Genomic DNA, 144,179 nt, shown 5'->3' on the forward strand with positions numbered 1-144,179 from the left:
TGGTTAGTCATACATCAATCATACTTGATGCTTTTATACTTTCTATATACTTATACTTACTTGTTATACTTTACTTTTATAGTTTCTTACATTGTATTTTAATACTTTCTTACAATGTGCCTGTAAACATGTTGCTAGATTTTTTTTTTTTTTTTTTAGATATATACAAGAGTTGTTACATTCTTGAACAGCCACTAGTACGCGTAGCGTTTCGGGCAGGTCCCTCTCCGCCGCGAAGAATCGTTAAATTCTTTAAATTATAAGTACTTCTTTAAATTATATGTTAGATTAAGGATCTGCCCGAAACGCAATGCGTGCTAGTGACTTTAAAATAATGTAAAACGTCAATGCTCTGAACATCTTTATCATTGTGATCATTGCTGTCTTCTTATATGTGCTGTCAATCTGCTGTATGGTGTCTATTAATCTTGTTTAAATTACCAATCAAGCTGTCAATGTAATCAATCAGAGCATTAATATACCAATGTGCTTTAATATACTTACTAATCTCTCTCATCTCATTTTTTTCTTGCAATGTATTTGTTATCATTTTATTAATTCTGATAGAATTTACCTACTTAAAATTATCTGTTAGATTAAAGGACCTGCCCGAAACGCTGCGCGTACTAGTACTCACCTAATTGTGCTTGCGGGGGTTGAGCTTTGGCTCTTTGGTCCCGCCTCTCAACTGTCAATCAACTGGTGTACAGATTCCTGAGCCTACTGGGCTCTATCATATCTACATTTGAAACTGTGTATGGAGTGATGTGAGGTTCAGCTCCTTTAGCCTTTCCTCGTAGCTCAATCCTCTCAGTTCCGGGACGAGCCTGGTGGCATATCGCTGAATCTTCTCTAACTTTGTCTTGTGTTTAACTAGGTATGGACTCCAGGCTGGAGCTGCATACTCCAGGATTGGTCTTACATAAGTGGTATACAGGCTTCTGAAAGATTCCTTACACAAGTTTCTGAAGGCAGTTCTTATGTTGGCCAGTCTAGCATATGCCGCTGATGATATTCTTTTGATGTGGGCCTCTGGGGACAGGTTCGGTGTGATATCAACCCCCAGATCCTTCTCTCTATTTGATTCTTGCAGGATTTCCCCTCCCAGATGATACCTTGTGTTCAGCCTCCTGCTCCCTTCGCCTAATTTCATCACCTTACACTTTCCAGAGTTGAACTTCAGCAGCCATTTTCTAGACCATTCCTCCAGTTTATCCAGGTCATCCTGTAGTCTCTGTCTTCATCCGTCTTGATTCTTCTCATAATTTTTGCATCATCAGCAAACATCGAGAGGAATGAGTCTATACCCTCTGGAAGATCGTTCACATATATTAGAAACTTTGGCTTTATATTAGAAACTAGTTGGCTTTAACTTTGGCTTTGTATTAGAAACTTTGGCTTTATATTAGAAACTAGTGGCTTTACAAGAGTGTAAATACTGTACTATGCTATGTATTCTCACAAACCCAATGTACCTTCTTGTATATAAATAAATAAATAAATAAATAAATAAATAAATAAATAAATAAATAAATAACATGGAATCAGGGGAGCAAATACCAGCGGCCTCAATACAAAAACAAATAAACTCTGACTAAACATAGGATGGTTAGTCATACATGGAATCAGGAGAAAACATGAAATGCTGGAGTTATGCTCTATTATATAGCCTCTACTATAGCACAATCTGGGATATAGTATTACAAGGTGGAGAAGGTTCCGGGAGGAGGGGAGACTGCGTGACGTCCCGGACGGCTCTGCAGCCACGGCCACTGTCAGTGTACACAGGACCCCGGCCCGTGACGCCTCGCTCCTCGCCTCTATACTTCGCCATCATATTTTTAACCTCTTAGCAGTTGTTTTAGGTTTGTAATTCGAGGTTAGTTGATGATTTAGCGTGCATTTAATATAGGACTTTGTGTTATTACTGGATATGATGAACATTGTATTTCCGGAAGCTGCGTACGTCATGATATGTACCTGGACGTCATGTGGCAAGTGTCACATGATGTGTATTGAATATCCTGTTTATCCAGTCATGACACGAGTTGTCACCGTAATGTATGTGAAGCTACGACTCTGTCACGAATGTTTCTTTAAATTGTATTCTTGTCCCGCACTGTCCTGGTGGTCTTGGGCAAGACGCGGTCAAGTGGGTATTTTATTGAACGTGTATGGTACAGGGTATGTTTGTAAGGTGACCGTTCTGTTTCGTGGTGAAGTGTTTCAGACGTTGTTGGGTCGCTGACTCTAATCCTGAGAATGTATAGGACTGGGTGCAGACACTTGTGAGCAGTGACAGCTTTACAGCTATGACAGCTATGAGTTATGTGTGTGTGTGTGTGTGTGTGTGTTTAGGGGGGAAAGGGTTAGTCGGCTCACACACTTGCGTTCCCACTCCCCGAATTCTAATAATAATAATAATAATTTATTTAGGAAAAGTACATACATAGTTGCAGAGTTACAGTACATGTACATTGATTTAAAGATAGAGGTAGTACATACAATACCTAAAGCCACTAGTACGCATATCGTTTTGGGATAATGTTAAGATCTTGTAGTTTAGGTTTGGTTGGGTTAGGTTTGGGTTGGGTTAGGTTTGTTAGGTTTTAAAATCTGCTGGTGAAATATGAGGATGTGATTTTACCTGTATCCATTTCTAACTATGAATGACTAACGAACCCATGACAAAGCGCTTGCGGAACGCCAGGTGGTAAGACACTCGCCTGGTGTTCTGCGAGCGCTATGTCATGGGTTCGTATCCTGGCTGGGGAGGATTTACTGGGTGCAAATCCTTAACTGTAGCCTTTGTTTAACTCAACAGTAAAATGAGTACTTGGTTGTAACAACGATTCTTCGCGGCGGGGATCGTATTCCAAGGACTTGCCCGAAACGCTATGCGTACTAGTGGCTGTACAAGAATGTAACAACTCTTGTATATATCTAAAAAAAAAAAAAAAACTATCTAGTTTCCTGTTATTTGGTACAGCATGCCTGTACTTTGGCTTATCAAGGAACCTCTTGGCTAACTAGGTTAGATTGGATTAAGTATGATTAAAAACCTATTGCAAGACTTGGGTATGAAGAGATTGGAAGATGGTTCTCCAATTGCAAATGTTGATTAAATTATACAGGTCATGTTGGGCTGGAGATGGCTAGAATAACTAAAATTTGTGATGCAGATGGCTTTGCAGAAGTATGTCTTTTCATATAATGCTCTGTACCATTACATCGACTTCATAATATTGTTTTGTATGTGGATATTTTTCCTTTACGTTCATTTTTTGACACTCATGGATGTCAACCAACAAACTTAAACTAAACATAGAAGACCTACTACATTTTATTTGGTAGTAAGTCTTCAAATCAAATTCAACTTCAGATAGACAATGTTAACATTAGCAGTAAAAATGAGGGAAAGTTTCTTGACCTGTGTATAGACCAAGGAAGAGCCTGACGTCATGTTTATTTATAAATTTATTTATATACAAGAAGGTACATTGGTAACCCTCTGTTTAAGTCCCTGTTTAAATCATGCTAAACATACTCCACACAGTCTCATGCACTATTTACATATACAAAACCTAGTTCCTAAATGCTAATCTTAATCTGAAACTTTTGCTTGATAAGTGTAATAGAACCCATGAGCACCACACCAGAAATAATTATATTTTTGATATCCTCAAACTAAATTTGTGCAAACACTTCAAGCAAATAAAAGGATCCAGTCTATGGAGCTCGCTCCCTAATGAATTAAAAAATTGTCCAGCTAATGCCTTATTCAAAAGTAAAACTAAAAAATACCTAATTTCATCCTTATAGTTTCCTACCTTGTGCTTCAAACTCGTATCTTATACTGTACTACCCACTTCTCCAATATTAGTATTGTACTTTAAGATGTATCTTCACCAGTGTAATCACCTCAATCAGTTTATATTGTAGTTATATGTTGATGTACATTTTGCTTCAATGTACCTTTTCATCCTACCTGGTATGTTAGATTAAGGACCTGCCCAAAATACTATGCATGTTAATGGCTTTGCAAGAATGTAAAAATACCGATCCTGTGTAATTCACAAGCCCATTCTGTACCCTCTTGTAAATAAATATTTAATTTTGTACAAATGTTCATTTAGGCTATTAGGGTTATAGTTCCCCATTATTAGGCATAGGAAGTCTATTTCTCAATGAAGGTTCCCCTTCCTGTACCAACACCTGACCTTTACTATGCAACTCATGCTAGTTGCCCAACTCCTGGGTATCAGTTTGTGGCTAGGTGAACAAGGGGCATTAGGTGTAAGGTAATTATCAGAAGGTGCAATGGTAAGCCATTATGATTGTATAGCACATGGGAGGGATATGAGGTTAAGGATTCAAGATAGGACATAGGAAAGAATTTGTCCCAATCAAAACTTCACATTTTGTCCAGGAATACTAACTTGGGTTTGATCGGTTGTAAACCGACTGTGCTACTGATGCATGTATAAAAACTTGGTGGGGTTTCTTGTGCCAAATTTCAAACAAGATTACATTTTTTGGATACAGTAGAGTACATAATTACTTTTCTTGGACAGGAATCGTGTTTATTTACTTAAGAATTTTACCGAGGTCCCCTCCCAAGGTCAAACTAATGACTCGCCCCAGGATGCAACTCCATAACAGATACCTAACTCCTTGGTACCTATTTACTGTTAGATGAACAGAGGCATTAGGTGAAAGAAAATGTGCTCAACCAATTCTACCTTGCCTGAGAATCAAATCCAGTATACCTGACTGGGAGTCAAGAAAGAAGCCAACTATACTAAAAAGATCATGAACATTCAGTTTACCAAAACTTGGGCTTCCTATTCATACTTTTATTTTATATTTATTTAATTCTCAATTCACTGTCGGAGGACTGGAAGCCAGAGTGTATTCATACATGTTAGGCTTTTATTGAGGTCCCTCCCACTAGGATCAAATTACTGACCCCGCCCAGGACGCAACCCCACAAGAAGCTTGTAACACTGGGAGTGCACCCATGACTCGCCATGGGAATGTCCGGGTAAGATCAGCCTGTACCTCAGATTCAGCTAGAGTTAATTGAAATATCGTCTGGCCCACCCTAGTCAGCTTGTTCCCTGTTTATGAAAATTCTGATAGTCTTAGCACAACAACCTAATGATACATTTTGATTGCTTTTTTGTACGTCATGGGCAGCTGACACCCATATGTGCTGACCAAGTTGGCTGAATCAGCTGGGAACAGGTCCACCCCAGACGTTCCTACAACAGTGTAAAATGCCCCCCCCTTCTGATTCAGTTGGATATATACCCCCTGTATGATAGTAAAAAGAGTGTGTGTGCTGGAGTGTCGGAGTGTGTGTGAGACTGCAGGTCCGTGAGGAGGCTGTAGGTCATCCGGCAAGCCTCAGGAGAGAGAGTGACTCCACCCACTGAGAGGCAGAGAGTGGTCTTAAGGTAATGTGTGTGATCTTTGATACGTTTCCATGTCTGGATCCTGTAACAATTGCCAGTATTGCCAGTGTTAAAGTACTGTAGGATTTTATAAGTGGTGAATTACATAATTTGTTCTTAATAAACTCATGTTAAACTTCCCATCTGTATTAATTGTTGAATCCCCGTAGCTTCTGGATATAGTTGGCTAACAACTGTCCCATAAATAATGACAGTTAAAGAAAGAGGACTCTCAAAGTCAAGCAATGTTTCTTGCCTCGTTGCTTGTTATAGTCTCAATGGTCAAGGCAGATGGTGGCAGCGTCTTAATTTATGTATATAGTGGTGTTACAATATAGTGGTGTTACAAGCTGACCTATAGTGAGTAGGCCTGAGTACCTACTCACTGCTAGCTGAACAGACCCATTAGGTGAAAGGAAATGTGCCCAACCATTTTTTGTCCAGATCGGGATTCGAACGCAGAATTTTCAATTGTGCATCAAGAACAAACCTGACTGTACTACTGGGGCCCTTGATGTGTACAAGACTTCTTGCATTCTTGTAAAGCTACTAATATGCATAGTGTTTCTGGCAGGTTCTTAATCTAAATTTTTCCTGGAATACAACCTGCCAAACCATATAACAAGGTACCCATTCACTGCTGGGTGAACAGAGGTGTTCAGTTAAGGATTGGCACTTAGTCAATACTCCCCATTCAGGATACGCACCCAGGCCAAATCGCTCACAAAGTACGGGGCGAGTGTCTTATCATTGTGCCATGGGGACTGCTTTTCAGGTCCACACTTCTTTATGTAGGTTAAATAAGCATACTACGGGCCCCTGTATCAATCTTGAGAGAGAGAACTTTTTTTTTTTATCTAAAGAACAGTAGATACAGCTACAGCTTTAGCCCTTAGATTACAGACTCGGTAACCATAATTTACGTAGTTAGGAAGAAATCCACAAGGGCTGTGACGAGGATTCAAACCTGCATCCGGGAACATCCCAGACACTGCCTTAATTGACTGAGCTACGACAGGGTAGAAGGGTTGAAACCGAAGTTCTACTGAACTTATTGGATCTCGGAGCCTCTCCGAGGCACAAACCAGGATTTTACACCCCTCCCCCCTCTGCACCCGAGCTATGTCAATAGGCAGGTTTGAATCCTCGTCACGACCCTTGTGGATTTGTTCATTTGATGCATCACGTTAGTGTGATCTCTGTGTGTAAAGTTAGGAAGAATTTATTTTTATAAATAGGCTAATTGTTGTGAATATGCTGCTAAGAAGGGGTGGGTGACAGCATGAGAGAATCGGTGTTTGGGATGTTGCCATCAGTGTGTTATATGTGCCACATAAACGATATGAAAGTGGACAAATGTTCGTGTACATAATAATTTTGTGGAAGGTATTAACCTTTGCAGTCCAAGGTTTAAATAAAAATTGGGTATAATATTAATGGTGATTTAACTGCATATATTTATTTATTCATTTATTTATTTACAAGAAGGTACACAGGGGGTTAACAGAGAACATAGAAATTAAGTTGATTATACTTGTGAAGCCACTAGCACGCATAGCGTTTCGGGCAAGTCCTTAAACTAACAGATAATTTTTAGATAATTCACAGTAAAATTGACAAGAAATTATTACAGGTACTTTACAGCTTTACTTTACAGGTACAGATTATTTTAAGTAGATTAATTACAGTAAAATTGACAAAAAATGTTTACAGGTACATTGTAAGAAATTTTGAAACAAAAGCAGATGAGAATAATACACAATAATAACAATACACAATAATAAACAAGGATTACTAGGTACATTAGGATAACATTTCAGGGTTATACATTAGTTCACTGAAGCACAATATGAGGATCATTTCAAGGAATAATGCAGTAGAACATGCACTCAATACAACAACCATGATATCAGATGATATCTAAGATTAATGGTAAAGTAATATGGCTTAGGTACATATATTGGGGGAATGGGTAGCACTAGATACAGTGTGAAATAAAGCACTAGAAAGAAAACTATGAAGATGAAATTAGGAACTTTTTGGTTTTATTTTTTGAATAAGGCAAAAGTTGGACAGCTTTTCAATTCATTAGGAAGCAAGTTCCATAGGCTAGGTCTCTTTATTTGCTTAGTGTTTACACAGATTGTTTGACTCTGGGGATATCAGAGATATTTATGTCTGGTGTGTTGAGTATGTTGACTATTGTGTGTGTGTGTTGACTATTACATCTGTCCAGGAAGAGTTTCAAAACAGGGTTTGCACTTAAGAAAAGGGGTTTTATAAAAGTAATTGACACAAGAGAATGTATCTTTATTTGTATTTGTTCTCAACACATTTTATTCTTTATGCTCAATTAGTATTAAGTTCTAGATATTAATGTTCTTCCTGCCCTAAACGCATTGCGTAATAGTGGCTTTAGGCATTGTATGTACTAGCTCTATCTATATATTGATCCATTAATGTAACATCACTTGTATGTATGTACCTTACCTGAATAAACATATTTATTTATTTATTTATTGTATGGAGTGAATTTATTAACCATGTTTAGGGATTTAAACAGGGGAGCTGTGTGTTGTCTGAAAGCAGAGTTTGTTATTGTCCTGATAGCAGATTTTTGCTGAGTGATGATGGGCTTGAGGTAGTTTGCAGAGGTTGAACCCCATGCACAGATACCATAAGTAAGATCGGGATAGATAAGTGCATAATAGTGAAAGGAGCTGTAACACCCATGACCTCCCCCCCCCTTCCCTTCAGAGTTCACACTCAGGGAAGCCTTCTCCAAGAGGTCAGCCTAGATGACCTGGATTTTCTTGTATGTTGATTAAAAAATTCCTGGGTTAGTCTTAGTCAGCATAGTTTTAAGTATGTAATATTTCATGATACTCTTGTCAAACATTGCAATGTAATTAGACTCCAGATTCTTTTGTATAAACATCCATGGATCTCCCCCTTTTGGCCAGGTCAGAGGTCAGTCACACAAGTAATTAATAACTCCTCTCTTGAAGAGTGTATGGTGAATGTCAAACAAGCTTATTTGAAATATTTTTAAGTGTTTGTGCACGTGTGGCCGACTTCTTACATTCTTGGTGTAGGTAGCAACAGCAGATCTCCCCCCTCCCCCCTGTGGGGGTTGTATGTAGAGGTCCTGTAGAGACTTAGTTGGAACAGAGTGCGGGACACCGGGATCGAGAGCGGGTCTGTGAAGAACATCTCAGCCAGGGAGAGACAGAGGTCTTAAGGTAATGTGTGTGATCTCTGAGGTTTTGTTCCATGTCCAAATTTCTTAACTTTTGGCCAGTGTTAGAGTAGGATTTATAAGTAGTGATTAATATAATTTTGGTCTCAATAAACTCTTGTTAAATTTCCCGTCTGTGTCAGTTGTTGAATCCTCTTAGCCTTTTGGATATAGTGGCTGACAACCGTCTCATAATTAATGAGTCATAGAAAGTACTCTCCAAGTCGAGCAATGTTTCTTGCCTCGTTGCTTGATATAGTCTCAATGGTGAAGGCAGATGGTGGCAGCGTTATTTAGTCCTGTGTAGCATTTCCTTGGCAGTGTACCTTTGGTTCCGGTGTAACCATCATATGTCAGCTCATATTACCGTGTTCAATAACAGTGTTACCAAGTGCAACTGGTAGGAAGTGTTATTCAGGATAAGTAGTAGTGTGTACATTATTAGTTTAGTATCCATTATAGTGGTGTTCCATTATAGGGGTTTTACATGTTATACGGGTGTTACATGCTGAAGGTAAGTCTCTTGTCTAAGTATAGGCCAAGGAACTTTCCATCATTTTTACTGCTAATGTTTATATTATCTATCTGAAGCTGAATTGCATTTATTGATTTGCTTCCAAATAAGATGTAGTAGGTCTTTTCTATGTTCAGTGTGAGTTTGTTGGTTGACATCCACAAGTGGACTTTTTTCATTCATTGTTTGCAACATTATTTGTATAACCATCCTTGGAGATTTTTATCTGGTTATGTGAATGTTGATTAGCTCCTAGGATGTTAGAGATGGCTCTCCATGTGCTTTTCATGTTGCCTTTTGCTGCTTTGAATCTATATGGATGTCTAGCCTGTTCTCTTGGTTTGCTACAACATTCAGAGTAATGGGTACTAAAATACACAAATGCAAACCACTTACCAAACCAACCTACACATAGAAATTGTGGGTACTGTATTTTGTGAGCCGCTACTTTTCATAGCACCTCTTATTTTGTATGTGCTAATAATTTGACCATAGCATACTAAATGAGGCACATAGTTAAGAGGATGGGTTGAGCTGTGACCTGTATTGAAGTGTTTTGTCTCTTGGACTGAATCAAAACTTTGGTAACATTTTGGTTTATATATTCATATATATATAACATCTGCAGACTTGTGTGTGTTGGTAGATTTCTAGTTCAATTCATACCATAGCTTTTCCAAGAACTTATTGTAAAAGCATTTGTTCAGCTAAAAAGTTTAAAAATCTTATGGTAGCTAAAGTGGCTGGATACTGGAAACCTTACATTACCAAATGTAATTAGCCTACAATATTAATTTCCCATTATTGGGACCTGGGATACTGTCAGGCTTATTGAGCAACCTGCTCTAGAGTTGTCACGTCACAACAATGATATACAGTACTGTACTAAATTCCTCTAACCAAACATAACTGAGGATCCACAAAAAGAAAACAGGACAGCCCATCAATTTTGAGCTGCTATGATTTATAGTACTGTACATCATATTTTGGTCATTGCAGATTTATACGTCAAAATATAATGTACTATTCAAGAGGACAGGTTGCTACTTTCTCATATCAGCAGTTAAAGGTTCAGCAGTGAACTTCCATTTAAAGTACAATATTATACTAATATTTAACTTTTCTTTAAATCTTGAAAGTCAGTCTTTGCTTACCTTCAAGTTGGTTCCAATAAAACTTACACAATTGACCTGATGGCCACCTTGATGGTGACTGTACAGTACTGTACACTAGAAATTTATGTACATCTAGATATGTTTAAAAAGTTTATTTGGGCTTCCTTAAAACATTATTGGTCATCTAACAGGGATCTCAAATTACTTAAACTTATAATTTAAAGAATGCAGTATACTGTACAGTTATAATAATTTGTTACACACTGTTCTACTAAAGATTTTAGATTACGGTATCTGTACTCTACCTCCAAAATGTATCAACATATTACCACAATACTGTTTACAGTATCTAAGCATTTACTTAATTGACAGTGCCTTTCTTTTTGTCTTGTCACCTTTAATCTGATTTTTGCTACTCTTTGGTATTAATTTAGCACTTTCACTGGCCCAGCGGGCCACCCAAATCGCTCCGGAAGGTAGGCCATCCTTTCCCTGTGAGCACACAACCCAATATTACTCATTCACCCACAAAGTTTATAGTTAATAATATGACATTGCAAAATTTTTTGCATGATGTTTGGATCATCAAGAACTGGGTGTTTTGGTTTTATGACGCATTATGCGGCATCAGGGAGGGGAAAGTGTTAAATTTACTAAAAAAAAAAAAAAAATTTGCATGCCTGTGACCAAAGGACCAGGGAAATTTACCCTAGGGCCACCATTTTTGTAGCCTCGATGGGGACAGGAAGTCGGCTGCTTATCAAAGGTTCCCCCCATTTTTCCTGAGGAATTTTATCCACTTTAATTTTAAACAAATAAAATCTTGGCATTTATGGCTTTGGTGGGTAGGGGATTCTATAAGTTTATTATCCTATGGGTGAAAAAGCATGTTTTCTGTCCTGTATTGTTTGGCGGCAATTCAAGTCTTCTTATGGGTCCACCCTTTGCTCTCAATATGACTTAGTGCTTGGCCAGACGTCTACACTTACATTTACAGAAAGTTAAAAAAAAAAAAAAATAATAATGGGAATCAACTTTTTGTCTTTAAATTTTTTATCCAGGCATTTACTTATAATTGGCCACTATCTTTGTGGGAAATGTCAATATGTAAGATAATATAACTTGAAATAGTTAATTATATAATGGTGTATTGGGTCACCAGCTTAGAGGAAAACAACTGGCAATTGGTAGGGTGAGCATCGTTAGCTGATACTTATTAGGGAATTTCTCCCACATGGGTTGTAGATGAGTAACAAAGTGTTGAAGTCGGATCCTAATTACACTAGTTTTCTGTGCAAAGTAAGTTTCATTTATGCTAACTGCAGTATCTGGTAATGATGTAAAATTATTTCTTTGTTACATGTTGTATACAAAGTTCCTTAAAAAAATGTATTCCAAGTTATATGCTTGTTTTATCTCGAATTATTTTATGCTCTTGTTACATCCATAAATGTACAAATTTAAAATGCGTACAGTATTTATAAATATATAAATGTTAAAAAGTCAATCATTACATATACTGCCACTGACAAGATAATTTTGCCTTGACATTTTAATTAAATATCTTTGTTGTAATGTAATTTTACAGTACAGTACTGTATATTAGAGTAACATTCATGCAGTATATATTGGAGATTATAACAGAATCTTCAAAATTAAGACTTCCTTGGAATCTTATGGTCAAAGTTTGAATAACAATCATTTTATGTAGCTAAAGTATGAAAGATGGGAATATTATTTTTGAGTATGCTTAGAGGTGTTTTAAAGAGAGAAATTTGATAGGAATTTGATGAGCTGTCCATTTCTTTTTCTAACTCTGGAAATGTCCCTTCTCAACATTCTTTATATTTAAAATGTTAAGAATACACTTCTAAGTACATTTTTAAGCACACTTCTAATGACATATGGTGTTTATTTTCAGGTTACAGAAGATCTTCAGCTCCAAAAATGTCTTATGATTATGAATCTTACACTGAGCCTCTGGCTGCCAGTAGCAACATGGAGTTCTCTGACAAGTCTGTCAGAATGGGCTTTATCAGGTATGATAAGTTAGAATATTCCTTGTGCTGTATTAGAAACTGAAAATTTGAAATTAAAACGAAACGGTAACTTGCCCGGTAATTTAAAAAGCATGAAATAGAATAGGTAGGATTTAAAACCACCACTACAGTACCATCAGTTTGGAAATGTAAGTGCTGTTCAATGGTATTCCTGTTCAGACAACCCGTACTCTTAAAATTACAGTACGTTGCATTTTGCTCGTATACGTTCTATGGCCAAAAATGGACGTAATTTAAAATGAAATCGGCTCACAAAAGTGACTTATTGTCCCGTTTTCTGTTTTGAGTCCTCCGGCTTACACGGTTAGGTTAGGAGAGGAAACTTTCAATTAACAGTTTTCATGTTGGTTTGAAACCTTAAGAGAACTTTCTGCCTTCCTAACCTAACAGAGGACCCTTAACTTGCTGGTTTAAAAAAAAAAAAAAAATTATTTTCAATTATTTTTCTTTTTTAAATTACGCCCATATTCGGGCACACGGGCAAACAGTCAAGTTCAGACGTAATTTGTAAGAGGACAGGTTGGTTCAGAACGTTGCTTTTCCAGGTTCTTGGATTTTTCTGACAAAAATTTCTGGTTCTCTCTTCCCCATTAACTGGATTATGTCTTGTTAATGGGATAACTTGATTATCTGTGAAGTTTTGGCACATAAGTTGTGTAGGACAAATATTTATCCCCAATAACACATAATTGGTTTCCTTCATTTATTTATTTTTGCTATTTTAATGATATTACAGGTGTTTTTAGCTCATATTAAAAAACTAAATTCCAGAAAAATTATCACAATCTTTAATTATTTGATTACCCACTACAAATTTGTCTGGATAATGAAGGTCTCATTGCATGTAATTAACCAAATAGTGACAGGATGAGAGCTATATTTATATTTATTTACATTTATATTTATTTCAGAAATGTATTTTCCTGTTGGAAATTTTAATCTTATTATAAACAGTATAAGTGAACAGATACGCATCATCGACTTGTTTAAAATGACAGACATTTCGGAATCTTGAACTCCATCATCAGTGCTAAAGAGAGAATATATTATTGCGTGATTAACTAAAAACAATAATATATAAATCCAAGTTATGTACTTTTTAAATGAAAAATAACTTTAATCAGAAACCTCAACCTAAACTCTATATAAAATAAGACGCATATTTACACAAGAAAAAAATAATACAAAACTTACAACAAAAATTAATGTATAAACAAATGAGTCGACAGCTTTTCAACTCGGGTTTCATTCTAAAGATCAAGATACTCTATAACAAACAGAACAGAAATAATTTTACGTGAAAGGGTGGCCGTTGTCCTCGCTGTGATCTCTAATAACAGAGGATGTAAGGGATGTACATTGCCTAAGAGGCAGAGAAATACAGTAAAGAAATGCTCATATGTTCATGAATAAGGTATTTAAAGTTCCATGAGGTATTTCCCAAATATGGAACATTACAGTTCGAACATTTAAATGGACATCAGATTTGAGCTCGAAGAGTAGTGAATCTGTGTTCTAAATAGCTTTCAGTGGTGTTATTGTTAGTAAACACAAATTTAAAATTAATTTGTGTAAAAGTATGTCCAAGAATATTCTGAAATTCCTTTCTAATGTCGTATTTCCATGGTTGGTCATGGCTCCGGTTTTTCCTTGGCTGGCACACTTTCTCTTGGTGCTTCGCATCTTTTTGTTGTGATGTAATTCCTGTACAGAGGAACATCGAGTGACGAGTGGCTCCAGTTACGAGCATTTCGAATAACGAGCAAGCCACTCGCAGAAAATGTCTCGACTGATGAGCTTCTGCTCGATTACCGAGCATTCCCGTTGGTTCTCGGACACCTCCGACGACAGTTTTGTTGTTGCTTTGCAAGACGAGTTTTCCACGTGACGAGCTCGGTGCCGGAACGGATTAAACTCATTAATCAAGGAACCACTGGACTTCCTTTGGTTTTTCAAATGACATTAATATATATGTGATAAAGAAGGGGTACCACCTCTGGTGCAAGTGTAGGGACCCATAGCCTCAGAGAAGAAAATAAAGAGTACTCAGAGAAGACCTTGTGGATCCTCACTGAACACTTTGATATTTTCTTCTACCACTCCCTATTCTTTTGGTATGTGTGTATATATATCTAACTTTATTTAAAAATGTCATTACACAAAAAGGGTTACAACATTGGTTACATGCTGGGTACAAGGCTACATGTCACAAGTTGTAGAGCTCCTCCAGCTCCTCAGATGGCGGGCAGGAACCATGGATGCAGTGAGCATTTCCTCTCTGGATCGCCACACTAAGGCGCTGAAAAAGAAAACTAGCAGCTCTAAGGTCTCTAGTTGTTTCAATTAGTTTGGACCCTAACTCCTTCAAAAAACTAGCAGCACTTTTACCCCAGGCACCAAGTGTGTCTGAGGCAATGGGGACAAAATTGTAGTGGTGGTCAAGGTCTGTATTTATGTGACTTGGCTGCTTCTTGGTGAACTGTCTACCATTCTTCCAGGGGTTCACTGTGATTCTGTCTGGGCGATAGACAGGCTCATCAGAGTTGCGGGACATTAGGTAACGGGGCTCTCTCTCTGCTGGACATCCAGCTGGGGTAAGGCTTCTCTTAATAATGTTGTTAACCTCGCCGCGTCTTGCATGCCATCCTTCTGTCCTTTGGCAGAGAAGGCCATGCTGTCCGTACCTGTCGGCCTCTGCCTCGCCGCAAATACATCTGTATTCAGTGTGGATTGGGGCAGCGAGGTGGAGAGCCACGGCAATTCTGAGGACCTGTGGTGTGAGACGGGTGTCTGTTGCTGACATTGGGGTTGCTAATAGGAAGTCACCTGCATGGGGAGCTGCTACAGCTCTAAGTCGGGCAGTGTCATGTGGTGTTGTCGCAACTTCTAGCAAAGTTGCAACTTCTAGCAAAGTTGCAACTACTAGCAAAGTTGCAACTTCTAGCAAAGTTGCAGCTTCTTGGTCGGCACTGGGGCGATCCCAGCTGGATTGCTTATGGGCTTCAAAAGGTTGGGGTGCTGGTCCTGCAAGAGATTCATTTGGTTGTGCAGTCTGTGAAGCTGGGATCATGTACCCCTGCTCGTTGAACTAGGTGGTCAGGTAGGATTTCCTTCAAGTTGTCAGACGCAACTGAAGAGGACAGGAACACAGTTACAGCAATTTGTGTTGCTGTGCGCACACCAAGGCCCCCCGAGTCTGACAGGAAGGGAGGCCTGTTTCCACTGTGAGTCGCTGAGGGAAAGGTTGGGGGCTTTTTCTAGCGTTGATTTCAGCAAGCTGTCGTACTCTTCTAATTTAATATTGTTGAAAGATGGCGAACATCTTAGAAAGTAGGTCAGCCTGTGGAGGGACAAGCATCTGGTGATGAGGTAAAGTGCATCATGAGCATCGATGTCTTCAATACTCTCGTTCATCCTCTTCAGGTCAGTGATCTTCTTACCAAGGACCTCGTCGATGGCATTCCCTCCAAGAGGAGCACCTAAGAGTGTACTGTCCTCAGGGTTGGTTGTATGAATATCAGGCAAAACAACCTTTATTTGCTGTATTATGTGCTGGTTGGTGGAGGTTATTTCGCACTTGGAAGAGTTCAGGGTGAAGCCCAGACTTGCTCCTTGCTCCTTAATTATTATGTCGTCCAAGAGTGAGGCTGGGGAGCCGACTAGTTGTCCAAAAACCAAATATTGAGCTCACTGGACAGGTTATCGATGACTTCCTTGATGACTAGACAGAAAAGAAAAGGAGCAAGGGCATCACCTTGTTGGACACCTTCTTGCGATTCAATTTCATGTTCTCCGAATAGCAGAGTTAGATTCTTGCTTTAGCATGAGGTTTACAAATGGGTAGAGGGAAGGAAAAAGGTAATGAACCGCACTGAGTACTGCATCCTTTCTAACCAGATTGAAAGCACTTTTGAAGTCCAATTTTATCAGGGCTTTTTCATCCGTAATGTTGGCAATGTAAGCTCTAGCTGCATGAGCCACTGCCTCACACCCTTGGGGAATGTCAAACCCAAGCTGTTTTGGCTTCAGCATGTCGGCTGCTGCCTGACTAACTGTTCTAGCAGCAGCCTTAGCAACGAGATGCCGGAGTGAATTGCCCACAGCTATCGGTCTGATTCCTCCATCTTTTTTCCTCGGGGCACAGAGGATAGCACCAAAAAAAAGAGAGGCTGTATGGTCTCTGGTATGTTGCCAGCTAGACATGTGTTGCAGAATCCAGTTAGTTCCACCCGGAGGCCCTGTGCAATGTCTCCCAGTGCAGGGTTGAGCATTTGTTTGATGTGGTTGGGTCTTAGTCCTGTGAACCCACCTGCTGATCCTGGTGGGAAGGATAAAGCTGCTTTATGCACCTAGGATTCGAGCACACACGGGTTCTGCTCTGGTGACACCGACTAGGGGAACCCTGTCGTCACGAGGAGCTCTGGGTGGGTGTTTTTCCCTCAGGGCTTGTGCTGTATTGGCATCCCTGGTGGCAACTGTGTCTTCACTGGTGATGATTCTGATTGCCCCTATTGTGTTGCCTCCTCCTATTTTCTTGCTGACTGTTGCTCTGATTTTGGATGTCTGTTCTGCTGTTGATACCTTTCCTGCGGTGGGTGTTTTTGGAACGGGTAGGGAGGGGTGCCTGGTTGTCCTCTCTAGGAAAACTATTTATAGCCATAATGACTGAGGAAGCTAGTGATTTCTCTCTCCTTGCAGGGACAGCTAGGCATATGTTTCCAAACAGGAGAAGGTTGTGCCATGCTTGGATGGTTCCGGGGGAGTCATTAACCTTTTTCAAGAGGCTGGATAGTTTGGCTGCTGCCTGGGGCCAGGCAGCTTTGGGGATGTGCTGCAAGGTTCCAACCGATGTTGCTTTGATGGCTTCTAGTAGATTCTCAGTCGAAATGAAACTGTTGGAGGTGTTTTCCCTGACTGCTGGTGTGTTGGCCTTGATTGATACTCTTTGGGAGGGCGCCACATACCCGGACAATTGGTTCCGTTGTGATCATGCTTGCACACATCCACGTTACGCTTGAGTTTTCACACCTTGTCACACTTGGCATGTGCCGTACCTATCGTCGATTGATGGCTCCTCTTGGCTGAGAGAAGCCTGGCTGTCAGTCGTGACCTGCGACATCGGCAGACGCTGGGTGGGCGCTAGGTGGATGCTGGGCAGGCGCTGGGCGGACGCTGGGGTAAGTGCTGGGTGGGTGCTGGGTGGATACTGGGTGGGTGCTGGGCGGACGTAGCGTGGGGTGGGGGGGTGGACACAGGGAGGTAGTGGTCACGGTTGGGGTGGGGCAGGGGGGAGGACTCGTGGGTTGGATGACAGTACACACTTATGGGTGTGGGGGTGGGGGATCAGAGGGGTGACACTAACACGTTTGTATAATTTCGTGATATATCACTGCACAATATTATACACTTGTAATCTGGTTCACTGTGGACTTGATGCGCTTAAAACACGATACCTGTTTCCCGAGAGCCGAGGTATCTATTTTGCAGGGATATTTTCATAAACACTTACACACGGGTCACCCCCCTCGACTGACCGCACAACAACATTCCATCCCTCCACCCACCCACCCTCAACCATAACTGAGGGAGCCCCTCGGGGCGCCCTTGTTGCCCCTCACTGCAGTTCAGACAATTCCACACTGCCAATCCACTTGTTTGTTTTTGGTTGCGATAGTTCACCCTGGACACTTCCTGCCACTCTCACACCTTCCCAGGATGTTCACACTGCACACTGTTGAGTCTGGGCCCCGTGGGGTCAGGATGTCACTAGATAGTGGCACATGGCCGGCAGAGCTTCCTCCCAGTGTCCGTTATCTGTGGCGACCACAGGGGAATATGTGATAAATATATATTTATTCCATTAAAATATTTTTTGGGTTTTTGGATATGTATCCAAAAAGTATACACTCGATTTAATGGCCTGTATGAGGCTGTACCCAGGTCGTTAAATGCGGGGCTTCAGTATTTCCGAAGTTGTTGAAGTGTTGTTAATATTTCAAGTAACAATCAGGTAAGATATATTTTATTTAACTAAAATGAAATAAAGTTCATTGTGTAATTGCATTCCAAGTTAGTGCCGTGCCGATAATTAAGCCAGCTGTTGGCTGCTGCATGAACACAGTCTGACCAAGTCCAGATGGGTGGAAAAAAATTGGTTCATTCCTTTGTATTGTGAAATATTTTGTCTATCAATCAAAGATTATTAATGTTTTCTCAGTTTTATAGGTGTTTTGTTTTACTCTGTACAGTACAGGTAATATATTTTTAATGTTCCGACACAGGCTGTGGTGGCCAGGCCATACAATGGCAATCTAGCCATGTCACTAACCCAGAGCTACCCAAGACGAAATTTTGTGAATTCACCTTTTCTTTGCTAATGATAAAATACAGTGGAACCCCGGGTTACGAGCATCCCTGTTAACCCTTAAAGTGCGCATCACTTCATATGAAGTGTAAATCGTTTTACCAGTCAACTGCGCTTCACTTCATATGAAGTGTATGGGTACCGCGCACGATTTGAATGGCCCGCGGTGTAGCTGGGGGTCCCATACGCTGCCCAGGGGCTCTAGTAAACAGCGGCCATTTTGAAAAAAAATCCAGCTCACGCTCCGATGGCATGGGAGGCCTCAGTTTAGCGAGAGTCACCATGGCGAGCGCACGGTCAAACGCCTCACGAGCACGCATCACTCAGTCCCTCACCCCAGAGCAAATAGCCCACGAATTATTCTCTGAAGGTGAAGAAAGTGTGTTTGACGATTCAGACAACGATGAGGATTATACACAGTTGTCGGGAGATAGTAGCAGCAGCAGTGAAAGTGAGAATGACCGCCATGCCATGGCGAGGCCTATACGCTCTCCCATGCCTCCTCGCCCATTTTCTACCCCAATTCTACCACGACCTCACAGTTCCTGTGGATATTTTCTGTTTGAGGTTGACGAGTCAGAGGGAGGTGACTCCTTTTCTGGGTTTAGTGACTCAGATCAAAGTTTTATTGAGCCTGTGGCTGGTACCAGTGGTGTAACTGGGCGAGAAATTGTCGCGTCAGCAGCATCTCGCCCAGCCAAGCGCCACCGCATGGCACCACATGAGGCACCAAGACCCTCGTGTTCACGTGCACCCACCTCACGTGCACGTAGCCGCCGTGCTTCTCGCAGACGGTATTCAGCTCCTGGTCGCCGGTATGCATCGCTTCCTCGCCGTCTTTCCTCTGCATCTCGCAGGACGCCTGGTGTACTTGAGTGGAGTGATGGTGACGATTTTATTCCTAATATTCCTCACTTTGACGATAAAGATGTAGGGATTACAAACCTTTTCCCTAATCAAGGTGAGGACATGGCTGAGATGGAATATTTTACAGCATTCTATGATGAACCACTCATGGAATACATTGTACACCAAACGAACCTGCATGCTGCTTACCTGATTGAGAGGGAAATCACAGAATTTTCACGACTGCAGCGTTGGAAAAATACCACAGTGGCGGAAATGTATGTGTTTTTGGCACTCTATTTGTTGATGAAGCACTGTCACAAACATGCAATAAATGACTATTGGAGCAAGGACAAGACAATACCAACACCTTTATTCGGGAAATATATGTCACGAGACAGGTTTCAGATACTCCTCAGGTGTCTACATTTTGGAAGTGTTCAGGACCGAACACCTGATGATAGACTGTGGCGAGTGAGGCACTACATGAACGATGTTATTGGAAAATTCAGAGATTTTTACGTACCAGCACAGAAGCTGGTGGTTGATGAATCTCTCATACTTTTCAAGGGACGTGTTCCATTCAAACAGTACATTCCCTCAAAACGAAACCGATTTGGCCTGAAATTTTTTGTTCTTTGTGATTGTGAGACAAGATACGTGTTACACATGATTCTGTACTCGGCTAGTGATGTAGACATTCCCGGTAACGACGAACATGGATTCTCGGGGAGTGTAGTGAAGACCATCATGGCTCCGTGGATGAACAAGGGACACATTTTATACACAGATAATTACTATACAAGTCCCTTGCTAGCTCGGTTCTTGCTAGAAAATAGAACCGGATTGGTTGGTACAGTAAAGCCACAACGAAGGGAAATGCCTGTGTTTGACAACGACATTGCAGTTGGTGAGTGTCAGAGAAGGAAAAGTGGTAACATTCTGTCAGTTCGGTGGAAAGACAAAAGAGAGGTGAACTTGTTGACAACAATTCATGATGGAACAATGGTGAACAGTGGGAAAGTGAGCCATAAAACAAACGCACCACTATATAAGCCAGACTGTGTTTTAGACTATAATATCAACATGCGGTTGATTGATAAATCAGACATGATGATTGGCACTGCAGAGTGTGTGCGGAAGACATGTAGGTGGACGAAAAAAGTGTTCTTCCATCTTGTGGACATGAGCATGCTGAACTGTTTCAACATGTACCTTGTGAGAACTGGACGTAAGCCCACTTTCCGTGACTTTGTATTTGATGCTGCAATACAGTTATTAGGAAAGTTTGCAAAAGATGTCCCAGGTATTCAGCGGCCCATCATAAACCCACTGTTGCAGCATGCTGGTACTCCACGCCTCGCTCACACTGAAGGCTTCCTAGCACACAAACTTAAGTATCTGCCACCTGGTGTGAAGCGTGCAATAGCCCAACGTGATTGCTTGGTGTGTAAAACAACGACACGTAGAGACAAGAAACGGAAGCTTGTGCAAACATGGTGTGAAACGTGTGGTATCCCATTATGTGCTGTCGACTGCTTCAATGACTACCACAGTCTAGAAATCTTCTAAGTGTGCTTCAAAGTGTGTATAGCGTGTGCGAGTGTGTAAATATGTAAACATATAAGCAGAACATATAATATAATAGACTGTAATGACATATTATATTGCCGTAATTGAAAACATTTGTGTGCGCCTGTGTATACTCAAATATGCAACAATTATTGATACAAAATATGTTCAAACAGTATTTGAAACACAATTAGTGAAAAAAAATTAGATAAAATGCGCTTAGACATTGTAAATAAATAGCGCGAAAATATATTTGTGGCAACTCTGGCTGTTTGAGGACCGCGCGCAACATCTCCCGGGCGTGTACTGCATGAGCGACCATGCAGATTGTGACGTCATCGCAGAGCTTCTCGGCTCTATTGCAACAAAAGTAAGTACAATAGAATTTTTTTTTTATTTTTCCCATGATCAGTGAACAGAACTTAACAGATTAGCAAAAAAAAAAAATTTTGTTTTTTTTCAAAATGACATGCGCCTGTGTGGATAGCAGGATATTAGACCCCGAGCATGTTAAGGGTTAACGAGTTTTTCGGGTTATGAGCCCGATTTGGTTGGAAAATTTGCATCGGGATACGAGAATTGCATCAGGTTACAAGTATGTTGATATGCGTACGGGCCGACTAGCGCATGGTGGCACGGCAATTGCGCCTCATTTTACCAGTGCCTTGCGCCCAGTGACTATCCTGCCTGAATTCTTCACAAGGATTTACATTTTTTTGTTGGATTTTTGGTCATTTGAGCGTAAAAGTTATTATATCTCGCCATGGGTCCCAAGAAAGCCAGTGGTAAGGTTCAAGGCAAGAAATCGCATGTGAGGATGACAATAGAGGAAAAAAAAAAAAAAAAAAAAAAATCATTCGGGCGCATGAAAATGGTACTCGTGTTGTTGAACTAGCTAGGCAGTAAAAGAAATCTTCAGGGAAGGAAGAGGAGGCAACAGAGAATGTCCCTCATTAATTAAGAAAATGTGTGCAGTATGGGAAGGACTGCAAAGTTTCGCTGAAAAGAATCGCCCTGATAAAGTTGTAGTAGGCTGTTGCATTGAACTTTTTAATGATGATGTGATGCCCCACTACAGACAGGTGTTGCAAAGAAGGGAAAAAGTCTTCAATGGAACGTTTCCTTGTGAGAAAAGTGAGAAAATCAAGCAGTGAGCCACAACCAGGTCCTAGTGGTATGCATGCAAAATGTGCCAGAGTGCATTCCAGAGAAATCTTCACTTCCTGATGTTATAATGGAAGGGGACTTCCCCCTCCTCACCATCTTCCATACACCAACAGGAGTCATCAGCAAGGGTAAGTAATAACTTGAACATACCTGTGTAGTGTAGATTTGGATGAATTAGGTATAAAATTTAGTTTGAAGTTAAGTTTTTGGGTAGTCAGGAACGGATTAATTCATGTCCCATTATTTCTTATGGGAAAATTAGCTTCGGTTTACGAGTTTTCGGGTTGCGAGCTGTCTTCAGGAACGGATTAGACTCTTAAACCGAGGTACCCCAGTATACATTGGCAGAGACTAATATGTAGCTATTGTTGAAAAAAAAAGTTGTAATACTGTAATAAAATTGATAAGCTGACTTGACTTTTTATGAAGCTGAAGATTGCGTCATCCTTTGCGGCGCTTATTTAGTATTGTTCAGTATACACACTATGTATGTATGTATGTATACATACATATTTACATATGAACACTTATTTTCAGGCATTCACTTCACATAACAGCTAGGCATGTTTCTAATTCTCATGAGAGTAATGCACTGCACTTTAATAAAAAATGTTTGACTAACAGCTGTAATGCACTTTTACAATTGAAACTTATTTCTGTATTTACACTGTGTACTGTATATCTTTTTTTGTCAAGGCTTAATTATTCATTAACACTTACAATACTGTACTGTCAACACTTTTTACACTAATTTGTAGGCTTTTCAATCATTTCTTATATAGTTAGCGAATGCTGCACGACTCGTCAATGGGAATTCAGCATCGGAGGGTGCAGCATGGCTTGTAGGGCATTCGTTGCAGGCAGATGCTGCATGACTTGTTGAATTCCCAGCGGGTGCAGCATGGCTTGTAGATAAAGATTTTTCATGAACCATTGAAATTATGAATTTATCCATTTTTGTATGAAGCAGAGTATCTCTGGCTAACGTTGTGAGACATTGCTTAAAAGCTGTAAAGTGTACATAAAAATTTCCAACAACCTCATGTTTACTTTTTCTTGAATATTCAATGAAGTCCTCAATTTGTTGCAATCTTTTCTGATATGACACCCTCTAGGCAGAGCCTCACCAACATCGTCTGAGTCATCATCAGAGTCATCATCATTTCTGAGAACACTTTTAGTAATCTGTTCTTCAGTTAACAATTCATAACCAGGATCATAATCATTTTCTTAACAATTCATTGATATCATTCACTTGTACATCCTGACCAGCCTGGAGGAATATTTTTTGGATCCTTTCTTCAAACCTTCAAAATCGTTGGCTACATTTTCAAAACCTTCGAATTCACTATCAGATACTGCTGCTTCACCTCTAGGCCTCTCTGTTAAAAGTTTCTTCCATGAATTTGTTAGTGTGGTTTCTTTCACTTTATTCCAAAGCCCAGTGGAATATTGCTTCTCTAATTGTGTACTTTTAAAATTTTCTATTCTTTGAGCTCTTGTATCCTTTCCTGTCGATATATTTTCCTCGGTAGGTAAAACATCTTCAAGCATTGCTGTTTGGTACATTTTTTTATTTTTTTTTTTTTATTTTTTTATTTTTTTTGAAGATATATACAAAGAGTTGTTACATTCTTGTACAACCACTAGTACGCGTAGTGTTTTGGGCAGGTCCCTGGAATACGACCCCCACGAAGAATTGTTACAACCAAGTACACATTTTACCGTTGAGTTAAACAGAGGCTACAGTTAAGGATTTGCGCCCAGTAAATCCTCCCCGGCCAGGATACGAACCCATGACAAAGCGCTCGCGGAATGCCAGGCGAGTGTCTTACCACTACACCGTGGTGACTGGTAGCAAAGATAGTTTTGTAGCAAGGATAACACCTTGATCCATGGGCTGGATCGAGGATGTTGTGTTTGGTGGAAGTGTCATGCATTTTATTCTGCCATTCCATGAAATTAACTTGCTAATGGGATGAGCAGGGGCATTATCTAGCAGCAACAATGCCTTAACCTCACTGGACTTTTTTTTTTTCCACACTTGTTGATCTGGATTTCTCTAACCTTGCAATAGTGGTTTTCAAACCAGTCCGTAAATATTGATTGATTAAACCATGATTTCTTTGAACTGTAATATATTATGAGTAGTACCTACATTATATTTTTTAAGGCTCAAAGATTTTTAGACTTGCCTACCATGGCACATTTTGTCCTGTGGGAGGCATCAGCATTAGCACATAGCAACACTGAGTCATTCCTTGCTTATCTTTCGTCCAAGAATATTTTCCTGCATTCTACTGGTTAAGGATTTACTGGGTATAGATCTCCACATAAACCCTTTCTCGTCACCATTATATACTTGATATTTGCTTAAATTGTTACTGACAATGTACTGGTTTAATTTATCCTTGAATGATTCAACATTAGTGGGATCAGCACTTTAAAGCCTCCCCAGAAATTTTTTTGGTCTTTGAAATGTTATGACGAACCTTAAATCTTCCAACCCACCCATCACTTGCAGTGAAATCTTTTATATCTAATTGTTTACTTGCTGCAACTTTAAACTCTTCAAATTGTATTGCAATGCCAATTGTGCGGTGCTGAATAAACCACTTATACACTGCAGCATCCAATTGTGGATACTGACCAGCCTTTACTGCTTTACTCAAACCTGCAGTACCAGAAGTAGCACACTGGTGCTCGCATATTTTAATAGCATTTCCTTCTGTTTATTGATGTCACTTACTGTACTTTTGCCGATGTTAAACTGCTGCTGCTGTTCGTGCATGAGAATATCCTTTTGTCAAGTTTTTTAATTAACTCCAGCTTTTGTTGGAGTTTATTAATAACTTTAGGCATTTTGTAAATTGAATTGAAAATCACTTAACAGTTATGTCCTTCAAAATTGAAGGTAGCCGCACTAGTTCGCAGTAAACAATGAGGACACATGGCCTGGCACAGTACATTCATGTCCCTAGGAAAAAAATACCTAGTACATATACTATAAAAGGTATTTAATCCCTGGGCTGCACTTGATTATACCCTGCAACACGCCCAGGTGCAAGAAATACAAAAAAGAAAACCATTTTTTTTATCTTATAAAAGTGTTCATTTGAAAAGTGTTCATTTGTGTTTCCTGACCACAGGGGAAAAAAAAATCGTAGGCAACATATTTTGGCCGCAATAGGTGGAGGAAGTCTGGCAAAATTGAGGCATTGACAGAGCAATTGTTGGAGGCGGTCAGCTCTGCCCGAGCTGTCTGGTGGGGAATTGCCACAAAGATATTATTACCTAATTATTTCAATATACAGTATCTGATTTATTTTTTCTTAGTTTTTTGCAGTAATATTATTCAATAGTGTGTAGTGTGATATATTTATACGATTTAAAAAAAAAAAATGGCATCTGTTTTACAAGAGCCTTGCGGAAGCTGATGTGAACTCTGTGTAGCGGTGGGACTTTTAAATCTTGCGTGGTACTCCAACACATCAATAGCTCTGGTATGGAAATTCTGCGACAATTACTCACCCCAGCTATTGATGTGTTGCGCAGTTTAAGGGTTAATAAGAAAACAGAATTTTGCTTAATAACAATTGTTTCAAAATATTTTATTAATAATAATTTAGAATTTGCTTCATTAAACTGTCATTTTAAAAGAAAGTTGAGATTTAATTTACGACTGTACGATAGAGGTTGGTGGCCTGCTTGCCATCTGAGAGCCCGCTAATGCCAAAACAAACTCAATACCGACTTACGGTTCTATCGACCGCCAGACCAGTATATGAGGCTCCAGATACCAGTCTCTCAAACTGGTCGATGGAACCACCAGATTGGTAAATAAGAGGCCGTTAAATAGAGTAGATACTGTATTGTACATGTATTTAAATGTCTCTGCTTAGTTTATTTAATTTTTCGTTTCAGGAAAGTGTATCTGATATTGATGGCTCAGCTGGCTGTGACATTTGGCATGGTAGCAGTTTTCAACCTCAGCACAGAAGTAAAATTATATTTCGGGCATAATCCAGCATACTTCTATGTTGCACTTGTTGGTACGATTGTCTGCATCATTGCTTTGTCATGCTGTGGAAATCTAAGGCGTCGAACACCTCATAACTTCATTTTCCTAGGGCTCTTCACGGTAAGTCTCTTTCTGGGCTTGTTAATTTGTATAATTTGTAATGTGTAATTACCTAAGTTTATTCACCCAGGTGTAGTTACAGGATAAGAGCTACGCTTGTGGTGTCCCATCTTCCCAGTACTGTCATATAACGCTTTGAAACTACTGACAAGTTTTGGCATTCACTACCACCTCACTTGTTGCAACAGTCTTCCACTCTGTTTGCGAAAGTAAATTTTCTTATTTCTTTGGCAGCTTTGTTTAGTTAGTTTAAATCTATAACCTCTTGTTCTTTAAGTTGCAGGTCTCAGGAATTCCTCTACCAATTTTATCGAATCCCATTACTATTTTGTACGTAGTGATCTTATCACCTCCTTTTCTTCTTCTTCTAGTTTTGCATATTTAATGGCTCTAACCTCTCCTTGTAGCTCTTGTCCTTCATTTCTGGGAGCCATTTAGTTGCATGTCTTTGTATTTTTTCCAGTTTGATGATGTGCAGCTTTATATATATAGGCACTATACAACCACTGCATATTTCAGCTTTGGTTTAATAAAGGTTGTGAACAATTTCTTTAATATTTCACCATTGATGTATTTAAAAGCAATTCTGAAATTAGAAAGTGTAGAATAGGCTCCTCACACGATGTTCTTAATGTGGTCCTCAGGTGACAGTTTTCTATCTAGAACCACCCCTAGAGCCCTTTCTTGAAATTCTAAAGAATTTCAGAATTCTTTAAAGATTTCAACATAATTTATAGATTGTGTGGGGTCTATGTTCTCCAATTCCACATTCCATAACATGGCATTTATTCACATTCAATTCCATTTGCCAAGTGTTGCTCTATATATTTATTTTGTCCAGGTCTTCTTGAAGGGCATGACAATCATTTAGGTTTCTTATCTTCACTATTATCTTAGCATCATTAGTAAACATGTTTATATAATTCTGTATTCCATCAGGTAGATCGTTTATGTAGACAATGAACATTACCGGTGCAAGAACTGAACCCTGTGGTACTCCACTAGGGACATTCCTCTAATTCGATACCTTGCCTCTGATTATGGTTCTCATTTTTCTGTCAGGAAATTTTTCATCCATGTTAGAAGCTTACCTGTCACCCCTCCAATATGTTCGTTTCCAGAACAACCTCTTATGGGGAATTCTGTTGAAAGCCTTTTTTTAGGTCCAGATAGATGCAGTCAACCCAACCATCTCTTTCCTGTAAAATCTCTGACTCGATCATAAAAACTGAGTAAGTTCGTTACACGGGATCTTCCAGAATGAAAACCATACTGTCTGTCTGATATATTGTTTTTCTCCAGGTGTTCTACCCATTTAGTTTTAATTATTTTTTCCAATATTTTGACTATTACACTGTCAATGATACATGTCTATAATTATGGGGGTCTTCCCTGCTGCCACTTTTGTAGATTGGAACTATGTTAGCCTTTTTCCACACATCAGCTACAACTCCTGTAAACAGGGATGCCTGAAAAATCTGTTGAAGTGGAATGCTGAGCTCAGGTGCATATTCTCTCAGAACTCGTGGTGAAACTCCCTCTGGACCAACTGCTTTGTTCTTACTTAGCTCCTTGAGCATTTTTTCCACTTCGTCTCTAGACACTTCTATGCGCTCTATGTTGTGTTCTGGAATTCTTATTGTCTGGTTCCCTGAAGATTTCATTTTGTACAAACACACTTTGGAACTTTTCGTTTAATGTTTCACACATTTCCTTTTCATTTTGTGTGAATCTGTCTCCCATTTTCAACCTGTGAATATTATCCTTTACCTGCAATTTGTTTATGAATTTATGGAATAGACCTGGTTCTGTTTTACATTTATCTGCAATCCCTTTTTCAAAATTTCTTTGTGCCTCTCTCCTCACTGCCGTGTAGTTGTTTCTTGCATCTTTGTATCGCTGGTATGTTTGGGGGTTCGGCCTCTTCCTATATCGATTCCATTTTTGTCTCTTTTGGTCTCTAGCCCTCTTGCAATTTCTGTTAAGCCAATCCTGTTTCCTAGTTCTGCATCTGTTTTGGTATAAATTTTTTGTGCCTTTATCATAAATTTCACAAAACTTGACATACATCTCATTTACTTCCTTGCCTAGCAACAAATCTATCCAATTATACCCGCTAAAAATTTTTCTAAGGTCGCCATAATGTCCTCTCCTGAAGTCAGGGTTTTCAACTATTTCATCCTCCTTATTTTCTTCCAGATTATAACGCATTGCATACTTTATTCCCAAAAAGACATGGTCACTTTTACCCAAGGGAGGAAGGTACTGAATGTCAAATATCTCTTCCTCCTCCCTGGTAAATATCAAATCTAGCATGGAGAGAACGTCCCCTTCCCTCATCCTCGTAGCTTGTTTAACATGTTCATACAAGAATGTTTCCAGGATGAGGTCTACAAATCTACAGGTCCAAGAATTCTCTGTTCTAGCTTCATATGCTTCCCAGTCTATGGATTTCAAGTTGAAGTCAGCCGACTATCAACAGTCGTGATCTATTGTTATCCGCTCTCGCTATAATCTCTCTCTCATTGTTATATGACCTTCTCGTTTACTATCTAGCTCCTCCTTTGACCATGTGCTGCTTGGCAGTGGACTATATGCATTTATGACCATTAGTTTATCATCCTCATGACAGATCTCTAGTGCTATTACCTCAACTTCTTGTGGATTGGCAATCATTATTTTGTTCACCTTTAGGTGTTCTTTCACCAGCACAGCAACGCCACCACCTTTCCTAATTTTTCTGTCCCGTCTCGAAATTGAGTAGCCCTTTGGGAATATGACCTCATTTAAAATAACATCAAGTTTTGTCTCCGTGAGTGCAACAATGTCTGGTGTCTGCAGCTGTATTACATCACTTAACTCCAGTATCTTCGATCTCACTCCATCTGTTGGTGTATGCAAATTTCAGGAACTTGTTCCCCCTCTCCTTATTCTTCACTCCCCTTCTCTCTAATGATTTTGTTGGTTTGCCTTTATGTACCACTTTATTGGTCTGCCTACCCCTATCACTTTGTAGAAAAAAGAATTGATTTCTTCATTCCTGCTCTCATTTAAACGCTTTGCCTTGTCAAGGTTCAGTTTCAGCTTCTGTCTTTTTTTGAAATATCTCGTCTTAACGACCACACTTTCCTATCCTCATCAATGTAATTTTCTAGCATTCCTTAGTACTTCTTCCATCTGTTTGGCACCGTTTAGGGTAATCCTCAAAGGTCGATCTTTCCCTTTTACGTATCTGCCTATTCTCCTGTAGTCGCAGATATTCTCTATGGTAGTAAGACCTTCCATGAGGCCAACAATTTTATCTACTACTTTTGATTCTTCTACAGCTCTTTCTGACCTAGATGTTATATCCTTTTCTTTGCAACCACAAATTATCAAGTACTTACTCTGATCAACTGTGTTTTGCAGCAACTGTGGGTTTACTGCTTCTTCAATTTTTTCCTTCTCCTTGACCACTTGTGCATAGGTGAGTTGCATATCTTTCTTGCACTGTTCTATTCCCTGAGAAACTTCCTCCATCTGTGCTGACAAAAGCTCTTTCTCCTGTTGACTTTCCTTAACCTAACCTAGTTGTAGTCATTTATGTTTAAATTTGCTTTAACTTCTTCCAAAGCTATTTTTAAGAGTTTTTTCTTCCATGGTTTTGCAATTTGTTTCCAATTGATTCTTGTCCTTGCACAAGTCTATCACTAAACCCTCAAGACATAAAACTTTGCTACACAAATGGTCATTACTTTCTTTCAATTTACTGATTATTTCTACACGAGTTCATTATAGTATCTAATTTGACCAACTTGTTGTGTAGACTGCTTATATCAATGCTTTCTTCATTGAATTCCCCAAAATCAAGCTCTCTTGTTTTTCCACCACTAAAGCCACTAGCACGCATGGCATTTCGTGCAGGCCCTTAATCCTATTTTTTCCCTGTAATATGATCTGCCAAATCGTTTAACCACCAGGTACCCATTCACTGCTGTGTGAACAGAGGCTACATTTAAGGATTGGCAACCGGTCAATCCTCCCCAGTCAGGATATGAATTCGGGCCAAAGCGCTCGTGAAGCACCGGGCGAGTGCTTTACCACTATGCCATGGGGACTGCTTGTTCTCTGGACTTCTCCCAATTTCTGTTAAACCAATTCCTTTCTAGTTCTGCATCTCTTTAGTGCAATCATTGATGAACATTTAGGTACTACAAATATAAAGTTGTCCATTAATTTAGTCGAGGATAAAAAGCCTGTGTGTATATTTGCTTCAGGTTTTTATTTATTCCCAAGGTTAAACCACTGACTCACTTCAAGTTAAGTGAGAGAAGGTGGTGGAGGCCAAAACTGTCAGTAATTTCAAAGCATTATATGACAGAGTGCAGGGAAGACGGGACACCATGAAGCGTAGCTCTCATCCTGTAACTACACTTAGGTAATTACTGACTCTCCCCAGGATGCAACCTCACAACAATTTTCTAACACCCTGGTACCTATTTACTGCTAGACGAACAGAAGAATTAAGCAAAAGGAAACATATCCAATTATTTTTATCTTGCCAGGAAATCAAACCTGGGATCCCCGACTGTGAGTCAAGAACGAAGCAAAGTGTTAGTCCTTAACCCTTAAATGGCGCATAGCTATATACCATTTGACACCCACAGGCACATACCAAAAAAAAAAAAAAAAAAAAAAAAAAAAAATTATTTTTTCTTCCTAACCTGTTAATTTGTGTTCACTGATCACGGGAAAAATAATACAAAAATCGTAAGTGGCATATATTGCCCACTATAGGGCGGGGAATTCTGGCAAAAATCAGGCGCTGACTGAGCGTGCGTCCCAGGCGGTCTGTTGATTGCCAACTGTCAGGCCAGAGTTTCCACAAAGAGATAATTACCTAATTATTTCAATGTCTCTGAATGATTTTTCGTAGTTTTTTTGCTGTAATATTATTCAATAGTGTGTAGTGTGATATATTTATATAATAAAATGAGTGAATCATCGCTGTACTCAAAAATATGGTGTGCATATTGTTGATTCAATTATGTTCATCAAACAGTGAACAAATACTTTGTCGGTTATTACACTATATACACAGGTTATATATAAGTATCTGCATGTTTTGTTCACCATGACGAACCACTTAAGTTGGTATGCTGAGTGGCAGTGGCAGGCAGTGACTGGCTGCCACTGGCTGCCACTCCTCCCTCACCTCACCTCACCTGACTTGCCACCATTCTCCACCCACTCCATTCTCCGTACTGTTTGTGCTTTTATATACAGACGTTATATATAAGTATTTACATGTTTTGTTCACCATAACTGTACATCTAAGCTTGTATGGTGAGTAAAGACGTAGCTACTCACACAGTCAGCTGATGGCTGCCGCCCTCAAGGCCAGACGCACTAATATTTCTCCTACAACAATACTGTGTGGTGTTATTACGCTATATACACACATTATATATAAATATCTACCTGTTTTATTCACTATACTTGTACAAGTAAACTGGTATGGTGCCCAAAGACCATCGTGGTCATCAGTAAACAACATAAGTCCTGCAGACGACGCTCCTCCCTCACCAAAATGGCGGCTCCCAACCTCCTACTCTCGCTGTTATCTCTACACTATACACACGTTATATATAAGTATCTACATTTGTGTTCACCATAGCGAACCACTAAGCTGGTATGGTGAGTGCAGTCAATAAAAGGTGGCCACACACACTCAAAAGACAAGACCACCATCCTCCCTCCCACAGCATTACTCCTCCCTCCATGGTGCACAGTGCCAAATATCACCACAATCCTGCCATTATCAGAACCCTGGTCAGTTTTATCACAGTCAGGGGTCTTCTGTAATAATATCATTGCTACATAATAGCATGAACAAGTATATTATGGCATTTTTAGGCGATGCTGTGGTCACAAGCTGAACAGCAGTGCTGCGAGTTCATGCTGCGTGCGTCAGGCTTGGTAGCTGACTCAATACTGAGGCCCCTAACACCCGGGAGTTTGGCCCACAATTTTAAAAAAAAATGGCGTCTGTTTACAAGAGCCCTGATGAAGGTGTGGTGAACCCCGTGTATCCGCGGGCCGTTTAAATCTTGCGTAGTACTCCAAAGCATCACATGATGCGATGCGCAATTTACTGCAAGTCGGTCAAAGCATCATATGATGCGATGTGCAATTGAAGGGTTAATAAAAATTTAAAATGAATATTTTGACCACATCATTATTGAAGTTTTGACCAACAAAACCTTGTCCATTCACTGCATTTAGAGGGTGACACCAATAATGGCTTAGGCAAAGCCTTGTAAATTCCATAAATTTTGTTGTACAGAACAACTTTGACTGGATTAGGAAATGTTCTAACCATCACCAAATTCTAAGGAATGCTATATATATTCTAGCAGGGTTCTATTTCATTGTCACTTAGGGAGCCCTTAACCCTTTAACTGCGCAACGCGCCTGCAGGCCCAGGCTTAGGGTGCGCAACGCGCCCCCGGGTGTTTTTATTTTTCACGTTCCATTCAAAACTCCTGCGGCTACATGGGGTTCACATCAGCCTCCTCAGGGGTCTTGTAAACAGACGCCATCTTAAAAAAAAATCATGGTTCACATTGCCAGGTGTCAGAGCCTCAGTAGTGAGTGAGCAACCAAGGCTGGCGCTCGCAGCATGAGCGCACAGCACTGCTGTTCAGCGTGTGACCACAGCATTGCCTAATATTGTCAAAATATATATATAATCAGTTTTATTTAGCCATGATAGTATTATAGAAGAGCCTGAGTGTGATAATGACTGGGTACAATGTTCAAATATCAGTGATTCAATGCTGTTCACGATGTTCATAGCGTTAGCCACAGCACCACAGCATTATTTCGTGCATCTAGGAATTTTCAAACGACTTTTTAGGTTCCTTTTCAAAATAAACTTGTGGTCAATTATTCATTTACAGGTATTAGTGACCAGGATTGTGGTTATAATGAGCGTTGTGCGTAGGAAGGAGAAATTTTGGTGAGGGAGGGAGGGAGGGAGGAAGGAAGAGAATTGAGGTAGCCTCACTGTGTGGCAGTAACTCTTGTTTTGCTCACCATACTAGCTTCGTGGTTTGCTATGGGAAACACACATGGGTATATACAGTGTGTGTGGAATAGTGTAATAACAGCACCAGGAGTATGTTGTGAGGAGCTAGCTATTTTGGTGAGGGAGGTGACGTCGTAATCGTGGCGTCGTCTGCTGTGTGATTTGTCATGCAGTGTATGGTGGCCACTATACCGTTTGGACACAATACCGGCTTACTTGCATAGTTCTGGTAAATAAAACATGTAGATAGGTATATATAACGTGTGTAAATTGTGTAATAAATACAATAAAAGTATGGTGGGAGGAGCAATGTTGGCGAGTAAGATGGAGTGAGGGAGGGCTGGCTGGGTGTGGCTGCTCAGACTCGCGGTGTTCTGAATGTGTTGATGGTGAATGTATATAGTGTGTGACAGTGTATAGTCTGTAAATAGATTGTATATATATATAAATTAGCATGATACATGGTAAATATGTGCAACATGTGTACACAAGTGTCATGCACGTAGCACAGTGTCTTCGGACAGTACGGATGTTTTACTGCCATAATATAGTGTACGTGTTCATTATACATAGGATTAGCATGTAAAAACAAATAAAATGTATTTGGAACTGTGCGCAAAAAATGTGCAAAAATATATACGCGGCAACTCGCGCGCCCCGGGCGCCTAACCGGCCCCGGGTGCATACTGCTCTGGCGCACGGGGAATTATGACGTCACGGCCCACCTTTCGGACCCCATAGCAGCCAAAGTAAGTGCAATTTCGAACTTGCGTTACTATACCCATATACAGGGAGGGGTTTTTAACACTTTCCGAGGAAAAAATAATTTTTTCCCAAGGTTTCATTTCCTGCGCACTGGGGGGATGTCATATTTATAGGCCGTGCAGTTAAAGGGTTAATGTGTCATAAATTAAGCTTTTTCTTGGACTTGTTATCCACTAACAGGTTAAAATACAGTACCGGAAATCTACACTAGGCTTCAATTTGACTCTGAGTCAAACCCAAGTCACATTATTTTAGTCTGAAACAAGATAATTTGATTAGTTTTGGGTTGTGTAGCTATTATGGTAATTTTTATCATTTCTTTCCTATGTGAATTGTTATTCAAAATAGTAATTTTATTTTACAGGTCTTTGAAGGATTTGTTCTTGGTACAGCTGCAGCCACATTCACTAGCTATGAGATTCTTATGGCTGTTGGTATAACTTTAGTGGTAGTGCTTTCCCTCACCATTTTTGCTTTCCAAACCAAGTAAGTGCAGTGTTTGCAACCAATGTGTCATGCTAAATTTATTAGTTTGAATAGTTTTATTATTTGAATTTTGTATAATACATGTACATACAGTGCAAGCTCGATTCAGTGAACATCATTTTTGCAAATCTTTTGCTACAACCCACACTTTACAAATATTTTAACTTTTGGACACTTTTTGATGCTCATCACCACAAAATTATTTATATCATTCCAGTGTTTTGACATCAATTCATGTTACGTCTTTCATTTTGGTATCAAATTGTGCGCAATCTAAAGGCGCTCATTTTGAAACCACTCCCAGATTGATCGGATAAAATTTAAATTAACAAATATTTTAACGAGTGACGCCGGACCTCGTCACCCGAGAAGACTGAGGAGACAAATGAATGACGACGGGCGGAGGCAATGGAGTGCGATAGTGTTAATTAACAGGCTTGATTTACTTGCCAGCTTTGCCAAATAAGTGTTTGGAGATTCAGCAAAGTAGGGTATGTGTAGATTTCCTTAGGAAGCATGGCTGGAGTTTACAGACATATGGGAGTTGTCCATCATATGATACTGAAATTCAAATTTTGCTTGAAATTAGCCCAGATCATGCGAATGTTTATTAAAGTATGGGTCCCTTCTCTGAAAATGAGCTTTCAAGGTTGGGGCATGGGAATTATGCTAGATGTAGTGAAACCTCTGTGTAGACAGGTTCATGATAACATAATTTTTATTTGCTAACATCCAGGGTATAAAAACATGTAAATCCAACAAAGTTCATTTTATAGCTGGCCTTGTACATGAGGCAAATGCAGTGTTTGCAGCCCTAATGGGAACTCACACCAAAGACTACAATGATGGTGAAATATGGGTTTCTGTGTACAATATTTTTTAGATGTGACAGGAAACACAGGCTACAGGGTGGGGTCAGCCTCTACATCAAAGACACGTTCATCTGCACTGAGCTGCAAAACACCACAAACGATATGGTGGAAGTGCTGATAATCAAACTAGAGATCCTAAATGTAAGCTTTTATCCTTGTGTATGTCACTGGAGGCAAATCCTCGGCAGTTTAAAAGACCAACTAATGAAAATACAACACTGCTTAGAAAACCAAACAAATCTGGCCCCAATCATCATCCTGCTTGGGGGACTTCAACCTATGGCTCCTGAAGTGGAAGACCCTAGCTAATAGTTAGATCTGAGAGAATGATGTGAAGTAGCATAAATGTAGGAAGTAGTCACATGCAAATGACCTACTACGGTTGTGTGACAGATTTGCCTTAAACCAGCAAATAGTAGAACTAGCTAGAAATAGAGAACATGCTGGACCTTATTTTCACTAATAATGTTGAATTGATCAGGAACATGATAATTACAAATACTTGTTATTCAGATCACATCTTCATTGAAGTTCTGACAAGCATGGGGAATAAACCTGCACAACCAGTCCCGAATCCCAGAGGAGGAAATTCGGCAAATTCAATTTTAATAATAAACAAATTAACTGGGAGCAAATACAGTGGTACCTTCGTTTACGAATTTAATCTGTTCCAAGAGACGGTTTGTAAACAAAAAATTTGTAAACCAAAATGAATTTTCCCATAAGAAATAGAAATAATGTAAATTTAATTAATCCATTCCACACACGCAAAATATTAACTTAACAAATACATTTTATACTGAATACTATTCATATTTTGTACTACAGTACACTACAGTATATCTTAACTTTATTGAGGACTTGTGTATGGAAGACGGTGAAGAGGGGGAAGAGGTGTTAGTGTTTGGAAGAGGAGTCCCCTTCAATTATAACATCAGGCAGTGATGACATTTCTGGGGTACTCTTCCCTACATTTTGCATGCATACAACTAGGACCTGGTTATGGCTCACTGCTTGCTTGTATTACTAAGATTCTGTCTAAAGACACTTTTTTTTTCCCTACGTTTTAACACTTGTCTGTCATGAGACATCACATTCATTCACTATTAATGATCTCTTATTTTTCTTCTATCCTCACAACTATTTTCTTAGGTTGAACTTTACCACTGACTTTCTTGGGACCCATGTCATGATATATAATAAGAACTTTACTATTCAGAAATCAAAAAAGCAGAAAAACAATGAAATTCTTTACAAAGAATTTAACACTTTCGCGCTCTCGGCGCTCAAAAAAAATCAATACCCTAGATGCTTTCGGCACTTCGCGTGCCTACGCGTAAGACCGAAAAAGTGTACACTCTTTTGACTGTCCTGACAATAATTGAAGGCGCACGTATTTAAATTTGGTATCACTGTGTTCGCAATGAAATTGTCTATAAGAGCATACCTATAAAATGCCACCCAAGCATAAGGAGTATCAACACCAAATAAAAAACTATGCAGATCACTCGCCGAGAGCGCCAAACAGCAACAAAATGTTTCCACTCTCTTAATGGTTGCGAAGCCTACAGTTGTCCTACATCGGTAATTTTGGTATCATTGGAATCGCAATAAAATTCTCTACACGGACATATGCATATGAATGTTTAATATAGGTAATTGCCCACCCGCAAGAGTGTGTGAAGTGGAGAGTAGTTAGCCGCGAGCGCACTGGCGAAAACACAGGGGGGAAATCATGCTTGGAAAGTTTATACATTTATATGTTTCCTAACCCTACTTTTCTATGTACGTATTTCTTTTTTATACCAATGTGTTCGCAATAAAATTTTCTATAAGATGAAATGTGTAACATTTGTACAAAGCATGTGTAAGAGAAGCGCCAAATATAGAACCACGTCGCTCAGTATGCGTTCGCGGCAGAAACGAACGCATTGTTTTCCTTCGTTTGATGTTTGTCATGTTTATACTTGTTGAAACATTTTATAATTTGTATGACAGTGATCGCAGTAAAATTCCCTACACAGACATATACATAACACATACAAATATTTCCCACGTGTTGGATATATCAACGGCTAAAGGGAACCCACTGCCACACGACCGCCACACCCAGAGCCACACCCGCCACACCCCGAAACATACTTTGTGGTTTTTTTTTTACTCATAGAAGTTTATGTGATATAATATTCATTCTGGTACCAAAAAATTTGCAAATAAATTCTCTACAAAACGTATATAATATAACTTCTTATAGATGATAAAAAATTCAAAATAGGTGTACTTACCCTGTCTATGTTGATTGAAGATCAACAGTTGAGCATTTTTTCTTCACTCCACCATCTTCAGGCTTCTGATCCTGAAGTTGCTCATCTGATGTTTCTTAGGTGGAGTGAAGCTGTTGCCGGTGGTTATTTTTTCTCCACCCAAAATATCTTTTTTCGGTGGTACCTTGTGTAGCAAGGCGCAGCGCACAGTGCCACATCACAAGTTTTACATCCATATATCACGTCCCTCCTTTTGCCAGACTTGTAACAAACACGGCATCTTTTTTTTTTAGCCAAGTGCACGAGTTCATGCGTCAACTTGTAGTTGAGACGTTGTTCTGAATCTATAATTCTTGTATTTTTTGGATTCACTGGAAGAATATTGTCTTCTACAGGAACCACCAAACTTGTAGTAGAATCTTCTATGAAATCAGAAACATCAAGTGGTTCTATGTCCTCAATGTCCATTTCAGAATTTGTGGTTGATGAGTGGGCTTTAGGTGTTGAGGTGAACAGAGGACGCCTCGCACCAGATGGCCCGGGTGTTGAAACTGCCGCGTCAGCAGGAGGAGCTGCGCTGGCATCTATGTCGGGAACATGTGGTATACTTGTTGTTGTTGGCCATTCCTTGCTGTTCCACGCCAATAAGGCTTTTATTCCTACTGCGTGAAACTCTAATAGTGTTAGTTTTTTTGTATCTGTTGAGTAGTGGTTATACAATGCGTGTGCATGGCCATTTGCAGAAAATAGAAAGTGATCTTCTTGGTCCATTTGTGGGTTTTTCTTGTAAACTCATAATATTTGACCATTTGATCAAAATGATCAACACCTTTCATGAACTTATTGTAATCCACTATGGCCTTGGGTTTGTTCATTTTCACAATTTCTACTCCAGTTCTCCCGTCACCTCTACGAACGCGTTTCCTGCGCTGTGCTTGAGTAGTGTCGGCATTGTGGATATTGGTGATGACAGAGACGGGGCGCTTGTCGTTTGCCAGTACATCCTCATTGTAGGCATCTTCACTATGCCCATCAGTATGCACAGGGCCAAATATCGGGCCATTTCTTTCACCGACACTGGTTTCCACGTTTTTCTTGCTGACTCAGCCATTAGATGTATGACGTGTGTGGCATGCATATTTGTTTCATACGCTAAGTATTCAACCACTGCTCTAGTGAAAAATAATTGTAAAAACTGCAATGGAGTAGCAGGTAGTGGAATTGTTAGGCCAGGGGTTGCAGTAAAGTCATCAACGATGGGAGGAGTATTGCTACGATTCCACTCATCACCCAGCCTAGCCCTCTTTGGTACCGGACACGTGCGGTTACCGCGTGGCGGGGCTGGGGCTTCTTCATCACTCTCATCCTCACTCTCACTCGAAATATCTTCATCACTTGAGGAAACCTCATAAAGAACATCATTTTCCGGTTCGTCAGCCTCCAAATCATCATCAGAAGACCCTGAAAAGGCTTCAACAACGTCGGGAATCTTGGATGGAGTGAGATTGACCCCACGATACAGATCGAAAATCGTGGCGATCTCTTCTGCTTTCCTAGATTTCCTACCTTTGTTTTGCGTTCCACTGCTTGTTCCTGGTGCAGCATCCATGTTGAAGGTATTGAATGGGTTTTAGGTACACGAGAACGGAAACGGAACGGAAATAAATGCGTAAAACGGGTCACGTTTGCCGCGAGAGGGGAGAGCAGTGTGGGCACTTGGCGTGTCAACAAAACAATGGGCCGACCACGTGACCGGGTAGGCCGAGATGCCATGTGTTCGGTGAGGGAGAATGGGAATTTCATGGAGAACAATCTGAGAGTATCCCCATCCATTTCGGTTAAAAAATGGAATTTATAGAAATATTTTTTCGATTGACGAGAAAAGTAGGCAGTTATGCGGAATCGTAAGAAAAACCAGTGACGAGTTATCTCTAATCGAAAGCGCGAAAGTGTTAAGTGTGGTCGTCATTAGGTGGGAGACTGGTAAACTGAGCGTGCCTCCCCCGCGCCCAGCAGAACCATGCACTCGTTCGACCCATACATGTAACAACAGACGTTGTATTCCAAAGCAAACATTGTACATAGTCAAATTTTATGAGGAATTTGATGTCATATACCAAAAAACTCGTCATCTAGGACAGTCATAAACCAAAGTACCACTGTAAACCACTGTACGGCATTTCCCCTATAGGCGAAGGAAACGAATCGCGGAACAACTCGAGAGTTACACCCTATCTCAAGACCGACGAAGAAGGCTAGGTAGAGAAATAGAAACGATTGCACTAAAGCTACAAGAATCGTACAAAATCCAGGAGGTTACCTTAAGGTTATCTTGAGGAGAGACAAGGAGAGCAAAAGGCCATCAGTGAAATATTGAGAAATCCAAAATATTTTTTCTCCTATGCAAAATCAAGATAAAAACTACATCTAGTATCGAGTCCCTGTGAAAGGGAGATGGAACTCTCACAGATGACAACAAAGAAATGAGCAAAATACTGAGAAATCAGTATGACTGTTTCAGTGAGCCACTAGACACACTGATTGATAACCCAACTGAAATTTTTATGGATGTAATACCATCATCAAATCATACATCAGATGTCATCCTATCCCCACTGGATTTTGAAATAGCCATAGACAGTATACCTATGCACTCTGCACCAGACCTTGATTCTTGGAACACTATTCATCAAGAACTGTAAAAAACCACTATCACAAAACCCTTCACATTCTTTGGAAACAGAGCCTAGATACTGGCATTATCCATGACATACTAAAAACAGCAGAGATAGCACCACTCCGTAAAGGAGGAAATAAGGCAGTGGCATGAAATTAGACAGATAGCACTAACATCACACATCACAAAAATCTTTGAAAGAGTGCTAAGAAACACATGGAATCACAGCATCTCCATAACCCTGGACAACATGGTTTCAGAACGGGGCACTCTTGCTTATCACAGTTGCTGGACCACTATGGCATGGCCTTAGATGCCATGGAAGAGAAGCAAAACACTGATGTAATTTACACAGATTTTTCAAACGTTTTCGATAAATGTGACCATTGTGTTATCGCACAAAATGAATTCAAAAGAAATTGCCAGAAAAATAGGCAGGTGGATTTACAATTTCCTGACTAACAGAACCCAGAGCTGGAGAAATTGCTGACCTGGAGAGTGTGCAGAGATCCTTTACTGCTAGAATCCACTCAGTAAAACATCTAAATTACTGGGACTGACTAAAGAGCCTAAATCTGTACTCCCTTGAGCGCAGGCGGGAGAGATACATAATAATTTACACGTGGAAAATAATTGAGGGGCTGGTCCCAAACCTGCACACAGAAATAACATTACATGAGACCAGAAGACATGGCAGGATGTGCAGAATACCCCCGTTGAAAAGCAGAGGTGCGACAGGTACTCTGAGAGAGAGAACTATCAACATCAGAGGCCTGAGACTGTTCAACATGCTTTCGCTACACATAAGGGGCATAACTGGCCGAACCCCTCACTGTGTTCAAGAGAGAACTGGATAAGCACCTCCAAAGGATACCTGATCAACCAGGCTGTGACTCATACGTCAGGCTGCGAGCAGCCTCGTCCAACAGCGTGGTTGATCAGTCCAGCAACCAGGAGGCCTGGTCGACGACCGGGCCGCGAGGACGCTAAGCCCCGGAAGCACCTCAGGGTAACCTCAAGGTAACCCCAAGGTAAGGCCACCCAATGTGTAGTAATAGGGGGTACAAGTGTTGTGTTAGGTTAATTCTTCAGAGGTTGCATGGCGTTTCACCTTTCTTTCTGGGGGGAGCCCCTACGGCTCCCCGGAGCTTACTAGGCTGATATGCTAATGTCAGACTTTGACATCAGTCGTGTGTATGGAGTTCTTATGGGCCTACCGGGGACCACGAGCCAGAACCTGGCCCCCTCTAGAGAGGCAAGGGGAGCAATGGCCTATAGAAACCCCAGTGTAATTGGAAGCATTCTATATCTGCCATCGACCGGGTTAGGCACCCAGAAAGGTAGGCGTCCCAAAACAAACCCCTATTCTGGTGAAATTGCAACCAAAAGCCGAATGAGTGGATAGAACTCCCCAAACAAAAACAAGCAAACTAGTATGACGTCATTCGTCGTCGCGCCGCTGTCTGCGCAGCCCCCCCCACTCTCCAAGAGGGGGAAGGGGCAGCCCCAGACCTACCGCGCCAGCGATCCACACCTCAGTTCTTGAGACTGATGCTATCGGCTCGGTTGTGTGCTCTGGCTCCGGTCTTTTTGCGGCGCTATGCCTTTTGTGTGGCTGCTGTTCTCCAGGGGTGCGAGAGCCAGAAGTTAGTACTCGGGCTGTATGTGCCTAGGGTTCCCTTCCCTAGGTGCTTTGTAAGTACTGCCTTTGGAGCTTGGGGTTACCTTCCACAAGTTCCTCGGGGTCTGCCTCTGTGTATCCGGTTTACTGCTCAGTTTCTTGGCCACTCTTTGGGTACTTGGGGGTTTTGTCTCCCATTGTTTACCTTAGGGTAAGAGGCAGTTTTTGCACTGGTAGGGGCGTAGGGTGCTGTGCAGCTAGTTGTCACCTATCACACCGGCCGGCTCTGTTCCTTGGGGTACGTTGTCCTCTTGCGGGGTTTTGTTTTTCTTTTTGCCTTGGTGGGGGGGTTCTGCCTTAATTGCCACTGGTGTTTGGCCTCACCCTGATACTTGGTGGTGCCCCCTGCTTGGTCCTCGTGAATGTACACGTCCCTGGGGTTCAGCTTTAGACAGTTTGTTTGGTAGTTTTGGGCGCTGGTTAGCAGTCCCTTGCCTGGGTTTACCATGAGCACGAGTCCTCTTAAAGTAAACGCTCAGGACCCTGGGAATCCCCTAGGGGACGCGTGGATCCGATGGATGTGATCCCGGGGTCCCCCCTCGCTTTGTGAGAGTTTAAGGGTTGTTCGATCCCCTTGTCTCAGGGCGACCCTCACTGTTTTTGCCTCCATCATGCAGCCTGTTGGGTCGGTGACACTTTTGACCCTGAGTCCTGTGAGTATTGTTGCTTGCTGGTGACTCAATTTACCCAGTCTATGGATGATGATCTTCGAGTACAGGCTGCACAGGCGTTGCATACTAGGTTTTGGTTGTTGCCATGTGCTAGGTTGGTTTTTCACCCGGATGCCCTGCGGCTGCCCCGTTTTGCTTATAGGGACCCGGACTTGGGGGTGGGGATTGCTTCGACCCTGGTTCAGTCCGCACCTCATGGTCCTTCCCTTCCTGTTGTTCGTTCTGGTCCCCCTCCCCTGCTTCCGGCCCCGAAACGTCTGAGGGTTTCGGAGTCGGGGCAAGGGTTAGTTGGTCTTGAGACTCGGGCAGCCTCAGGGGATGCCCCTTCCGGTGTGGCGACGGAGGCATTAAAGTCTCTCCTCCCCCGGTCGAAGCCTCTCGGGTCTGACCAGTGGGCCTCATTCTATCCGGCTTCTACGGCTGCGCCTGGCCTTGTCTAGTGGGGTCAGTGCTTAGGGGGAGGACTCGGCCCTGGTCCTGCTGGAGAGGACCCTGGGTCTAGGGGAGGGGCCTGACTTGGGGGCCTTGGGCCCCGCTGGGACTCCCTGGATTTTTATACCCTCTGAGTGGGGCTTACTGTTGCAAGGAGTTGGGTTTATTTTCCTCCCTCTGCGTACGAGTTGGATTTGGTGTCTGCCCCTCCCCTGGTTCGGTTCCGTGTTCCCCATCCCGGGGGCTTCGGTTCCATCTTTCCGGAGGTTTTCGGCTTATCACATCTAACCTGCTGCGGTGCGGGCGGCCCTTGCGGCGAACCTCCTGCGTGACCCGGATTATGCCTCGGCAATGGATCCCTCGGCTTTCAGGTTTGGGACTCCGTTACGAGGTTCCGGAGTCGTCCTGACTGGAGGACGGACTGTCCTGTCTTTGCCTTGGAGGTTTGGCACGCCTTCTGTCCGTTCCTGCACGCTTGAGTGGCAGGAGGCTTCGACGGTGCTTCAGGTTTTCCTGGGGGGGTGACCTTGAGCAGCTCAATGAGTGCTTGTTTTGCTCCTGCCCTTTCCCAGGGATGTTGGTGTCGTTCAGCTCCATGTGCAGGTTCCACTCCTTTCGCGGCGCAGGTAGTAGCGGAGGACTTGCGCACTCAGGGCTTTTGGTTGTGGCCTTGTGCTTCTTTTCCCTCCTGGAGCTGTCTTCTGACTAGCTCATGGAGGATATGGGTGCGCTTGGGGCTGTTCTGGGGTGTGGCGCCTTGGCCTCAGCGGCTCGCTCGTCGGCTGCAATGTTGAAGCTTTTCGCGCCGATTTTGCGGGATGCGGTGGCTATGTTTTGTGCCTCCCGGCTCGCATGTCAGCAGGGGGTGCTTGCCTCCTCTGTGGAATCCTGCTTGGGCCTTGGCTTTTGGGCTTTCATCCCCTTTTTGTCCCTGTCTTGTTTGAGGCTTCAGCCGTTGTACAGTTTATTCAGGCTGCTTCGGCTTCTTGCCGTCCTATGTCGGACTTGCTGGTTCTCCGGGGTTCCCGTGGTGGGCCTTCCCTGGAAGGGTCGTGCCAAGGGCTCGGGGTTCCTCTCGTCGTGGTAGGCCACTGGTGTCAGGTTCGGGTTCGGCGCCTCCTTCGGACCCGCCTTCATCGGACCCGCCTTCATCTGGTCGGCACGGTGTTCACTCTGTGCGAGGTTCTGGGTCTCGTAAGGGGCGCCGGCCCTTTCGCGGTTCGCCTCATTGACGGGGCGATGGGGGGCGGCTTTATGCTGTTCGCTCAAGCCGGGTCCCACGATTTGTGGGTGTTTTGGGTCGTTTTGCACTGCCTCTGGTGGCGTTGGGTGGCCCCTTCCCCTGCGGGGGGTTCGGGGCTGACAGGGCAGGCTTCTACCCCTGCGCTCTGTCAGGTCAATCTTGGAGTGGATTCGCTAGGGTGTGGGCGAAACGACAACGTCCCTCAGATGGGTTTCCCATCTGTTTCCAGTCCCGAAACGGGACTGCGCGGACTTGTGGTTCATTCTGGACTTGTCCCGTCTGAACCCCTGAGTTCATTGCCCCTCCTTTCGGATGGCCACGCTGTCCCAGGTTTGGCTCCTGTTGGAGCCGGGCACTTGGAATGGTGTCCCTGAATCTCCGGGACTCTTATTGGCACGTTCCCGATTCATCCGGGGTTCAGGGACTGGCTCGGTTTTGTTGTGGGGCTTTGTGCTTCAACATTTTCGTTGTCTTCCGTTCAGCTTGAACCTGGCACCTTGCGTTTTCACGCACCTCACCATGGGTCGTGGTGACCCTGTCTGCATCTGTTAGGTGTTCGGGTGTTGGCCTACCTCGACGACTGGCTGGTTTGGGCTCCCAGCCAGTCCGCTTGTCTGCTAGCCAGGGATCAGTGGCGCCTACCCGAGCCCTTCGCTCGATGTGTTCACGGACTCAGTCATCTCTCGGCTGGGGCTTTGTGACCAGTGCTCACCAGGCCGGCCAGGGTCGGTGGGGTCCGTCCTTCCTGTCGAGCCCACAGCACTGTGCGGGAGTTCGCGGCGGTGTGGTTTGCTCTTCGGAGGATTCGAGTCGCCCACGGGTCGACGGTCTGGCTCCATTCGGACTGCTCCCAGTGGTTCATTGTCTGAACCGGGGAGGTTCGATGCGGTCCTTGGCTCTTTGGTGCTGGTCGCTTCGGGTGACTCGTACTGTTGAGTTCTCGGGGTTTGGCTCTACTGGCAGTTCATGTGCGGGGTGTGTCCAACTGTCTTGGCTGACGGCCTGTCTCGTTTTGTTCCCCTCTCCACGGAATGGACGGTTGACGCCGACTCCTTCCGCTGGCTTTGCCAGAATGTTCGGACACCCCGAGGTGGACCTCTTCGTGTCGGCGTGGTCGTGGCGCCTTCCCCTGTATGTGGTGCCCTTTCCCGACTGCAAGGCCGTCGGGGTCGACGCCTTTCGGCAGGACTGGTCGAGGTAGGGGTTCCTGTACCTCTTTTCCCCTGGTTCAGCTGTTGCTCCAGGTCCTGACTCTCTTAGACTTACCAGGGAAGAGTTGTCCTCTTGAGCCCCTTGGTGGCCAGGCCCAGGCGTGGTTTCAGGTGCTGCTTGCTCAGTGTCCGAACCCAGAGGTTTTTCCGTGGCTCTGCCTCTTCCATCAGATCGGCCTGGTACGTCACATGGCTGATTCGATCTTATCCTAGAGTCTTCGCGTATGGTATTTTTTACTCTAGTTTATCGTCATCTCTACGGTGATCAGGTGGCTTCCTTATTAGTGTTCCACCTGCAGGGCTTCGGCAGTATGAAGTTTCCTGGCGGTCCTTCTGGTTCTTCTTACATCTTCGTCGTTGTACTTCGCTTTCTGTTAGGGTGGTGTTGTCCTTTCTCTTGGTTGTTCCAGGACCACTCTTCTTATGCCTAACACTGTCGCTTCGTATCGTGTGGTGCTGGCGGAGCCGATTCAGCTTGCTTTCGGTATTGATGTCACGTCTGCGCCGTTTTGCAAGCTGTCTCGGGCGTTGTTTCACCTCCGGCCTGCTCATGCGCCGCTTGAGCCGTCCTGGTCTTTGGACAGAGGAACTCTCTTCTTTCTTCTCCTAGTTTTGTTGTGGCCCCCTCGGTTCCGGATTAGTTTTTCGAAGGCTCTTCTCCTGTTGGCATTGGCCTCTGGGGGTCGGGTGGGTGAGCTTCATGCTCTCCTCCGGCGCAGAGGTTTCTGCTCCTTTCGGTCGGGGTGATCGTTTTGTTCGTCTGCAGCCTTCTCCTTTTCTGGCGAAGAATGAGACTGCTGCGTTCCGGAGGGGCCCTTGGGTTGTTGATGCTTGGTTGGTACGGCCGGGGGTGCATCATGTTTTGTGTCCGGTTGTGGCTCTCTGCCGTTACTTGTGTGCCACGTCTTCTGTGTCCATGAATGTGCTTCGAGTTGATCCGGTTTCCCTTCTTCCCTGTTCGAGGGTGCGGGTCTCCCAGGTCGTCCGCAGTGTTATTAAGGCTAGCCAGCCTGCGGTCTATCCCTGTGCCCATGACGTCCGCAATTTCGTGGCTCTTGCCACCGTCTTTGGCAATATGTCATGGGCTGACATTCGGGCGCGTGGATTTTGGCGGTCGAATAGGGTCCTAGCTGGCTCGTTACCTTGTAAACGTTCCTGGGCCCGGTCGGGCCTGTGTTGCTTTGGGTCGGCGGATGCAGCAACCACCTCCCGGGTAAGTCCCTATTCTTTCCTCTGTGGGTAGTTAGCTCCGGGAGCCTGTAGGGGCTCCCCCCCCCCCCCCCCAGAAAACCGGCATTGAATGTAATGAAGCTGCCATTTTCTGGGTGAGTCCCGGAGGCTCCCCGACATCCCTCCCTCCCCTCCGGTCAGCCTTTTTTTCGCGTCTTTTTGACATCCTGCCTCAGTACTGGGGTGTGGATTGCCAGCACGGTAGGTTTGGGGCTGTACCTTCCCCTTCCCAGGGAGGTAGGGGGGGCTGCGCAGACAGCGGTGCGACGACGAATGACGTCATACTAGTTTGCTCGTTTTTGTTTGGGGAGTTCTATCCACTCGTTCGGCTTTTGGTTGCAATTTTCACCAGAAAAGGGTTTGTTTTGGGACGCCTACCTTTCTGGGTGTCTAACCCGGTTGATGGCAGACATAGAATGCTTCCAATTACACGGGGGTTTCTATAGGCCATTGCTCCCCTTGTCTCTCTAGAAGGGGCCAGGTTCTGGCTGATGCCAAAGTCTGACATTAGTATATCAGACTAGTAAGCTCCGGGGAGCCTCCGGGACTCGCCCAGAAAATGGCGCTTCATTACATTCAACGCTGGTTTTTTATGACGTCTTCAACAAAACTGTTAGAGAAGCCATTGTTGACTAGGACCTGCCTTACCCTACAGAGTTCTTCATTGACTTGCTTCCATCCTGAGCAGTGGCTGAGAGCCCGGTCGAAGTAAGCGTTGACAACACTCCTCTTGTACCTGTCTGGGCAGTCACTATTGGCATTGATGATTATTGACTGTGCCAATAGTCAATATCGACTATTGGCACAGTCACTATTGAGGCCAATGGTGACTGCCCAGACAGGTAAGTTACCTTATGATGAGTTACCTCATCGTAGGGTAACTGCAAGGTAGTTGTTCATTGTGGGATAAGTTCAAATTAAAATTTTGCTATGTGAAATTAGCCAATACAGCATGAGAAATATTTGTGTATGAATGGTAGCACTCATTATGTGGTTCTAGTTCCATTTTTATGATATATGTAAAAGGAAGCAACTTTATAAGGAAGAAATAGGTAAAGCAATATATTATTTTTCATATTAAAAAGAAAAAAAAGAATCTCAAATTCCTCCTGCAGGCATCTACATTTGCAATGAGTCCTTCTCTCCAATGAATTGGGGGTTAGTCCCATATACAGTAGTTCGTTGAATTGAGGTTGTACTAATTATAAATAAAATACCATTAACATTGTACAGTGGCGCCTCGATTAACGAGTTTAATCCATTCCGGCACCGAGCTCGTCATGTGGAAAACTTGTCTTGCGAAACAACAACAAAACTGTCAGTAAAAGGTGTCAAGAGAACCAGCGGAAACGCTCGTTAATCGAGGAAAAGCTTGTTAGTAGAGACAAATGTTCTGCGAGTGGCTTGCTCGTTACTCAAAATGCTCGTAGATAGAGCCGCTCGTTAATTGAGGTGCCACTGTACATTAATAGTAAATGTTATTAATTTTATTTGCATTAGAAGTTTAATGTGTTTAAACTAAGGGAGTGTTTAAAATTAATGATATTTCTGTGGAGAGCCCAGTCGGCTCCCTGAAGCTATCCAAACTGATGTGTATATTCTAGTTTGGGGTCATCAGTCATAGGAGTCCTTTTGCCTACCGGGGACTATGAGCCAGAATTTAGTCCCCTAAGAGAAGCGCTGGGAGCAATGGGTTATGAGCACTTTACATTTAAAATGTCATAATTACCATCAACCAGGGAAGGACCCAGAAAGGTAGGTGAATCAAAACAGACCACTGCCTGGTTAACCTGTGCAATCTATGTCTGAAAAGATCAAAATAACTCCCCTAGAAAGAAACCTAACAAGCAACACTTCATGCAACTAGCACTCCCGCTCGTTAGTGAGTTAGCGATGTCGAAGGTTGTTCGTTACCCCTGCCTAAGGGAAACGATCATTCGCAATGCATCCGTCACGCTTCCTGACCAACCCTAAGTCTTGTGGGCCTTGTTATAGCTCGGAGTAAGGCTTGGGTGGCTTTGGGGGCGGCTCCTTCCAATTCGGGCAAGGAGGTGGTTGAGCCTGATTTTCCCGCTGAGGCTTCTGGGTCAACCCAGCAGACTCCCTTCTTGGAAACTTTTTCCCTGGATGCCACTTTTTCTTCAGGGGTGGTGGGCATGGAAGAAGGCTCTGCCCCCGGGGCCTTTGTTGGGGGTTCCCGGGGCCTTTGTTGGGGGTTCCCGGGGCTCGGGGGGGGGGGGGGGTGGGTCTGCTTGGAGCGCCTGGGCTCCTCCCTGCTTGGACTCGTGTCCCTCCTGAGCAGGGGTTGTTGCTGCAAGGGAAGGGATTTTTGTTCCCTCTTTCCCTTTCTGATTACGTATTGCCGGCATGATTTACCCACCCTCTCGTTTGGCGCATCCATCTTTTACTTGGATGTTTTGTACGAGAATTTTTTTTTTTTATATTGTATATATTAATGTAACGACTATTTGTTTGGTTCATCATACATTTGGTTCATCATACATACAGAGGTTTGGGAGGCCCTTGGCACGTACCTCCTGTGAGACCCGGTTTACGCCTCTCTGTTGGATCCGGATTTGTTTGAGTTTAGTTCCTCTTACACTGATTGGGTGTGTTTCGAGGTTCCGGTGTTTTCCTGACTGGTGTGGGCTTTCTGCAGTCTTGATGGTCTGCTAGCTGGGGTCTGGTTCTTTCCTAGGTTGCCGGATTCGGGTTCCTGGTAACTTGGTGGAACTCCCAGTTGGTCCCATCTCCGGTTCAGGCTTGGCTGGGCCTAGTGTGGGGTTCTCGGACTGCGTCTATTTCTCTCCCTCCTGCGACTTTGCTCCAGTTGCTTGAGCAGCTGTACGGGAGTACTTTGCCCTGCTGATTTATCCGCTGGGCAGGATTTGGCCTCGGAGGCTGTTCTGGTATCTCTAGAGCGACCTTCTTTGCCGCTCTCGCGATCTCGGGGTTCGTCGCCCAGTGTCTTGGTGTCAGTTACTGCATCTCCTGCTTCCTCTTGGGCTTTTTTGGAGTTTAGTGTCATGGCGCCTTCCTCTCTTCCCCTTGCTTGATGTGTTCATGGATGCCTCATCTCTTGTTTGGAGCTTTGTGCCCAGCTCTCACCAGGCTGACAGGGGCGTTGGGCACCCATGCACAGTGCGGATGATGGCAGATCTAGCTTCCTTGGGGCTCGGTGATCCAGCTCCATTCGGACTGCTTCCCGTGATTCATTGTCTCAACCAGGGGAGTGGGGGGGGGGGGTTTGTTTCTTAGGTCTGTGGCTTTGGGGCTGGGCGCATCGGGTAGCTCTACTGCCGATTTCTCGGGTTTAGCTCTCCACGCCATTCACTTTCAGGGTGTGTCCATCATCCTAACAGATGGCCTGTCACGCTTCATTCCTCTTTCCTCGAAGTGGACGGTTGACTCTGCTTCCGCCTTTGGCTTCGTCGGACGTTTGGGTTCCCAGAGGTGGACCTCATCGCGTCGGCGTGTAGTTGGCACCATTCCCCCGACTGCAAGGCCCTCACCTTGGATGCTGTTCGGCAGGACTGGTTGTGGTGGGGGGGTTCCTGTCCCTCTTCTTTCTGGTCCCGTTGTTACTGCAGGTTCTGGCTCGGCTGGATTCATGTAGGGGGTGAGTGGTTCTCCTGGCTCCACGGTAGCTGGCTCAGCCTTGGTTTCAGGCGCTGCTTACTGTGTACGAACCGGGGAAGTTTTCCGCGGCTCCGCCTCTTTCAGTAGGTCAGACCTGTGATGTACAATACCTCACAGGATCGGTATCTCCTGCTTATTATTGTCACTTTGTATCGCGTGGCGTTGGTGGAACTGCTGCTGCTTGCGTTTGAGGTGGATTGGTGGCGTTTTTTTCATCTCCATCCTGCTCATGCGCTGCCCGAGTTTTCTTGGTCTTTAGACCACGTTCTTTTTTCTTTTTTCCTTTTCTTTTTTTCTTTTCTTTTCTTTTTCTTTTTTCTTTTTTCTTTTTTCATTTTCTTTTTTCTTTTCTTTTTTCTTTTCTTTTATCGCTGTATCCTGAACCCTTTGGTTCAGGAATGCTTTTGGAAGGCCTTGTTATTGTTGGCCTTCTCCTTTGGGGGTTGAGTTGAGGAGCTTCATGCTCTCCTCTGATGCTAGGGGTTCTATTCGTTTGGTCCAGGTGGTCATTTTGCTCGTTTGCAACCTTCTCTTTCTTTTCTGGCATAAAATGAGGTTGGCTGGCTTCCGGAGGGGTCCTTTGGTTGTAGATGCTTGGTTGGTTAGTTCAGGGGTGTGTCACCGTTGTCTGGTGGTGGCTTTACGCTACCTGTGGGTCACTGGTTTTATGCCGCTGGACGCGATCTGGGTGGATCCCGTTTCCTTGGTTACCTGTTCCAGAGCTTGTATGTCTTAGGTTTTCCACATTGTCATGAAGTCTAGCGAACCTGCGGTCTATCCTCGTGCCCATACTGTTTGGAAGTAATGTATGCTGTTCTAGCGACAGTTTTTAGCAACATATCATGGGTTGACATTCAGGCGCGGGGGTTTTGGAGGTCGAACAGTCCTGGCCGCCAGGTATCTCGTGCGTGTTTCGGGTTCCTTCCCGGCCGTGTGTGGCTTTGGGGCTCCTGTTGCAGCCATCTGTCTCTTCCTTGTCTTGAGACCTACAGTGCTGCCACCTCCTGGGTAAAGCCCTCCTTTTACTTATCTATGGATAGTTAGCTTCAGGGAGCCAACAGGGTTCCCCATAGAAAACCAGCGTTGAATGTAATGAAACGCCATTTTCTCGGTGATCCCCGGAGGCTCCCTGACACCCTCCCTCCCTTCAGTCAGCGGTTTTCATCATTCAAGAACTGAAGTGGTGGGAGGCGATAGTGCTAATGAGCGAGAGTGCTAGTTGCCCGGAGTGTTGCTTGTTGGGTTTCTAGGAGAGTTATTTGATCATTTTGGATGTAGATTGCACAGTTTACCCAGATAGTGGTCTGTTTTGATTCGCCTACCTTTCTGGGTCTTTCTCCTGGTCCATGGTAATTGTGACATACTTTAAATGTAAAGTTCGCATATAGGTCATTGCTCCCTGCGCGCCTCTCTCAAGGGGCCAGGTTCTGGCTCGCAGTCCCCGGTAAGCATAAGGACTCCTGTGACTGATGACCCCAAACTAATATAACACACATCAGTTTGGATAGCTTCAGGGAGCCTCCGAGGCTCACCCAGAAAATGGCGTTTCATTACAATAAGTTTGTTTTATCAACAGGTTTGACTTCACAACATGTAGGATGTTTGTTTTTGTCTCGATCATCGTTCTCTTTATGTTTGGCCTCCTAGCAATGATCATCCGTAACGAAGTGAGTACACTCTTAATTAAACTTTAGTCTATTTTCTGGTATAATTTAATTCATTTCATTTATTCTTCATTTGTTGGTATCACAGAGATTGTGTATTGAATAGTTTTCTATATATCAACAAGAGAAAATGAATGTAACAGTATGATTTTACATCTTTATATTAAACACAATTAGCAAAGTTGTTACGTGAATGCAGTACTAAATATCAAACTCTCTAACTTGAGGTAAGAGAAAAAAGTGTTATGGTGGCTGTGCTAGTGTACTTCAATAAGTGTCTATATACATAATCAGCTGATGTCATCCTTGGTCACCCATAAATGTGTGTGTAAGGGTATGCATAAACCCTAGGACCTCCAAAGTAATGCAAGTAATGTTCAGTCTCGGAACAAAAACATTGCTGCAGGTGGTGAAGAAAGGAGGATGTTTGTTAGCTTGACTCTGTCACAGTTGATACCAACGTATCCTTAGGGAAGGAATCCGCCTGTTATCTATTCTCTCTCCTTGGTTAGGTTAGGTTAAGGTATGGTTAACTTAGATTTCATTGTTATTATACTATATATTAATGTAACCTATTGTCCACAATGTAAAATGTGATATTTGAAAACTATTTGTGTACCTTGAATTTCGTTTACAGAAAACAAAGTTCTTCACAGTTTCATAGAAAATGTTTTCAGCATACACATTTTAAATTTTAAACCAAGTATTTATAATACAATAAAGTTATAACACGAGACTAATCTGTTTAGTGCGTTAGCTGCGCAATACTCAAATTGGCAATGGGAGTAACCTGCACCGCATTGCGCTCATTGTACATAGGCTATTGAGGGGCCCTGCACAAGATTTAAATGTCCAGCGGCTACACGGGGCTCACTTCAGCTTCCTCAGGGCTCTTGTAAACAGACGCCATTAAAAAAAAAATCGTAGGCAACGTTCTCGGGTGTGAGAGCCTCGGTACTGAGTGAGCAACCAAGGCTGGCGCACGCAGCATGAGTTAACAGCATCGCTGTTCAGCTTGTGACCACAGCATCGCCTAAAAAGTCAAAATATATATGTAACTGCTATTATTTAGCGATGATAGTATTACACCCTTGACTGTGATAAAAATTACCAGGATTCTGATAATAGCAGGATTGTGGTGATAAATAGCACTGTGCGTAGTATGGTGTGAGGAGTAATCTTGGTGAGGGAGGGAGTTAGTGTTGTCTGCTGACTGTAATTACCTAAGTGTAATTACCTAAGTGTAGTTACAGGATGAGAGCTACGCTCGTGGTGTCCCGTCTTCCCAGCACTCTTTGTCATATAACGCTTTGAAACTACTGACGGTCTTGGCCTCCACCACCTTCTCACTTAACTTGTTCCAACCGTCTACCACTCTATTTGCGAAGGTGAATTTTCTTATATTTCTTCGGCATCTGTGTTTAGCTAGTTTAAATCTATGACCTCTTGTTCTTGAAATTCCAGGTCTCAGGAAGTCTTCCCTGTCGATTTTATCAATTCCTGTTACTATTTTGTATGTAGTGATCATATCGCCTCTTTTTCTTCTGTCTTCTAGTTTTGGCATATTTAATGCTTCTAACCTCTCCTCGTAGCTCTTGCCCTTCAGTTCTGGGAGCCACTTAGTAGCATGTCTTTGCACCTTTTCCAGTTTGTTGATGTGCTTCTTAAGATATGGGCACCACACAACAGCTGCATATTCTAGCTTTGGCCTAACAAAAGTCATGAACAATTTCTTTAGTATATCGCCATCCATGTATTTAAATGCAATTCTGAAGTTAGAAAGCATAGCATAGGCTCCTTGCACAATATTCTTTGTGGTCCTCAGGTGATAGTTTTCTATCTAGAACCACTCCTAGATCTCTTTCTTTATCAGAATTCTTTAAAGATTTCTCACATAATATATAGGTTGTGTGGGGTCTATGTTCTCCTATTCCACATTCCATAACATGACATTTATTAACATTAAATTCCATTTGCCAAGTGGTGCTCCATATACTTATTTTGTCCAGGTCTTCTTGAAGGGCATGACAGTCATCTAAATTCCTTATCCTTCCTATTATCTTAGCATCATCAGCAAACATGTTCATATAATTCTGTATACCAACTGGTAGATCATTTATGTACACAATAAACATCACTGGTGCAAGAACTGAACCCTGTGGTACTCCACTTGTGACATTTCTCCATTCCGATACATTGCCTCTGATTACTGCCCTCATTTTTCTATCAGTCAGAAAATTTTTCATCCATGATAGAAGCTTACCTGTCACCCCTCCAATATTTTCCAGTTTCCAGAACAACCTCTTATGTGGAACTCTGTCAAAAGCCTTTTTTAGGTCCAGATAGATGCAGTCAACCCACCCATCTCTTTCCTGTAATATCTCTGTGGCTCGATCATAGAAACTGAGTAAATTCGATACACAGGATCTTCCAGATCGAAAACCATACTGTCTGTCTGATATTATATCATTTCTCTCTAGGTGTTCTACCCATTTAGTTTTGATTAGTTTTTCCAATACTTTCACTATTACACTTGTCAATGATACAGGTCTATAATTGAGGGGGTCTTCCCTGCTGCCACTTTTGTAGATTGGAACTATGTTAGCCTGTTTCCACCCGTCTGCTACGATTCCTGTACACAGGGATGCCTGAAAGATCAGGTGAAGTGGAATGCTGAGCTCAGATGCACATTCTCTCAGAACCCATGGTGAAACGCCATCTGGGCCAGCTGCTTTGTTCTTACCGAGCTCCTTGAGCATTTTTTCCACTTCGTCTCTAGACACCTCTATGTGTTCTATGTTGTTCTCTGGAATTCTTATTGTATCTGGTTCCCTAAAGATTTCATTTTGTACAAACACACTTTGGAACTTTTCGTTTTGTGGCAACCTTTTATTGTCTGGACTCACCATACCAGCTTAGTGGTTCACTATGGTGAAAACAAATTTAGATACTTTATATATAATGTGTGTATATAGTGCAATAGCAAAAGGAACATGTTGGGAGGAGCCATTTTGGTGAGGGAGATGGCATCATCGGCATTACTTGCCATGCTGTATCAGGTGGCCACTATGCAGTTTGGGCATCATACCAGCTTAGTTGTATAGTTATGGTGAATAAAATATGTAGATACTTATATATAATGTGTGTGTATATAGTGTAATAACACCACAAGCAGTATGGTTGGGGAAGAATGTTGGTGCATCTGGCCTTGAATGAGTGAAGGAGGGAGGGAAGCGTCAGCTGTCTGCGTGTGGCAACCTCTGTTAGTGTCTGAACTCATCATACCAGCTTTACTCATTCATTACTTCAACTCATTCACAGTTATGGTGAACAAAACGTGTAGACACTTATATATAATGTCTGTATATAGTGAATTAAAGCAAAAACACTATAGTGGGAGGTGGATGTTGGTGAGTGACGTGTTGAGGGAGGGAAGGTGGCGGTGTTGGCAGGCTGATGTGTGGTGGCCACTGGTTGTTGTTTTGGCTCACCATACCAACTTAGTGGTTCGTTATGGTGAACAAAACATACAGATACTTATATATAACCTGTGTATATAGTGTAATAACAGCAAAACTATTTGTTTATTTTATGAACATCATAATTGAATCACTAATATGCACACCACACTTTTGAGTATAGCAGTGATTCACACATTTTATTATATAAATATATCACACTGCACACTATTGAATAATATTACTGCAAAAAACTAAGAAAAATCAGAAACATTGAAATATAGTAATTAGGTAATATCTTTGAAGCAACTCCCACCTGACAGCTCAGGTGGAGCTGACAGCCTCCGACGCTTGCTCTATCAACGCCTACAATATGCTGGACATCCTTGCCCTATTGTGGCCAAAATGTCACCTACTATTTTGTTTTTATTTTTCCCATGGTCAGGGAACACAAATGAACACTTTTATAAGACAATTTTTTTTTTCCCCCTGGCGCACAGCGGTGTTGACTACTATTAAGCCTATCGCGGCTTAACCCTTAAACTGCTAAGGGGTCCTGAGGAGATTTACACCCGTGTGCAAGAAAAAAAATTCTAAAAAATTATTTCGTCTTCTAAAAATGTTAATTTGTGTTCCCTGAGCACAGGGAAAAAAAAATCGTAGGTGACATATTTTGGGTGCAGTAGATCGAGGAAGTCTGGCAAAAAGTGGGCGTTGACAGAGCGGTCGTCAGAGCCGGTCAGCGTCACCCGAGCTGACAGGTGGGAGTTGCCACAAAGATATTATCACTTAATTATTTCAATGTCTCTGATTGATTTTTTCTTAGTTTTTTTTTTTTGCAGTAATATTATTCAATAGTGTGTATTGTGATATATTTGTATAATAAAAGGGGTGAATAATCGCTATACTCAAAAGTATGGTGTGCATATTAGTGATTCAATTATGTTCATAAAACAATAAGCAAATACTTTTGTTGCTATTACACTCTATACACAGGTTATATATAAGTATCTGCATGTTTTGTTCACCATAACGAACCACTAAGTTGGTATTGAGAGTCGAAAAGCAACGAGGAGTGACTGCCACACACAGCCAGTCACTTGTTGCCACTCCCTCAACAATGCCTCACTTGTCCACTTTCTCCTCCCACTATCATGTTTTATATTTTATTCACAATATACAGACGTTATATATAAGTGTATATGTTTTGTTCACCACAACTGTACAACTAAGCTGATATAGTTAGTTCAGGCACTAAGAGATGTCGCTACACACAGTCAGCTGGCAGCTGCCTCCCGCACTCATTCAAATTCACTCGCACTAAAATTTCTTCCCCAACAATACTGTTTGCAGTGTTATTACACTATATACAGACATTATATATAAGTATGTACATGTTTTGTTCACAACAACTGTACAACTAAGCTGATATAGTTAGTTCAGGCAATAAGTCATCGCTACACAGTCAGCTGGTGGCTCCCTCACTCATTCAAGGTCACATGCACTAAACTTTCTCCCCCAACAATACTGTTTGCAGTGTTATTACACTATATACACATTATATATAAGTATCGACATGTTGTATGCATGAGTACACTCTTAATTAAACTTTAGTCTATTTTCTGGTATAATTTAATTCATTTCATTTATTCTTCATTTGTTGGTATCACAGAGATTGTGTATTGAATAGTTTTCTATATATGCATCGTAACTGTATACCTAAGCTTGTAGAGTGCCCAAAGAGCATAGTGGCCGCCCTCTACACAGCCAGATAAATCATGCAGACAATGTCACCTCCGTCACCCAAGTGGCTCCTCCCAACATAATCCTTTTGCTGTTATTACACTAATACACACATTATATATAAGTATCTACATTTGTGTTCACCATAAGAGAACCACTGAGCTGGTATGGTGAATGCAGACAATAACAGAGGCCACACAGTCAGTAAATGATGCAATCTCCCTCCGTCCCTCAGCATCACTCCTCCCACAGTGCTAATTATTACAACAAACCTGCTATTATCACAATTCTGGTCATTTTTATCACAGTCAGGGGTCAACTGTAATATTGTCATCGCTAAATAATAGCAGTTATACTGCATATTTATTTTGACATTTGTCGGAGATGCTGTGGTCACAAACTGAACATGCTGTTCACTCATGCTGCGTGCACCAGCCTTGGTTGCTCCAACAGTACTGTGGTTCTCACACCTGAGAATATTGCCCATGATTTAAAAAAAAATGGCGTCGGTTTACAAGAGCCCTGAGGAAGCTAATGTGAACCCTGTGTAACCGCGGGCCATTTGAATTGTGCCTGGCACCCTATGGCGTATATATACGCCATTCGCATCGTGGGACATGTTACTCATGGCATATATATACGCCATGCGCAGTTTAAGGGTTAAGGTAAAGGTTCACTTGCCAGTTTACAAGTAGACTATTACTGGAATCATATGTTTTCAAACCATCACAAATATCTAGATAATTATTCAGGAAGTTTGAGGAGGGGGGGGGGAGGGGTTTGGTCTCTCGTGGTAATAGATTTGCTCTGAGGATGAGCTTGTCGATACATACAGGGGTGAGGGCGATTACAGGAGGAGGATAGGTTGTTGCATCGCTTTACCCAAGTACAGTAGTTGACATGTCTGCCAGCCTTAACACCTGGGTTGTGCAGCTATTATTAGCCAACAATGCCGCCGTTCACACAAAAAAAAAAAAAAAATTCCAAATGTTTTCTTTCACAGTAAATATAATATATATTCCAGATTTGTCTTCAATATATATATTCATGCAAGATATATAGGTATTAGCACCATTATTGAAAATATTAGTGAACATTTATAGGTTCTGGAGTGTGAAAGACTCCATGAAACAGTTCATATGACAAGAGGGTGCATTGCACGCTTTGCACCGTGTTAACACATTTTGTCTGTTGCCTTCTTTGTGTGGTCTTACAAACAATGCACTCGCATTGGCCTAGTGCACATTTTCCAGTTGTGGAAAATTTTCTGTTTTTTGTATTTGTAAGGCCTCCTTGAAAGCCTGTCTTTAGCAGTGTGAGGCAATGTTGGGTTCAGAATGCCTTTGTATATGACAGAAATGTCTTTGATGAACTTTATTAATAATTGTTAAAACAGCAAGACTAAATCCATGCATTATTGGTCTGACATGACTTCACATATACATATTGTAACTGTTCAGCATGGTTACATCAGCTAGGTGAAAAACGTCTAATTGATCCACTTCCCTGTTTTACGTACGTACTTGACAGCACCAACCATCATGTCACATTTATCACCCAAATGCATCTTTGTTATAGTCCATGACACAATCTGATTTATTACATTTGCTCTTTGGTTACTTTCTTAACCTTGCCACTGTTCACCATTGTACCAGTGTGAATGGGTTTTCAACATATTCATATCTTGCCTGTCTCACCAATGCACTGATTGTATTTGATCACTTCTTATAACCTGGCCATCACCTACTGCAATAATACAGTACTGCCCGACACTGGCCTTTCCCTTATTTGTAGTTTTACTGTGCCACACATTCCAGTTCTATTTTCAAGCAAAGACCCTGGTTAGCAAGGGACTGGTATAATAGTTGTCTTTGTATAAAATGTGGCCCTTGTTCAGCCATGGTGCCATCAATGTCTTCACTACACTACCTGGAAAAATCATGTGGATCATTTCTGGGAATATCTACATTGGTACTGTAGTATAATAGCTTGTGTATGACCATTCCTGTTTCACAATCACAGAATACAAAGAATTTTAGTCCAAATCTGTGGTATTTGGAGGGAATATACTGTTTGAAGGCAAGAATCCTTTGAAATGCACAAAAACAAGACATAGAGAAGGTTTTTGATAGTAAGCTGTCACCAGAGGAACACACAAAGAACATTGTGAGAGAAGCGTGTGCTTTGCTTTCCAACTTCAGATTTGCTTTTAATTAATTACATGGATGGTGAAATGCTGTATCATGAACAGAACAGCATATTCTGTTCATGACTTTTGTGAGACCAAAATTGGAATATGTAGTAGTTGAATGGTGTGCAAATCTCAAACACATAAATGAACTGGAATCCAACAGTATGCTACAAAATGGCTTTCGGAACTGAAAAACAAGAAGGGGCGGAGAGACTGGGGGCGTTAAACATGCCAAAACTAGAAGATAGAAGAAAGAGGGGATATGATAACCACTTACAAAATGCCAACAGGAATCGACCAAATTAACAAAAAGGAATTCCTGAAACCAGCAACTTCACGAACAAGAGGAGACAGATTCAAACAAAGGAAAAGGTGCCGAAAAAATATTAGAAAGTTTTCTTTTGGTAGACAGAAGTGAGGTGTGGAGGCTAAAACCATCAGTAGTTTTAAAGCGTTGTATGGCAGAGTGCTGGAAAGTGGGGACACCATGAGTGTTGCTCTCATCCTGTAACTACACTTGGGTAGTTACATCACCCTGCAATATTTAAAACTCCTTCATGGTAATCACCACTTAGGTAATTACCCTGTAGGAGTTTTAAATGTTGCAGGGTGCCTAAAACATCATTGGATGATAAGGTATGTGCAGCTGTGGGTCGATTTTTACTAAGATAATATGCACGTTGCAAGGGTTAAATCCCTTTATGTTCATTTATAGTGCAGGGGTGGGAAGACTCAGTGCACAAGTTGGATGGCTTATGTTGATTCATTTTAGTATTACAATCTGGTTCGTTCTTGACTCAAAATTGGAATTCCAGGTTCGAATTACTGGTGGGACAAAAATAGTTGGGTGTGTTTTATATCAACTAGTGCCCCTCTCTGTTCACCTTGCAGCAAATACATACCCAGGAATTAGTCAAGTTGTTGTGGGGTTGCATCCTGGGGAGGGTTAGTAGTTCAACCTTAGGAAGGACCTTGATAGAAGCCTGTCATGTATATGTACGCTAGCAGCCTGTCCCTTGTGACACAATAAATTATTATTGTTTATCATTAGTATTATTATTTACTCGGTGACAAAGAGGGGTTGAGTGCTGTATATTGGCCTATAACTGAACAGTGTGCCTATATTGTATGAAAATCTGTGCATGACATAGCTCAAAAGAAATGCCCCAGAATACACTCCTTTACTGCTATTCTATCTGGGAATGTTGTCCAGGGACAGATTCAGACACTGGTGGGAAAGACCAACTTGGGATTTGACTGTAACCACAGGATGCAGGTGCATGATAACCTCATTGCATAGTAAGCAATTTCTAAACAATCACAGAATTTGTTCATGGGGTCAAGGAATTATATATATATACAGTATATATTTGCTAAGGAACAAATTATACGGTTGTGGTTAGGGCTTGCATTATAGGATGTACAAATTATAATTGTATCCCGAGAGGTAGTAAATGAGTCTCTAGCTTTTGTTAGGAAATTTGTCCATATGGGCTTTGCATGTTTAGTTCTTAAGTTTGTCAAATGTTTCACTCATGAGTACATTGTAAGAGAACTTTTCTTCATTTGCAGATCTTGAGCATCGTGTACTCCTGTATTGGCGCATTGCTCTTTTCCTTCTACCTGGTGTTTGATACACAGATGTTAGTTGGTGGAAGTCACAAGTACTCAATCTCCCCTGAGGAGTATGTCTTTGCAGCCCTCACTTTGTATTTGGACGTGATCAACATATTTATGTATATTCTGTCCATCATTGGCCACAGCCGCAGCTAAACTTTTCAGGGAAACTTGTTAGTTGTCTACTCTGAAAATGCAGTAGTATTCTGGAATAACTTGTACTACATTAAGCTTAAATAGTAATGCCAGGAAGTTTCAATTACCCAATTGTTGGAAAGTAAACAAGGTTATATTCAAGTAGCTTCTGAATAAATCACATGATCTGAAAATAGGTATTCCTTGTACACTTGATCCAACTAAACCTGGCACTTTAACCCTGGCTACTTTTTCCTTCATACGAAGGATGTAGATCGTTCCATGCATTATTATTGCTTTGATGGCTCCCGTGTTCATTTTATTGTCAAAATTGCACACTTTGTAATTTGGTGTATGAACTCATGATTTAAGAGTCAGAATCATAAGTCATGTTGGTGTGAAGTGTGTGGTTTCGCTGCAAGAAGCAACACTATAAACAGCTTTACTTATTTTCTGAGAAAGAGAGTAAACGAGAGCATTTTGCATGAATTATAGACCGCTTCGTTGATCACATGTCGAAGATGTCTTGTAAAGCTCTGCAAGTCCCTCACTTTTACACACCTATAATGAATTTGAATGTTAGAGTAGCCTTTTTTTAAGGCAATATTAGTAGCATCAACGAACCTGCAAGTACATGGACAATACAGTAGTTTTAATTATTTTTTTTTTCGCTGTGGTACTCGGTTTTAGGCTTGATAGGTTGAGAATTCTGTAATAGTCAAACACACATTTGATTGACTTCATCAAAATTGTAAGTTTTATTTAATAAATTGGATGGTAGTGTGAGTGCATGGCACAATTGATTCATATGCACATCATCCCCAGGAATAGTCTAGAGAGCAATAATGCTGAGGACCCACTAACACAAGTATGCCATGTTTAGGTTGTGCTTGTTAATGCTACTGGTACTGTGCTGCTCAACAGGTATTGTACTGTGCTGCTCTACCGGTATTGTACTGTGCTGCTCTACCGGTATTGTACTGTGCTGCTCTACCGGTATTGTACTGTACTGCTCTATCAGTATTGCGCTGTACTTCTGTACTGGTATTGTACTGTACTGCTCTACTGGTATTGTATGGTACTGCTCTACTGATAGAGCAGTACAGTACAATACCTGTAGATACAATACCAGCTGTACAGGTCGACCGGTATTGTGCTGTACGCTACAGTTATGTAACTTTACCTGCATTTGAAAGTGAACTGTTCCTCTTTTGGTTATTAAATGTACTATTTTCAGGTATAGACAAGACATACAGAAAGACTTATCATTGGAAAATATTTAATGTAGTGACCAAAGTCCTTAATGCTACTGCTGAAGAAGTCTCGCTTCATGCAGGTCGCTGTTCAATCCCCTACCGTCCTAGTGGTTGGGCACCATTTCTTTTCCTTGGCCCATCCCAAATCCTTATCCTGACCCCTTCCAAATGCTATATAGTCATACTGGCTGAGAATTTCTTCCCTCTACCAGTACTGTGTTGTACTGTACTGCTCTACCGGTATTGTGCTGTACTGCTCTACTGGTATTGTGCTGTACTGCTCTACCGGTACTGTGCTGTACTACTCTACCGGTACTGTGCTGTACTACTCTACCGGTACTGTGCTGTACTGTTCTACCGGTATTGTGCTGTACTGCTCTACTGGTATTGTGCTGTACTGCTCTACCGGTACTGTGCTGTACTGCTCTACCGGTACTGTGCTGTACTGCTCTACCGGTACTGTGCTGTACTGCTCTACCGGTACTGTGCTGTACTGCTCTACCGGTACTGTGCTGTACTGCTCTACCGGTACTGTGCTGTACTGCTCTACCGGTACTGTGCTGTACTGCTCTACCGGTACTGTGCTGTACTGCTCTACCGGTATTGTGCTGTATTGTACTACTAAGTAATTTTACCTGCCTTTGAAAGTGTTCTGTTTTATTCATTAAGTCAGTGTACTTGTACATACATTACATTGTGTGCTAAGGCAAGATTTATTTTGTGTGAAACATTATTTTATTGAAGTATTTTATTTGCCAGTTTGGTTTGTTATGTTAATAGAGTGTACTGCCATATTTTTGTTTTAAGAACATTTATATAGGAAGTAATAATAATTTGTGCAGAATATTTAATTTTGACTTTAAACATTTACATTTATATATTATCATTAATATTTTGGGGAGTTTGTTTCATGTAGAGAATTATTGGTAAAATGTGGAATGGCTGAAACAGTGGCTGGGAGATGGAACTAGTCATTCTTAATGAAATGGAATTGAGCTCTTACAGAATTTTGCTTTTAGTAGAGTGTCTTAGTAGTCCATTTTGTCTTTCCTGTCATTTGTAATTAATACTAACAATTATCGCTCTCAGATTTGTACATGTCAAGAAAAATGATAATGGTGGACATGAATTCAATGTGACTTATAAAAGAAACTGGTAAAAAAGTGGCAAATGCTTTTTGATAGTTAAATACAAGGCTACATGAAGGTTAAAACAATTTTCACAAACCTGGCATTACCAATACTAGTCTTAATCCGTGACCAGTAGTGGGAGACATGGTCTTAAAAAAAAAAGTGGCCATATTCAAAGAATTGCCAAATTTGCCTTTTGAATATGTGGATATAATTTAACTTTACAAATGAATCATTTGTTTCTCCGTTTTTGGTTTTATATATATATATACTGTACTGTATTATATTCAGGTATAGAGACCAGGCATACAGAAAGACTTATCACTGGAAAACGACCATTTGGTCACTACTTGGTCCGGGAGACATCTCCCGTCACGCAGGGTGCAGTTGCGCCTCCACAGATCTCCAGTATCATCTTTTGATACTGGTAATGGCTCGAAAGGGCCACCACTTACGGGCTATTCATGCCCGTGCCACCTCTTGGGTGGCTTAATCTTCATCAATCAATCACTGGAAAACATTTAATGTAGTGACCAAAGTCCTTAATGCTACAGCTTAATGTTTAGCAACTGTTATTACTAAACATTCTTGTATGCAATGTTCTGTTGCATTTTATCCATGCCCGACAACATCTCTAGCAGTCACGTGTTAGTGACTTTACATATATAGGGTTATACAGTAATATAAAACCATTAAAAACGGTGGATGCCTCATGCATTATGAATAGTGTGATTTGAGACTATAAACAAGGAGTCGGTAGATGGCAGGCATGAGCGTGTGCACTTCGTACAGTATTTGTCTAGTCAATTTTTTTAAATATTTATTGCTTTGCATTATGCTTTTAATTTTTATTTTTTTTAGGTAAATAACTTGGATGGGTTTCCTGTAATATGAGTTAAGTGAAAGTGTTTGAAGTGTTAGAGATATGGCATTTATTGTTACGGTCACATGTTCATTAGATGAAGGTAAATTCAGATGGAGTTTGAGGCTGTAGCTTTATTTTTTAAGGTTCAAAATATTTGTTTAATATTCAGATTTGCTGGTTGGTTTTGTATTGTCTCTGCCTCTACTTGTAAGAGTCGCATAAACATTGTGTGACAAAGTATACTGGCATTATTTGAGCATCATTGAATCTTATCTTTGCCTGTGTGTGTGTGAGAATGTGCCTCATTGTCATTTTCCCAGCACCAATAAAATACCACAGATATGCTTAATTGGAATAAAAATCTATTGAAAATACAGCAATGGTATTTTTTGATAGAAACAAGTTTGTCAGCTATTAGTGTGTTCGCTAGTTGAACACTGGGTACATAATTGTATTGGGGTATGTCAAATTAAAAACAGAATTACAAAGTACAAATAAAGAGCACATGTGAGGGAGAAAACAATGAGGGGCAGGAAGTGGAGAGTTGGTCGTAAAGGTATTGTTTGCTAATTCTGTAAGTATTAATAGCAAAGCACAAATGAAATCACGAATATGTAATGGGTATATAAGTATTAATATGAGTATTGTAAGTATTGAAGCTGTACGATGGGACTGAACCTGCATACCTGAACTCCTCTGGAATGGTGTGTGGCACACACATCATTCCAATATGGTCTATACCATAATGTAATAAAATGATTTCGTCCAGAAGTACTACATGAGTTTGGAAGGCACAATACGGTGCCATAATACTGTAAAAATTATGAGTTCTGTCTACACTCAAGTGTTGGTAGTGATGAAATATGGTATGGGAAATAGAGCTCCCAGAATACTCCAGGTGGTGCCTTCCAAATTCCATGTGAGTATTTCTGGTTGAAATAATGTTATGCCCATCATGATCTAGGCCAGGGGTGGGGAACCTGTAGCCTTCTGGCCATAAAGTGTGGCTTTCTCAAAAGTTGAAATTTATCAAAATCCATTTCTTTTTTAATGTTTATATATATTTTTCACATTTATAATTGTAAAAATAACATAAAACAAAAAGTACTGCTAGATTCAGAAAGTATTTGTTTTATTTTTGCTGTATTTGAGTATTTAAATACATAAGTTCTTTTGCAGCTTTGACTATAAGCCAATTCAATATAAAAAAAATGTTACAGCATATTATTATCCTACTATTAAGGTGCAGCCCTATGAAATCTTCCCAAAGTAAAATATGGCCTTCATATGAAACAGATTCCCTACCCATGTCTAGACAATAGTACGGGTTCCTAAGAAGTTCAGGTATTGCGGGTTCGATTCTATTGTACAGCTTCAATATTTTCTCATACCAGAAAATATTGCAAGGATGAGAATGTAATTAATGTAAGTCTGTGATTAATTGCAGGAAAGTAGCCTGTTCAATTCGGTATACAGTGGAAAATGCTGAACACTATTGTCCCCAATGATATGAATTTAAATGTACCTACATTGAGTTTAAATGAGAACCTATTGGAAGTAAAAAATACAGAGGTATAGCTAGATGAAAGTGAGCTTTGTTGATATGTAGAATATAAAGTAAATTATTGTGAAATTTTTAGTGATATTCGTCCATCTTAAGTAAGTGAAAGTTTCTAAAATTAACAGCATGTTTATCAAAAAAATTGTTAATGTACTGTACTTGTGTGTGCTCTTGCCGAGATTAGTGTTAATGTGCTCTCTTGGTTTTCCCATTGGCGGGGACAGGAAGCCTGTACTTAAGCTTATTGAGGTTCCTTTAGGTTAACTACTGATCTTCCCCAGGATGCATCTCACAACAGTTGCCTAATTTTTGAGTACCTAGTTACTGCTAAACGAACAGAAGCATCGGGTGAAAGGCTCAACAGTTTCTACAGGGGAGATCTAGCTCGGGACCCTCGGTTGTGAACCAGCAACTGGGCTATATGACCCGTGTTTCTCATACAAGGGTGTCCTTGATTCATGTTGGGGGCTGGGCTCCTGGATAAATGTGAAAATCAAAAGCTGCAAATCAACATTAGCAAACAATATTTGGAAAATACGTGCTTAGTTTTCAAACACTATAAAGTCTGCTATTGACAAAACCTGCATTTTAAAACCTGCATATTAACATTTTACACTTCAATCACATTCCAGTTACAAATTCAGTATATAATAGTTAAAAATGCATACAATGTAGTATGGTTCATAAATACAACTAAAGCATATAAAACACAAGAAATAAACTTCTGTGGTGGTGACCCGACTCGCTGCGTAAAATGTGTTGGACCCAGTTGTAATTCATACTAGTCCACGTTAATGTTTTCGTGAGCCGTGTAACTGCAATGTACACATCAACACATTGTCGATACGCTAAATGTGCTTACCTGCACAACTAAATCTGCATCACAAAGTAATGAACTGTGCAAATTGCATACTGCGTGTAGTTAATTGGCGAGTAAATTCTGCATGAACTGAAAAATTCCATAGCAAAGTAAAGATTACAGGCATCTTGATCCTAGGCCTTCGGTTCACTTCTGGTTCTACACTACAGGTAGTTGCATTATTCAGCTCACAATAAGTGATATCCATTGTACAATATTTCATTAAGGATCTGGTGCAAGAAATAGAATGCATTTCAGGTCCAAAAATATGAATACATAAAACAGATTAACTGGTAAATGCATGTGCAGTATGTACTCAAGTATGTATAGGTTTGCTAACCACAGTTTAACTCGGTACTCTCAACATTCTTCCTTCTGAATACCTCGGGACCAATTGCAATTGGATGTGTAGTCATTGGTGTCTTGGATGAGTGCACTGTACTGGATGAGTACAGTACAGTTTTGTACTACTGTACTACAAAATATTGGTACAGTACAGTAATACGAAAACAATAAATATGAGTACTCCACCAGTGTTCAGATGTTTCTCCACATACGATCTTGGAATGATGGCTAGTTAAGTATGGTGGTATTGAGTGTGGAGGTAGATGTTTAGGGCTGAGATTTTGAGGGTTATATGTAGGAGGAACACAACCAGGCTTCAGTTTGAGTTCTTGGAAGCCCTCTCAAAAGTGTCGGTGTTAATTGCCTCAAGACACCTGCATTTTTGAAAGTGTGTAAAAAAAAATGCGAATGATTCCTGCATGCGTAAAATCTACTAAATGCCACCAGACTCTTGAGGATTGGCATCAGATCTTCTCTCCAAAACGTTTAAATGGTTTCAAAGCTTTTCTCTACCATTGCAATGCTCGCTTGAGTTGCTCTTTCTTCCTCCTGATGAATCTTCTGAAGCCTGCAAATTTGTCTTGCTATTTTCTGTCACCAAATTAATGATATCAGACATGCTTGGTGCAGTAGGAACATCTATATCACACTCAATCCCTGCATCCACTTCATGATTGGCTATGATGAATTTTCTCAGTTGTTGGGACTTTGTTTATTCCTTTAACATAAGTAAGAAGTACTTGTCTTAATTAATTTAATCTCACTTATTTTCTTTCCACCAAATCCTTCAAAATCTGTAGCATTGTCATTATCATCAGGTTTGTTCCAGGCATGCTTCAAGGTTGATTGCTTGACTATTTGTGTGCAATACACCACACAATTGACTATAGTAATGTTTTCATGAAATCCTTGATACCCTTCTTTGCATGGAGTTGTCTGGCAAACTTGGTTCTGAAGTAGAGTTTGAGGTTCAATTATTTCTTGATTGGAATTAGATTGATTGATGTGGATCAAAGAAGTTGTGTTCGGTGGCAGAAATGTACCACACACATATTGCCCATAGCTAGTTCATCTTCATGTAGATGTGTTGAACTATTATCAAGAAAGAGCATCACTTTGCTGTTCTGTCAAGCCAATGCAGTGAAAATGTTTTTTCACCTCGGGGTACGAAATCACTTAAAAACCATTCACTAAAAATGGCTCTAGATATCCATGCAGTGGGTTGAGCATTATAAATCATAGGGATAGTATTCTGAATAGCTTTAAATGCCTTTAGATTTTCATTTTAGCCAATAACGAGTGATTTTATTTTGTGTGCACCAGCTGCATTTGCGCAACAAAGTGCAGAGAGCCTTTCATTATTTGCCTTGAACCCAGCTGAACCATAACTTTCATCCTGGTGAGCGTATAAATAACTGTCTAATATACACCAGTACAAGCTTGTTTCGTCAGCGTTATAAGTTTGCTTTGGAGTGAGGAATCATCCTGCATGATTTCAAATTTCAACATGCATTCCTCTGAACCATTTGCATCAACAGGTTGCTTTTTACCTCATAATTTGTCAAGGCTAGGGAGGGAAAAAATTTACATTCTGAAAGTATTCATTTACGCACAAACCTGCGTGAAACAAATAATTGGCTGTTAATCCATTTACGGTAATTGTTTACCTGGTGTAAAAGTAGTGTCTGTTATACATGTGTTCAACCAGTAGTCTGTTGTAATAGTAATTCTAAACATCATGAAAGAAGAAATCATACAAGTACAGTACTATAGTTTCAAAATGATGTTGCACCAGCTGGAACAAGTTTGGGGAAATAAGGAAAGAAAGAATGTTGAATGTTTTACAAATTTAAGACATTAATACACACATAATGTGGAGTTAGGAAACGTGTCGAAAATCTAAGTCTAAATGTATAATTAAAAAGTACAGTAATATAATAAGTATGAGAATATGTAATTAATGTGTTTTATTGTAAAACATCGTGCATAAAGTGAGTTGGTATAAATATAATAATGATGATTTGCATCGGGCCAACTTAATGGTGGTGCACATGTTAAAATGTAACTTGAGAAAGTGATTAAATAGTCTTCCCAGCTTGGTGCCTTCCTTTGATAATTACTTTAATAAAGTGGTGAAAGCTGGAGGAGGAAGAATGTTAGAAGGCAATTTATGGGTGCTTACAGGTGTATATGAAGGTGTTGTACATATTGGTACACCATGTGACCCACATGGACCCATCATGCTCCTTCCCTCTTCTCCAGCCCCATCTGAGCAGGCAGTAGCTGGTGCTTGCATGAATGTGTGAAAGGATTGGAAGGCTCCGTACTCCCTCTAAAAATAAGTTGCCCAGAATGGAACAATGGAGTTTTATATGCACTTAGTAATTTTGCCTTAATTTTTTAAGGCAGAATAGTTATGTAAAATTGTTTGGTTAATAACTTGAAAATATTTCTTGTGAAGTTTTGAAATGATGATGATTGAAAGGTCTGGGGTAGATTGTTGTGTGCACAAGGCCATCCCTGGAGGATGGTTCCAGGGGCAGCAGAAGAGTGTGGTAGTGTACATGCAGTCAAGTTGGTGAAACATAAAATGCTTTAAAATGGTTATGAAATATCCTCCTTAATATCCATGGGAAGAACAGGATTTATAATTTAGGTAAACCTTTGTGCCATACTGCATAAAGATTGTACAATAAAACTTCAAGATAAATTATATTAAATGTTAATATTATAATAAAATTTGAGTTAGTGTCAATCCTGCTTATCGAGTAAATTAAACATATTCAGTATATTGTTCTATTTGTACATGATTCCATTTTAAACAAAAATACCTGCATGTTTTAAACAAAAAAAGTTCATTATTGTTATTATTTGCTAATACTTCTTCTGGCCCCCTTTGTTTTTATCCCTTTTTCATTCCATTTCTTAAGAAATTAGGTATAAAATGTATGTAAGGTGCTTACATATTTAGTCCTTGCATTAACCTTTTCTTAGTACCCCTAGGGTGTTGAAACATCCCAAACAAACAATCCAGCCCAAAAAAAAAAAAAAAAAGCCATCACGATTCCAAGCTAATTTAGACTCGCAAGATAGTGGAATGTCAATATACATGTATGTTAATTGGTTCTAAAGTAGAGTTAAGCAAGATGTGTTAAAAAAGCTGAAAGATTGTAAATGTGTAAAATACAAAGAACAGTAGTAGTACTACAGTACTATGATATAATAATGAGAATACAGTACAGTGGAACTTCTGTGTAAGATTGCCACAGAATACTAATTTTTCAGTTTGCAACAACAATTTCGTAGTAAAATATGCCCTGATGTACGACGTTTACTCTGGAGCTCGAATCGCTTGATCATACTTGTGTGGGTAACACACGTGGATTCTGCGGGGCTAGGTACAATCAGTTTATCTGTATATTCCACCTAGGGATAACCATACTTGAATTCTCTGTGAATAATTTAATTGTGTGTGCTTTTTTCTCGTTGCTGAAAAGTGACGTTCTTAATACATATCACACCTTGGGTCCCAAGGAAGTCGATAGCAAAGTTCAACTTAAGAAAATAGTTAATGATCAGACAGACTGCAAATTTATGCTGAAAATACTTGCCCAGATAAAGCTGTAGAAAGCCGTTGTGTTAACCTTTTTTTTATGACAATATGATGTCTTACTACAGACAATTGTTAAAATGTAGGCAAAAACAAGTGTCTTTAGACAGATTCTTATACAAGTAGTGAACCACAACCAGGCCCTTGCAGTCGCCAAAACATAGGAGTGAGAGAGAGAGAACCCCCAGAGATGTTGTCACTGCCTGAAATGAATGAAAGTGGACTTCCCATTTTAAACACTAAAACACTTTCCCTCCTCACCGTCTTCTATATGCCAAGAGTCCTCAATAAAAGTTAAGTGCAGTAAAAAATACGAGTAGTACTCTGTATAAAATGTATTTTTTAGTCGATATTTTTGGGTATGTGGAATGGATTAATTAAATTTATATTATTTTTTTATGGGGAAAAAAATTTGATATGGTGTGTGAATATTCAGGTTACGATGCATTTCTTGGCACGGGATTTAATTTGTTCCCCGAGGTTCCACTGTACAGTATATATAATTAAAAGTAATTGTAACTGAAATGACAATACTGTTTCAAGAAAATTCATGGTATTAATGTATTTTATAGAATGTTTCATTAGTTACTTGGATTTACTGTATAGGACATATATTTTCGTACCTAATACAATATCTGGAAGTTAATGTATATAAATCTACAGTATTATAGTATATATGAGAGGAAAACTTATGACATTCCTTGTTTGTTCATATATAAGTGTGCATATGAGAGAATATATTCAGAACTAAAGGAAATAAATGCTGCTTGTCTGGTTGTTGGTTTATTTGTAGTTTAGTATTGTTACGATTATTTTTGACTGATACTTCCCAAGTATTTAGTGCAATCTTTCAGCTCATGATGATGATGATGTTTTCTTTTAGATATGTGTAATCATTAAAATCACAAGTGTAATTCACCCTGTAACTATACTTGGGTAGTAACAAGAGAACGCGAATGCGTAATAGACGAAAGGTTACGTATTGGCCCCACATGCCGAACTTTCAGACTCTTAATGAAACAAAGATCTGCCCCTTATTGTCTGAACTCCATTGTCCATACAGTAGCACATCTCATAGAATGTCCTGATTTTCAGGATGATTGGGAATTTTGATTTCTAGTCTGTCACTTGTCCTTTGCTAACGTCTGTGATGACTTCACATTGCTTGTCTCGTGTCCATTTGCTTTCGTTTTGGCGTCTTGGGTGATGTCTAGGCTCTTTTGTTACTGTTCCTCATCACAGATGGTACTAAAGTCTTCCAGGCTTGGTGCCTTCTTTTGCTAATTTCTTCTGGATCAGATTATGTTCAAATGCTTCGTTGGAGCAGTTAAAATTAATACATGTAATGTTAACATGTCATTGGAATGCAGTGTGTTAATAGCTAATTTCAGGTGTTGTATTGTACTGTACTGTATTAAGATGTAAATTTTAGGCATATGCTTTTGCAGGATTAGAAATATAACTTTTTAGAGTAAATATTTGTTTGATCTATTTTGTGGTGTTCTTTACATGCAAAATTACTGTGCTGTATACCGGGTACTTTTATCTTTGCCAATTGTAGTAAAGTATACTCTTGTTCGGAGCCACATTTTTGTATTGAAAGATATTTGGTACTCTGCAGTGTGTAACTTTCTATGCTGGAAAGTGAACTTGAAACATTAGATTGAATGATTTAGTATTATAATTTAGTTTAAATTAAAAAAGGTAATGAATAATGCTGGCTTGAGTCTTTATGCACAAAATGCTGGCTTTGGAAAATTTTTGAACGAAGCTTAATTAGTGGCTTTGTATGTTACCATAGTGCTAATGGTTAATGCATATTTCCATGAAGTATTGATAGGGTGGGTGGTTATAGTGGCTACCTTTTGATTTTTGGTTATAAGATTGATTAATGTAGATCTGTACCAGAGTAGAAGTTAAGAAGAAGCCAGTACAAAGAAATGAAGTTAATTATTTTTTTGAACTAAAACTAAAGAATCTCATAAAAGCATCATGGTTTTCATAGATGTCGACCATTGTAGCGTATAAAACTACATTTTAAAATTTATAAATAGAAAATTATAATTAAACCAAAGATTTTTGCAGCAGCGTTTGTGAAGGAAATTGCTGAAATTACTGAGGTGACTAACTTATTCATTAACATACAATAAAATATTTTGAAGAAAGATTAAATTACATTTAATTATTTTGGTAAGACATATATGACACATTTGAAATGCTTAAATATCACTAATAAACCAGAATGCATAATTTTTTGATATCTTAAACATTTAATGCTCATAATTGCAGAAATGTGAACTACACATTTGTAGGGCTTTGAAGAATGTTGTACATACAAGCTTTGCTCAGTGTGTACAAATAGTGTACAGTTATCTTGCAAAATTCAAGTGATATTTGTATCATCAAGCATTTTAAGTAGATAACTGAACTATTAATTTCCTTAGATTCACATATTTATTATTTTCACAATACTAATGATTGTAGTAAATTATTTATCCCTCTTTGCATAAACTTTAGGTCTTCATTTACAAAACATATATCAGTCTTCTTTAAGTTTTTTTGTAAAAGTTAAAACTATCAGATTTCTGATTCTAATTGATTACTGTATAGAATATATTCATAATTCTTTTAGTCACATCCTTAACTAATAAATGTTTATCTTTAAATCAAGAAATATTTTGAAATAATTATTGGTATTGATAATCACAAGTGTCTGGTGCTGATCGTGCTGTAGTGAAATTATTCCCTGCATTTGCAGTGCTTTGCTAATGAAGTACCTGGTGCAATGTCTTCTGCAGTGTTTTTATAACACGAAAACATTATATGCGGTAATCTTGTGTTCTAGTGCGTATATATATAGGGTTACTTTTTAATATTTGCTTGATTATGGGAAACTGGTTACTGTTTGCTTGAGTGTTTATAAGAGTCCTGCTATGCAAAATGTGATTTTCCCGTGTGTTAAGTACAGAAATCAAAATATAAAAGTTCAATCTCTTCACTATTACTACTATAGTAAGATTGTCCAACTATATCTGGAGAATTTTTGTAAGGGCTTATTAAATGAATGTATGGAAATACACACCGCATTTGACGTTGGCACTGAAATATTGTGTTGAGCATTTAGAGGTCTTTTAAAGGCTTTGCCAAATTTCCATGGTGTTGTTATTGCCAATGCTTTTTTCAGTGGGGAGCCCCTCTGGCTCCCTGGAGTTATCGGGCTAATATGCGATACATTAGACCAGGGCATTAGTCATTGAAGTTCTGCCTACCGGGGACCACGAGCCAGAACTTGGCCCCCTCAGAGGCACAGGGAGCAATGACCCCTGGAACCTCCCTCCCCTTGTGGTTGGGGTATTCCTTATCTGCTGTCGACCGAGGTTAGGCATCACAAAAGGTAGGCATAACAAAACAGACCTCACATAGTAAGAAAATTGCAACCTAAAACTGAACAGAGAGGGAGAACTCCCTCAATTCCCAAGGAAACGAGTAAACATCACACCTCTTCCTCACAGCCCTCCCTCTCCTTGGGAGAGGGTGGGGGAGCCCTGAACTCCCACCCCGGCTACCCAGCAATTTCAGTTCGTTGGCTAATGCGATCTGGGGTAGTCGTCAATTCTGATCTCGGTTTCCTGGCAGTGATTTGCTTTAGTGGTGTGGTGGCCAGGTGTACTTAAGTGTACCGGGGTGCATGCGCTTACGGCAGCCTTCCTTAAGTGCCCTCAGAGTACTACCCTTGGGTGTCAAGGTTCTCCTCCCTGGTGCTTTCTGGATGCTATTTCCATAGGTTTTTTTGCTGCTCAGCATTTACCTCCCCCCCCCCCTCGAGGCCAGCTGAGGTTTCATGGCCCTTGTTTGGCTTTGGATAGGGAATGGCATTGTTGCTGGTTGGGGCATCAAGGTGTTGCGCAGCCAGCTTACCTATGCAGCGGCCGGTTCCTGTTTTCTCTGGGGACGTATTTTTGTGAGGGTTTTCTTTTACTTCTTGTTAAGGTTGCCTGGTGTGGCTGTAAATATGTGACTATAGGACCACTTATATTTTAGTGTCCCTCCGCTAGGCCCCCCCCCCACCCCCTGTGATTGTACATGTCTCAGGAGTTTCAGTGTTTTGATCTTCCCCCTTGTTAGCTTTGGGTCTAACTGGTTCGCAACACCTTGCCCGGGCATCCTGTAGCAGTCAGCCTACAGGCTCTGGAAAACCCTGTCAGGGCTCAGTGGACCTATGGATGCGTCTTCCGAGTTCCAGCTCGCCTCGTGGAAGTTTGAAGGTTGCAATGTGCCCTTGTCTCAGGGTGACAGTCACTGCTTTTGCCTCCGTCATGCTGCCAGTTGGGTCAACGATACCTTTGACCTGGAATCTTGCAAGTAGTGTTCTCTGCATGTTCTCCAGTTTACCCATTCTTATAACATTGATATTCAGGTACAGGCAGCATCCGCGTTGCTTGCTAGGTTTAGGTTGCAACGCACTAGGTTGGTTGCCCACCCGCATGCCCCGAGGCTGCCCTGTTATAGAGACCTAGACTTGGGGGCGTTAGTCGCTTTGACTTTGATTCCATCTGGGCTCCCTGGTCCTTGCCCTGTTGTTCGTCCTGCCCCTCTTTCTTCCCTGCTTCCGGCTCCCAAATGTTTGAGGGTTTCAGAGTCTCAGCGGGTTTAGTTGGTAATAAGACCTGGGCAGTTTTGGGGCTGCCCTATTCGGGTTGGGGGACGGAGGCATTCTAGCCAGTTCCTCCTGCCGAGGCTTCTTGGTTCCACCAGCAGGCCCCCTTCTTTTCTGCCTTTCCCCTGGACTCTGCCTTCCCCTGGACTCTGCCTTCCCCCTGGACTCTGCCTTCCTTTTCTTCAGGGGTAGAGGGTATGGAGGACTGTCCTGCCCCGGGTCCTGATTTGTGAGTTCCCAGGGCTGGGGAGGAGTTTACCTGGGGGGCTTGGGTCCCCCTTTGACCCCGCTTGGGTGTTGGTGCCCTTTTTGGGGGGCTTGTTGTTGCAAGGGAAGGGGTTTTCTTAATCCCCCTTCGCTGTATGAGTATGATTTAAGGTCTGTTTCTTCCTGGGCTCGGTTCCCTTGGGTTCCTCGGCTCCTTCCTTCCGGAGGTTTTCTGCCAATTGTATCTCGCCTAAGGAGGTTTGGGAGGTGCTTGCTGCTTCCCCCTGCAAGACCCGAATTCTGCCTCTGTTATGGGTGCGTTTGGAGGTTCCGAAGTATTCCTGGCTGGCAGACTGCTCATTCTTTTCGTTGGGGGCATGGCATGAGTTCTGTCGGACCCCATATGCTTGAATGGCGAGAAACTTGTACCATTCTACTGGTTTACCTGGGAGGGGCGAATTTGAGCGTCTTAATGCGTGCTTGTTCGCCCTTGTGCTTTCTCAGGATGTTGGCCTTGTGCAGCTGCAAGTGCAGGTTCCCACCCTTTTGGGGTCTTTGTTTGCTGAGGACTTGCATACCCGTGGGCATTTGGCATAGGTCTTACGCTTCTTTTCCATTCTCGAGCTGTCCTCGGACTTGCTTGAGGAGGATGTGGGGGCGTTGGGTGCCGGGCCTTGGTTTGGGGCGCTGACTTCTGCGGCTAGGATGTCGGCCGCATTGTAGAAGTAGTTTGCACCAATTCTCAAGGAGGCGGTGTCTCTGTTCTTTGCTTCTAGCCTCGCGTGCCGGCAGGCTGTGTTCGCTCTCTTTGGAATCCGGCTCCTAGGGCCAGGTGGGCCCTGGCTCTTAGGTTTTCATCACCGTATTGTTCGTTGCTGTTTCGTAGCATTCCTTTTGGCTTGAATCTGGCACCTCGTGTATTCATGTGTCTTACCTGGGTCGTGGTGACCCGTTTGCGTCTGCTAGGGGTTCGAGTTCTGGCCTACCTCGACGACTGGCAGGTGAGAGTTCCCAGCCGGTCTACTCGCCAGGGGTTCGGGTTCCTGGTGAACTGGCCGAAGTCCCATCTGATTGCGTTGTTTTGATGCTTGGCCTCCGAGCTGGAGTTGCTGGGTAGCAGGCGTGAGTGGTATGGGACTTCCCCTCCCCCCCCCCCTCCTTGGGAGGGGAGGGCAGCACAGTAGCGAGGTGTGATGTTTGCTTGTTTCATGGGAATTGAGGGAGCTCTCCATCTCTGGTTTTTGGTTGCAATTTTCTTACCACGTGGGGGTCTGTTTTGCTATGCCTACCTTTCTGGGTGCCTAACCTTGGTCGATTTCATATAAGGAAAACTCTCAATCAAAGGGGGGGGGGGGGGTTTCAAGGGCCATTGCTTCCTGTCCCCCTCTGAGGGGGCCAGGTTCTGGCTCGTGGTCCCCTGGTAGACTGAACGCCATTGACTAACCCCCGCTGCGTTGGGCCACGACCTTGCTCCTGGTCTAGTGTATTGTATATTAGCTCGATAGCTCCAGGGAGCCTCTGGGGCTCACCCAGAAAATGGCGTTTCATTACATTCAAGACTGTTTTTTTTATTAAATATTGTAAATGTTTAAAACTGTGATGTGCAGATTTGCAATTTTGTTTGTATTTAATGCAAATAAATATGATGTGCTTTAGTCTTGTTTTTAATCTTCGAACATTATACGTGAACAACCACTTCATTTTTTCCCGTTATATTTATTTATTTATTTATTTATTTATTTATGCATATACAAGAATGTACATAAGGAATGTGAGGATACAATTATGGTAATTACAGTCTTGTAAAGCCACTAGCACGCGCAGCGTTTCGGGCAGGTCCTTAATCTAAGAAAATTTTAAGGAGGTAAATACTTGCAAAATTTATAGACAAAAAAAATGATAACAGATTACATGGAATGAAAAAAAAAAGATGAGAGAAAATTATAGGTACAGTATATTAAAGCACATAGGTAGCTATGATTGATTGCAATGACAGCTTAAAATGGTAGTTGACAACAAATTGGTAGGCACAATACAGCAGAAACAATATAAGATTGATTGCAATGACAGCTTGAATGGTAGTTGACAAAAATTGGTAGTCACAATACAGCATATGGCTAGCACATAAAAGAAGACAGCAATGAACACAATGATAAGGTTGTTTGATATTACATAAAAATTAGGAGATTGGGTACCACTAGGTACAGAGCAAATTTAAAGCTCAGTGTAGGAAACTAAATAGATGAAGTTAGGTACTTTTTGGTTTTGCTTTTAAATAAGGCAAAAGTTTTACAGTTTTTCAATTCACTAGGGAGTGAGTTCCATAGACTAGGTCCCTTAATTTGCATAGAGTGTTTACACAGATTAAGTTTGACCCTGGGGATATCAAAGAGATATTTATTTCTGGTGTGGTGATAATGGGTCCTATTACATCTGTCCAGGGAGAGTTTCAGAGCATGGTTTGCATTTAAGAACAGGGTTTTGTAAATGTAGTTGACACAAGAGAATGTGTGGAGGGAGTTAATATTTAGCAAGTTTAGAGATTTAAACAAGGGAGCTGAGTGTTGTCTGAAAGCAGAGTTAGTTATTATTCTGATAGCAGATTTTTGCTGTGTGATGATGGGCTTAAGGTGGTTTGCAGTGGTAGACCCCCATGCACAGATACCATAATTAAGATAGGGGTAGATTAGTGCATAATATAGTGAGAGGAGAGCAGAGTTAGGAACATAATATCTGATTTTGGAGAGTATACCAACTGTCTTAGAGACTTTCTTAGTTATGTGTTGAATGTGGGTGCTGAAGTTGAGTCTCTTGTCTAGGAATAGGCCAAGAAACTTGCCATCATTTTTATTACTGATGTTAATGTTGTCTATCTGTAGCTGAATTGCATTTGATGATTTGCTTCCAAATAAGATGTAGTAAGTCTTTTCGATGTTTAATGTTAGTTTGTTCGTTGACATCCATAAGTGGACTTTTTTTAATTCATTATTCACAACATTATTTAGTGTATGTGGGTTGAGGTTTGAGTAGATAAGGGTAGTATCGTCAGCAAACAATATAGGTTTGAGAATATTAGAGACATTAGGCAGATCGTTTATATATATAAGAAATAGAAGAGGTCCTAAGATGCTGCCCTGTGGCACTCCAACGGTAATTGGTAGAGTGGAAGAAGTTGTATCATTGATGGTTACATATTGGTGTCTGTCACTAAGATAGGATCGGATGTAGTCAAGGGCAAGGCCTCGGATTCCATAATGCTGGAGTTTAAGTAAGAGGTAGTTGTGATTAACAGTATCAAAGGCTTTTCTTAGGTCAATGAAGAGTCCAATCGGAAACTCATTTTTGTCAAGGGCTGAGTAGATAATGTCAAGGAGACTAATGATTGCATCATTGGTACTCTTTTGGGACCGGAAGCCAAACTGGCAGGGGCTGAGTATGTCGAATTTTACGAGGTAGGAATAGAGCTGTTTGTAAATAATTTTTTCAAATATTTTTGATAGAATGGGTAGATTTGATATTGGTCTATAATTGTTTATGTCCGCCGGATTGCCTCCTTTATGGACTGGCGTTACTCTTGCTTTTTTGAGGATATCAGGGAAGGTGTGACACTCTATAGATTTGTTGAACAGTAGTGCTATGGGTGGGGCAAGGGCATGGGAGGCTCTCTTGTACACAATGGACGGAATTTCACTGGTGTTCCCTGCCTTGGTTTTTAGAGAGTGTATGATGGACACAACATCTGCCGGGCTGATTGGTGAAAGGAGAAGAGAGTTTGGATAGCTGCCTGAGAGATATGTGTTAATATGTGTCTGAGTCTGTGGGATTTTACTGGCAAGATTAGCACCAACCGATGAAAAGAAACTATTAAATTCATTTGCCATTTCTAAATCAGTTGACGGTATATCCCCATCCTTGTAGAGTTTTATTTGGTTATGTGAGTGTTGTTTAGTTCCTAGGATACTAGAGATAGTTTTCCAAGTGTTTTTCATGTTGCCTTTTGCTTCATTGAATCTATTCACATAATATGCAAGTTTTGCCTTTCTTATGATACTGGTAAGCATTGATGAGTACCTTTTAGCTACTTCCTTTGAAACTAGGCCAATCCTAACTTTCTTTTCATATTCATGTTTCTTGTTGATTGAGTTGAGAATGCCATTTGTGAGCCATGGATTGTTTAATCTTTTGTCAGTTACTTGCTTTGTAAGAAGGGGACAATGAAGGTTGTAGAGGCTTAGAGTTTTGGAGAGGAAGAGGTTAGCTAATGAATTTATATCATGGGTATTATTGAATTCAGAATCCCAGTTAATATTGTGAAGTGCCTCTGTAAGATTGTCTAAAGCTGATTCACTGTGTAGCCTAAATGAAAATTTCTTGCTTTTTGGTGGTGTTATGTCCATGTTCGCTATGAGAAAGGTAGGATAGTGGTCAGTTGTTCTGTCGTAGATTATACCAGATACAAGGGGAGCTGTTATGTTTGTCCATATGTGGTCCAAGGTAGTGGCTGATGTTTGAGTGACTCGGGTAGGTTTGGTGATAGTGGGGATTAGCATACAGGAGTTCATGCTGTTAAGGAAATAGTCAACTTGAGAGCAGTTTTGTTGACCCAGGTCAATATTAAAGTCTCCTCCCAGAATGATGTGGTTTTTGTTGAGATTGTTGTTTATAATAAGATTCCTTAGGTTGTCTGAGAAAGAAGCTATGTTAGTATTAGGAAATCTATAGATGGCTCCAATAGTCAAAGAGGATTTAAGTGATTTAATTGTAAACTGAGCAAAAGTATATTCACAGTAGTCATCTCTGTCACTAATAACACTGTTGCAGATAAATGTATCTCGGTAATATATGGCTGTGCCACCACCTTTTTTATTAGGCCTACAGTTATGAATGGCTTTATAACCAGCTAAGTTGTAGAGTTGGGTATAGTCTTTATTTAGCCAAGTTTCTGTTAAAATAATGAACGATAGGTTAGTACCTAGTGCTGTGAGTAGTGCATTTAAATCGTCAAAATGTTTACCAAGTGATCTAACATTTTGGTTATAAACTGATAGATAGGTGCTATTTTGGAGTTTGTTTTTAGCCTGGTGTGCTGTGAAATACTTACAATAATGATGATCAATGTGCTGGTTGGTATAGATATGAGACAGAAGATTTTGATCAGGATCAATATCAGTGTGCATAGAGATGCAGAGGGATCACGATACAAGATACACGATAAAGCAAAACACAAGAATAAGAGCAGATACAATAAAATAGTAACAATTTAGAAGTAAAATAAAGATCCAATAGATAGCCAGGGAGGACACAGAAGTTACATAAAATAAAACACAAAAAATCAGTAGAGACTGACAATATAAATGTAAAATAAAAAATAATAAGAAAAATAATAATCATAAAAAAATGATCTTGAAGATAATTAGCTTAGTAATGGTTAATTAACAGGGTAATAAAAAGTCCTAGGTTTAGTGACAAGGGGATTAACTAAGAACAAATAATTAAGAGTATAAAACAGGCAAAGATGACAAACAAAAAATAAAGTAAAAATTAAAATAAAAATAAAAATAAACACCTTTGGAAAGGAAAGGCAGAGCTTAAGTACACTTTGGTTGTATGTGAGACTACAAATTATGTTCTGGTTATTCAGCTGATATCCCACAGTCATCCAGGAAAGAAGTGAGGTGTGCTTCAGTGGTTATGACATAAGTTTTTCCAGAGTCAGTCTTCCTAGCTATTATTTTACCATCGCGCACAAAACAATGTTTAATAGCAGTGGATCTATTGCGAATTCCACGTAGTTTAAATAAGAGATTTTGTCTGAATCTGGTAAGACATTCGTTCACATAAACCTTGGATTTCCTAGCGACTGCAGCAGTGATAAGGTCTGACTTGCGGGAGCAGCTATCCAACTTCACGCGTATCCTTCGGTCCATAGAATTACCCCAATCACCCAAATCAGGCCAAAACTACCCAAAACGTATTAGCATTACGTAAGTAATGAAGAAATATGGTATATTTACTTACTATAATGTTGGTGCTACACGTAGAACATGATCAAACCTATTTTTTCTCTGAAATAATCTAATTTCATAACGAAATGAGACGTAAATATGTGAGAGGTGACGCCATAGGAAGTCGACGGTCCAAGCGACAATTGTGTGGAGCGACTTATCCAAGAAATATGGTCGCCAGGAGAGTGTTTGCTGCCATATCAGCCTCCTGTACACAGTGATCCAGTCCTTTTCGTTCATTGAACACCGAACCCTACACGCCCTCTGATATATTGCTTAATTAACAAATATTCACAAATAAAGATTATATTTGTATATGTTATCAGAAAGGCAGATATAAAATAGTTTTTGTGAATCCATCACAGAGATTATACCTTATTAGAGAGGAAAAATATTCATACTTTAAACAAGGCTTCATGGCCGACGCTCTCCTTACCGATATGGGAACTATGACCTTCCGAAGATCAATGTTAATTTAATCTAGATATTGTAATAAACGAAGTTTTCTATGTCATCATAAAGACATAAATATAAGCTGCATGTTAATACTTTGGCATAAATATAACTGAATTGAAAGTTAAGATATATGCCTTTTTATAGTTACTTGATGGCTCGCTCAGGGAGTGTGAAGGCCTCCACACAAGCCAATCAATTTTATAATTACTTTGCATATATGCAAAGTAACGCCATAGGTCTTTATGTCAGAATAAAGCCATGTAGACGATAATGTAACTACATTTCAAGGAAAACATATCTTAATATAAATATTAAATGAATGTAAAGTTATGGTTAAATAAATAGCCAATACCACACAATCGCAGGTGTCTGGACACATGAATAGTCGCATTAGGTGAAAGGAAATGTACCCAACCATTTCCATTTACCCAACCAGTTTGTGCACCCTATACTCATCCTCTGTGCGGTAATTTATTGTGCATCCCATACTCATCTTGTTACCAGTAGTTTGTGCAACCCATACTCATCCTGTGACCCGTAATTTATTGTGCATCCCATACTCATCCTGTTACCGGTAGTTTGTGCAGCCCATACCCATCCTGTGACCTGTAATTTATTGTGCAACCCATACTTATCCTGTGACCTGTAGTTTATTGTGCAGCTAATACTCATTCTGTGAGTCATAGGACATTGCGCAACCCTTTCTCATCGTGTGAATCTTTGTTTACTTTGCTCTCCATATTCATCCTCTGCGCGATAGTTTCTTGTGCAACCCATACCCATGATGTGAGTGGTAGTTTATTGTGTACCCTATATTCATCCTGTGAGTATAGGGTTCACAATTCTTGTTTGGATTCTTGTAATGTTATTTGTCTATTTGTAGTCACAGTATTTGTGCGCCCCTTGAGGGACTTGAATTAGAGGGGGGTTGACATAGCCTAAGCTACTCTATCCCTTTGAGATTTATTTATTGCTTATCTCAATAAACATACTTGAACTTGAACTTGGGTACACAATGAGTTCATTTGTACTCCATACTCATCATCAAGAAGTGTATTTTACCAGCATTGTAATATAAATTAAGAATAAAAGCTTAACTGGATTACAGACCCATAATCAAAATAAGAGTCATCACTAATTATCATGACAAATTCTCTAGGCTACACTTCCGCCTTCGACAAGCTGCCGCCGGATGTGGGTATAGTTTATTGTACACCCCCGCACCCCCAGTCCTGGAAGGGCGGGCATTGGGATGTGGACATGTGTACCATTATTCCCCCCCCCCCACACACACACACACTCGATCCTCTCCTGTTAATAATAATACTAATAATAATAAAAATTAAAAATAATAACGTTAATAAATATTATAATTAAAACACTTACTGTAATACCCTAGTGCTTGAATGAAGGTGAAGGAAAGACCCAATAAATGTGTAAGTGTATTAAAAACCAAATTTTCGTTGGGTGAGCTGGCAGGTGAGCACCACTTGCCAGCTCACCCAGTAATGAACATCACCTGCACACTGCACCGAACCACTTGCCAGCAGGTGCAGAAGTACGATGGAGAGAGCAAAGTATACCATATTTCAAGTATAATATTAAAGATATATTTAGGATTTAATGTTTTCGTATAAAGTTTCAATAATACCTTTATTTGATTTTTTTGTATTATTTTCTACCACAGACGTGGCCACACATTAACAATGCTAACCATCATATATACATTTTCTTCAGTCCGCCATGGACTCTAACCCTTTCCACTACCGCCCACAAGATGGGTATAGGGTGCATAATATAAGAACTAAACTAACTCCATTGATAGGGTTAGAGATTTGTTAAACATATAGTTCAGGGATTTATTGAACAATCAACCACATAAGGTGATTGTAGTGTTTTTAAAATGCTAGGCTAAGCTACATAGCTACATACGTAAATACATAAATACACAGATTTACGTATGCCCTACATAAAGTGTTCGATGTGTCTTTTACATAGTGTCATTAACGTGCATTTACAAAGGTGAAATTGAATTCTGAACACATACATACACATATATTTGTCTCTTTTACTCTAACAAGGTGAGATAACTGATAGAGAAACTAGTGTGCAATTAAGCACTTAATCACTGAAGGTGATTAAGGTGCTTTCACAAGCTCAGGTTATAGAGTTACATCACATACATTCATTGTATAATTGATACGTTACATCGTCAATCTAGGGTACAAGTTCAATATATCATAAAGTGTTCCAGTACTCAAATAGTAATTACACAGTTTAGCATAGCGCTTCATTCATGTATGTAAGAGAGAAGATTGTTCAAATATATTACATGCACATCCGGTACATCGTCCACCTTCTTCTACAGAACCGTCGGTATAGCACTGATACACATCGTTACCCATACTCTGAGTACTTTCAGTGATGCTTCACAGTGTTAACTGTTTTAATAATGTAGAGTGTACATTATCTTTCTTGGGTGCATTTACAAAATCAACTGCTAGATCCAAGTTATCCCATGGAGTAATTGGTTGATTAATCGTTAATTGAGTTGGGTACACATTTAATATTTTGATGGAGTTGGCTACCTTGTAGAACCAAAATGCATTCACGCCGAAAACTGTGCTAATAGACAAAATTATGTTAGAGATATGGGTCTATAATTATCTGAGTGTGCTTTGGGGATGGGAACAATGACACTGTCCAATCATCAGGTAATACTCCTTCACTTAAACTCATTCTGTACAACACTAAAAGTGGATTACCTGGTACTTGTGAGACTAATCTCAGTAAACTGTAAGTAATACCGTCCTCTTCAGGAGCAGTTGACTTATTTGATTGTGCTACACAGCCTTCCCGGCTTGGTGCCTTCTTTGGTAATTACTTATCAAAGGCAGCTCCATACGAGGAGCTGCCTCGTATGGGCCAATAAGTCTTTTGCAGTTACCTTCATTCTTATGTTCTTACTTACATTTACTGAACTTTATCATCATCATCATCATTTACAGAAAGAAATTAACATAAAAAGTAGTCATTTTAATACACAAAACAGAAGTAGATATTATGTAAATTATGATGCAGGATAGGATCACTATTAAGAACTTAATTATAAACCACAATATGTTTTATATCGTCAGAAATTCTGATACATACCATATATTTTCAAATATTTACAATTAAAGTATTTATTTAGGAAATAAGTATTTTAGTTACCCTAGTTAGCTCTGAGAACACACATTGTTGCAGCAAGAATTTCTTCCCACTAATCTGAGCGATGCTAATGACCCATTGGACTTGTCATGAACAACAATCAACTACAGCACCATCTATATCAGAAGATATTCAAAATATTCTTGATGTCATTCAAATTGTCAATACGAGAACAGAATACATAAGAGTTAGTTTAGTGATGTCAAAGGAATCATATTGACTGACCGAGCCCCATTGTAAATATCCGTGGCTTCCTGACCATAAAGGTACCGCCGCGGATAAGGGTAAGGAGGGTACCGTCGAGGGTAAGACACCGGATGTACCCCATATACAAGCCACACTAGCTATTAGTTCATATAAGCTGACAACTTATCCAAATAAACATTACTTCCTAATTATATATATATACATATATATATATATATATATATATATATATATATATATATATATATATATATATATATATATATATATATATTATGTAAATTATGATGCAGGATAGGATCACTATTAAGAACTTAATTATAAACCACAATATGTTTATATATATATCCTACTCACACTCATCCTAGCACAGTAATTTATTGTGCAACCCATACCCATCCTGTTACCAATAGTTTGTGCAACCCATGCTCATCCTGTTACCTTTAGTTTATTGTGAAACCCATACTCATCCTATGAATGGTAATTTATTATGCACCTCATACTCATCCTGTGAGTCATAGGACATTGTGGAACCCTTTCTCATCGTGTGAATCTTTGTTTACTTTGCTTTCCATACTCTGCTCTCCGATAGTTTCTTGTGCAACCCATACCCATGATGTGAGTGGTAGTTTATTGTGTACCCTATACTCATCCTGTGAGTATAGGGTACACAATGAGTTCATTTGAACTCCATACTCATCAAGAAGTGTATTTTACCAGCATTGTAATATAAATTAAGAATAAAGGCATAATCTTATTATGTACCCATAATAAAAATAAGAGCCATCACACTATAATTTTCATGACAAACGGCCTAGACTCCACTTCCGCCTTCGACAAGCTGCTGCCGGAGGTGGGTATAGTTTATTGTACACTCCCGCACCCCCAGTCCTGGGAAGAGGGGCATTCGAATGTGGACATATGAACCATTACCCCCAACCCTTCCCTCTTAATAATAATTGAAACACTACACTACACATTATATGTTCATTTAATATTTCAAGTATAAGACTCAAGATATATTTAGGATTTAACGATTTAACATTGTCTCAATCATACCTTTATTGCACTTTATCATCATTATTTACAGAAAGAAATTAACATAAAAATGTAGTTAATTTTAACATACAAAACCGAATTTGAACATTGTTAATTTTGATGCAGGATCACTATTACTAAGAACTTAATTATAAACCACAATATGTTGTATATCATCAGAAATTTGGAAACATAATATATATATATATATATATATATATATATATATATATATATATATATATATATATATATATATATATATATATATATATATATATAAATGGAAATTTAGCACATTTAAATAATGTTATTAAGCTTAAGAATAAATTACATAAAATTAACATAGTAAAATGACTGGGATACAGATGGATCAGTAATCACATTACAAGTCCAATTATTTCCTAACTGAAGTCTGTAACGCACTATCATGTCATATTTCATAATACAAATTAGGTAAGAGATATGCAATATCAACACAAAATCGTCAGCTACTATTTCCAAAACACATTTATTATATAGCATTAAACTGCTCTTTCACTTCGGGGGCGCTTACGCTGATATGGTTTTTTGGCAATTCCAAATGTTTTTGGGATTGAAAAAATTTTGTTTTTGTCATACATTTTAGTATTTTCATTATAAGGTTTTCTTGATATAAAGCACCATAAGTAATCTCTCTTTTCATCTTTAGTTTTTTGGTCCCAAACTTCCTTAGGAACCAGGTACTTATCTAAATTGGATGATATTATATAATTGCCTTCTCCGTGTAATGCTCTTCTCAGATCTAGCATTTGGAGCGTTGAAACATTGCAAATTTTTTCAATTAATTCTGGCAGTTTTTGGGGTTTCCAATCAATAGTCAGTTTCAGGATATGGTTTAGTGACTCACAATTGTTATTAGTCCATAACGTGTCCATTTTGGCTTTTGCGTGAGGTACACACACATAATTCCATAAATGGTCACTGCTTGATCGCAAGCGGGGATTTTTCTGGCGGGGGAGAAAGAAACAATTGCGCAGCGCGTTGCGCGGGCAGTTTGGGGCCTGTATAAATACGGGCGCACACTGGGGCTCTGCCTCACTCCGCCTGCCCTCGCCGCTGCCTTCGCAAAAAAAAAAATTTTTTTTTTCTCCTCCGGTTATTTCGTCCTATTACACTCGTTTCCCTCATTATATATTCTATTCTGAATTTTGTGCATTATATCTGACCTCCCATTCTTCATCGTATCGACAGTACATTAAGTTACATTTGGATGCTACCGAGAAGTTTAGCATGGCCTCGCGCACGGTGTCATGCAAAAAACTGGCCATTCGGCCTTCCTTTCGGCAAGCTCAAGCCAGTCAGTTAGCATGACGTCGGCCAGCTTCTGGTTGGCCAGCGCAGCCAGCATGCTGTTGGCCATAGGTCGCTAACGTTCTTTGGCCATCCGGCCTTCTGGGCTATTTTACTCTTCTTGTTCCTTCGCCATTGTTGTTTCCAACTACGTAATAGTATTCTATTTAATTTTACCTCATCTATCATTAGGTTAGGGGCCCCTTACCTCCAACCGCTATTCCTTCCACTGCGCTCTGCCCGCTTGGCGCTCAATGCCGGTTTCTTCTGTTCCCTTTATTCGCAGCCACGACAAGCCGGAACCCCCCCCCCCTTCACACCCTACTGCGGCGAGGAAGAGAACGCGAGCCGGATATTCCTCTGATCACCATCAACGCACGCAGCGGTGCCGGGATGCAGCCGCCCAGGGCCTACGTTAATACTATTATCTTCTCTTTATTTGCTGGGCTATATGGCAGTATTAATATTACTCCGTACCGTTACTGTCATTCCAGTATCATTTTATTAAAATATAAATTGTTATTATGGTTTGGTGTTGCTTTCTTAATTTCTTCCATTCTGCGGCACTTGCCGTCATCTGTTATTTACGATATTACATTGTATTCTTCATTGTACGATTATTTACGACATTGTATTCTTATTATTATCCTCATTACAGTTACTGAATGGCAGCTCCCTGCCGTCGATTTCACTTTGCTCCTGTTCTAAAGATGTTGCCGAAGTTCACGGCGTACTAGCTGCGGCTCGCAGACGCTCATTGACAACACAAGACTACACTCAGCGGCCACTCAAGGCAGACTCCTTGGCTTCTATCCAGCCAATCACCCGTCTGGAGGCAGAGATGGGATAGAGACCAAGGGTAATGTTCCCCGCTCACATTCTACATCCGATTAGGACACAAGCATGTTATAGATTTGGCTTTAAGAATTGGTTCTTATTCCATTTTATTGTTTATGTATATGTTGCTTAGTTGTTATACCCTTTCTTGGTATATGTATTGTTTATATTCAAGATTTATAGTGTTTCGTCTTACCCTGTTATAGTTGCTTTGTGCCTCCTTGCTGTTCTACCGGTTTTCTCCCACCTTTGCTCTTAGCAAAGGTACTTCCCCCTTCCGTTTGCTGGAAGATTCTTAGATTTGTTAGCCCCCCTTCATTGCTACAGTATAATTATTCGGATGCTCTTTATTCATCCAGGATTGTTAATTAAGGTTTCTCTTAATTCCTGCTGCCGGGCTCCCTCCCCCGTTTTTCGTCTCGGTATTGATTCAGCTAGGGTTTCCCTCTCGTCTGTGCTCTTGCCTGTCATGATAACACTGCACGCCGCTTCTGCCCACCCTTACTGCCTTATATCTTTCAGCCCGGGGGAGGTGAGCTACGCGACAAAAAATCGACGCTCCGACTGGACCAGGTATCGCTTACATGGTCAGGAATCAACACTCTTCGGATCCTACAAGCGCTCCTGTCACCAGGCGAGATTTCTCCAGGATCCTACGCGCTGCCCTCTCGGCGCTAGGCTTGACTTCAGATGACTACGCTCCGCACCCAGCTGTCTCGGGACGGGCTCGCCACATCAGAAATAATGGCAATCGGCAGGCGGAAGAGTAGTGCTCACATCCTACGTCAGACGGGACGTTGTTGCTCTGCTACATTGAGTGCCTCACGCGGCCAGCTGGCACTCGCCCTTCGGGGGGGGGGGTCCGGCCGCTGGCCTGCGGTGGGGGTGCAGCGCCGGTCCCCAAGTGTCCCGCTGTCCGCAGCTAATACTTTGCCCAGTCTAGGTGCTAGTAAGCCCTACTTGTAGTCACACCCCCTTCTCCTTATCCATTAGGTCTTTTACGGCCTCTTGGCCGGGTACATTACGTGTTATGTGGTCTCTCACTTATTAGTTATTCTTTGTGTCCTGCCTGTTATATCCTAGTGTTATATAATTACTACACATTTGCACTCGGCCTTAATTCTAGTACCAGTTAACCTTTAGGTTTCTGCAGAATTAGTTTCCATGTCACTATAGGCTAAGGTCTCATACTTACTACGGGTGTACCTTTTAAGTTAAATATAGTCCTTGGAATTGTTACTGTTAATTCTTACTTTATATATTTACTTTATATATTTTAATATAAACGTTATATAGTCCTTAAATTATATATTTTGAAACTCTATATATTTACATGTTCAATATTAAGTTTAATAATATCAACTTTGTTATAAGCCTATAATATAAACCGTGTTTAATATAAACTTTATATAATTACTTACTTTATATTTGAACTTTACACATTTACATGTTCTGCAGAATTTAATCTTCAATAAACTTTAACGCCCCATACTGCCAGTATCTTTCTCCCCCTGGTCAGAAAAGAAGATTTCAAACGACTATCAAAATAATCTTTGAACTTTGGGTATTTGTAAAAGTAAAATATGAGATTGTTGATTCCCCTTTCAAACTGATCCTCACAAACACTTCTAACTAACCCATTTGTACCAAATATTTTCTTTTGGATACGAATCCTATCGGTGTTCGTGCATCCTATATTATCCGTTAAATAGTGGCGAACATTTTCTTTCAGATGGTTACTACACAATAACAATGTTGCCTTCGGAAAACAACACATAAGTGCCTTTCTTAACGCGATTTCCTGATCACTACCAATCATTACATTCGAGTTGTTAATACAGTTATCGAGTTTGCCTCTTAGGTGGGAGAAAAATGATAAGTAAGTCTCGTATTCACCATCCCAGTGTAAATACATGGGCCCGAGGAATATAGGGTTGCTTGATTTTTCTTTTGTTACTACAGTAGTGTTCTTGTACACAAGTGTTGTTAAATAACAAGGGCCAAGATGAACTGTTAAGAGACTAAAATATTTTGGCACAGGCACTTGTCAAGAGTAGAATAGGCGTAGCTATATTTCCCCAAAACCTTGTATAAACAGTGTGTAGCCAATACTGACAGTTAAGGAGCATATCCGTCACTGCGATTGGCTACATTCTGTGCTAGCCACGCCCACCGACTATGTACTCAAGATGTTATTGTGTGGCTCTCTCGTGAATTGTTTCCGGCGCGAATAGTTGTGAATTTACATGAAAATGTACCAACAAAATCTTGTTACACAGCAGTAAACAGGAGCTTCAAAGCACCCAAATACATATACTATATTTTTGTCTTGTTTGCATACTAGATAAAATAACGCAATTATTACTGTAAAATAGAACTCTGACAGTATTGACTAAGAATAGAGTGGCCCTCCAATTTATCTTAAGTTCCGACTCAGCGACGAGCCATGAACAACAAGAGCCTTTGACCCAGTTTCCGCCAAGGTTATAAATTAACGGTCGTAATGTAAACCGAAAATATAAATGATACATACATTGATTTCAGTACTGTAATATACCAGTTATTGGAGAGTTGAGAAGCGGGACCAAGAAATGCAGAATCTCAATAACCGAAAGAACAATTAGGTTGTACTGAAATTAACGTGGTGATTTATATAGTCTGTAAACAAGTACTATATCTATAAAATATAAAACTTATTTTAATTATCCTGCACTTCAAGAGACCACAAGCATTCTTACTCTCATTTATTTTTGTAGCAGAAATGTTTTGTCTATATTTATTTTATGGAAATTAGTGGTGTTTGAGCAAGCTAATCAACGTCAAAAATGTTTACGTTGTTGTTCTTCATCTGTAGTACTGAGCTCTACACATATGGGTAGCTTTGCCGCAGGCTGTTTACTGCTCTGAGAAATAAACATAAATCATCATGCCTGGAGCCCGCGGTGCCCGGCGCCTTGCTGTGGGAAGTCAGAGATGTTTATGATTCTGGTCTAGGAATACCGTGGGATTTCACCAAAATGTGTTGTATACAATGAAATGATTATACATTGCTATGTTGTGAACATTGTATACAGTACCTCAAGATATAAATCCCAAACCACTTAACTAGCTACCAGATACCTAATTAATTCCCTACTCTCTGTAAATGTCTTCCTGGTGTGTGTGTGTGTGTGTGTGTGTGTGTGTGTGTGTGTGTGTGTGTGTGTGTGTGTGTGTGCGTGCGTGTGTGTGTGTGTGTGTGTGCGTGTGTGTGTGTGCGCGTGTGTGTGTGTGTGTGTGTGTGTGTGTGTGTGTGTGTGTGTGTGTGTGTGTGTGTGTGTGTGTGTGTGTGTGTGTGTGTGTGTGTGTGTGTATACACCCACATATGTGTTGTATGTGGATGCTGAAGTTCAGTCTCTTGTCTATGTATAGGTGAAGGAACTTTCCATAATCATTATTGCTAATGATTATGATCATTGTGTATCTGAAGTTGAATTTGGTTTCAGGATTTACTTTCGAACAAAAATAGTAGTTGGTCTTTTTTATGTTTGATATGAGTTTGTTAGTTTACATCCATGAGTGGACTTTTTAAATCTATTATTTTCATTATTATATAGTGCGTTTGGGTTGGGGTCTGAATAGAGGAAGGTAGCATCGTCAGCACTTATGTTTACACTTATTGGAAGTATCTAAGTATCAACTAAAGTATCTTCACACTTGACTTAAACTTTAGTAGCTATTTTCTGGACCATTCCTCAAGTTTCGGAGGTCAACGAAGATGGAATTCACATGAAATGGCTTATGTTACCATCACTAATAATGTTGTGTTTTCTGTCTAGCTTCAGACACGGTTATGTTACAATTGTGTCTTAAAGAGTTGCGCGCAATTAAGCATGATAGAAATCACTTACAATTAATGCAGGATGGTAGAAAATCACTTACAATTAATTCATCAAGTTTGGAGACTTGAATTGAAATTGAAATTGAAATAAGTTTATTGAGGTAAAATACACACAAATGGATGAGGTAGCTCAAGCTATTCTCACCCCGTTCAGTATATCGTGTTAATACATACATAGACACATACACTTGTACACATTTTAGTGTAACAAGCAAGGCAAATAGTTCTGTCTGATGGGTAGAGGCAACTGCACTTGCAGCTGCACCCGTGTGGCGGTGTAGGAAACCATCAATGTATATGATTTGAGAGAGAGAGAGAGAGAGAATGATCTGTGGACAGAGCATCAATATGGCGTAAGGTATTGGGCTTTGCCTCAAGATGAAGCATAATAAAGAACCCGAATATCAGGAGAAAAAATTACATTAAAAACTGTCCACATGATACATATATATAATCATGTTTTAAACATTTTAATTGTATTATTTGCATATATATATATATAATTAGGAAGTAATGTTTATCTGGGTAAGTTGTCAGCTTTTATGAACTAATAGCTAGTGCGGCTTGTATATGGGGTACATCCGGTCTCTTACCCTCGACTGCGGCGGTAACTTTATGGTCAGGAAGCCAAAAATATTTATAGTTCAAGTTCAAGTATGTTTATTGAGACAAGAAAAAAATACATCTCAAAGGGATAGAGTAACTTAGGCTATTTCTACCCCCTCTACTTCAAGTCCCTCAAGGGGCGCACAAATTCAGTAAGTACAAATAGACAATTAACATTACAAGAATCCCATTTAACATTGAAGGTTAATATAGTAAGTACAGCATACAATTGTTACACTCTTGGGGCAAAATTTTTGTAGCTCCTAAGTATACTGTTTATCATACCATTATCACACATACAAACAATTTGATGTGGTACATTACTTATTTCCTTATTTCTATAGTTATCAATAAGTTGACACTATAATACATAATGTTCTAAGGTGTGGGCGTGCGGCATACTACATAATTTACACTCCTTATCTTTTTCACTGACATCAACTCCGTATTGCCAGATATATTTGTATCCTAATCTTAATCTCATGTAAATTGAATCCTTCCAAGTTGACTTTCCTTTATCATAGGTGAAGGACGAGTTTGTATTTATTACTGAATAATTCTTAAGTGTGTTACTACTATCCACTATTGCCATTCTTTTTATCATTTCTTCATCTTCATTTCCTCTTATTAATGTTATATATACATGTACACATAATCATACATACATGTACAATAATACATACATGTTGATTGGCTTGTGTGCAGGCCTTCACACTCCCTGAGCGAGCCATCAAGTAACTATAAAAAGGCATATATCTTCACTTTCACTTCAGTTATATTTATACCAAAGTATTAACATGCAGCTTATATGTCTTTCTGATGACATAAAAAACTTCGTTTTTTATAATATATAGATTCAATTAACATTGATTTTCAAAAGGTCATAGTTCCCATCGAAAGGGAGAGCGTCGGCCAAGAAGCCTTGTTTAAAATATGAATATTTTTCCTCTCTAATAAGGTATAATCTCTGTGATGCATTAACACAAACTATTTTATATCTGCCTTTCTGATAACATATATAAATATAATCTTTATTTGTGAATATTTGTTAATTAAGCAATATATCTGAGAGCGTGTAGGGTTCGGTGTTCTATGAACGAAAAGGACTGGAGTAGTTTAAATAGCGAACGCATACCAACGAATAACGCTAGTATCTATATAACAAATTTATTGTCATGTGGAATTGATTTAACTTCCAGACACTTTTTTTTAATAAATATTAAATATTTTGTGGCTGTTTATGAAAAATATTATTATAAATACACATTCTACTTGTTAATATTACCAATTAAATTTGCGACAATTTGAGCCATGAAATACGACGACTGGATCACTGTGTACAGGAGGCTGTTATGGCAGCAAACACTCTCCAGGCGACCATATATCTTGGATAAGTCGCTCCACACAATTGTCGCTTGGACCGTCGACTTCCTATGGCGTCACCTCTCACATATTTACGTCTCATTTCGTTATGAAATTAGATTATTTCAGAGAAAAAATAGGTTTGATCATGTTCTACGTGTAGCACCAACATTATAGTAAGTAAATATACCATATTTCTTCATTACTTACGTAATGCTAATACGTTTTGGGTAGTTTTGGCCTGATTTGGGATGATTGGGGTAATTCTATGGACCCGTATCCTTCTGTTGTTTGCACCAGATGATTTGGTACCCACTCTATAAGCTGACTTAATGTCTCTTGCTTCGATTGAATAATTCAACTTAGTACGCAATTCCTGGATCACGATGGCAGTACAGTCTTCTCTGTCAGTTTCATGGGGAAAATCCTGTGATGAGATGATGACAGAATCAAGGAGCTTAAGTTGGTCTGATTCGTCTTGGGTTGCAGTTTGTTGCTGTTGTAGGGAGTTAAAGTGGTTCTCTAACTTTTGTAACATCTCTTCTTGCTTCTTAGAGGTTTCTGCTGGTTTAAAGTTAGTAACCGAGATCCGAAGAGAGCTTAATTCATGTTCGAGGTGGCCGACTCTGGCAGACAGATCTTGGTTAGCCTTGTGCATTGCCAAAGCATCACTCTGAAGCTTCATTATCAGGTCCGACTGCTCTCGGATTATAGACTTTTGGTCATCATGTATTTGAGTCAATAATCTGAGCCATGGATTATCAGCGGGACGCTTAAAGTCAGTACATGGGGAGGCAGCTCGTTTAAGTTGCTCCATATGGTTACATAACTGTTGTAAGGCTCGAGTCAGTGACGACGCTTCAATCAGCTGGGAAGGTTTGTTATTGTTGATGCAGGGAGGGTCGGTACTCCCCCCGGTAGCCCCTAAGGGGGAGACAGCCGCATTATTCCTGTTGCTAGCTTGGCTGGTTGGGTTCATCCTGATAGGTGTGCTATCATTCTTTACGGCCTTGCCGAGCTTAGAATTGTTTAGCATGGTAGCAGCAGAGATGTATACAGCAGATGGGGTAGACTTGTTGATATGGCAGCAGCAAACGTCAGGTTAGCTTCCTCCAGGGAGCAACACTAATGAGGTCGAGATGAGGTAGTAGGTTAGGTTTTGTCGAATATTTCGGTCACATTTAGGTCACTGGGTACTTAGCTGCCTTAGCTAACCTTAGCTGCTCCATATAGAGCAACAAGGTTACAAGTCTTGTGTTACTGGTAATAAACGTGTTCTCTTAAGGGTGACTTGTCCCTTTGGCCTTCCTCCTACCACTGTAATGGGCAGTAAACAGTTCCATATATTGGCCATATTGACATAACTTATGGGCACATAATGGGCAGCCTTACTCCTTATCCGAATTGCACTCTCCTCTTTACAGTCGTGTATCTTTTTTGTAGAATTCCTGATTTTTAGGACAGGTAAATTCAGGCAAGTTCATTCATCTTGCTAACCCAACTGTTCCATGATAGAATTCTTGATAATAATAATAATAATAATAATAATAATAATAATAATAATAATAATTTTTATTTAGGTAAGGTACATACATAAAGAGATTTTACAAAGTTTGTTGGCTTTATAGATAGAGCTAGTACATACAATGCCTAAAGGCACTATTACGCAAAGCGTTTCGGGCAGGAAAAACATTAATGACTAAAGCTTAAAACTAATGGGTAAAAAGAATAAGATGTGTTGAGTACAAATAAAAATAGAGGTAAAAGAGGGGGGAACATTGTTGAAAAAGCAGCACAAATACAATTACAAATTATTACAGAAAATTACATTCAAACAGCGTTGATTTGAAAAACAAAAAAAAAAACAAAAAAACATACATGGGTTGACAACAGAGGGGTAAGGTGGGTTACAGGGAATTTATTAGGTATAGCTTCGTTTTTAACTTAAACTGGTTGAGAGAGGTACAGTCTTTAACATGGTTGGGAAGGTCATTCCACATTCTGGGCCCCTTGATTTGTAGAGCATTTCTGGTTTGATTAAGTCGTACTCTAGGAATATCAAAACTGTATTTATTTCTGGTGTGGTGCTCATGGGTTCTGTTACAACCTTCTATGAAGCTTTTGAGATCAGGATTGGCATTATAGTTTAGCGTTTTATATATGTATAGTACACATGAGAGAATGTGCAGTGACTTAATGTCTAACATATTCAGAGATTTGAGTAGGGTGATGAATCCGATATTCTTGATATCGCTCACCTTATGTGCTTTTGTTCTAATATTAGCATCCTCAGTTATATTTAGCGCCTTTTGAATATTCAGCAACAGTATTTATTGGTAACGCACCATTCTGTATATAGTTTTCCCTGATTGGTACTTTCTTTTACCTTAATTTACCTGGAGGATACTATCTTGCAAGTCGCCTAAACGAGGACAAGAAGCCAATGGCTTGTCAAAGATCTTCCCATTTGTCCTGGTGATTTTATTGAGCTGAATTTTAATATTCATAAGTGTTTTGGCACTATTATTATTATTATTATTATTATTATTATTATTATTATTATTTACAGCTTCAGTGGGTAGGTGATTCACAGGTTTATAACCATGTGGGTGAAAAAGCATTTACTGATCTCAGTCCTACATTGTGGCATGTTGAGCTTGAAACCGTTGCTCCTTGTTTGTGTTACATCTGACCTTTTTAAGCAACTGTCAGAATCAATATCATCCAAATTGTTCAGCATTTCAAAAGTTTTGATGTGATCAGCCCTATCATGTCTGGTTTGTGGTGTTGTTAAGGTTAAGGTTAATGGTTAAGGACCTGTAGTCCTTAACCATTCATGGTATGAGACTCAACTTAGTTCTGGGATGATTTTTGTTGTCCTGTGTTGAACTTTTTCCAGAGCAGCTACGTCTTTCCGAAGGTGAGGTCTTTATGCTTGGATACCATGTGGAGGTGCACCAGAGATTTATATATTTAAATAAATATCTTCTTTTTTCTTTGAAGTCAAATATTCACTTTATTATTCCTAGGGTTTGGTTAGCCTTTTTCACTGCAGCTCCCACTTGTGCAACCTTCAGTGAATGATGGAATCTGAATCCGAGGTCCTTTTCATCTTCAATTTTCTGCAAGATGTTTGTTAATTTGGTAGTTGTGGTTAGGATTACTATGTCCAAATACAATGTCTTGCATTTTTCGATACTAAAAAGCATTTGCCAGTATTCGTACTATTTGTGGAGTTCATGTAGATCTCTGTGAAAGGCCCTCTTCAATGTCCAACCCCCCCTCCCTGTCCAGCTCGTTGCTGCTGTGAGGGGGCTTGGTGGGCGGCTGCCGGAGTGTGATGCTCCTTGGGGCGGTCCCCTGTCCTTTTGTGGCCTTGTGCTCCTGCTGCTGTCCTCACAAATTTTGCAGGACGCCTTTTCCTTTTGTTTCATTCCCCCCCCCCCCCCGCCCCTCTTCTCCTTTCTCGTTGTCATTTCCTGCTGACTTTGTGCCTGTTTTGATCATTCTTTTGGCCTTCTTTTGTTTTGACGCCCGGGTGTTTGAGGAGGCGTACTGTACTCTTGCACCCGTAGAACTGTAGTACCCAACGTCTTGAGGGAGGGGAACCTTTTATTGTCAATCCCCCTTTCATCACTGAACCTGATCTCGACGGACTGACGGTTCTTAAGGTGGCGTTTGTGGGGCGTATACTCACGACGCACCCCTAGGGGGCCCCGGCATGATCGGCGATAGCTTCTTGTTGGGTGTCCTGCCTCTAATTGTGGCTCCATGGTGGGTGATGGGGCACATTCGTGAATGAAAGTGTTTCTTTTCGTATTTATGTCTATGAATGTTCCTCTTGTACCCTCTCAGGCTCGTGGGGTGGGCGACCAAGCCGCCGAGTCAGACTGTATTGGAAGACTGGGCTCTGTAGCCCCCGCTGCATTGGGCCCCGACCTTGCTCCTCCTTTGACTTTCCTGACTACTGCCCTCGGCTCCCCTTCCTACTCTGTGAGCCACAAGCCCCCAGTGGTGACCACCTCGTCCCCTAGCATGGCCCAGTCTCATTGTGACTACTGCGCCTTTTAACCCCTCTCTCTGGGGGTTCTCAACGCCGTCCGCGCCACGGCCGCACTCGCTCGATTCCTTCCTGTACTGATGCGTATTTGTGGGCCAAATACTTTAATTTCCTCCCTCTTGATTCTATGCCTCCTGACGATTTCTCTCGCCATAGGCATCTTGTTGATTCCGTAGATGCCTCTGTTACCTTCAACCCCCACTCGTCTCAGTACACGTGTTGTTGCTGCTGCTCCTCAGGATGCAGCCTCCCGCTTGGCTGCCTTACCATGCCGTGGCGAGACCCCTGTTTGGGTCTCAAAGAACGCTCAGTTGAATGCCAGTGTTGGCACTATTCTCCTCCCACCCCATGTTGCAACCAGTGTTTGGAATTTGCAGGACTGTCACGATGATATTCGGCATATCCTCCAAGCCCAGGGCCATTCTGTCCTCCAGGTAGACACGTTTATTTGTCCCCCTCGTGGTCGTCGCCGTCAGCCCCTTCGGGTTGTGAAGATTACCTCTGATGGTAGAACCCTTCTGCCCTCTGTCATTCTTGCTGGTGCCAGATGCTCTGTCCAGGAGTACATTCCCTCTCCTCGGCTCTGTAATAGGTGCTGGAGGTTTGGGCATGGTGTCCTCCGCTGCTCCAGTACTGTTTCTTTCTGTCCTATGTGTGGGGGCGAAGGTCACTCAGAGAAGTCGGAGTGCACTTCTCCCCAGGATCGCTGCCTCAATTGCGGTAAGGAACACCCTACCTTCTCCCGTGCATGTATACATTACAAGCTTCCGGCAGCCATCCTCAACTTGAAGCACCGGGAGCGTTTGTTTTTTCCTGAGGCGAGGCGCCAAGTTCGCCATCTCCCACCTTATGCTAACGTCTCTTATGCTCGCGTGTTGCGCTTGTAACGGTTCTATTGTTACGTAAAGTATGGTGACAAATAAACACAGACACTAAGATACTATATATATATATATATTTGGTCGAATATACAGAAGTACACAGGTGATACTTTGGTGTGAGTTGAGCGCACTGAGCGTCGGTACAGTATCTCGCAAGTGTCTGCTCTAGACCACACTTGAAAGTAGACTCTGGGTAATGTTTGCTATTCTGCTGTTTATATGCCCGGGCAACGCCTCACCTCATTCATCTCCAAAGGTTGACAGGAATATTAACAAAGCATTTGGAGCGAGTATATTATTGGGATAATCTACTCGCTACATGCTCTTCCTCTCCCCGTCCTTTCCACCTTCCTCAGACTCACAATTGTTTCCAGCCCTTGGACCCTGACACGCCCACCACCCATCCTCTGTTCTTTTGAGTTCTATCCTGAAGGGTCTTCCCCCTCCTGGTTCTCTATCTGGGGTTCCCCCCTCTTTCTGCCTGGTCTGTCATGTCTCCTGTGTCTTCTTCCTCGTCTCCCTCCGATCCTCCTTCTCCTCCGTCTTTTGGCTCTCCACGCCACCTGTCAGTATGGGCTGATGTCCATTGCTCTCCCAACGGCCATCGTGTATGCTCTCGTTCTGCTTCTCCTGTTGAGATGCTAGAATCCGTTGCCCAGTACGTAGTTCCTGGGACGCCTGTCTCTTTGAGTCAGAAGTATAAGCCTGGCTCCTCTCCTTCCTCTTCTCGTCGGTGTCTATTCTTCAATGGAACGTTTGTGGTTATTACGCCAATTTCCTTGAACTCCAACTTCTGATTTCGCAGTTTTCGCCCTTTTGTGTCCGTCTCCAGGAGCCGATGCTTGATGCTCATCCTGGTCACTTTCGTGGCTATTCCTTTCTCTCCTCCCCCCCCTCAGCTGTTGCTGGGGCTCCTAACTCTTCTGCTCTCTTTATTTGCTCTGATGTTCCCTTTGTCCCCTTACTTTTTCCTTCGCTTCTCCATTGTTTTGCTTCTCGTATCTTTGTGAGGAAATGGTACACCGTTTGTTCCATTTATCTCCCCCCGAGTGTCCCGTTTTTTCTTCCCGATCTGAAACACCTACTGGACTCCTTGCCGGAGCCTGTGCTCCTGCTAGGTAATTTCAATTGTCGTCATTCCCTTTGGGGTGATGTGCTGGCGAACACCCGGGGTCGCCTTCTTGAGCCGTTCATCCTCTCTTCTTCCCTTCTCTTCTGAATTCTGGTGAGCCCACGCATTTGGACTCTCGGACTCGCACACTTTCCTGTCTTGAACTTTCTCTTTGCTCGTCTTCTCTTTACTTAGATTTCATGTGGCAGGTTCTTGATGACCTCCATGGCAGTGACCATTTCCCCATCCTTGTTGCCTTTTTCTCTTTTCACCCTCCCCTCTCCTTCCCTAGGTGGCAGTTTGCTAAGGCAGACTGGAACCTATTTACCCTCAGTGCTGCTCTCTCTGACCTCTCCCTCACTCTCTCCTCCTTTTTCATGACACCTTCTTCGACGCTGCCCTCCGCTCTATTCCTCGCTCTTCCTTTTGGGAACCACGGAAGTGCGTTCCCTGGTGGAATGCAGACTGTGCTCGGGCTGTCCGCTGTAAGCGTGCAGCCTGGAAGAGACACCGCCACCGGCAAACAGCCAATTCTTTTCTTTTATTTCGGAAGGCGAGTGTGGTGGCCCGTAGGGCCATTCGTACGGCTAAACATGCATGTTTGGGCGTCTTATGTCTCCACCATTACGTCCAACACTCCTCTGCCACAGATCTGGAAGCGTATCCGCAAGATTTTTTTTAATTTTTGTTTTTCTGCCACAGATGTGGCCACACATTTACAATGCTAAGCAGCATATATATATTTTCTTCTGTCCTCCATGGACAGGGTTAGAGATGTGTTAAACATATAGTTCTGGGGTTTATTGAACAATCAACCACAGAAGGTGATTCGGTACTTTTAAAATGCTAAGCTAACCTACATACGTAAATACATACACAGATTTACGTATGCCCTACATAAAGTCTTCGATGTGTCTTTTACATAGTCATTAATGTGCATTTACAAAGGTGAAATGTAATTCTGATCAGCTTCCATATATACTTTATACACATACATATAAAAACATACACACACACACACATATACGTACATATTGTCACGGGGGTAGGCTGGGGCTCTGCTAGCAATCGGCTGCTAGGGGCTCAGAAGGCAGAATACTCAGCCCTTCCGACTCCCGGAGAGGACCAGCAATACCCACCACCGCAGGTCTTTGCTCCCTACACTAAAGGGGGGTGCCACTGATTCACCCTGGGAGCCCTTCAGTCAACCACGGGGAAACTGCTGTTAACAGTTCCGGCCTAGACCCGTGGAGAAGTGAAGGAAGACTCAGGCTTTCCTTATAACAATAACTTCCCTGAGTCCTGCCTGCCAGACAAAAAGGTTGCAGGAACTCCTTTCCCGCCTGCCTTCCCTATCTTCTTCTTAACAAGGTCGCCAGCTGGGTTAGTATATCTGCACCTCAGCGATGCAGTTCAGTGGGTGTATTCTATACTGTTTGTTGCCAGTGTGTCACTACTCCCTCGATCTGCCACCGGACTGTCAGCCCAGGGTACTCTACCATAAAAATCTGTGTGGCTTTACCTCTCTCCAGCCACTACGTTACCTGTTGCCACCAGTCAGGCTCTGATACTAGTTGGATGGCTTAGGGTACACTTTTATATAAGTCTGTGCTGCTTTACCACTCTCCAGGCAACAAGAACTTCTATAGAGAACGCAATGTTCCCTAGGTGGTACTATGATAACCCTCGTGTATGCTCATAGAGAAATATTATAATGGAGGCACACTTAAACACAATGATAAAATGTGTGAATTTACTGACACAAATTACATGATCACACATACAATCACAAGCAATACATGAAAATGAAAATAAGGATAATAAATCTGGAGATCATCAGCAACTCTTCTTTCACGACCTCCAACCACTCCTTCAACTGGGCAGATTAGACAGGAGTCACACTCTCTCACAGAAGGGCCTCTTCACCACGTCGGCACCTCTTCTTCAACTGTCCTGCCGTCTACACACACTGTCCTCTCCAACAGTCCTGGACACAAGCTGCCCTGCAGCCTATCCTACTACTAAAGTATTAATGCTATACTGCAATATACATATGCAAATATCGTGGCCTATCTAGCCTACTCAAACAAGGGGTAATGGGAGGGAAAATTGATCTACCTTACATTCCTGGCTCACGACGCCTGTCCCTCGATGGTGTGAGGTTCCCACACTTCCTGAGTCGGTCCTTGACGATCCAAGAACGTTCCACAAGTCCTCAGGTGTCGTGAAGCCTTCGCATCATCGCCGATCCAATCCCAGAGATTCAGCTATCCCAATCCTGGTTCACCAGTGGGCACTGAGCTAGTCACTATATGCACACACTCGTCCCTTCCACAAAGCGTTGCTCCTTGCCCTAGGAACGGTGTCGTCCCTCCAAAATCGTCAGTGAACGTGACCCGGTCACAGCTAAGCCTGCCCGCCACACCTTTCCAGACCCTCAGCGTTGATCGGCGCCGCCCAGCGTCGTCGCCGGCCAATTTTCCAAGTTTGGCACTCCTCCGCTCAATGAACTTGGCTTCTTTTTTGCTTCCCAGAAGTGCAGGGTCTCCAATAATGATGGTGGGCTGTGATGGCTAGTTTAATCCACTGAATAAGGCTTGTAGAGCCTCAAATCCTCGAGAGCTGACCGAGGCACGTCCTCTCACCTCCACAGTCAGGTCAACTCTGACGGCGCCGCCCGGGGCACTCGGTGACATCAAGGTGGGCTCTGATTGGTCGCCCGTGACCCACGCCACCCAATCCGCACACGGCTAGCATTTTCTACAAAACGGCGGATCTGCAGGTAGGGGGGTACTCTTTCATTTATATCAGGGCGCCACCTTCCCCTTTACCTACAAACTTATAATGTAAATTTCTCCCTTATCTGGTGGCCGGTCTGGTCGCCATATATACCAACTGACTCCCTGTACCTCAGAGAATCAGTAGGGAGAGCTGATATGACTCTTAAAGCAGGCAAACAAAAGAAATAGGAGAGGGCACCGTAACAATATACATATATATACATACATACACACACACACACATATATATATGTCGTACCTAGTAGCCAGAACTCACTTCTATGCCTACTATTCAAGGCCCGATTTGCCTAATAAGCCAAGTTTTCATGAATTAATTGTTTTTCGTCTACCTAACCTAACCTAACATTTTCGGCTACCTAACCTAACCTATAAAGATAGGTTAGGTTAGGTTAGGTAGGGTTGGTTAGGTTCGGTCATATATCTACGTTAATTTTAACTCCAATAAAAAAAAATTGACCTCATTCGTAATGTAATGGGTAGCTTTATCATTTCATAAGAAAAAAGTTAGAGAAAATGTATTAATTCAGGAAAACTTGGCTTATTAGGCAAATCGGGCCTTAGACAGTAGGCCGAGAAGTGCGTTCTGGCTATTAGGTACGACATATACATACATATATACACACACATGCATTCACATACATTTGTCTCTTTTTACTTTGACAGGGTGAGATAGCTGATAGAGAAACTAGTGTGCAATTAAGCACTTAATCACTGAGGGTGATTAAGGTGCTTTTACAAGCTCAGGTTATATAGTTACATCACATACATTGTATAATTGATACATTACATGGTCAATCTTGGGTACAAGTCCAATATATAAAAATTGTCAGTTCTCATATAGTAATTACACAGTTCAGCATACCTTAGCCCAGGAGGACGAAAGTTAGTCAATATGGGACATTCTACAATATAATGTTCAAGAGAGTGCATGTTTTCGCTTTCACAAAGTTGACACATTGTGTACTCGACATTTGTGTTTTGAGAAAGCTGCCAGATACGTCTATATTCCAGGCGTATTCTGCCCACTATAACATCACATTGCCGGGTTCTTGTTCTATTAGTCCCATATGTGAATGTCTTCTCACGATATCTATCATAATATTTAATGCTGCAACTTTCAGGTCTTTGTGAATTTGTTACGTCGGTGAGATCTTCATTAGATATTTAAGTATTCTAGATAGCGGTTAAGTTCGTTCCCGATGTCTCACCAGTCCTTCACCTCCGTGGTACTCTTGTGGCGGACCCGTTGCAGGTCGCTTTGGAACTGGGTTCCCACTTTTCTTCTGTTAGCTCTGGTTTTCAAATTCTCCAATCTTTCCTTCTTCGTAAACCTGACCTTGAATCTCGTCCTTTAGATTTCTGAACTCATCTTCGACTTCCCTATAACGATCCCTTCTCTCTCTCTCAACTTCATTCTGCCCTGGCTCTCTGCGGTTCTACAGCGGCGGGCTCCAATGGCATTCATTATGAGATGCTTCGCCATCTCCCTCCGTGTACGTCTCAGTATTTACTGAGTCTGTATAATCGGATCTGGGAGTCGTCGTCAGTCCCTGAGGACTGGCTCGATGCCGTTGTCCTCCCTGTTTGCAAACCAGGGTCACTGGGAACATCCCCTAAGGACTTTGGCCCTATTGCCCTCACAAATTGTGTCTGCAAACTCTTTGAACGTATGGTTAACGTTCGTCTGATGTGGTTCTTAGGACACCATCACCACCTCTCCCCTTCTCAATTTGGTTTCCGCAAGTGCCGCAGCACTACAGATGTCCTGGTGAACTTGGAGGTCTATATTTGTACTGCTTTTGTTGCGAAGACCTCCGTTGCCGACCTTTTTGACCTGGAAAAGGCTTACGACACCACTTGGTGATATCATATTCTATCCTAGCTTCATTCTTTGGCCTTCGTGGTCATCTCTCTCTCTTTCTCCACAGCTTCCTCTCTCGTCGTTCCTTTAGGGTGAGGCTTGGTACCGCTCTCTCTCTCTCTCTTTTCAGCAATACGAAGGTGTGCCCCAGGGTAGTGTTCTGAGCACTACTCTTTTTCTGGTTGCCCTCAATGATCTTCTTTCCTCTCTTCTTTCAGGCGTCTTCTCCGCTCTTTATGTCGACGATCTTACCCTTTGCTGTCAGGGTGATGATTCGCCTCTCCTTCAACGCCGGCTTTAACTTGCGATTGATGCCGTGTCGTCTTGGGCCACCGATCATGGCTTCAGGTTCTCTACATCTGAGACTTGTGCTATGACTTTTTCTCGGAAGCGTGTCATTCTTTGTCCTTCTTTGTCGCTTTATGGTCACCTCATTGTGTATAAGGATTCTGCTATGCTTTTGGGGTTGATCTTTGACACTCATTTGTCTTGGTCGCCCCATATCTCTTACCTCTGTGTTGAATGCTCTAAGGCCCTTACCCTCTTTCGGGTATTGTCCCATACTTCTTGGGGAGCAGATAGGCACACTCTACTCAATTTACATTTCTCTCTCGTCCTGTCTAAGCTTGTTTATGGTTGCCCTGCTTACTCGTTTGCTTCTCCTTCCACTCTTCGCTGTCTTGATGCTTTGCCCCATACTGGGTTGCACCTCAGTTCTGGTGCCTTTCGTTCGACTCCCGTCCTTAGTTTGTATGTTGACACTGGCTTCCTGTCTCTTCAGGACCGCCGTGATCGGTACTGTCTTCGCTATCTTGCGCGGTCCTTACAACATCCTTCCTCTCGCCTCTGTCGTGCTTTAACTTTTACCCCTCCTGCGGTTCCTGTTCCTCTTCACCACCTCCCTCTTTCTGTCTGGTTATCTCGCTTACAGGATTCTCTTTCCGTTCGTGTTTCTAATGTTTCTCCTCATGTTGTTCCTTCTTTCCCCCCGTGGAGAGTCCCCCTTCCGCGGTTTTGTACATCCTTGACCCGCATCACTAAAGTTTTTACCCCTCCTACAGTTCTAAAACGCCTTTTCCTTGAGCACTTTTCTTCTCACTCCCACTCCGTTTCTGTCTTCACCGATGGGTCTAAGTCTGCGGACGGTGTTGGCTACTCTGTTGTTTTTCCTGATCGCAGTTATATGTGTCGCTTACCTCCGGAGACTAGCATCTTTACAGCAGAGCTTTATGCTATTCTCAATGCTCTTCGTCTTCTGCTTTCTCGTTGTCAGTCTTCCTTTGTAGTTGTTGTTGACTCTCGTAGTGCCCTCATGGCTCTCGGGTCCTTTAATCCGGTTCATCCAGTAGTTGTCGAGATCCAGCATTGGCTGTTTCTTGTTCACAGTAAATTTAAGTCGGTTGAGTTTTGTTGGGTTCCCAGCCATATTGGTGCGTCTCTAAATGAGCGTTCGGATGCTGCTGCCAAGGAAGCTGTCCGCTCTTGCCCCATCTCTCGTAAAAGTATTCCATATTCCGACTTTTACCCGGTTATCCATTCCTTCATCCTTACCCATTGGCACACTTCTTGGTCGTCTGTTACTGGTAACAAACTACGTACTCTTAAATGTTGTGTTTCCTCGTGGCCGTCCTCCTACCACCGTAACCGGCGATGGGAAACAGCTCTGGCGAGGTTGCGCATTGGCCATACTCGCTTCACTCATGGTCACTTGATGGAGCGCCGCCCTGCTCCTTATTGTCCTAATTGCATTGTCCCTCTTACTGTCGTGCATGTCCTTCTTGAATGTCCTGACTTCCAGGACGAGCGTGTGTCTTGCTTTCCGACTGCCCCTCACGGTCACCTGTCCCTCAATAGAATTCTTGGTGACTCGAATACTTTTGATATCGTTCGCCTTATGCGTTTTTGTTCTCGTATTGGCATCCTTGGTGATATTTAGCGCCCTCTGATTATTCCGCACATTTGATGGTGATATTTAGCGCCCTCTAATTATTCCGCACATTTGATGGTGATATTTAGCGCCTGTCATGTTCACAGAAAATGGTACCATCCGTTTTCTATGTGCGGCGGCTGGGACGCCAGAGGAAGAAGGTAAACACGAGAGCGTACAGGACGCCCGCCAAGCTTGGTAGCTACTAGTCATGTAATCATATTAAGTATTAAAGTCAGTAACCAAGTCATGACTTTACATCAACCCTACAGCCAAGACTTCCTCAGTAACACACAAACACCACATTGGCGACGAGGATGAACTGTGAACGCAGGTATTTGTTCAGTTTCAAACACAAGGGAGAAGCATGCTGCCTGGAGGAGGAAGAGAAGCTGTGAGCGCCATACCCGATGCTGTATGCTAACCGATGCTGTGTGCTAACCAATGCTGTGTGCTAAACGATGCTGTGTGCTACCCAAGCTGTGTGCTACCCAAGCTGTGTTGAAGAAACTGTACTGAAGAATCTGCCGACGTTGTGTACGAAACGACGCTTTGATGTGTACAAAACCTGATGTTTTGGTTACGAAACGACGCTTCGTGTTACAAAATTCATCACGCTGTACCAACTGCTGCACCAACTGCTGTACCAACTGCTGCACCAACTGCTGTACCAACTGCTGCTATACCAACTGCTGCTGTACCAACTGCTGTGCTGCTGCTGTGAGTAGGAACAACAAATGTACACAAGGGCTAGGTAAGAAGTCAGTTGCTGCTATATTGTGCACTGTTGTGAACTTTTGCATTAAAATGCTTGTGTGCTTTGCAAAATTAAAGTAATTACAGTGAATTCTTGACTAACATATACAGTGCAGTAAGTGTTTAATATTCTGAGGAACATTTAAGTGATAAGTTACATTTATTCAGTAAAAATGGCAAATATACCTCAGTTTCCTGCATTTGATCCTGACTGTGACCAGACAAACCTGTCACAGAGGTGGGTCAAATGGCTTAAAAGGTTTGAAAATTTGTTGATAGTTTCTGACATCAAAAGTGCTGAAAGAAAGCGTGCCTTTCTACTTCATTATGCAGGTGATAGAGTTTGTGACATCTTTGACACACTGAAAGACACTGGTGGTGCCAAAGATTATGACACTGCCAAAGCCAAACTAACAGAGCATTTCAAACCAAGGCAAAATACTGCTATGGAAATTATGCATTTCAGGAGAGCAAAACAACTCTCTAATGAAACTGTGGATCAATACCACACACGTCTGCAGGGTTTAGCAGCCCATTGTGAGTTTGCTGATGTTGACAAAGAAATCAAACAGCAAATAATTGAAACATGCACATCTACACGTCTCCGTCGAAGAGCTCTAGAACTTGTTGATGATGAAAGTTCTCTTACCAAGATACTGGATATGGCTCGTCGAATGGAAGATGCTGCACGTGATGCTCGTGTCATGGAGTGCAGTGCTAATAACGGTTCTGCCACTGTTACTAACAGTGATGAGGTATGTAAAGTTCAGGGAGGACATCGTAATCCAGGAAGACATGCCAAACCTAACAGTAAATTTAGCCGAGAACCACGTCACAACTGGGGTCAAGGAACAAGGCTCAAGCAGTCACAACGACCCACATCAGAGGGTGTCAACAATAAATGTTACAATTGTGGAGGAGACTACCCACACCAAGATAATGTTTGTCCTGCTCAAGGTAAGAAGTGCTATGAGTGTGGAAAACTAGGTCATTTTGGTGCTAGGTGTCGTTCTGCACTTAAGAAACCACAGTCAATGAATAAAAGCACTGTACGAGGATCAGGTCATAGGGGTCGAGGTGGTAAACACAATATTGCACCTCATATCCAGAATGTTAATAATATACAAGACAACATTTCATTACAACCAGTCTCAGATGACAGTGAATGTGATTATACTTATGGAGTACAAGCAATCACAGAATGGAATGATCTTCCAAACAACCCAGAGACGTGTATACATTGCTGGTATTTGTCTCAAAGTTCTCATTGACACTGGATCAAACATTGACACCATGGCTGAGTGCCACTATGAAAAATTTAGAAAACAGTTCCCAAAGCTAGAAAAATACAATGGTAAAGCCACTGCCTATGCTTCGAAGTTAGCCTTGCCAGTGATTGGAACTTTCACTGCAGAGATTAAGTCAAAGAATGCAATGCTCATTACTACATTCCATGTTGTTAGGAATGCAAAGGAGTCTTTACTCAGTTACAAGACTTCAACCAAATTGGGGCTACTTCAGCTTTCTAATGCTGTAGCAGTGGAATCTGCAAACAATGTTGATGGTATTGTTGCTGAATTTTCTGATCGATTTAAATCCATAGGTTGTTATACTGATAGCAAAGTACATCTGCATATCAACCCAGATGTAATTCCAGTTGCCCAACCACATCGCCGACAACTATTTCATACTCGCAAGAAAGTCGATGCTGAACTGGATAGGCTGATAGAACTAGATATCATTGAACCAGTAACAGGCCTGTGGTGTTTGTGTGTTACTGAGGAAGTCTTGGCTGTAGGGTTGATGTAAAGTCATGACTTGGTTACTGACTTTAATACTTAATATGATTACATGACTAGTAGCTACCAAGCTTGGCAGGCGTCCTGTACGCTCTATTGTTTTTCTCCAATCTCTCTCTGGCGTCCCAACCGCCGCACATAGAAAACGGATGGTACCATTTTCTGTGAACATGACATCCCTCCTTTTCTTTAAAAAGAATGAATACAGGATGTCTACCATGCTTGTAGCACAAAGCAAAGTTATTGACACAAAGTAAGTTATTACCATATCAAGAGATACTGCATACATTTAACATTAATTAAGCACACAAAGAATTTAAACAACTTAATCTTTTCCACAAAGGATTTCAATGTTAAAAATACATATGCAATGTTAAACAAACATGAAAGAAACTGTAATACAAAGTTACAAAATATTGAATGAGATATCTGCATTATTCAAACAATATTAAATTTAGTTCAGCATGACAAGTAAATATTTTGCATTACATAGGAACACAATTAATCATCAAATCGTGTAGGGCGTTTAACATGACGTTTAGGACGAGAGTCCTTAAATGCAATAACATCCCTTGATGAATTGTTTGTCGGGTTGTAACTATTTTTTTCTTTTTCTTTTGCACGACTTTGCACTTCATCATTTTCTACACTAGTTGGAATCACTTTGAAATAAGCCATATTACGTGTTATACTATGATCTCTATTACTAGCTGTTACCATAGTTCCTTTTACACTAATCACTTTATATGGTTTTGTATCATACGGCATATCTAACTTTCCCTCTTTTTTCTTTTTAACGAGAACAGTGTCACCAACCTTTATGAACTGTTCCTTTGCACGTTGATCATGAGCAATTTTCATTTTGCCCTTGGCTAGTGCATCCTTCTGAGCGAGACGTTTATCCGTTACCTCGGCTGGCATGACGGGTAGTGCGATTCTCATAGGACGTCCAAATAAAAGTTCGCCAGGCGACTTGCCCAGTGTTCCATGTGGTGTTGCACGGTAGTTCCTGAGAAAAGCATACATAGCTTGTTTCCAGGATCGTCCTTCGGCATGAGCACAGCGTACCGCTTTCATGAGAGGTTGCATGAATCTCTCAACTTCTCCATTTGCTTGAGGATGTAGTGGCATCACACGGCGGTGTTTGAATCCAATATGCTCAGAAAAGTTGACGAAGTCTTGTCCATTGAATGGCGGTCCATTGTCTGTCTTGACAACTTCAGGAATGCCAAAGTTTGAAAAGATCTTGTCGAGTTTCGGGATGACGGCCTTTGCAGATGTGGAATTGATGATTTCTACTTCTGGATAACGTGAGTGGTCATCAATGACTACCATCAAGTACTCTCCAGTCGGTAGTGGTCCGCAGAAGTCCATCGATACTTCCGTCCATGGTGCAGCAGGTAGTGGTGAAGGTTGTAGAGGTGTTGGTCTTGAAGTATCCACTGCAGCTTGGCAAGGGACACAGGCATCATGCATATCCTTTGCTTGACGATCAATGCCAGGAAACCACACCTTTTCTCGTAGCAGCTGTTTCGTCCTAACAAGACCTTGGTGTCCTTGATGTGCAAGCTTCAGAGCACGTTGCTGGAGAACAGCTGGAATCACGATACGAGTACCTCGCAGCACAGTGTCGCGTTGTTGCGTAACACTTAATTCTGTCTGGATGCGTTCAAGTGCTTTGAATGCATCTTGGTCAACTCCTGAGGGTGGGATGCGTGGAAACTTTTTCTTAGTCAATGCATCCACTGTTGCTTGCAGAGTTGGGTCCTCCAGGGTTGCAGTACGGATTTCATCAAGAGTGAGAGCCTTAGGGACTGCATCACAGGTTACAGAGTGTACATATTCCTCGGCAACTTGCTGATGCTTGGTGATGGTGAAACTGTTTGCAGGATGTCGACTGATGTAATCAGCGGGATTGCCTGCACCCGGCTTGTATTTCACCGTAAAGTTGTATGGTTGCAGACGAAGAGCCCATCTCTCAATGCGAGCTGGTGGTTTGGACTTTGGATTATTGAAGATGGTCTCCAACGGTTTGTGGTCAGTGACTATCGTGGTGAAGGGTGCACCAAGCAGATACACATTGAAGTGTTCACAGCCCCATACAAGAGCAAGAGCTTCCTTCTCTGTCTGCCTGTATCGTTGCTCAACATCTGTGAGAGAACGGCTGGCGTAGGCAATTACTACTCTGGAATCTGGTTGACCAGGTTTGTGTTGGGCTAACACAGCACCTAAACCAACAGGACTAGCATCCACCGTTAACTCAGTGTCCATTGATGGACCAAAGTATGCAGCAGTCGCATTCTCTACTAGTGCATCTTTCACATCATCAAATGCATTTTGCTCGATATCGCTCCAGTACCATGATGCATTTTTCTTCAGGAGCTCACGTAGAGGCTTTGTAATGGTAGCAAAATCTGGAATGAAGCGAGAACAGTAGTTTGCCATTCCCAGAAAACTATGTACTTCAGTGGACGTTGAAGGAGGTGCAGCATTCTTGATATCTGCAACTTTCTTAGGATCTGGAGACAGACCTTTGTCACTAAGTACATGTCCAAAGAATTCAATTTTATGTTGATTGAACTCACACTTTGCTCGGCTTAGCGTCAAATTCTTTTCTCGTAAGCGTTGCAATGTTGCACGAAGAACTTTGTCGTGTTCAGCTTGGGTACGGCCATAAACAATGATGTCATCAGACATGTTGTCAGCATTAGGTATATCTTGCAATACCTGGCTGATGATGTGCTGGAATACCTCGGCAGCACTGTTAATACCAAAACTCAGGCGCTTGTACCTATACAGACCTCGATGTGTCGTAAACGTTGTGATGAAGCGACTCTCATCATCAAGTTCAAGCTGATGATAGCCCTTGTTTAAATCTAACTTGCTGAATACAGTTGCACCATTCAAGCGGTAGATCATATCATCTACAGTGGGTGTAGGATGGCGTTCACGCATTATTGCCTTGTTGGGAACACGCATGTCCACACAAATGCGTATCTCATCTGGATTCTTCGGCTTTGGTGGAGTGACAATTGGGCTTACCCATGGTGTTGGGCCTGTTACTGGTTCAATGATATCTAGTTCTATCAGCCTATCCAGTTCAGCATCGACTTTCTTGCGAGTATGAAATGGTAGTCGGCGATGTGGTTGGGCAACTGGAATTACATCTGGGTTGATATGCAGATGTACTTTGCTATCAGTATAACAACCTATGGATTTAAATCGATCAGAAAATTCAGCAACAATACCATCAACATTGTTTGCAGATTCCACTGCTACAGCATTAGAAAGCTGAAGTAGCCCCAATTTGGTTGAAGTCTTGTAACTGAGTAAAGACTCCTTTGCATTCCTAACAACATGGAATGTAGTAATGAGCATTGCATTCTTTGACTTAATCTCTGCAGTGAAAGTTCCAATCACTGGCAAGGCTAACTTCGAAGCATAGGCAGTGGCTTTGCCATTATAGTTTTCAAGCTTTGGGAACTGTTTTTTAAATTTTTCATAGTGGCACTCAGCAATGGTATCAATGTTTGATCCAGTGTCAATGAGAACTTTGAGACAAATACCAGCAATGTATACACGTCTCTGGGTTGTTTGGAAGATCATTCCATTCTGTGATTGCTTGTACTCCATAAGTATAATCACATTCACTGTCATCTGAGACTGGTTGTAATGAAATGTTGTCTTGTACATTGTTAACATTCTTGATTTGAGGTGCAATATTGTGTTTACCACCTCGACCCCTATGACCTGATCCTCGTACAGTGCTTTTATTCATTGACTGTGGTTTCTTTAGTGCGGAACGACACATAGCACCAAAATGACCTAGTTTTCCACACTCATAGCACTTCTTACCTTGAGCAGGACAAACATTATCTTGGTGTGGGTAGTCTCCTCCACAATTGTAACATTTATTGTTGACACCCTCTGATGTGGGTCGTTGTGACTGCTTGAGCCTTGTTCCTTGACCCCAGTTGTGACGTGGTTCTCGGCTAAATTTACTGTTAGGTTTGCCATGATATCTTCTTTGATTACGATGTCCTCCCTGAACCTTACGTACCTCATCACTGTTAGTAACAGTGGCAGAACCGTTATTAGCACTGCACTCCATGACACGAGCATCACGTGCAGCATCTTCCATTCGACGAGCAATATCCAGTATCTTGGTAAGAGAACTTTCATCATCAACAAGTTCTAGAGCTCTTCGACGAAGACGTGTAGATGTGCATGTTTCAATTATTTGCTGTTTGATTTCTTTGTCAACATCAGCAAACTCACAATGGGCTGCTAAACCCTGCAGACGTGTGTGGTATTGATCCACAGTTTCATTAGAGAGTTGTTTTGCTCTCCTGAAATGCATAATTTCCATAGCAGTATTTTGCCTTGGTTTGAAATGCTCTGTTAGTTTGGCTTTGGCAGTGTCATAATCTTTGGCACCACCAGTGTCTTTCAGTGTGTCAAAGATGTCACAAACTCTATCACCTGCATAATGAAGTAGAAAGGCACGCTTTCTTTCAGCACTTTTGATGTCAGAAACTATCAACAAATTTTCAAACTTTTTAAGCCATTTGACCCACCTCTGTGACAGGTTTGTCTGGTCACAGTCAGGATCAAATGCAGGAAACTGAGGTATATTTGCCATTTTTACTGAATAAATGTAACTTATCACTTAAATGTTCCTCAGAATATTAAACACTTACTGCACTGTATATGTTAGTCAAGAATTCACTGTAATTACTTTAATTTTGCAAAGCACACAAGCATTTTAATGCAAAAGTTCACAACAGTGCACAATATAGCAGCAACTGACTTCTTACCTAGCCCTTGTGTACATGTGTTGTTCCTACTCACAGCAGCAGCACAGCAGTTGGCACGGCAGTTGGTACAGCAGTTGGTACAGCAGTCAGTTCAGTGTGATGAATTTTGTAGCACGAAGCGTCGTTTCGTAACCAAAACATCAGGTTTTGTACACATCAAAGTGTCGTTTCGTATACAACGTCGGCAGATTCCTCAGTACACAGTTTCTTCAGCACAGCTTGGGTAGCACACAGCTTGGGTAGCACACAGCATCGGTTAGCACACAGCATCGTTTAGCACACAGCATTGGTTAGCACACAGCATCGGTTAGCATACAGCATCGGGTATGGCGCTCACAGCTTCTCTTCCTCCTCCAGGCAGCATGCTTCTCCCTTGTGTTTGAAACTGAACAAATACCTGCGTTCACAGTTCATCCTCGTCGCCAATGTGGTGTTTGTGTGTTACTGAGGAAGTCTTGGCTGTAGGGTTGATGTAAAGTCATGACTTGGTTACTGACTTTAATACTTAATATGATTACATGACTAGTAGCTACCAAGCTTGGCAGGCGTCCTGTACGTTCTATTGTTTTTCTCCAATCTCTCTCTGGCGTCCCTGCCGCCGCACATAGAAAACGGATGGTACCATTTTCTGTGAACATGACAAGGCCCAACACCATGGGTAAGCCCAATTGTCACTCCACCAAAGCCGAAGAATCCAGATGAGATACGCATTTGTGTGGACATGCGTGTTCCCAACAAGGCAATAATGCGTGAACGCCATCCTACACCGACTGTAGATGATATGATCTACCGCTTGAATGGTGCAACTATATTCAGCAAGTTAGATTTAAACAAGGGCTATCATCAGCTTGAACTTGATGATGAGAGTCGCTTCATCACAACGTTTACGACACATCGAGGTCTGTATAGGTACAAGCGCCTGAGTTTTGGTATCAACAGTGCTGCCGAGGTATTCCAGCACATCATCAGCCAGGTATTGCAAGATATACCTAATGCTGACAACATGTCTGATGACATCATTGTTTATGGCCGTACCCAAGCTGAACACGACAAAGCTCTTCGTGCAACATTGCAACGCTTACGAGAAAAGAATTTGACGCTAAGCCGAGCAAAGTGTGAGTTCAATCAACATAAAATTGAATTCTTTGGACATGTACTTAGTGACAAAGGTCTGTCTCCAGATCCTAAGAAAGTTGCAGATATCAAGAATGCTGCACCTCCTTCAACGTCCACTGAAGTACATAGTTTTCTGGGAATGGCAAACTACTGTTCTCGCTTCATTCCAGATTTTGCTACCATTACAAAGCCTCTACGTGAGCTCCTGAAGAAAAATGCATCATGGTACTGGAGCGATATCGAGCAAAATGCATTTGATGCTGTGAAAGATGCACTAGTAGAGAATGCGACTGCTGCATACTCTGATCCATCAATGGACACTGAGTTAACGGTGGATGCTAGTCCTGTTGGTTTAGGTGCTGTTTTAGCCCAACACAAACCTGGTCAACCAGATTCCAGAGTAGTAATTGCCTACGCCAGCCGTTCTCTCACAGATGTTGAGCAACGATACAGTCAGACAGAGAAGGAAGCTCTTGCTCTTGTATGGGGCTGTGAACACTTCAATGTGTATCTGCTTGGTGCACCCTTCACCACGATAGTCACTGACCACAAACCGTTGGAGACCATCTTCAATAATCCAAAGTCCAAACCACCAGCTCGCATTGAGAGATGGGCTCTTCGTCTGCAACCATACAACTTTACGGTGAAATACAAGCCGGGTGCAGGCAATCCCGCTGATTACATCAGTCGACATCCTGCAAACAGTTTCACCATCACCAAGCATCAGCAAGTTGCCGAGGAATATGTACACTCTGTAACCTGTGATGCAGTCCCTAAGGCTCTCACTCTTGATGAAATCCGTACTGCAACCCTGGAGGACCCAACTCTGCAAGCAACAGTGGATGCATTGACTAAGAAAAAGTTTCCACGCATCCCACCCTCAGGAGTTGACCAAGATGCATTCAAAGCACTTGAACGCATCCAGACAGAATTAAGTGTTACGCAACAACGCGACACTGTGCTGCGAGGTACTCGTATCGTGATTCCAGCTGTTCTCCAGCAACGTGCTCTGAAGCTTGCACATCAAGGACACCAAGGTCTTGTTAGGACGAAACAGCTGCTACGAGAAAAGGTGTGGTTTCCTGGCATTGATCGTCAAGCAAAGGATATGCATGATGCCTGTGTCCCTTGCCAAGCTGCAGTGGATACTTCAAGACCAACACCTCTACAACCTTCACCACTACCTGCTGCACCATGGACGGAAGTATCGATGGACTTCTGCGGACCACTACCAACTGGAGAGTACTTGATGGTAGTCATTGATGATCACTCACGTTATCCAGAAGTAGAAATCATCAATTCCACATCTGCGAAGGCCGTCATCCCGAAACTCGACAAGATCTTTTCAAACTTTGGCATTCCTGAAGTTGTTAAGACAGACAATGGACCGCCATTCAATGGACAAGACTTCGTCAACTTTTCTGAGCATATTGGATTCAAACACCGCCGTGTGACGCCACTACATCCCCAAGCAAATGGAGAAGTTGAGAGATTCATGCAACCTCTCATGAAAGCGGTACGCTGTGCTCATGCCGAAGGACGATCCTGGAAACAAGCTATGTATGCTTTTCTCAGGAACTACCATGCAACACCGCATGGAACACTGGGCAAGTCACCTGGTGAACTTTTATTTGGACGTCCTATGAGAATCGCACTACCCGTCATGCCAGCCGAGGTAACGGATAAACGTCTCGCTCAGAAGGATGCACTAGCCAAGGGCAAAATGAAAATTGCTCATGATCAACGTGTAAAGGAACAGTTCATAAAGGTTGGTGACACTGTTCTCGTTAAAAAGAAAAAAGAGGGAAAGTTAGATATGCCGTATGATACAAAACCATATAAAGTGATTAGTGTAAAAGGAACTATGGTAACAGCTAGTAACAGAGATCATAGTATAACACGTAATATGGCTTATTTCAAAGTGATTCCAACTAGTGTAGAAAATGATGAAGTGCAAAGTCGTGCAAAAGAAAAAGAAAAAAAATAGTTATAACCCGACAAACAATTCATCAAGGGATGTTATTGTATTTGGGGACTCACGTCCTAAACGTCATGTTAAACGCCCTACACGATTTGATGATTAATTGTGTTCCTATGTAATGAAAAGTATTTACTTATGCTAAACTAAATTTAATATTGTTTGAATAATGCAGATATCTCATTCAATATTTTGTAACTTTGTATTACAGTTTCTTTCATGTTTGTTTAACATTGCATATGTATTTTTAACATTGAAATCCTTTGTGGAAAAGATTAAGTTGTTTAAATTCTTTGTGTGCTTAATTAATGTTAAATGTATGCAGTATCTCTTGATATGTTAATAACTTACTTTGTGTCAATAACTTTGCTTTGTGCTACAAGTATGGTAGACATCCTGTATTCATTCTTTTTAAAGAAAAGGAGGGATGTCATGTTCACAGAAAATGGTACCATCCGTTTTCTATGTGCGGCGGCTGGGACGCCAGAGAAAGAAGGTAAACACGAGAGCGTACAGGACGCCCGCCAAGCTTGGTAGCTACTAGTCATGTAATCATATTAAGTATTAAAGTCAGTAACCAAGTCATGACTTTACATCAACCCTACAGCCAAGACTTCCTCAGTAACACACAAACACCACAGCGCCCTCTGATTATTCCGCACATTTGATGGTGCTACATAGCCTTCCCGGTTTGGTGCCTTCTTTTGACAATTACTTGCTTATCCCTCCTACGGTTCTAAAACACCTTTTCCTTGAGCACTTTTCTTCTCACTCCCACTCCGTTTCCGTCTTCACCGATGGGTGTAAGTCTGCCAATGGTGTAGGCTACTCTGTTGTTTTTTCTGATTTCATTAATATGTGTCACTTACCTCCCGAGACTAGCATCTTCACAGCGGAACTTTATGCTATTCTCTATGCTCTTCGTCTCCTGCTTTCTTGTTGTCACTCTTCCTTTGTAGTTGTTGTTGACTTTCCTAGTGCCCTCATGGCTCTCGGGTCCTTTAATCTGGTTCATCCAGTGGTCGTCGAGATCCAGCATTGGCTATTTCTTGTTCACAGTAAATTTAAGTTGGTTGAGTTTTGTTGGGTTCCCAGCCATATTGGTGTCTCTTTAAATGAGCCTGCGGATGCTGAGGCCAGGGAACATCTCCCGTAACGGTATTCCTTATTCCGACTTTTACCCGGTTATTCATTCCTCCATCCTCACCTGTTGGCGGGATTGTTGGTCTTCTGTTACTGGTAACAAAGTGCGTACTCTTAAGAGTAGTGTGTCATCGTGGCCATCCTCCTGCCACCATAACCGGCAATGGGAAACGGCTCTGGCGAGGTTGTGTATCGGTAATACTCGCTTAACTCGTGGTCACTTGATGGAGCTCCGCCCTGCTCCTTATTGTCCAAATTTCATTCTCTCTCTTATGGTCATGCATATCCTTGTTGAATGTCCTGACTTCTAGAACGAGCGTGTGTCTTGTTTTTCGACCGTCCCTCGCGGTCGCATGTCCCTCGATAGAATTCTTGGTGACTCGGATACTTTTGATATCGTTCGCCTTATGATTTTCTGTTCTTGTATTGGCATCCTTGGTGATATTTAGCGCCCTTTGATTATTCTGCACAATTGGTGGTGCTACATAGCCTTCCCGGTTTGGTTCCTTCTTTTGATAATTACTTCTGATGAGACAATGGAAATCTAAGGTTTCTCCCTCCTCAGAGGACTGTGAGAGTGTTATTCAACTTGTGGTCCCCAAAGCATACCGTGAACAAATCTTAAAAGCTGCCCACGACTTTCTTTTCAGTGGTCATCAAGGGCTTAGTACAATAATTTTTTCAGGTGACCAAATATTTTTACTGTCCCAAGTTCAAGAAAGATATTGCTGTGTATTGTCGTCAGTGTCACGAATTGAGTAAATCAAGCCAAACAGATCCACCCTCATCCAATTGTAATTCCCTGTGTACCATTTTCACACCTTGAAGACTGTGGAGGGAGACTTCTCCGGACCAAGTCGGGTCTCTCACAGAGTGCCAGACCTGTTGTATGTGTACAGGATGCAGTCGATTGATAGATTGATGAAGATTAAGCCACCCAAGAGGTGGCACAGGCATGAATAGCCCGTAAATGATAAAAAAATTTGTGTATGTATATTGTGTGCTGAGGTCGCACTTAAATCGTCGGACTGCTATCGTGGGGGAGGATACTGCTTGACAGTGTTTGAGGGTCCAGCTGCTGGATACCTTTTTTGACCATAAGAGTGGCAGTGTTGATGGCTTCAGGGTGGTTACTGCAAGATTTAGTGACTCTTAACATTTCTTCTAAGGTTGTTGGTTGCTGGACATTCCAGGAGATAGTGAATTAGTGGCTTTTATGTGTTTGGCAGAAAATGCCTTCCCTCCGTCTGGGGTTCACCAATCTCTCAGTTGCATCTGTAACCTAAACGTAGTCTCTATAACCGAACTGCTATTTCCCGGAGGATTCCTTTTGGGATTTTTAACCTGTCTAACTTGGTGGCCTGAAGTAACCCGTTCTCGCTCTTGCGTATAGTCAATATCTTGCTTATGAATAAGTACATATTATATTGTGGGTTGGGTGTTGTTGTGTCGTTGATCCTTCTCTATGGACATCCCAACCCACAACTCCGTAGAGTGCTTATACTTTACCAGGAGATCACAGTGGGCACTTCTGGCTTTTGGAGAGGGGCTCGACGTCACACGTTTAGGGGATGCAGCTCCAATACTTAGCCTCGTTGTCAAGTGCACACACCCACTCGAGCCGCTGTGACCCTCCACTCTCTCCTTATGTGATATGATCTCCTCAATCCCCTTTGACTTATTAGTATTCCATTCTACCCTGTCCACAGCGGTGGTTATTGGTTCTCTCTCTCTCTTTCTCTCCTTCTTTCCTACTTCCTGGGAAGCCTCACTAGGACAAGGGCAAACACCAGCAAATTTGAATACATTTACTGGACAAAGCACATACACATTACATACACACATATAATAATAATAATAATGAATCCTACACTATACTATTTAAGTCAGGTTGCACTCCGACACCATCAGAACTCTACCATCTGCTTATCAAGTGGTATCCTATCTCTTGATTCACCACCTAATACTACCAACCTCCTCAAGTAAGTCACGTCTTATAACATAATGTTGCACTCTCAGCAAGAGAATATATATCTATAAACATGTACAAGGAAAATCAGCATATGAATGCAATAACATAAATATTAGTATAAATGTTCCTTAATATACATCAATGATCAATCGATCACCCTATCAATCCTAAAACATATGTATGTCTCTGCAGGCAATCCAGCCTACGACTGTAACTCTATACTTCAGTATAAATACTCCTTGGCACAAAAATGGCAAACAATCACCTTTCACTGCGTCTTGCACGCTAATGACAACCAAACACTCTATCAACTCCCCGCAAGTAATCAACCAGAACTTCCCTTCCACATCTGGAAGTTCACCACCCAGACATCTTCAGGTTCTTCTGGGATTATCTACCAGGATCCTCCGCAGCTCTTCCAGGCTGCTACACCATGAAGTCTTCCTTGAGCAACTACGGTGCTTCACCACTTCTACCAGGGTCCTCCACAGCTCTCCTGGCTGCTACACCATAAAATTTCCTTGAACAGAACTGGAGTTTCGCCACTGGTATTACAGAAGCACTTGACACTCCTCTTCACTGCTTCTCCTCACAGCTCGAGGTTCTACTCTTCACTGTGGGGCTACTCTTCCTCAGAGTACACTACTCCAACAGTCTTGGAGTCTCTTCCACTAACTCACTCTAGTGGCTCGAAGTTCTCGGCAACTTCTTCCAAAGACAAACCTGCAACCCACTGACACGCCAATAAAAATGTTTCCTTATAAACACACAGACGAAATAATCCACACAATATGTTTGCATCTTACATCTATCTGCTCTCTACATACTGTGAGAGCGGACTCCCCTGTTTGGGCTGGTCCATGCTCTGCCCGGCCAGGCGGTCGGCTCCTCACTCTGGGAGGGTCCTCCGCCGCCAGTCAGTTGGCTTCAGGCAGTCGACGGGAGAGGACATGCTGCGGGAGAGGACGTGCTGCGGGAGAGGACGTGCTGCTCGTCCCTCCAGCTGTCTCATCTCCGTCCTCTTATTTAGGTTTCCTGCCTTACCAAAACATGTCTAACTTATCAATAAACATTCGCTACTGTCACTGGGTACACGACCAACTACAAGTAATCACTATAAACTGGCTTAAAATCGTGCTTACCACAGATTGTCTGGTCGAGGGCGCTCTTCCTCTGACTGAGTCGGATCAGGGCGCTTCCACGGCCCATGATAATGTCTCTGGGCGGCATAACAAACTCGCCTTGCCGTCCAGGACTTGGGACCACAACGTTCCCAGCTCGATTCCACAGCTGGAACGTCTGCACACTTCCTTTCTCTTGAAGGAATATCTAACAGGGGATCCTCTCCAACGGGAGCTCCAATGGAGTGCAGCTTCCCCTCACGATGTCTGGTACTCAAGTGACTCAAGCTCCTCTAGAAGCGAGCCACCTCCAGCAAATTATCCACATCTCATAACCAGTCATTTATCTAATTTCTTATTCACTGCCCATTATCTTAAATTGGATCATAACACTATGTGACATACTAATTTATTGTGAATATTTGAGTTTACCTGAAAGCTGAATAGAAAACCACAACCTAATCTAACCTTCTTAGTATGTTAGGATATTACAATTAATACTTAACCTATACCTATATTGATATTAGTTTTATAAAAATAATAAAAAACTAAAATATTTAAATAGTAAAGTAACTCAGGCTATTGTCAAATTTTGTATAAAATCTCTGTTGTTTAATAAAACTGAGAGGAAGAGTTAGTATCTTGAAAAATAATATAACTTGGAATATACCACATATGTACTTATTTATAAGCCAAATATTGACTATAAGCAATAAGTCATATATGTGCTGTGTTGTGCGAGAGCGGGTTGCAACCAACAAGATACCATATTGCAGAGGGCGAACCTTCTGCTACTCTCTGGTGCAGATGTTTTTTGTGAGTTGGGTAGATGGGTTGTGAGAACACCGGTACAGGTTGTGAGAACACCGGTACAGGTTGTGAGAACACCGGTACCGGTTGTGAGAACACTGGTACAGGTTGTGAGAACACTGGTACAGGTTGTGAGAACACTGGTACAGGTTGTGAGAACACCGGTACAGGTTGTGAGAACACCGGTACCGGTTGTGAGAACATTGGTAAAGGTTGTGAGAACACCAGTACAGGTTGTGAGAACACCGGTACAGGTTGTGAGAACATCGGTACAGGTTGTGAGAACATCGGTACAGGTTGTGAGAACACCGGTACAGGTTGTGAGAACACCGGTACCGGTTGTGAGAACACTGGTACAGGTTGTGAGAACACTGGTACAGGTTGTGAGAACACTGGTACAGGTTGTGAGAACACCGGTACAGGTTGTGAGAACACCGGTACAGGTTGTGAGAACACTGGTACAGGTTGTGAGAACACTGGTACAGGTTGTGAGAACACTGATATAGGTTGTGAGAACACTGGTACAGGTTGTGAGAACACCGGTACAGGTTGTGAGAACACTGGTACAGGTTGTGAGAACACCAGTACAGGTTGTGAGAACACCGGTACCGGTTGTGAAAACACCAGTACAGGTGAGAACACCAGTACAGGTTGTGAGAACACCAGTACAGGTTGTGAGAACACCGGTACAGGTGAGAACACCAGTACAGGTTGTGAGAACACCGGTACAGGTGAGAACACCAGTACAGGTTGTGAGAACACAGGTGCAGGTGAGAACACCAGTACAGGTTGTGAGAACACAGGTGCAGGTGAGAACACCAGTACAGGTTGTGAGAACACCAGTACAGGTTGTGAGAACACCAGTACAGGTTGTGAGAACATCGGTACAGGTTGTGAGAACACCGGTACAGGTTGTGAGAACATCAGTACCAGTATAGAGAGCAGCAGTATCATTAGTGAGAGCAGCAGTATCAGTAGTGAGAGCAGCAGTATCATTAGTGAGAGCAGCAGTATCAGTAGTGAGAGCAGCAGTATCAGTAGTGAGAGCAGCAGTATCAGTAGTGAGAGCAGCAGTATCAGTAGAGAGAACAGCAGTATCAGTAGAGAGAGCAGCAGTATCATTAGTGAGAGCAGCAGTATCAGTAGTGAGAGCAGCAGTATCATTAGTGAGAGCAGCAGTATCAGTAGTGAGAGCAGCAGTATCAGTAGAGAGAACAGCAGTATCAGTAGAGAGAGCAGAAGTATCAGTAGTGAGAGCAGCAGTATCAGTAGTGAGAGCAGCAGTATCAGTAGTGAGAGCAGCAGTATCAGTAGAGAGAGCAGCAGAATCAGCAGAGAGAGCAGCAGTATCAGCAGAGAGAGCAGCAGTATCAGTAGTGAGAGCAGCAGTATCAGTAGAGAGAGCAGCAGTATCAGTAGTGAGAGCAGCAGTATCAGTAGTGAGAGCAGCAGTATCAGTAGAGAGAGCAGCAGAATTAGTAGTGAGAGCAGCAGTATCAGCAGAGAGAGCAGCAGTATCAGCAGAGAGAGCAACAGTATCAGTAGTGAGAGCAGCAGTATCAGTAGTGAGAGCAGCAGTATCAGTAGAGAGAGCAGCAGTATCAGTAGAGAGAGAGCAGCAGTACCGGTAGAAAGAGCAGCAGTATCAGTAGAGAGAGCAGCAGTATCAGTAGAGAGCAGCAGTATCAGTAGAGAGAGCAGCAGTATCAGTAGAGAGAGCAGCAGTATTAGTAGTGAGAGCAGCAGTATTAGTAGAGAGAGCAGCAGTATTAGTAGAGAGAGCAGCAGTATCAGTAGAGAGAGCAGCAGTATCAGTAGAGAGAGCAGCAGTATCAGTAGAGAGAGCAGCAGTATCAGTAGAGAGAGCAGCAGTATCAGTAGAGAGAGCAGCAGTATCAGCAGAGAGAGCAGCAGTATTAGTAGAGAGAGCAGCAGTATCAGTAGAGAGAGCAGCAGTATCAGTAGAGAGAGCAGCAGTATCAGTAGAGAGAGCAGCAGTATCAGTAGAGAGAGCAGCAGTATCAGTAGAGAGAGCAGCAGTATCAGTAGTGAGAGCAGCAGTATCAGTAGAGAGAGCAGCAGTATCAGTAGAGAGAGCAGCAGTATCAGTAGAGAGAGCAGCAGTATCAGTAGTGAGAGCAGCAGTATCAGTAGAGAGAGCAGCAGTATCAGTAGAGAGAGCAGCAGTATCAGTAGAGAGAGCAGCAGTATCAGTAGAGAGAGCAGCAGTATCAGTAGAGAGAGCAGCAGTATCAGTAGAGAGAGCAGCAGTATCAGCAGAGAGAGCAGCAGTATCAGTAGAGAGAGCAGCAGTATCAGTAGTGAGAGCAGCAGTATCAGTAGAGAGAGCAGCAGTATCAGTAGAGAGAGCAGCAGTATCAGTAGAGAGAGCAGCAGTATCAGTAGAGAGAGCAGCAGTATCAGTAGAGAGAGCAACAGTATCAGTAGTGAGAGCAGCAGTATCAGTAGTGAGAGCAGCAGTATCAGTAGTGAGAGCAGCAGTATCAGTAGTGAGAGCAGCAGTATCAGTAGTGAGAGCAGCAGTACCGGTAGGAAGTAGAGATAAAGGATAAGTCCTCAGTGCATAATGGCGACAGAACACGGGAGGTAATTAACTGAGGTACGTAATGAGGCGAAATAATGAGTGTGTGAGGGCGAGGAGGGGGTTGCTGGGCGCCACCTCTAACGAGCACCTTGCCACGATGATTCTCTATAATTACACAGCTTCTCGCAGCATTCATTTTCGTCTCGTCAAGGGCTTCATTGATCTTACTAAGTTGCAAAGCGCGTCCAGAAATCTTCGTGGAAACTGCGCTCCGGCCGAGACGGCACTGAACGAAACACAAAGAAGTTATAAACATAGGTGAATGAAACGCAAGGAATGCAGGAAACAAAGGGTACATTTTAATTTAGTGGTATCCAGCTTTAATTGCAAAATCAAAGTAAATGCAAAAGATAGCTCACTTTTTCAGTCGGAGAGAGAGAGAGAGAGAGAGAGAGAGAGAGAGAGAGAGAGAGAGAGAGAGAGAGAGAGAGAGAGAGGGGGGGGGGGGTGCAGGCGGCATGTGGGATATTATTCCATGGTTCATATTAATTTACTTATTTAAGAAGTTATTTAAAATAAATCAATTTTCCTGATTGTTATTAGAATTGAAATAGTCCGTCGGCAATGGTCGGTTAATCACGTGTTCAATGGGGGCTCCAGGCTGCCAGACTAAAGCATATAGGACTCTAAATAGGACTATAAATCAAGGGTCACAAATAAAGAGAACTTTGCACTTTACATTCGCCAACAAAATATTACAACATGTGATATAGCAGTTTAACTGCGATTATCACGAGAGACGTCATCTGGTGAGTTAGTCATTTGAACCACTATTAGTTATTATTAGTTATTCATCTCCATTAGTTAGTTGAATATAAAATATTATCTATTTTGGAATAAAATAAATTCATGCCGGATATCGCCGCCAGCACAAGACTTTGAGTAGAGTTAGTTTTGTTCATTTATTATGCACTCCATACCTATCTTGTGGGGGGGTAGTGGAAAGGGTTACAGAGGCACATATTGGGCTCAGGGACTAAACCCCTCAATTCATTTAGCTAAGCAAGTTACAATCTTCAAAAGCTAGTTACAAAATTCAATGCACATCGTCACATCAACAATGAGTTCGAGATCGACCACAAGTACAGTTTCTAAATTAAGCAACTGACATATGTGGAGAGCTAGTGTCACAATTGATATGTTTGTCCTGCACACCGCCCCCCCATCCAGTGGGCAGCGGTGGATAGGTTGTAATCACTTAGTTACTACCTACAGTTAGCAAACCTGGGACATTTGGCCAAGACTTCTGGCAGCAGATCATTTTGAATGAAATATTTACACATCGTTGGAACATTGGTTATAGAATTGTCTCTGAATTTACGTATCTTTTCGCACTCCATCACATAGTGACGGAGGGTGTGCGAATAATTTTGTTGACACAGTTTACATTTGGTCAGGTCTACATCAGCAGATAATGAGAATTCCCAGAGATACTTGTAACCGAGTCTAAGCCGAGCAGTAGTAACATGTAGAAGTCTGCTGATTTTATTGGATGATCCATAGATGTGTGGCTCTTCTTGTATGATAGTATGATGATGATGGAATTACTGGTGTCGATTTCACTTTGCCTCAGATCTACAATATTTTGTTGAAGTAGATATGAACAAAATGATAGCTATATGAAGTTGGTGTACTATTGCTCTAAGTGTAGAAATACGTGTTTATTCATTGCCTGCCCATTCTACATTTTAAGGAGGCACGATAACGTTATCGAATAATAACATTTTTTTTAAATATTTAATAAAAAATAACTTATCCTCAAATTCGTAAATAAGTACACAGCAGTATTAATAGCACCAATAATAATTGAACACACTACCTTCGTGACGGAGGCGCGACGCCCACCGCCCGAGGGAGAGTCAACAGCTGGCCACAGTTTCCCAACGACAGCTTCCCTTACAAAAACATTCATCTGAACTTTATCTTGGACCAAGAGTGTGGTAGTTCCTGTTTTGTACATCAGAAGATTTCCAATCGTTGGGAGTTAACAAACGTGTAGTCTGAACCGCGTGAGCTCATTTCTCACCAGTTGAACGCAGTCTCGACGAGCTGTTTCTTCCGCCATTATACAAAATTTCCGTACTAGAAAATGGTAGCGGATCGCGAAATTGACATAATGTCTCGTTTTCTGTTCGTGGGTTCTCTGGTAGGTTCGGATGGGGCACATTAGTATGACAGTTTTTATGGTAAAGTGGAAAATGATAATGATATTGAAACCTTACAGAGAGATCTGCATGAACTCCACAGATGGCCAGAAGACTGGCAAATGTTTTTTAATATTGACAAATGCAATTCTATGTCATGTGGGGCATAACAACTCACGCCAGAACTACCAAATTAATAGCATTACATTACAGCAAATTGATGAAGAAAAGGACCTTGTAGTCAAATCCATCACTCAGTGAAAGTACAGCAGGTAGCAGCAGCAGCAGTAGTCAAAAAGGCTAACTTAACCCTTTGGAATAATTAAGCGTACCTTTGACTTTAAGGAAAAGAACTTAGTGATTTAACTGTATAAATTTCTGGTGCTCCCCCATTAGGATTGCTGTATCCAAGCATGGAGACCTCATCTTCAGACAACCTATCCTCGTACAAAGAACGTCGTATTTTGATCATATGCGTTACATAAGGCCAAAAATTGTCATACTAAGAAATAGAAGCGGATCGCGAAAGTGACGTTCTGTCCTGTTTTCTGTTTTGGATCTTCTGGTAGGTTAGGAGAGGGCACTTTAAATTGACCGTTTTCCTGACGTTAGGAAACCTTAGGAGGACGGGCTGCTTCAGAAGGACAGCTGCTCTGGAGAAAGTGCAACACCGAGCAACAAAATCATTCTTAGAACTCACATGTCGGGAACTGTTGAGGGTCACAGGGCTAACAACACTGCAGACCAGGCATAACAGGGCGGATCTCATTGAAACGTAACAATTTGGAGAATGTTGGTCTGGAAAATTTCTTCAAAAGGTCAGATGTAACACAAACAAGGAACTGTTTAAACCTCAACAAGCCACAATGTAGGACTAAGAACAGGAAATGCTTTTTCACCCACAGGGTTATAAACCCATGGAACTACCTACCCGTTGAAGTCGTAATTGCAAAATAACTTAACTTTGAAAGAACATCTGGAAAAGATAAAGCAAATGAGAGATCTTCGACAAGCCGCCGGCTTCCTGTCCTTGTCGAGGCCGCTAGTGTTAGTGGCTCTCAGGTAAATTCAGGTAAAAATTAAGTTTCATGACACTGGGAACGCTGGCGAGAATAGGCTATTGAAAGAGGGCGCTGCTCTGGGAGAGTGCTCTGTTCTCTGAGCGGGAAATGAACTGAGAGAGGGGCTCCATTCTTTGAAAGGGAGGTAATCCTTCTACGTGAGAGGGTGTTCTTTCTCCGTGAGAGGATGTTCTTTCTCCGTGAGAGGGTGTTCCGCTCTTTCTGGGAGGGCGTTCCGTTCTCCTGAGGTGCACACACACAAAAAAAAAACAAAAAAAAACAGAAAGTAGGTGGTGTGCCAGCCAGGAGTGGAGTGCGGAGCTGAGCGCTGAGTTGATTGTTGGTATATCATCACGACAAGGACTGTAGGAGGAAGAGAGTATGAGAGAGACAGAGCACTTATACATGAACGAGTTGCAGAGGTGGGGGAAGGGGGGGGGGGGTGTTTGAGGATTGTTATTTGATCACAATGAGCTGCACTAATGTGACATGTTTTCTTTCATATTTAAATTCAAGTTAATATCATGTTATTGCTTAAGTTAAATAAGTTTAAAGGAATCCACCAGTTATTTAAAGTTGCACATCAAGTGCAACCCGTTTTCAGTTTATGTTCATTCCATCCAGCGATCGACCCCAAAGATGCATTCATAAATTTTAACATGTTTAATTTTTAATTTTTTTTAGCACATTTGGGTAAAGGACGAGAATATTTTCCAGTATTCGTGATTATAAAATAATTACAAAGCTCAGAGTATCTCAGACCATTTCGTCTAAAACAATTAATAACAAGACATTCACGAATATTGTGTTGAAGAGAGTGTTCTTGCTCTTGTTCATACAATTCGTTTCCTGCCCGAAACGCTATGCGTGTTAGTGGCTTTGCAAGAATGTAAACATACCAATCTTATGTAATCTCACCAACCCATTGTACCTTCTTGTGAATAAAATTATTATTATTATTATTATTATTATTATTATTATTATTATTATTATTATTAGTGTTACGGACTCGTCGCCCTTGTAAGGAGGAAGAGTGGCAGTTCCAGCGCCATCTAAGAGTCTGCACCCGAACTCCCCGGGAATAGTACATAATGTGGACAATGCCATCTGGTGGTGGTTATCAAATGGCTAAAGATTCCTGCCTTGGTCAGCCAGAGGTGTCGTTGTGAGTGACCTCTGGTGAGTGACGCATCAAGACCAGCGCCACCTAGAGTGTGCTACAGAGCATAATGTCAACTCCCCAGTGGGTTAGTGGTATTTCCTAGTTTCACCAGTACCGGCTAGATCATTGATGATGTTTTGTGTTCACAGAGGTGACGTCTGGGGGCAGCGGTACTGGAGACGGCAGTTCATCTTGGGCAGTCCAGAGTCTCCCTACATGGTCCTGGAAACGACCAAGTAAGCCGCCGGCGATGTGTGAGGATACATAGCACAGTAATTACATTCTTGTATAGCCACTAGTACGCGCAGCGTTTCGGGAAGGTTCTTAATCTAAGAAAATTTTAAGTAGGTAAATACTTGCAAAATTTATAAAAATGGTAAGTCACATAGCAAGAAAAAAAAATAAAAGATGAGAGAAAATTGTAGGTATATTAAAGCACATAGGTAGCTCGGATTGATTGCAATGACACCTTGAATGGTAGTTTAACAAAAATTAATAGGCACAATACAGCATATGGCTAGCACATAGTAGAAGACAGCAATGAACACAATGATAAAGTTGTTTGGGTTAAGTACTATACTATTAGGTACTATTACTATTAGGTACTATTAAGTACTATACTTGGGTTAAGTACTATACTAAGTACGGATACTATAAGTTTGGTTCTACTATCAAAGAACCCGTTGCGACCCATAGTGACCGTAACATATAATTTACAATTGTACTGCTTACTGTTGAGAAATTCATTACCTGCAGCCACCGGCCTTTATTAGTAACGATATTTCAGCCTATTTCTGGCAGTTACAATGTCGTACTGTCTGGTGGATGTTTGTTTCCATACATATCCCCCTCCCCGCTCAGCTCGTTGTCGCCGTGTGGGGGCTTAGTGGGCGGCTGCCGGAGTGTGATGCTCCTTGGGACAGTCCTCTGTCCTTTTCTAGCCTTGTGCTCCTGCTGCCGTCCTCTCCAATTCTGCTGGGCATCTTTTCCTTTTCCTTCTGTTTCGTTTTTCTCCCCCCTCTTCTCCTATCTGCTTGCCGTTTCCTACCGACCTTTTGCTCGTTCTGGTTCTTCCCTTGGACTTCTTCTATTTTGACGCCCGGGTGCTTGAGGAGGCATACTCATGCACCCGTAGAACTGCAGTACCCGACGTCGAGAGCGAGGGGAACCTTTTATTGTCAATCCCCACTTCGTCACTGAACCCGATCTCGACGGACTGTCGGTTTCTTAAGGTGGCGTTTGTGGGGCGTATACTCGCGACGCACCCCTAGGAGGCCCCGACAAGATCGGCGATAGCTTCTTGTTGGGTGTCCTGCCTCTAATTGTGGCTCCATGGTGGGTGTGGGGGCACATTCGTGAGTGAATTCTTTCTTTCGTCAAGATGATTACCCCTGCTTCGGCTTCTTCTGGTTTACCTTCTCAGGCTCGTGGGGTGGGCGACCAAGCCCCCGAGTCGGTCCGTATTGGAAGACCGGGCTCTGTAGCCTCCGCTGCATTGGGCCCCGACCTTGCGCCTCCTTTGGCCTCTCTGACTCCTTCCTCTGGCTCCCCTCCCTCCTCTGTGGTTGGGTCGAGCCCCAGGCCCCCAGTGGTGACTACCTCGTCCCCTGGCGTGGCTCCTTCTCTAGTTGTAACTACTGCGCCTTTTAACCCCTCTCTCTCTGGGGGTTCTCACCGCCGTCTTCGTCACGGCCGCCCTCGCTCGATTCCTTCCAGTTCTGCTACCTATCAAGCCTTGTTTGGTCCCGCTTCGTGGGCCAAATATTTTGATCTCCCTCTTGATTCTGCGCCTCCTGACGATTTCTCCCTCCATCGACATCTCATTGATTCCGTGGATGCCTCCATTACTTTCAACCCCACTCGTCTCGGTACACGTGTCGTTGCTGCTCCTTCTCAGGATGCTGCTTCCCGCTTGGCTGCCTTATCCTGCCTTGGCGAGACCCCCGTTCGGGTCTCGAAGAACGTTCAGTTGAATGCCAGTGTTGGCACTATTTTGCTCCCGCCCCATGTTGCGACCGGTGTTCGGGACCTACGCGACTGCCACGACGATATTCGACATATCCTCGCTGCCCAGGGCCATTCTATTCTCCAGGTGGACACGTTTACTCGTCCCCCTCGTGGTAGTCGCCGTCAACCCCTCCGTGTTGTGAAGATTACCTTTGATGGTAGGACCCTTCCACCCTCTGTCATTCTTGCTGGTGCCAGGTGCTCTGTCCAGGAGTACATTCCTTCTCCTCGGCTCTGCAACAAGTGCTGGAGGTTTGGGCATGGTGCCCTCCGCTGCTCCGGGACTGTCTCTCTCTGTCCTTTGTGTGGTGGCGAAGGTCACTCTAAGTCGGAGTGCGCTTCTCCCCAGGCTCGTTGCCTCAACTGCGGTGAGGCCCATCCTACCTTCTCCCGTGCGTGTGTCCATTACAAGCTTGAGGCAGCCGTCCTCAACTTGAAGCACCGGGAGCGTTTATCTTTTCCTGAGGCGAGGCGCCAGGTTCGCCGGCTCCCGCCTTATGCTAATATCTCTTATGCTCGCGTGTTGCGCTCTTCCTCTCCTCGTCCTTCCCGCCTTCCTCAGACTCACAACCGTTTCCAGGCCTTGGGCCCTGATGCGCCCACTGCCCCCTCCTCTGTCCCTTTGGGTTCTCTCCCGAAGGATCCTCCTCCTGGTCCTCTGTCTGGGGTTCCCCTTCCTTCTACCCGGTCTGTCGTGTCTTCTGTGTCTTCTTCCTCGTCCCCCTCCGATCCTCCTTCCCATCCTCTTCCTCCATCTATCGGCTCTCCCCGCCGCCTGTCGGTGCGGGCGGATGTCCATCGCTCTCCTAACGGCCGTCGTGTGTGCTCTCGTTCGGCTTCTCCTGTTGAGACACTGGAATCCGTTGCCCGGTACGTAGTTGCTGGGACACCGGTCTCTTTAAGTCAGAAGCGTAAGCCTGGCTCCTCTCCTTCCTCTTCCCCGGCGGGTAAGAAGGCTTCGCTTTCTTCCTCAGCTCCTCCTTCTGGCTCTGTTGCTCCTTCCCCTCCCGTTTCAGTGCTTGCGCCCCCTGTTCCTGCTATGGAGGTTTCTTTGGCCCCTGCTTCCCTTTCGGTTGCTGCTCTTGCTGGGGTGCGCTCCTCTCTTTCTACTCCCCCTCTTCCTGCTGCTGTCCTTGACTGCTCCTCTCCGTTGTCTCCTCCTCCTCCTCCTCCTCCTCCTCCTCCTCCGGACCCTGCCCGCCCACCTCTGATCTGTTCTCCCGTTTCCTTCCCTCCGTCTTTGCTCAGTTTACCCATGCCCCCTAACCCTGACTTTGCTGACCCTGATCCCGACCCTGATATTCTTTAACGTGCTCTGTTGGTCTTTCGCCTTTGTTTCTTCCTTGTTCTCTGTTTTTGTCCTTTCTCTTCTCGTCGTTGTCCATTCTTCAATGGAACGTTCGAGGTTATTACGCCAATTTCCTCGAACTCCAACTTCTGGTTTCGCGGTTTTCGCCCCTTTGTGTCTGTCTCCAGGAGCCGATGCTTGGTGCTCGTCCTGGTCGTTTTCGTGGCTATTCCTTTCTCTCCCCCCCCCAGCCATTGCTGGGGCTTCTAATTCTTCTGCTCTCTTGATTCGGGCTGATGTTCCCTTTGTTCCTTTACTTTTTCCCTTCGCCTCTCCATTGTTCTGCTGCTCGTATCTTTGTGGGGAAATGGTACACAGTTTGTTCCATTTATCTCCCCCCGAGTGTCCCGCTCTCTCTTCCTGATTTGAAACACCTCCTAGACTCCTTGCCGGAGCCTGTGCTCCTGCTGGGTGACTTCAATTGTCGTCATTCTCTTTGGGGTGACGTTCTGACGAATACCCGGGGTCGCCTCCTTGAGCCGTTTCTCCTCTCTTCTTCCCTGTCTCTTCTGAATTCTGGTGAGCCCACTCATTTGGACTCTCGAACTCGCACCCTTTCTTGTCTTGATCTTTCTCTCTGCTCTTCTTCTCTTTACTTAGATTTCACATGGCAGGTTCTTGATGACCTCCATGGAAGTGATCATTTCCCCATCCTTGTTTCCTTTTTCTCTTTTCGCCCTTCCCTCTCTTTCCCTAGGTGGCAGTTTGCTAAGGCGGACTGGACCCTATTTTCCCTCGGTGCTACTCTCTCTGACCTCTCCCTTCTGCCCCTCTCTCGCGCTCTCCTCCTTTTTCATGACACTGTCTTCGACGCCGCCCTCCGCTCTATTCCTCGCTCTTCCTCTCGGGGTCCATGGAAGTGCGTTCCCTGGTGGAATGCGGACTGTGCTCGGGCTGTCCGCTGTAAGCGTGCAGCCTGGAAGAAGCACCGCCGTAGGCAGACGACCGATTCTTTTCTTTTCTTTCGGAAAGCGAGTGCGGTGGCCCGTAGGGCCATCCGTACGGCTAAACGTGAATGTTGGGCATCTTATGTCTCGACAATTACGTCCGAAACCCCTCTGGCCCAGATCTGGAAGCGTATCCGCAAGATAGCGGGTAAGTTCGTTCCCGATGTTTCACCGGTCCTTCACCTCCATGATACTCTTGTGGCGGACCCGTTGCAGGTCGCTTCCGAACTGGGTTCCCACTTTTCTTCTGTTAGCTCTGGTCTTCATCTTCCCCAATCTTTCCTTCTTCGTAAACCTGTCCTTGAGTCTCGTCCTTTAGATTTCTGCACTCATCTTCAGCTTCCCTATAATGATCCCTTCTCTCTCTCTGAACTTCGTTCTGCCCTGGCCCTCTGCGGTTCTACGGCGGCGGGCTCCGATGGTATTCATTATGAGATGCTTCGCCATCTCCCTCCGAGCACGTCTCAGTATTTACTGAGTCTGTATAATCGGATCTGGGAGTCGTCGTCAGTCCCTGAGGACTGGCTCGATGCCGTTGTCCTCCCTGTTCGCAAACCGGGGTCTCTGGGTACTTCCCCTAAGAACTTTCGCCCTATTGCTCTCACAAGTTGTGTCTGCAAACTCTTTGAACGTATGGTTAACGTTCGTCTGATGTGGTTCCTGGAACGCCATCACCTCCTCTCCCCTTCTCAATTTGGTTTCCGCAAGTGCCGCAGCACGACAGATGTCCTGGTGAACTTGGAGGTCTATATTCGTACTGCTTTTGCTGCGAAGACCTCCGTTATTGCCGTCCTTTTTGACCTAGAAAAGGCTTACGACACCACTTGGCGTTATCATATCCTATCTCAACTTCATTCTTTTGGCCTTCGTGGTCATCTCCCTCTCTTTCTCCGCAGCTTCCTCTCTCGTCGTTCCTTTCGGGTGCGCCTTGGTACCGCTCTCTCTCCCTCTTTTCAGCAATACGAAGGTGTGCCCCAGGGTAGTGTTCTGAGCACTACTCTTTTTCTGGTTGCCCTCAATGGTTTTCTTTCCTCTCTTCCTTCTGGTGTCTTCTCCGCTCTCTATGTCGATGATCTTACCCTTTGTTGTCAGGGTGATGATTCGCCTCTCCTTCAACGCCGGCTTCAACTTGCGATTGATGCCGTGTCGTCTTGGGCCACAGGTCATGGCTTCAAGTTCTCTACTTCTAAGACTTGTGCCATGACTTTTACGCGGAAACGGGTTGTTCTTCGTCCCTCTTTGTCACTTTATGGTCATCCCCTTGAATACAAAGATTCCGCGAAGCTTTTGGGGTTATTCCTTGACACTCGTTTGTCTTGGTCTCCCCATATCTCTTACCTCCGTGTTGAGTGCTCCAAGTCCCTTACCCTCCTTCGGGTCTTGTCCCATACTTCTTGGGGGGCGGATAGGCGCACTCTCCTTGCTTTACATTCCTCTCTCGTCCTGTCTAAGCTCGATTATGGTTGCCCTGCTTACTCGTCTGCTTCTCCTTCTACTCTTCGCCGTCTTGATGCTTTGCACCATACTGGGTTGCGCCTCAGTTCTGGTGCCTTTCGTTCGACTCCAGTCCTTAGCTTGTATGTTGACACTGGCTTCCTGTCTCTCCAGGACCGCCGTGATCGCTACTGTCTTCGCTATCTTGCGCGGTCCTTGCAACATCCTTCCTCTCGCCTCTGTCGTGCTTTAACTTTTACCCCTCCTGCGGTTCCTGTTCCTCTTCACCACCTCCCTCTTTCTGTCCGGTTATCTCGCCTACAGGATTCTCTTTCCGTTCGTATTTCTGATGTTTCTCCTCGTGTTGTTCCTTCTTTGCCCCCGTGGAGGGTCCCTCTTCCGCGGTTTTGTACATCCTTGACTCGTATCACTAAAGCTTTTACCCCTCCTACAGTTCTAAAACGCCTTTTCCTCGAGCACTTTTCTTCTCACTCCCGCTCCGTTTCTGTCTTCACCGATGGGTCTAAGTCAGCGGACGGTGTTGGCTACTCTGTTGTTTTTCCTGATCGCACTTATATGTGTCGCTTGCCTCCGGAGACTAGCATCTTTACAGCGGAACTTTATGCTATTCTCTATGCTCTTCGTCTCCTGCTTTCTCGTTGTCAATCTTCCTTTGTGGTTGTTGTTGACTCTCGTAGTGCCCTCATGGCTCTCGGGTGCTTTAATCCAGTTCATCCGGTAGTTGTCGAGATCCAGCATTGGCTGTTTCTCGTTCACAGTAAATTTAAGTCGGTTGAGTTTTGTTGGGTTCCCAGCCATATTGGCGTGTCTTTAAATGAGCGTGCGGATGCTGCCGCTAAGGAAGCTGTCCGCTCTTGTCCCATCTCTCGTAAAGGCATTCCGTATTCCGACTTTTACCCGGTTATCCATTCCTCAGTCCTTACCCGTTGGCAGGCTTCTTGGTTGTCTGTTACTGGTAACAAGCTACGTACTCTTAAATGTTGTGTTTCCTCGTGGCCGTCCTCCTTCCACCGTAACCGGCGGTGGGAAACAGCTCTGGCGAGGTTGCGTATTGGCCATACTCGCTTAACCCATGGTCACTTGATGGAGCGCCGCCCTGCTCCTTATTGTCCTAGTTGCATTGTCCCTCTTACGGTCGTGCATGTCCTTCTTGAATGTCCTGACTTCCAGGACGAGCGTGTGTCTTGCTTTCCGACCGCCCCTCGCGGTCACCTGTCCCTCGATAGAATTCTTGGTGACTCGGATACTTTTGATATCGTTCGCCTTATGCGTTTTTGTTCTCGTATTGGCATCCTTGGTGATATTTAGCGCCCTCTGATTATTTTGCGTATTTGATGGTGCTACATAGCCTTCCCGGTTTGGTGCCTTCTTTTGATAATTACTTACTTACTTCCATACATATAGTTGCCATTTCTAAACATATAATAATTAGTGCTTTCTGCCCTCCGAGTTGCTGCAGCCTGGTGGGTGAAGGTGGACAGGGCTGGCCCAGTTTATTAATAGTTTATAAGTTATGAGCTATAGAGATGTCTTAATTTGCATTTTTAAATAAAATATTGAATTATGAAATAATGTTTAGTCATAAATACAGAATAAAGATTAGTTTTTATTATATTACGAAATAATAAAGTTTTATGTATAGAGTAATGAATAAACCTCTGCTGTGTTTACGAAGCCTAATGAGAGGCTTCTGTACATTATATAGCAAAACTTGTCCTTCTGATAGCACGTTTCCTCTGCTCTATTACAGAATAAATATAGTAACAAAAATTTATTTATAAAATACGATGTATTGATCAAAATTATGTATACGCGTCCAACTGACTGTTAGGATAAGCAACACAGATTAACAGCCCGTCCTCCAAAGACCCAAAAGTGATTCCATGCACGCGCCAAACCCCAGCTGTTTATGAATGAAAAACGGTTTACACACGACTCACAACTGATGACGTTCGAACACTTCCGGAACAAGTGCTTCACTGACGACTTTTGTTCGAACCACAGCGCTATAAGTGCTTCACCCACGGACTACAAATACAAATAATCGCCAACAGAACCTAAACACCTAACCTAACCTATCCTATCCTATGCCTATATATGCACAATATGCTAATATATTATAATATTAATTTATACTTGAGAAAATTCCCGTTTTGAATGAACAGCAAGTTAAAATTTATGAATGCGTCTGTGGGGTTGACCGCTGGATGTAATGGACTTGAGTCGAGGACGGGTTGATAAATGCTTCACCCACGTAATACAAATAATCGCCAACAGAACCTAAACACCTAATCTAACCTATGCCAATATATGCACAATATGCTAATATAATATTAATTTATATCTGAGAAAATTCGCGTTTTGAATGAACAGCATGTTAAAATTTATGAATGCGTCTGTGGGGTCGACCGCTGGGTGGAATGGACTTGAGTCGAGGACGGGTTGCAGATTAAACTGGGGAAAATCACGACTGTGAAGCAGTTGACTCCTCGGCCATAGTCTTTATGTTCTTACAGTCTTTTACACCTATTGCAGTTGTAGTGCTAGTTGTTATTTGCGAAAACCTTGCTTTATTCAAAATATAAATATCTATACTATGTAAATATTGTAAGTAAAACACCAGTAATCTGTACATAACAAAAATTGCTGCCAGTAGATATATCATTATCAGTACCTGGTACTGATACTGGCTTAGTGCTTTCTTCTTGTAATTATCTTACCTGTCCAAAGTTGGAGGCCGGACACTTGGGCTAGCTTTTCCCAACTTTTCAAGATGAAACATGAATGATATGTGATTGTAATAGACTAATTGGTGTATGGTACACTCCTTGCATTTCCATTGGAAACTTTCGGCGCCGTGGGGAGGGGGGACCCGCTGCTTGGGTGACAGCTTCTCCATATCAACCTACTCTGGCTTTGCGCCCTGGAGAGGCCACCCCCAGACCGTCAACCAGATCACAACCCCATAGTCTCCTATGACTGATGGATGCCTACTACTACAATGCTCCTTTTCATAAATATAGATTTATAAATACCCCATACAATTTGTTATGGTCTGAAATTCGTGATTTGTTCCTGTAGAGTTTTTGAACAGGTTTCTATTTAACTATCCTGCGAGATGGGGGACATTTTAATATCATTGCTACCGTATTCACTCTGATGATATCCTCATGATACATTCTAAGTTCTCCAGTGCAGACTACTTATCACGTGGCCCTGTATGATTAATCATCCTGCTGTAATAACCTGTACGAACACCACTGCTACCATTGTAATAACCTGTACGAGCACCACTGCTACCGTTGTAATAACCTGTACGAATACCACTGCTACCATTGTAATAACCTGTACGAACACCACTGCTACCATTGTAATGACTGGTACGAACACCACTGCTACCATTGTAATAACTGGTACGAACACCACTGCTACCATTGTAATAACTTGTACGAACACACTGCTACCATTGTAATAACTGATGCTCTACTCGGACCGCCATAAGAGGACTTAAAACAAACTTGTGGATGTCAACCAACAAACTCACACTAAACATAGAAAAGACCTACTATATCTTATTTGGAGGCAAATAAACAAATGCAATTCAGCTTCAGATAGACAATGTTAACATTAGCAATAAAAATGGAAAGTTCCTTGGCCTATACTTAAACAAGAGACTCAACTTCAGCACCTAGATTCAACACATAACTAAAAAGGTTTCTAAAACAGTTGGTATACTCTCTAAGATCAGATATTATGTACCCTACTCTGCTCTCCTCTCTCTCATTATGCACTTATCTCTCCCTATCTTTCTTATGGTATCTGTGCCTGGGGTTCAACCTCTGCAAACTACCTCAAGCCCATCATCACCCAGCAAAAATCTGCTATCAGGACAATAGTAAACTCTGCTTTCAGACAACACACAGCTCCCCTGTTTAAATCCCTGAACATGGTTAACAAATTCACTCCATACATTCTCTTGTGTCAATTACATTTATAAAACCCTTACGTGAAAACCCTGTTCTGAAACTCTTCCTTGACAGATGTAACAGAACACATACTCACCACACCAGACATATCTCTTTGATATCCCCAGAGTCAAACTTAATCTGTGTAAACACTCTATGCAAATAAAGGGACCTAGTCTATGGAACTTACTCCCTAATAGATTGAAAAGCTGCCTTATTCAAAAATAAAATAAAAGAAGAACCTAATTTCATCTTCATAGTTTCCTACCTAGTGCTTTAATTCACACTGTATCTAGTGCTATCCAATCCCCCAATATTTGTACCTAAGCCATATTACTTTACCATTGTAATTTAGATATCATCTGATATCATGGTTGTTATTTTGCTTGCATATTCTACTGCGTTATTCTTTGAAATGATCCTCAAATTGTGCTAAAGTGAACCTATGTATAACCCTGGAATGTTATCCTAATGTACCTATTAATCCTTGTTCATTATAGTGTATTGTTATTATTGTGTATTATTCTAATCTTTTTTTGTGTCAAAATTTCTTACAATGTACCTGTAAATTTTTTTTGTCAATTTTACTGTTATTTATCTTCTTAAAATTATCTGTACCTGAAAAGTAAAGCTGTAAAGTACCCGTAAACACTTTTTGTTAAATTTACTGTAAATTATCTACTTAATAATTATCTGTTAGTTTAAGGACTTACCCGAAACGCTATGCGTGCTAGTGGCTTTACAAGAATGTAAAATCAACGTCATTTTTATGTTCTCTCTTAACCCCCAGTGTACCTTCTTGTATATAAATAAAATAAAATAAAATAAAAAATAATCAATATAGACTGAGAACTGCGTAGGCAACTTAAGGGATTAGAACGTGAGTGTGTGGAAGAGTGTGTGTGTGTGTGGGGAGAGAGAGAGAGGGGGGGAGGGAGGGGGGAAGGCAAAGCGAGAGCGAGATGGAAATATTAGTTGCTACAGCCTTCGTGTGACTAAGTAACGCTGCCACCACCCTGAGTTACCGGACAGAGGCCCGGAGTGAGATTCGTAGGACTTGTGGATTGAGTAATCCTACCAGGACAGGTATAAGGGACAATTGAATGGTACAAGGATCCTGGCCTGTCACTTGAATAATCCTAACCACTTGGGGGAACTATAAAGTACACGGGAGTAAGGCGGGACACACTCTGTACTAACATTTCTACAAGGGACGGATGGGGGGAGGAGTACTAAGCGAGAGTAACCCCAGTCCATAAATGTGGTGATCTCACTGATGTCAACAATTTCAGACCTATATCAATTCTGCCAACCTTGTCAAAAAATATTTGAAAAACTAATCTACAAGCAGCTTTACTCTTATCTAGCCAAACACAATATACTTAGTTCTTTTCATTATGGTTTCAGACCCAGAAAAGCACTAACGATGCATTTATTAGTATAACTTGATACAGGCAGCTCTTGATAAAAATGAGTTCCCTGTTGGTTTATTTGTTGATCTACGTGAGGCTTTTGACACTGTCACCCACCAAAACCTTCTTCTTAAATTACATCATTATGGAGTCAGAGGTCACTCTCTACAATGACTCCAGTCTTACCTTTCTGACAGGCTCCAGTATGTTTCTGTGAATAATTAAATTTCTCCCACCCTACCCATCAACATTGGTGTTCCTCAGGGCAGCATACTTGGCCCTCTCCTCTTTCTCATCTACATTAATGACCTTCCAAATGCCTCACAACACCTCAAACCAATTCTGTTTGCTGACGACACAACCTTCATTTACTCCAGTCCTGACCCTCTTGCTCAATGTTATAGTGAATACTGAACTAAATAAAGTCCATCTTTGGCTAACTGCTAACAAACTCACCCTTAACATTGACAAAACTTTCTATATTTTATTTGTTAATAAATCCTCAAATCAAATTTATCTATAAATAAACAATATCCAAATCAGTAACAAAGAAGAGGGCAAATTCCTTGGTGTCCTCATCAATAACAAGCTGAATTTCCAGGGACACATTCTAAATATAGCTAAAAACGTTTCTAAAGCTGTTGGCATTCTTTCTAAAATCAGATATTATGTACCTTGCCCTGCCCTGGTGACGCTCCATTACTCTCTCATATATCATTATCTAAATTATGGTATTTGTGCTTGGGGTTCTACTACCCAAAATCATTTACGTTCTCTAATTACTCAATACAAAGCTGCTATTAGGACAATATCTAACTCTGACCCCAACAGCACTCGGCACCTTTACTCATCTCAAATCCTACTCCTCAAATCCTACTACGTGATCTACTCAAATATCTGAATATGTTAGATATTAAGTCACTGCACATCCTCTCATGTGTACTCTTATATATTTAAAACTCTTAACTGTAATGTTAATCCTGATCTTAAAAGCTTCCTAGAAGGTTGTAACAGAACCCATGGGCACCACACTAGAAACAAATACCTATTTGATATTCCAAGAGTGCGATTTAATCAAACTAGAAATACTCTACAAATCAAGGGACCCAGAATGTGGAATGACCTTGTCAATCATGTCAAAGGCTGTACCTCTCTCAACCAGTTTAAGAGAAAAACTAAGTACTACCTAATTAACTCCATGTAACCTTCCTTACCCCCTAAATGCCAACCCATGTCTTGCTATTTTAAACAATGCTGTTTGTTGACCAAATTGTACAATTTCTACCAAGTCCCCCTCCTTTTTATTATTCCTTTTTTAACACAACTTATACTTTAATCTCAATTACTATTAAGGTTTAGTTTACGTGTCTTTTTTTTTTCTCCCACAAAAATGCCCGAAACGCTATGCGTGTTAGTGGCTTTAGGTATTGTATGTACAGCTCTATCTATAAATCCAACATTATGTTTGTATTTCATCATCTATGTATGTACTTTTACCTGAATAAAAATTTGAATTTTGAATTTGAATTTACAATAATAATAATAATAATAATAATAATAATAATAATAATAATAATAATAATAAAAACTACTGTCCCTGGCTGTGATCTGCTACTCCCACTGTTGTCCCTGGCTGTGATCTGCTACTCCCACTGTTGTCCCTGGCTGTGATCTGCTCCCACTGTTCTGTCCCTGGCTGTGATCTGCTCCCACTGTTCTGTCCCTGGCTGTGATCTCTTGCTCCCACTGTTGTCCCTGGCTGTGATCTGCTCCCACTCTTGTCCCTGGCTGTGATCTGCTCCCACTCTTGTCCCTGGCTGTGATCTGCTCCCACTGTTGTCCCTGGCTGTGATCTGCTACTCCCACTGTTGTCCCTGGCTGTGATCTGCTCCCACTGTTCTGTCCCTGGCTGTGATCTCTTGCTCCCACTGTTGTCCCTGGCTGTGATCTGCTCCCACTCTTGTCCCTGGCTGTGATCTGCTCCCACTCTTGTCCCTGGCTGTGATCTGCTCCCACTCTTGTCCCTGGCTGTGATCTGCTCCCACTGTTGTCCCTGGCTGTGATCTGCTCCCACTGTTCTGTCCCTGGCTGTGATCTCTTGCTCCCACTGTTGTCCCTGGCTGTGATCTGCTCCCACTCTTGTCCCTGGCTGTGATCTGCTCCCACTCTTGCCCCTGGCAGTGATCTGCTCCCACTCTTGTCCCTGGCTGTGATCTGCTCCCACTTCTTGTCCCTGGCTGTGATCTGCTCCCACTCTTGTCCCTGGCTGTGATCTGATCCCACTCTTGTCCCTGGCTGTGATCTGCTGCTCCCACTGTTTTGTCCCTGAATGTGATCTGGTCCCACTGTTCTGTCCCTGGCTGTGATCTGCTCCCACTCTTGTCCCTGGCTGTGATCTGCTGCTCCCACTGTTCTGTCCCTGGCTGTGATCTGCTCCCTATCTTGTCCCTGGCTGTGATCTGCTCCCACTCTTGTCCCTGGCTGTGATCTGCTCCCACTCTTGTCCCTGGCTGTGATCTGCTGCTCCCACTGTTCTGTCCCTGAATGTGATCTGGTCCCACTGTTCTGTCCCCTGACTGTAATCTGCTCCCACTGTTCTGTTCCCTGGCTGTGATCTGCTCCCCAGCTGAACATGAGGGGCTCGCATTTGATGTGGAGGGGATAATCCCTGTAGAGTATCATGACGGCATCAACTCTGACCACCTGGTGACTCCGTGACCGTTGACCTGTCCCCTTGGTTAGCTTCTTCAGAGGTGTGAATTTTCCATTGTCTTGCGTCGCCTGTCTGGCGTCGCGCCTGTGGCTTGTTCATGCTGTTATGATGTTCATGTTCTATGTACTGGTCTCTTGTTACATTGCGAGATGGGGATGGTTAGTATCTCTTGTAATGCTTTTGCGCTACCGCTCGCAGGATGAGTATGGGGTGCACAATAAACTAGCCGCCTTCGGCGGCAACAATTCAAAAATTCTTGACAC

The 144,179-nt window shown here is 42.0% G+C and overlaps 3 protein-coding genes across 12 annotated transcripts; 2 read left to right on the forward strand and 1 right to left on the reverse strand.

Annotated features, from left to right (window-relative positions):
* Window positions 1-1,710: 1,710 nt before the first annotated feature.
* Window positions 1,711-90,587, forward strand: LOC123746761 (protein lifeguard 1). Of its 10 annotated transcripts, none has more exons than XM_069321678.1 (7): window positions 1,769-1,865; window positions 8,552-8,698; window positions 12,245-12,362; window positions 26,257-26,473; window positions 34,672-34,793; window positions 52,290-52,380; window positions 61,342-77,666. In XM_069321678.1, the coding sequence occupies exons 3-7, from the start codon at window positions 12,271-12,273 to the stop codon at window positions 61,540-61,542; spliced, it is 723 nt and encodes a 240-aa protein (XP_069177779.1). In that variant the 5' UTR covers window positions 1,769-1,865; window positions 8,552-8,698; window positions 12,245-12,270; the 3' UTR covers window positions 61,543-77,666. The 10 variants fall into 10 exon arrangements, with proteins under 10 accessions (XP_045584477.2, XP_045584485.2, XP_069177779.1 ...); XM_069321679.1 differs by having other exon boundaries at window positions 1,778-1,879; XM_069321676.1 differs by lacking the exons at window positions 1,769-1,865; window positions 8,552-8,698; window positions 61,342-77,666 and adding exons at window positions 2,160-2,184; window positions 88,918-89,118; window positions 89,619-90,587.
* Window positions 90,588-123,116: 32,529 nt separating this feature from the next.
* On the forward strand, window positions 123,117-125,657 carry LOC138363200 (autotransporter adhesin BpaC-like). The gene has a single exon (XM_069322196.1). It carries the CDS (start codon window positions 123,117-123,119, stop codon window positions 125,655-125,657), a length of 2,541 nt encoding a protein of 846 aa, XP_069178297.1.
* Window positions 125,658-142,814: 17,157 nt separating this feature from the next.
* On the reverse strand, window positions 142,815-143,885 carry LOC138363201 (filaggrin-like). The gene has a single exon (XM_069322197.1). The coding sequence runs from the start codon at window positions 143,883-143,885 to the stop codon at window positions 142,815-142,817; it is 1,071 nt and encodes a 356-aa protein (XP_069178298.1).
* Window positions 143,886-144,179: the final 294 nt, after the last annotated feature.

The sequence above is a fragment of the Procambarus clarkii genome, chromosome 10 (genome assembly GCF_040958095.1).
Source record: "Procambarus clarkii isolate CNS0578487 chromosome 10, FALCON_Pclarkii_2.0, whole genome shotgun sequence".
Taxonomy (NCBI): domain Eukaryota; kingdom Metazoa; phylum Arthropoda; class Malacostraca; order Decapoda; family Cambaridae; genus Procambarus; species Procambarus clarkii.

Coding starts and splice junctions, on each gene's coding strand:
- LOC138363200 (XM_069322196.1), top strand. CDS start 123,117: ATGGGTTGTGAGAACACCGGTACAGGTTGTGAGAACACCGGTACAGGT.
- LOC138363201 (XM_069322197.1), bottom strand. CDS start 143,885: ATGATACTCTACAGGGATTATCCCCTCCACATCAAATGCGAGCCCCTC.
- LOC123746761 (XM_045728514.2), top strand. Junction 34,794..52,289: donor ATTTTTGCTTTCCAAACCAA/GTAAGTGCAGTG, acceptor TTTTATCAACAG/GTTTGACTTCACAACATGTA. Junction 52,381..61,341: donor CAATGATCATCCGTAACGAA/GTGAGTACACTC, acceptor CTTCATTTGCAG/ATCTTGAGCATCGTGTACTC.